At 37.7% G+C, this 129372-nt stretch overlaps 2 pseudogenes; both read left to right on the top strand.

Annotated features, from left to right (window-relative positions):
* Positions 1-29867: 29867 nt before the first annotated feature.
* Positions 29868-85068, top strand: LOC149180951 (CMP-sialic acid transporter 2 pseudogene; annotated as a pseudogene).
* Positions 85069-90907: 5839 nt separating this feature from the next.
* LOC149180950 (CMP-sialic acid transporter 2 pseudogene) lies at positions 90908-96910 on the top strand (annotated as a pseudogene).
* Positions 96911-129372: the final 32462 nt, after the last annotated feature.

The raw sequence follows: 129372 nt of genomic DNA, 5'->3' as shown, positions 1-129372 counted from the left end.
TCGACAAATTCCTCCCCCCAACACAGGCTTATTCACTAGGTACATGAGTGTAGAGTGATCCGTGTACATCTTAAAATGTCCTCTGAGCAGATAGTGATGGAACTTTTGGAGCGCGTATACCATCGCTAATCCCTCTCGCTCAGTAGTAGAGTAATTCTTCTCTGCTTTGTACAACCTGCGACTTGCGAATGTAATCGGATGGTCCAGTCCCTCCGCTCCTGATTGAGTGAGTATCGCTCCCAACGCAATACAAGACGCATCCACATGCACATGAAACTCAACGTCCCATTTTGGAAAGACAAATATAGGGGCTGAAACCATTTTCTCCTTAAGCATCTCTAGGCTTCTATTGCACTCCTCGTTCCAGCAATAAGTAGCATCCCCTTTCAGCAATTGCTCCATTGGAGCCATAATCTGGGCGTAGCTTTTAATGAACTTCCGATAGTAGCCCGTGTGTCCCAACATAGCGCGTAGCTGCTTTACACTACGCGGTGCTTGCAGATTCAATATGACAATGATCTTTGCCAGATCCACCATGAGTCCTTGCTTACAAACCACATGGCCCAGCAAGTTCCCGAAAGGGACGAGGAAAGTACACATTTTTAAGTTGAGTGCAATCTGGTGTCGTCGGTAGGTATCTAGTATCAATCGTAAGCTCACGACATGTTTCTTGACCAGGCCAAATACGGTCCAGTCATGCAGGTAGACTTCTAAAAATTTATCGATAAATTCCTTGAATGCGGCTACCACAATACGGGAAAATATCACAGGTGCATTCTTCAATCCAAAGGGCATTATTGTATACTGAAAACAACCCCATTCGGTAGCAAACGTTGTCTTGCTCTGATCCTCTGGCACGATCTTGATCTGATGGTACTCAAAGAACCCGTCTGTGAAGGAGTATGCTTCCTACCTACCCACATTTTCAAGTACCTCATTTGTAAAGGGTGTTGGAAACAGATCATTAACACAAGCATCATTGAGCTTTCGCAAATCCATGTAGATGCGGATCTCCCCCTTCTGTTTCTTCTCCTGTATGACCATAGGGCTGACCCAATCGGACTCCTCAACTAGTTCAATAATTCCTGCTGCCAACATCTTATCCAATTCTTCGTGGACCTTCGCTTTGTATTTTGGATTCAATCGATAGGGTCATTGCTTTACTGGCTTCGCATCTGGTTTCAAAGTTATCTTCATCATCCCTAGGTCTCCTAGAATCCCCTTCAGCTCCATCATTTTTGTAGGGAATAAATCGTGGTATTCTCGGAGCAGCTTGACGACCTTTTCCACTGTGGCGTCATCCCAGTAGTCCCCAAGCGTAGCATACTTCAGCTCTTCTTCTATTCTGATATTTACTTGCTTTGTTTTCAGCGACGCCGTGATATCTCGATCTTCTATCTCAGGGCTACGCACCACACGACTCCCTTCAATTTCTGGTATATTGATGTTACCCAGGTCATCCTCATCATCTTCTGCTTGTACATTGTAACATGCTAAGGCCTGGCTCAACTATCATGACTAGTTCGATTGCATGAGTTCTTCTGGCTCCGGTGGTGTTCTGAATATGGCGGCCTTTACTAGCTGTAATGTGTTATCCAAAATATCCATCCATTGGTCTTCAAAGAGAAATGTCGACAAAAACCCTTCATGCAGAATATCCCACTCGCCAGTGCCATGCCAGAGCTCTGTTTTTGTATACCAGTTCCTTGGAATAACATCCAAGGTATGATAAAATAAGTGCACCCATTCTAGTTGAGGCTCCATACCATAATCTTTAGTCCATTTTCTCAGATGTATGCGCAGATTCTCCCATCCATCGTATTTCTCCTTTATTCATAGCTCGGGCTTCCCAAATCTTATCTGTATCATGCGCCTACAACTTCACCAATCTCCGAAGGTTCCTTCATGGGTATCCCACCATCACACCGGTGTCACGTGCAATGCCCATTTGAGTGCATCGAACCGTTGGCACTCTGGTACCACACTTTCGAATTTAACCAGGAAATCCTCTACTACTGTCAGCCCATCATACATCGGCAGTTCGCGGTTCTGAACTTTAACGCAATATAGGGATTTCGTCATCATATTACAATGCAACATGGTAGCCTCGCTCACCCTATTGCACCATCGCTCATCTTCCTTGTCTGAATCACTAGCGTAGCCTTGTGATAATCTCCGCTCCTCCTGTGTAGCAATTTTGTAGGTACTATCCAATACATCGCCCCTCTCTTCGCTACGCGCCGGTTCTGTGTAGCACAGTCTCTCTGTTGTATCCAGTGGAACAATGACCCGGAGCGACTTCTTATCGAATATCATCTTCCTCTGCTTGAGGTTAGTAACCCCATTCATATCAATGGCCCAGTCTATCCCTAGCAACGCAGGGTATGGACTAGTTTTGTCCATGACTTCAATAACTTCAAAATCCAATCAGGTACTTACACCATCAATATCTACTGTAATGTCATGCGGTCGTCCCATAGGCAAGATCTTTTGCTGGACAGGAGACCATTGTAGTGTAGGCTTACCCATACGCTCCCAAGTCTATTTAGGAAATACGTTTACATCAGAACCCAGGTCCAGAATGACCCGATCCATCTCGTAGTTGTTGATCTACACCGTTAGCCGCATTTCCCGACCCGTTCATGATGCGTGTCTTCCTATTTTCTGGACTGTGTGAGGTTCACCTCAACCTATGCATCTATTAATTACTTCTTGTAACCCTCTCACTACCTGGTTGTCGCGAAGTAGTTTTATGCATGTCTCTAAGAAGGTAGTCATCATCGAGGGATCCCTAGTTGGCTTAGGTGGATCCCTACTACCTCGAGTAGAGATTCCCATGAAGCTTTCCTTATCTTCCATATTAGTCTTCCTATCGCCTTCTCCTGTGGTTGTGCCACGTTGCAATATCATGTTGACCATGGGTTCATCGTCGCGCGGCTCGGACCTCATCATATGCATGTTTTGTGTTGTTGTAGGAGGCGCTGCCTTCTTTTCGTGAATTTGTGCTATCAGCATGGGGCAATCTAGCAGCTCATGATCGAATTGCTCACAATCAGGACATGATACTCGAGTTGGATTGGTACAATCCCATGCATAATGTCCTGGTCCTCCACAGTTGTAACAGATTAGCTACCCGTGATCCCTTCCTGATCCCATTCCGCCCTGCCCTGGACCGCATCCCAGGAACCCACTGCGTGCAAACACCGCAGCTAGATCCTCACCTCGCACCTCAGTCTACATTCTGTAGGCCAGTGTCTGGTCACTCAACATTCGATAGTTACGACAATCTCTTTCTTCGTGATCCACCGATCTACAAAAGTTGCAAAAGAGCTGCTGGGGGGTCTGGTTGTATTTTGGTAATAGATGACAGTTACTTGTGTTGTGGTTTCCTCCTACTTGATAGATTACGCACCAGAGTGGGGCGATCGCGCTCAGCCCTATCTGTGTCTCTGGTCGCAATGGTGTTGGTCCTCCTGTGACCATAAAATTTGCTGAGACCGAACAGTGATCTTTATCGTGTCCTTGGCCCCTACACTTATACACCATACTTCCTGCCACATTTCGGAATGCGGCGTCTGATCTTGCTTTAACTTCTGTATCTCCAAACAAAAATTTTGGACCTGCGCTTGGATTTTTTGAACTCCAAACCGTGGGTCCTGTACCGGGGTTTCGTGCAACTGCATTGCTGCTTCTAGCGCTTCCGCTTGGGTTGAGATCTTATTTTGTGACAAAGCTGACTTCAGATATGGTGTTAATGATGCGACGAACGAAGCGCAGTGCTATGCATCTGTCAGGGTTATGTTGGCCTCACAAATGGTGCTTTTCAACCTCTGATCCAGATCCCACGGGGTCTTGCCAGGCATCATCATGATCTCTTTGAATCCTACGACCAACTGCATTTCTGTCTTTGGTTGGCTAAACTCCTTTTTCAATTCTGTATGGATGTCCGCTATCCTCGCCATTGGTTTAATGCTTGAATACTTCATGTACCATGTTAGCGCTCAGTCCTGCAGTGTGCTGACTAAGATGGCTTTCTTGATGTTATCATCTGCGACATGCTGTGTGTTCCATACTAATGTTAGTACAAACCAAAATTGTTACGGGTCTTCGCCTCCGGCTCCCTTAAATACTGGTAGCTGAATTGTGTTTGCCATCATTACCCTTGATCTATTACCGTCCCTGATCCTCTTCAATTTTCAATGTTCTTTCTCTATAGGGTCCCCGTGTCCCACACCTAAACACCCCTTAGGCAGGTCCCGGTCCCAGCAATGGATCCATTTGTTGGCTGCTATGGGCCTGACCCAGGTTTGGAAGATTTATTTAGCCAAACAAATCCCGTAGCTACTGGCCCTTTTGGCAACAACTCGCACAGCACAGACTGAGGTCTCACCCGAGGTACTAGGGGAGGGTGCTGGAACCAAGTTTCCACACCCTAGGGATGTGTTGGTGTGGTCTGGGAGGTTCGCGTAGTGGTTTACAGCTTCGCGCTATTCACATTGATCCAGAGTGATAATATTTTTCTTATTACTGTGTTGTTCTATTTTTATGATTCAGAGCTATTCAACAGGATCTTTAAGCAAACATTTAACCAACATAATCGATTCGCGCACAAAGTGAACCTAGATTCGCATACGCTTATCACATTTACATTAACCAGATATAGAAAGATATTTCATAAAGACAGATGAGCGATAACACAAAATTTACAGAAGCAAACTTATCTTTATTATTATACCCTACGGACTCAGCTGCAGGGGTCCACGCACACAGTTGTAGACTTTCCAGGCCTCTGCGCACACAGCTGCAGAGCCTCTACCTACTACCCACCCCTCGACTCGGACTTACAGATGCTTTCAGGATATTTTCTTCAAGAACCCATTACTTTTCATCCCTCAAAAGAACTACCTTTCCCTCATAGAGTTGCACTCTATTTATACCCTTCCCTGGCCCGCGATCCTTGCACGGGCTGACTCTATTTACATTACTTTTTATTATTTTTGGGCGGACTACCTTTTGACTCAATCTATGACGCTTTGCGCTCTGGATACTTCAGAGTTTTTACAATACTTTAATCCTACTTCTTGGACATTTTTCCCCAAAACCATTATGTAAGAGCTTCGCTACCCAACACGGGCCTACCCATGCATTCCCATGTCTGCTTTGGTAATACAATCGCGTCCGAACCCAAGTCAAGAATTACCTGATCCATTTCATATTTTCCAATCTACACTTTTAATCTCATCTCCCTCCCGGTGCGCAATGTATGCTTTGCTAGTTTATGGACTACACGCAGTTCCCCTGGCCCTGCACACCTAGTTATTAGTTCTTGTATTCCTTTAACCACCTTATTGTCACGCAATAGTTTCATGCGTGTCTCTAAAAAGGTAGTTTGTAGGAGCCTTGCGAACCCATGTATCTTCCTCAAGCTGCTTCCCCTTATCTTCCCCTGTGGTCGCACAGTTCTGAGCACCATGTTCATGTTGGGGTCTTCTTCGCGTGGTTCAAACCTCATCATTCGAATATTCTGTGTTGGATTAGGCTGAAGTACCCCTTTCTCATGCATCTGCACGATCAACATGGGACAATCTACTGCTTCATGATCAAATTGAGCACAGTATGAAAAAGATAGTCTCATCGGGTTGGTATGGTCGTGAGCATAGTGTTGGTACAGTCGCAAGCGTAGTGCCCCGGTCCTCCACAATTGTAACAAATTAACTGTCCTCGGCCCCTTCCTAGCCCCATTCCTCCTCGTCCTCGACCTCGCCCTTGAAATCCACTGCACACCATCCTCGCGGTTGGGTCAAGGCCTCACATTTCTGTCTGCATTCTATATGCTGGGGTCCGCTCCATCATTAGCTCGTATTTGCGACAAGTACGCTCGTCATGGCCCATCGATCTACAAAAATTGCAAAACAACTACTGGGGAGTCTGTGTATACTTCTGTAACAAATGACAATTGTCTGTCATGTGCTTTCCTCCCACCTGACAAATTGAGCACCAATGCGCAGGTGCCGCACTTGGCCCTGCCTATGCCTCTAATCTCAATGGCATTGGTCCCCCTCCTGCCATGTAGTTTGCGAATACTGGACAATGATGCTTAGCGTGGCCCTGGCCTTTACATTTTATGCACCACAATTCTTCACGCACCTCTGGCCATGGCGCCCTATCCTGCTTCAAACTCTGCATCTCCAAGCATAGGTTCTATAGTTGCACATGGATCTATTGGACTCCCAATCTTAGATCCTGTATCGGTGTTTCATGCAGCCTCATCGCCATTTCCAATGCTTCTACCTTGGTCGAAAGCTTCTGCTGTGACAGCGTTGTCCTTAGGTGTGGTGTCAAAGATGCCACAAACCATGCGTGGTGCTGTGCATTCGTCAGCGTCATATTAGCCTCACGGATCGTACTCTTCAGCCTCTGATCCAGATCCCAGGATCTCGCCTGGAAGCATCATGATCTCTTTAAATCCGATGATTGACTGTGTCTCTGATTTCGGCCAGCTAAATTCTTTGTTCAACGCATCCTGGATCTCTACTATTCCTGCATTTGGGTGATCATTCGAGTGCTTGATATACCATGTCAGTGCACAATCTTGTAGCGCGCTCACCAATGTGGCCTTCTTAATGTTGTCATTTGTGACCCCTTGTGCTTCCCACTGCCTTTACCATGAACCAGAACTGGTTCGGATCCTCATTCCCTACTCCTCTGAATATGGGTAGCTTGATCGCACTTGCCATGCTAAACCATGGGGGTGGCGGAGGTGGGGTGGGTGAAGATGGAGGTGAAGGAGGTGAAGCGAGTGGTGGCATAAGTGGAGATGGTAACTGTGGAATGCGCTGCCTTATCAAATTCACCGCACTCCTCGGTGAGACCTGAGCGCGCTCTTCCTCGTTTGTTCGTGGAGGTGAAATTAAAGGATTGTTTCCTAAGCCTTTGATACCTTTGTAGACCTTTCCACTTTGCATCGTTCCAATCATTAATGTATTCACAACACCTGTTTTTCACATAACAACATCTTAATCTAGGTATTCAAAGGTTTGATGTACTTACCTCACGGTCCCTTAAGAAAATGTCTTTCAGCTTCGTTGTAGCTTACAGTCGTGTCTATCGGAAATTCAGTGATAAACCCTCCTATTATCTGGTCAAGCTAATGGTATACGGCCCGCACGATCTTATATTCTGATGCCTCTAGCCTGTGCACAATCTCCGAAGTCCACACTATCGGTTTATCTGGTTTATACCTTCCCTGGATGTCAGCTAACCTCGCGATCCAATCATATAGCTCTGAAGAGAAGGACACGAAGAAGATCTCGTGGATCTCTATATACACATACTGATCCAACCACCTCTTCTCAGATACCTGCAGAGTTCTGTTTTCCTGTATCACGAACTTGTGAAGCTTCAATTTCCTTCTTTGTAGGATTCCAGTGTTCCGACATCAGACATCCCTTAGGCAGATCCCGGTCCTGGCAATAGAACCATTTGTTGGCTTGATGGGGTCTGACCTAGGTTCATAAGTGTTTTAGCCAAACAAATCCCAAAACTACTGGCCCTTCCGGCAACAGTTCGCGGAGTGCGGACTGAGGTCTCACCCGTGGTAGTATGGGAGGGTGCTTGAACCAGGTTTCTGCACCCTAGGGATGTCTTGATGGGGTCTGGAAAGGTCACGAACCAATCTTGCATGCTTGCGCTGCCCCGCACAGCTGTCTAATCTTTGCATAGCTGTGTACAGAGTGTGAAGAGGCGTTGCCTAGATCCTTTACCCTTACAGTGTTATTATTATAGATCTGACTTAATTTTGTGGGCCCAGTATTCTTATTTACTCATTTAACATTTATAACCAGTGCACGCAATCATAAACTGTAAAGAGATGCAAGGATATAACTGAAACATAAACACACAGATCAGATGCACAATATTCCAAAATCAACTTATCTTTTATTAACCTTCTGTTCCAGTACAATCCAATTCCACCCTGCGCACTTAGCTGCAGGGGTCCGCGCACACAGCTGCGGACTCTACCAGGCCTTTGTGCACATAGCTGCAAAGCCTCTTCCTACTCCTACAACCCAAGACTTAGACTTACAGACTCAGATCGAATATCGCATTCAAAAACCCATATCACTTAAGATCAAGATCCAAAAAAAGTTGCCTTCTACACTTAGAGCCTCGCTCTATTTAGGCCACCACATTCCATATTAAATACAATATTTTGGGGCGAACAACCCTAGAATCTCGCACTTTGCACCCGCATTTCGCGGGGTATTACATTACTTTTGACCAAAATTCGGGCTACAAGTCCCAGAAATCCACTATGGGGGGGGATCCGCTGCCCAACATGAATCGATTTCCAGAATTTGGGAAATAAATTCCATGTTGCAAAGCTATTGGAAAATGTTTTTGAATAATGAAAATTGCTAATCCTTGGATACTCTGATTTGAAGTTCAAGATGTTGTTGAACTTGACATGGCATCCAACGGTTGAAGCATTGATGTTCCATTTTAAATATCCATATGTATATGTATGATGTGCATAGAACCTGAATAAATTTATGAGTGAGTTTCTTCACTTACATAGAGTTTCCACTAAGCATGCTTTGAAACATCTACATCAGGTTTTCTATTTTGATAATGAGATATTTCTCCTATCATATGCATCTTCATAGATGTATTCCTGATATTTGAGATTATTGTTGATAAGCACATTTGGATGTTGCTTTAGTATGTGATCTTTCATGATATCTTGGATTAGAGGTCCATAGCATGACCGAGGTTGATCATAATGTTGCTAGCATGGCTAGATGTGAGGGAGGATACAGAAGCTCCTTAGAGATTTGTTTGAGCATGATCTGGATATGACATTGATACATTGTGATGATCTGATTGGCAATAAGCCCCATATTTAATTTTGAACCTGAGGTACTCTCATATATTGAGACAATACAACTCTTTGAAACAAGCTCAGGCTTGTGGTTGGAACCTCCTTGAGAGGGAGGATGATTATGGTATCCTTTTGTAATTCATATGATTATATATGATCTAACATGATATTTGATTTGATGTTCTATACGAATAGGAAATAGTTGTTATTGATACAAGTTGATGATGAGAGAAACGTTGATCAAGGACACTAAGAAAACTCTTCCTACCCTTCCTGAGCTCCTAGGGTGAGGAATTGAGATAGAGGGCTCGTGGGGTTGAGGGAACTCTCGACAATAGGGCATTACCCTATATGTTACCCACGGTTTAAGAATGTTTCTCCCCTATATTTATAGGGTCAGAGAATGTTTCTCCCCTACCTGGTCTTTGCAGAGTATACCCTAGTTGGCAACATACCCTCAAGCAGGAGAGGTTGATAGGAGTATTGCTCCTCATTTTGGAAAACTAGTTGAGAGTGTACTTGGGTTGTACAACCCAAGTCCATTATGATGTAGGTGTTTTACCACATGACTATACTAGGTCATCGATGGGAATATCAGTAGACAATGGATGGGTTAAGATAACCAGATATGATTCTGGGTTGAGGGTAAGCTCCCAAATGAAATTCTAGGGTCATGGGTGTACTCCCCTGTGTGATTAGTTATCCTATTGTTTGGTATGGGTGGAAGCTATTGCTCCCCGATGTGATTCTAGTTTGAGATGTTCTCCTTGATGATATTCTCTCCAATGACAATTGATGATGATATTTCGAGTAGTAGTCCATTGAAAAATATTCCAGATAACAGCCTGATTGGATAAAGGGTCGTAGCTTAAGCTCTCCTCCAGTAACAAATTATTCTTCTTCTAGATTTGAGAATGTTCAGCTTACAAGCAGGAAAAATCAAGTGATAGGCAAGAATAGAAAAAGATAGATTGAGATGTACAATGATGATTTGTGATGATGAGACACTTGAGATGGACATGACATGATTACTACATGATAGAGATGATCTGTGATGATTCATGACTCTAGAATAACATATTATTCGACAGACAGATACTGGCAGGTGGAATTCTCCCTAGTTGAGAGGGAGTGTTAATTTTTTCAACTGCGGTAAAATTACAACTTACACAACTCAAATGACTAAGATAATGTTTGCATTAGATTCCTCTTTTCGAGAGGACCAAAATTGACCCAAATATCACTGAATTTGGTTAAGATTAACTTAAGTTTTGAATTATTTTATTCATATATGTATTAGGGAATGGGTCAGCCCAAACCACTTGGGTAACTACTTGGGTCAATCTCAACCCCATGTAAACCCTCTAGAAATCCTATTAAAGGAAGTGACCTCAAGTTCATTTCAACACACTTGATCAAGACATGTTTGTATTCCTCTACTATGTTTTGGCTTGCACAAGTTCATCAAAAGTATTTCGCATAGGGTCCAAAATTATAGGTGAAAGGTTCGCTCTGGGTTAGGGTTTTCTGGATCTTGATTGCTAGCACATAACAAACATTTTTTGTCCCCAGTGATATGCATAGAGTAGGAAAGAGAGTGACTCTCACTCTCTAGTCGCTCAGAGATAGTTCAGTGAGATCGACTCTGGGTTCAGAGGCAAATCAAAAGTTTCTGGTCCCATGTCACTTGCATAGGGTAGCCCTGGGAGTGACCCTTCCATCTTAGTTGCTTAGACAACATCAGTAAGGGAGCGACCCTACCATCTTAGTCACTCACACAACAATAGTAAGAGAGTGACTTTGGGTTTTAGCTATTCAGTTCCATAGTCGCTCACATCAATACCTCCTGAGAGAAACCCTATAGTCACAGTCGCTCACATACAATGACAGAGAGAATGACCTGGAGTTTCAGTTACACACAATCAGTCATGAGGATAGTGACTTGAGTTCTATCTATTGTTTGACATCTTGACTTCAGTTGACTTCAGTGATATGGTAGATCTTGGTTTCTCACTAATGTTATACAGATCTGTAGATTTTATTTGTTAATTTCCACTACAAACATATGTATTAAGCTCATTGACAGTAATAACAATGCTCAACAGTGTTCGGCACAATGATAGAAGTATACAACAGTTGACATTCGTTTGTGACAACACATTACAGCGATCAGTAAGAGGATAATAATTCCTAGCATCATTAGATCTGTTTCATAGATATCATTACTATTTTGTTGCATCGATAAAGTTAAGTATCATTTTACTCTCTTTTGGTGAATAATTTGATGACAATCTAAGAAGAAGAAGATTTGCAAGGGTTTTCCCCATAGTGGGTTTTTGCTTGGTCTTGGTCCAATCCTAGTGTATCTATGTATATGCATGTTTCTTCTACTATGCCTTTTATGTTCCACTGCGTTGATGATGATGGTGAAGTTGTTTCTTTCTATGTAATTTCATATGCTGATGTATAATGGTGTAGATCTACATAATGTAATGATGATATGGGGTGAAATTAAAGTATTAATGGTGAAATGCAATTATCAAAGTAAAGAAAAATGTCACCCTAAGAAAATTTAACAATCTAAGTAACACCCGCTTGAACTTGTATTTTGTTTCTTCTTGTGGGTTGCATGCCGAAATATAAATCAAAATAGATAAGGCTTTAGATTCACAGGATGGGAAATGTTGAGGTGTTGTTATCGCTCAAGGCATTGCCACTAGCACTAGAGTACCATCACACAGAGGCCAGATTTGTAGACCCAATTGCATACATTTTGAAGATAGAGAAGGAAGCTAGCCAATGTGGCATTTGCAAGATAAGTCCTTCAATATCCAAGGAACCCAAAAGGGTTGTCATTGCAAATATCAATTTTTGTTAGGGACAATTAAAGAGAAACAACATTCAGACTTCTATACATATTGGTGGTATAAAAGGGTTGTTTTGGTTCTATCATTATAAGTGGAACACAGGATTTTGGTATATCAGGTTCAGTAATCCTCAGAAAGGAGTTGCAGTCTTAGCAGCTAGTATCCAAAGAGATGCATTGGAATTTGAAGAGCCTAGAAATGGTTGGGATTTGATTAGGTCAATTAGGACCTTATTGTTAGATAGATAGAAAACTATTTTAATCCCCTCCATTGTAGGAATAAAAACATCCAAAAAAGGATTTCATAAATGGGGTTATAACTTATATGTGTTGAAGATTCAAGAAATTGGTTCTTATAGAGAACATTTGGTCATCCCTAAAGGCTCCAGGTAAAAGATAGTAAATCTTTTATGCAACTCTATAAGATCATTTATGATGATAGTTTTTTCAAAACAAGTCTAGATGCCAAGGGGCCTATCTAGAAAAATTGGAAATAGTCCTAAATGACATCCTTCTGGACCAAATAATTTTGTAATAAGATCCAACCTTTGTTTTTCACTTTCATAGAGGCTCAATAGAATATGGTTTGTCTAGGACAAGGAAATCAAGTGAATTCAAATATGTCAGGGAAATTGGAAGCCTACTCTTTCTTTAAATTCATGGTGTTGGGGTAGCTAGAATAGCATGGTAGACAAAGATAAAATTCGGTATATAGGACATTTGTATGGAGGTTTCATGGCCTAAAAGGAAAAAAAAAATCAAGGATATTTTATGGAAATGAAAGATATAAAGGGATCAAAACGATTCTAGATGCCATGGGGCCTATCTGGAAAGTTTGGAAATAGTCCTACAAGAAATCCTTCTTTGAGTACAGGATCAAAGGACCTTATGATAAGACCCATTCCTTGATTTTACATTTGTATAGGGTTAATAGAAGATGGTTTGACTAGGACAAGGAAATCAAGTGAATTCAAATATTTCAAGGAAACTAGAAGGAAACCCTTTTATTAAAGCCATGGTGATTGGGTGGATGATTCTCAAGAATACCCTAGCACATAAAGACAGATATATTTCAACATACAAGACTTTTAGATGGTTGTTACATGACCTAAAAGGCATCTTTCATGGAATTTCAAGATAGGTCAGACCTTCTGGAACTAGATTTTTATGGATTGTCACATTCTATTTGTTCCTCCTCTTCATTGGAATTTGGTCATTTAATGGAGACAACTATTGAGGAAGCTTTACAATATTTGTTGGATAATGAGGAGGTAAAGAAGACTCATCACTCTACCTATATTTTTCCTTTGGGAAATATTGTTGACAAGAAATGCAACCCTCTTCTAAGACAAATCTGTCACACCAGCCATGGTCTTCTATAAAGTTTAGGTAGCATACAAGTACTACTTACAGGTGAAAAAACCAAGATAGGAAAGAGAGGTTTCTGACATGGATATTGATTAATCTATAACTTGTGGCTTTTTCAATGGGGCCTCTCAAGAAAATCCAAGCCCTAGTGAAGCAGAAGGTGTTCTATAGTTATAAGAATCTCACAAACTCCTTTTTGGGTGTGGTACAAGAAGGGGTGCTATATTCTAATAATGATGTTGAGGTACAGGCTACCAAATTTATGATGACATTAGCACTAGAAGAAGGTTTGAGTAATCTAAAAATTTTTAAGGATTACAAACCAGTCATATATTGGATGTAGGAGTCTCTTCAAGCCTCAAATATAAACTTGAAATGTGCTTCTCATAGATGTTAGATCTAAATGTTAAGTTTCACTCATTTGTATGTTATCATGTGCTCAGGGAACATAATCAAGCATGCAGTAAGCCTCACAACCCTTTGCAGATTGATAGGTGGAGAGAATGGGTTGAAGAAACTCTTTCTTCTAAGACAAATTTACTATTAACTTTACTCTTTAAGAGCTTGGCATAATGCATTTATTGTTAGAAATCAAGATGCTTTGAATGGATGTGTGATTTTAGCACCCTAATCTATGCAAAATAAAGTAGAATGTATAATGTGATTTCACTCTTTAAAACATATGTGATGTTGGGAAAGTGATCATAACTTCTTAGTAACAATGCCCCCAGTTGGTGTTGGACAAGTTATCCTAGCTCCATAGAAACAATGCCCCCATTCATGGGTGACATTTTGAGAGGTATGTTATTAATTCAAGGAATGGAAAATGATATGATATTTACAGTGGGAAAATAAATAATGGTAAGAAAAAAACTATAGTTGTAAAAGAAATACAGGGCATGTACCTATTAGATTAACCTAGCCACCATAACCTTCACATCTGACCACTTCCTCAAATGCAAGAGTTGCATCTTTGGGCACAACATACCAAGTTTTCGAAGCACCCATGTGTAGATAGTTCAAACTATGCAGATCATGGTCCTCCACATGCCAAGAAAACCAACTGAACAACATGGAAATGTAAACCATTGGTGAAGTAACTCTGGGCACCTCATCGGGCATATAATAGAGAAATGACCCTTGTGATCATGAGGAAATCTACATATTCCAAGTAGTGTTTGAGAGGTCCAAACATGAATTCTGAGAGCCCTCTTTTTGCCTATGTTTCCTTTGGTACTGTACTTTTCTCTCCTATGGTGCAGATGATGGTGGTAGAAATTTCTCATTGGGTTCCCCAATATCAATTATAGGGATATCATTGGCATACTCTACAGTAATAGGCTTACTAGTAATTTCCATATAGGACAATATTTCCACCAATCGAGGAGCAACATCACTTGCGGATTTCAATGTAGACCTTGCAAATAGCTTTGACTTGGCCTCAGATTTTTCTAGTTTTTAGGTATCCCCACTCTCCCATGCTGATTTATTCACCATGGTTTGCATATGACCTCCTCTAGTCTCACAAAATTAGTACCCTTATTCAACTCATTGACATCTTTATAAGCATTGGACCCCTAAGCATTTCGTGGTGCTCCTGTAGCAACACCAATTGTATCACTATTCTAGTTGTTGCTCTGTAACTACCCAAAATAGTGATTCATATTAGTAATGAAAACCCTCTTGGGTGCCTTGTGTATTGGAGGAATTATCTTATAAATGTCCTACTACCTAACTTCCTTCTCTATCTTCAAAATTTTCCTTATTGGGTTAGTGAATTCGACTTCCATGGGATGATACTCTGGTCCCAATGGCAATGCCTTCGGCCATTGCACCAACTCAACATCCCCCAATATGCAACCTAAAGCAAAAAAAACAATACTATTATCTATTATGTTTTATATTTTAGCATTCAATCCCACAGCAAGAGATCACACAAAACAAATTCAACGATTGCCTCAAAATTACTCGTATTAAAGTTATGCAATAGAAGAATCCAATCGCACCATCATGAGTGAGAACACACAAAACAAATCCAACTATTACCTCAAATGTACTCTCACTAAAATTATGCAATAGAAGAAACCAATCAAACCATCATAAGCATATGAGACTATAGACTATCTGTGAATTAAAACATTGTTTGTGTTACTATTAGCCCTTAAAACCCTTTTATGTCAGTTCCAAACTCTTTTTCTTGTACTTTTTTCAAGGAGAGTATAAAACTATTATATATTATAAAATTATATTTTTGTGTGGTGATATTTTCCGAATTCATCGCATTCATGTTTTTGTAATCGATGTTTCAAACCAATCTCTGTGGTTCATCATGAAATCGTGATGATGAACCACAAAGGTTGGTTCAAAACGTCGATTACAAAAAACATGAATGCGATGAATCTAGAAGATATCACCACACAAATCTATAACTTATACTTTATAATGTATACTTTTTTTATAATTTTAGCATTATAGATGCATTCATAGGATTTTTTAAGAGGTCGTTGAATTCATCAACCTAAATTTAAACATTGGAAACAGATAAGGGGGTTTCTAAATTTTAACACTATAGATGGATTCAGAGACCCCTTTATCTCTAAATTTTGACACTATAGATGGATTTAGCAGTGTTAAAATTTAGTTAAATGTAACACTTCAGTATCAAAATTGCAATTTTCCATTTCCGAAGTGACACAATTAAAAATGACTAGCATAAATGACTAATTCATATACTTGTTGTAATTGTTAGTTAGTTATATTTTTATTCTTGGACTATATTAGTCATTTACCTTAATCATTTTTATTTTGTCACTTAATATCTAGTCATATATTTTAGTCCAAGACTAAATTAGTCATCTAAGTTAGTCGCTTTTAGTGGGGTCACTTATTATCTAGTCGCATATTTTATTACTAGACTAAATTAGTCATTTAAGTTAGTCGTTTTTATTTGGGTCACTTACATTTTCTCAAATGTAGTAGTAATTCACTTGAAATAATTGTAGTGACTAACATTTTTAGTCATGTAGTCAGTAATCTCTCATTTTATACTAGTGTATAAATGTTTTTATTATCAAACCTAGTATTCCATATTTGTGACATCGCATTGAAAAAAAAATCATCTAATTGGTCAAGAGTCATTTTAAATCCTAAAGTTGAAGGATATAACTATAAAATGATATTATAGTTTGATAACGAAGCTCAAAAGTTTACCTATGACCAAATTTCACTAATCCTTCATCATAATTCTAAAACCTTGCAAATAATGGTGCTGACTTGATTGCAATGATTGTTTAGAGGCTAAATGATGATTTGAGATTTCATTATTAGCTTATTAAATATTGGTGTGTTGTGCATTAACTCTACAATATACCCCTCAGTCTGATATTTATTAGGATTGATAACAATTAACTCTTATGGACATGTATTTAAACTTAACCCATTTGATCAAGATGATACTGATTCTTGGATACATCAGATGTACTCATAGTGTTTAAATGTCATGTCGATTACCATCTGATGCATAGTAGCAGAAATTGACCCCCTTTCATATGAGACATTGGATCCCATTGGATGGTAACAAGGTCATTAACAAGGAACCAATTTACCATCCAATATGTCATAGCAGTTGTCAGATTGAAATTCCACTAGCCATTGTATTCCATCAGATGGCAAGGGTTCCATTAACATTCCCCTACATTTCCATCTGATATTACATGTTAACTATCATATCAAAGCATTTTTAATTGTCAAATCACATCAGATGTGAAAAGTAGCATTAACGCACTTTCAAATCACCATTTTATATTAACAACGTAAACTTTGAAATGGGAACTAATACAATTACCTATTTTTTTGAGGTAGCAAAAAAATCATCTCATTTTGAAAAATGTTGATTCATAATACACTTTTTTCCTCCGAAGCATATTTTTTACACTTTAAATTTTCATATGTATCAAATATAAATATTTGTTTTTAAATGTTAGTGATTTTCATGCTAATTTTGAAACGTGTTCATGCAACAACAACCCCTTTTTCTAGAGCGCTTATTTTTTACACTTTAAATTTTCTAATGTATTAAGTGTGGATATTTTTTTCTAAATGTTATATTTTTTGACACTTTAAATTTTTCTGTCTTAATTATGCACTATTTTTTTTAAATGTTCATTACTTAATAAATTTTCTAGTTGTCTTATCTCTCTTTCTTTAAATTTTCGTTACTTAAAAAAACAAATATAAAAATATATATAAAAAAAGACAAAAAAAAAACAAAAAAATGTGAAAAAAAAAATCATCTTGTAAACGATAAAAAATTGAAAAAAATAAAAACAAAATTAAAAAAATATAAAAATACAAAAGTTTTAAAAACCTATTAAAAAAACCAAAAAAAAAAAACTAGAAAATTAACCAAAAAAACTAAAAGGATTTTAAATAATTTAAAAATAAAATTAAAATGAAACAAATAAAAAATTCAAAAACTTAAAATTAAATTAAAAACATTTAAGAAAAACATAACAAAATATAATAACCATAAAAAGACAAAAAAAAACATAATTAATTAAAAATTAGTAAAACATTAAAATTAAAATCATTTAAGAAAAAAAATATTAACAGAACTTCAAAAAATCAAAAATAAAAAAAATTAGAGGGCTTGGTAAGCCAGCCCAGCGGCCAGGCCTGCCTGGCCAATCCTTGGAATCGGCCACGCAGGCTGAGGGTGGCCCAGCCACTGGGCTGGCTTGCCAAGCTCTCCAATTTCTTTTTTTCAAGCTTCCTTAATATTTTTTTAAATGTTTTTAATTTTAATGTTTTAAAAAAAAAAAATTAATTATGTTTTTTTTAATTGAATTTTTTTTGTTTTTTTTTTTTTTTTTTAATTTGAATCATTTTTTGTTTTTGTGTTGTTTTTATTTTTATTTTATTTTTTTAATTATCTATTTTATTTTTTTGTTAATATTGTAATTTTATTTTATTTTTAATTAGGTTTGTTTTAAAATATTTTTTTAGTATTTTTTATAGTTTTTAATATTTTGTTTTATTTTTGTTTTTTTATTATGATAAAAAAACAATCGGGATGGTTTTTATGATTGGTTTATTTTTTATCTTTTTTATATATGTTTTTATATTTGTGTTTTTTTCCCATGGTTTTATAATTTTTTTGCCATGTATTTTAGTATTTTTTGTTGTAATATATATTGGTATTTACTTTTTTATTTATTTTTTTTATTTTTTTCTATGTTTCTCAATGTTTTATTTTTGTTTTCTTTTTTTTTTTGTCATGTTTATACTTTTTATGTTTTAAGATTTATAGTTTTATTTACTTATTATTTATTTTTTAAACTTTTTATGTATTTTTTTTCTAATTTTTTTAAATGTTTTAATTTTGTTTTCTTTTGTACTTTTCATTTTTATTTATTTATTATATGCTTTTATTTTATTCTTCTTATAGGGTCCATGTCGATCCTTGATGATCCGAATTGGATCCTAAAGAACTATCTAAGTTTTCATAACTCTGTAAAATTCATGCCAAAGTTTCAAAGTCCTACAAAGGTCGAGCTTATCAGAAATATCCTCGAACAGTTGTAATTTGTCAGTAGCACCAAGCAACGAGGACCCTCGGTCAAGCGTGCCAACCGTTGGCCCATGGTAACATGCGTTGCTACAAAACAACAAAACGAGAATCCTTTTTGAGAAACGGGGGAGGTTTCTGATATCCGATTAGTGACAAGTCAATCGCATATCGCCAGGCAAACCCTTTAGAGAAGAAAAAGCCCCGAACGACCCGGACCCAAAAAGTCAAAAACCGTATGGAATTCGCCAATTCCGTCAAAGGCGGGTCCCACACGAAAATCGGCAGGATATCTGAAGGGCTTTGAGCGGTAAACAGTTTCAACAGAGTCCCGCCCGATGCGACACACTAGGTGCCATGCATCCAGTGGAAGAGAGAGAAAATCGCTCACATCAGACGGGTAAACGTCATGCAACTTACCTGCCCGATAAGGACGGAGACAGTAGGATCTAGAGGCTCCAGATCGACGATGGATGTGCAATCCGAAAGATGACTGGATTCAACGGGGTGAAGAGGTTGAGTTATGTAAAGGCTTGAAGTCCAGCATGAACGATGAGTTGGCAGAGGAATCATGTTCGCGAGCAATCTAGGAGTTAAATGGAAATAACAATAGTTCAAACATTTCCAAGAGAATTGACATTAGCTCGTTATGAAATAGGTGGCCACCTCCCTGTGAAGCGTTACATAGTAATGATGACGCAGAATAGGGGAACTCAAACGGGCAGAGGCAAAAGAACCAGAACACTAGGAAGTGGAAATGAATAGTTAGAAGCAAATTGTCTTTAAAGCCACAAACTGACAGAAACAAAGTAAGCAGCTAGAAAGCAGTGAGAAAAGTGAGTAAGAAAGCTAAGAGCAGAGAACAGAGAGAGGAAGCCGAGCTGACCTGAAGGCAGCATTGAGCTAGACAGAGCCAGAGAGAGTCAGAGAGTCTGTGCACTCGAGAGAAGGGTTGAGAGGTTCAAGCGAACTCCTCAACATAGGCTTATCATGTATGAGTCTGAGTTTGGGTTCATACTATTGTGACCATCAGTGGTTGAGTTTCAGTAAGGAGAGTCTGTGTACTCCAGTCCTACTGATTTATATCTGTTCAGTGAGACTCAAATTGAGCTCACTATTGTAAAAACTCTGCTTAGAAAACATAATAGAGAGGCCACGACTGAAGGCTGGACTAGGAGATGTAGCCCAGGAGCATTGGGTGAACTCCTTGTTAAACTTGTTGTATTTACATGTTTTCCTGTTGCATTTTCTCTAACTGCTTCAATGTCTATGTATTTCACAATCTTATCGATCCGTTGCATAAAGTGGCATAGGCACATCCATGCATGAGTCTGTAATACATTTAATTCTTTGTCCTGGATAAATTCCAGAGCAAGTGGTATCAGAGCTCTAGGTTACCAAGGTTAGACAAGCTTGTGATGGATTTTGTTGTTGAATGCTAACTAGGTCAAAGCTTAAATTAGGAGAAGGAGAGTTGGTTGAAACTAACCCTGAAATTGGAAGAGTCTATCGTGAGAGGAAAATGTCAGAAGAAAGTCCCTTGGAATCAGACCCTTAGTTCATGGATAGTTTCATGACCATGAGAACCATGGTAGAGGAAATGTATAGAGAATTTAAGAAAGGTAGAGAAGAAGATTCAGCAAACTCCAAACAAGATAAAGGAGTAGAAGAATCTCTCCTCCATGACCACTCTAAAGGCAAAGGGAAAGAAGAAAAACTTCCCACTCCTCCTAGTAGCCCTGAAAACAAAAAGAAGACATCTTTGATTAAATTAGATGTTAAATTTGATTTACCAATATATGATGGAGAGTTGAACGCAGAGAAGCTGGATAATTGGATTGGATAGATTGATGTTATTGTAGAGTGTAAAGCATTGATCCAAACAGTAGTAAGATTTAGCTGGCCAGCCTATGCCTTGGAGGCACTGCCTTAGTATGGTGGGAAGGCAAGACACAAGCTGACATCAAGAAGCATGGTAAAATTCTTTCTATCTGGAGAGAATTTGTTTCTATAATTAAAAAGCAATTCCATCCACTAGCCTATATGTAGCAAGCCATGATGAGCTAGCAAACTCTTCGCCAGTTAAAAGGGAAAAGTGTACAAGGTTACACTCAAGAATTTAGGAAAAGAGCTTTGATTCTAGGAATTTCTTTAGACTCAACTGAAACTCTGTTGAAGTATATAGGTGGTCTACACAAGTACTTAAGGCACACTATTTTCGTGTTTAATCCCACTAGCATAGATGAGGTATCTATTCAATCTACACATCTAGAGGCTAGAGGCAAGAATGTGAACCCAGAAGTTGGGGGGTCATCAAAACCCACTGCAAGAAAGAATAAGGAGAAAATAAAACAGAGAGAGGAAGACAAATACTGTACAAAAGACCAAATCTTCATGCACTCACTGTAAGAAGGATGGGCATGATGATGAACACTGTTAGATTCTGCATTCGAAGCTGAAACCCAAGAAGTACGATGGCAAGAAGAAGAATACTGTTGTAGCTATTCAAAAGGATTTTGGGTCAGACTCAGGAGACGAAACAACAATTACAACCACAGTTATAAAAGGTTGTCCGCTTTAGAGAATGCAGAAATCAGGAAGAAGGTACAGGAGCTGCTCGAGAGAGGGTTCATAAGACCTAGCACATCACCTTGTGGGTCTCCAACTGTCTTGGTGAGAAAGAAAGATGGCTCATGGAGCATGTGCATTGATTACCAAGTATTGAATAAGATAATGATAAAAAATCATTATCCCCTTCCTCGCATAGATGATCTATTAGATCAGTTGAAAGAAGTTGTTTATTTTTCCAAGTTGGACCTGCATAGTGGTTATCATCAGGTCAGATTTGCAGAGCAAGATGCATGGAAGACCACTTTCAAAATAAAGCAGGGATTGTATGAGTGGTTGGTTATGCCTTTTGGATTAACTCATGCTCCTGCTACTTTCATGAGAATAATGAATGATGTACTTAGAACTTTTATTGATGATTTTGTCATTGTATATTTGGATAACATTCTTATATTTAGTAAAACATGGGAAGAACATTTAAAGAATGTCAAGCAGACTCTAGATGTTTTGAAAAAAAAGAATCTTTATGTTAATCTCTCAAAATGTGAATTTGGCAAAACGTCTTTGAATTATTTGGGTCATATTGTAGGGGGTGGTGAATTGAAGATAGATCCCTCTAAGGTTGTAGTCATTGTAAACTGGCCTAAACCCAAATCTGCTACAGAAGTTAGAAGCTTCTTAGGAGCAGCAAAGTATTGGAGAAAGTTTATTTCTAACTTTTCCCTGATTGCAGCTTCCTTACATGCTTTAATAGGATTGAACAAGGTGTTTCAGTGGGGAGGCAAATAGCATAAAGCCTTTGACACCTTAAAAGTAAAGATTAGTAGAACACTAGTACTAGCACTGCCTGATCTTCAAAGACCATTTGAGATTGAAACGGATGCCAGTGACTATGCCATGGGAGCAGTGTTGATGCAGCACGGTAAACCCATATGTTATCATTCTGAGACATTTAATTCTATAGTAGTTAATTATCCCACATATGATAAAGAATTGTATGCATTAGTACATAGTGTGAAAAAGTGGAAACATTACCTAATGGGCAAAGAGACAGTTATACATACTGATCACCAACCACTTCAATATCTACACTCACAAACTAAGTTGTAGCAATCAAGACACTACAGGTGGATGGGTTTTCTACAATAGTTTCATCTTGTCATCAGATATAAAAAGGGCATACACAATAAATTTGCAGATATGTTGTCCAGACCAATCATAAATGCATCCACTATACTTAAGCATAATTCAGTATTGCATGAAAGATACATTGAACAATATGCTCAAGATATAGATTTTAAAGATGTATATGCAACTTTAAGTCATGGCAAACAAGTAGAAGAATGGGATTATCATGTTAAGGACCAACTCTTGTATCATTTGGTAAAGTTATGCATTCCTCAAATAGAAAGAGTAAAGATAATTCGCGAAGCACACACTTCTCTAATGTCAGGTCACTTTGGTGTAAGTAAAACAGTTGCACAGCTGCAAATATTTTGTTATTGGCCAAAAATGAATGAGACAGTTTCTCGATATGTAAGAGGGTGTACCATGTGTGCTAAAAGCAAGCCCAGCAATAGAAAACTAGGCTTTTACACTCCACTACCAGTTCCCTCTCATCCTTGGGAAAGTGTTTCTATGGACTTCATTGGGGGACTGCCTAAATATAGAAAAGGTCATGACTATTTATATGTTGTTGTGGATAGGTTCAGCAAAATGTGTATTTTAATACCTTGTAACAAACAAATTACAACTGAACAAACTGCAAAGTTGTTCTTTCAGCATGTATGGGTTCATTTTGGATTACCCACTTCCATTATATTTGATCGAGATACCCAATTTGTTGGGAAATTTTGGTCAAGTTTGTGGGAATTGATGGACACCAGACTGAAGAAGAGCACAGCTTTTCATCCGCAAACAGATGGCCAAACAGAAGTGGTCAATAGGATAGTGATCCAGTTTCTCAAAGGCTATTGCAGCAAGCATCCCAAGCTTTGGGATGAACAATTATGTTATGTACAACATGCTTACAACTGAGCTAAACATTCTTATACACAAAGATCTCCTTTTGAGACCTGTTTTGGTTTCACACCAAGGTCTCCCTTGGATTTTGTCTTTGGTAAAGACATAGTGGTTGATGGACATAGTGATGTGGACAAGGCAACCAAGTTCATCAAACAAATCCAAGAGATTCACCAGGCAGTACAGGAACAGCTAGAAAAGAGCCAAGCCAAGTACAAGGCAAGGCATGATAAGCATCGGACAGAGCATAGTTTCAAAGTTGGTGATTAAGTCTGGCTGTATATCAGTAAAGACAGAATGCAAGGTGAAGGTAAAAAGCTGAAGCCAATAAGGTATGGACCTTTCAAGATACTTGAGAAAATTGGTGAGAATGCTTTTTTCCTTCATTTACCAGCTTACATGCACATCTACTTAGTTGTTAATGTAGACAGCTTGAGACTATTTGAGCCTTCATTGATTGAAGATCCTGAAGAGCATAGTCAATTTCCTTCTATTAATGATCTGTTACCTAAATATCTCAATGAGTTGCAGGAAGATAAAATTTCGGACAGGAAAGTGAGAACTACGCACAGGGGGGATGTTGAGTACCTGAGGATTGGACTCAAAGGTTCAAAACGAAGCAGTGTGAAATGGATAGAAATTGGGAAAGAGAGGAATTTGTACCCTCACTTGATTGATGCTTAAAAACCAACTTTTGGTGGTCCAAAATATTTTTCAGTGGGAAGGTCGTGATCTGAATTGGATCCTAAAGAACTCTGTAAGTTTTCATAACTCTGTAACATTCATGCCAAAGTTTCAAATTCTTACAAAGGTCGAGCTTATCATAAATATTCTGAAACAGTTGTAATTTGTGAGAAACGCCAAGCAACGAAGACCCTCGGTCAAGTGCGCCGACCGTTGGCCCAAGGTAACGCACGCTGCCACAAAACAACAAAACTGGAAGCCATTTTGAGAAACAAGGGAGGTTTCTGATATGTGATTAGCGAAAAGTCAACCGCATATCACTGGGAAAACCCCTCAGAGAAGAAAAATCCCCGAACAACCTAGACCCGAAAGGTCAAAAACCGTACAGAATTCACCGATTCCGTCATAGTTGGGTCCCACATAAAAATTGGCAAGATATCAGAAGGGCTTCGAGCAGTAAGTAGTTTAAACCGAGGCTCGCTCGATGCCACACACTGGGTGCCATGCGTCCGGCGGAAGAGAGAGAAAACTGCTCACATTAGATGGTAAACATCATGCAACTTACCCACTCGATATGGATGGAGACTGTAGGATCTGGAGGCTCCAGATTGACGGTAGACATGCAATCCGATGAATGGCCAGATTCAACAAGGTGAACAGGCTGAGTTGTATAAAGGCTTGAAGTCCGGCATGAACGATGAGTTTGCACAGGAATCATGTTTGCGGGCAATCTGGGAGTTAAACAGAAATTACAGTAGTTCAAACATTTCCAAGAGAACTGACACTCAGTTCGTTTTGAAACAGGTGGCCACCTCCCTGTGAAGCGTTACATAGTAATGATGACGTGGAACAGGGGAACTCAAACGGACAGATGTAGAAGAACCAGAATGCTGGGAAGCAGAGACGAACAGTCAGAAGCATATTGGCTTTAAAACCACAAACTGATAGAAACAAAGTAAGCAGCTAGAAAGTAGTGAGAAAAGTGAGTAAGAAAGCTAAGAGTAGAGAATAGAGAGAGGAAGTCGAGTTGACCTGAAGGCAGCATCGAGCTAGACCGAGCCAGAGAGATTCAGAGAGTCTGTGCACTCCAGAGAAGGCTTGAGAGGTTCAAGCGAAATCCTCAACATAGGCCTGTCATGTATGAGTCTCATTTTGCGCTCATACTACTGTGACCATCAGCGGTCAAGTTTCAGTAAGGAGAGTCTGTGTACTCTAGTCTTACTGATTTATATCTATTAAGTGAGACTCAAATTGAGCTCGCTGTTGTAAAAACTCTACTTAGAAAACATAATAGAGAGGCCACTGCTGAAGGCTGGACCAAGAGACGTAGCCTAGGAGCATTGGGTGAACTCCTTATTAAACTTGTTGTATTTACATGTTTTCCTGTTGTGTTTTCTCTAACTGCTTCAATGTCTATGTATTTCACAATCTTATCAATCCGTTGCATAAAGTAACATAGGCACATCCATAAACATGAGTCTATAATACCTTTAATTCTTTGTCCTGGATAAATTCCAGATCACTCGACTAGCAACCCAATCTTATTCTATGTTAATTTTATTGTATTTTTTAAGGTTTTTGTTATAAAGGATCAAGTATGCCCTCACAATGTGTCAATTTCATGGTTGATATTTAAGTTTTCATTACAGTGAGTCGATTTTTCCTACACTATGTCAATTTGATGGTTGACCTTTAAATTTTTTTGCAGTGTGTTAAGTTGCCTTAGGCTAAGATTTTAAATTCATCATATTTTTAGCATTTAAAAAAGAAACTACTCTTGGTATAATGACTCTTTCATTTAGGTGTTCATTTTTAAAGTTTTTTTAGTCATAAATTTTTTCCATAATGTCATGATTGAAAAATTGTCAAAATTGTAAGGTTTTCCAACATTTCAGTATTCTGGCATCAACATTTTTTGTTTTTAGGTTGTTTTTTATGTGTTTCTAGCTTTTAAGTATTCCAACGTCAACATTTTTCGATTTTAGGCTATTTTTTGTATGTTTTCTTGTGGTTTTTTGGCTAGAGTTCTTGTTTTGAGTTTATAGTTCCCGTTTCAAAGTTTACGTTGTTTATTACATTAGAATCATTGGATGGAATGAATTAATGTCGTTCAATATGTGCGATGAAGGTCACGTGTCCTATGAATTTATGATAATTTTATTTATTTCAAAGAAAATTAGTTTATATACGCACACTTGAATATTCAAATGAAAACATGAGAATGAAGTCAATGCGTGAAATTTGTTAAGATTGTGAATGTTTTCACATAGAATTCGTGGAAGTGATATATATCCAATTCATTTTGGAAGGAATTCAATGAGAAAAATGAAAGTATTAAAAAAATTCAAAAATAAAACAGGGGGGTTCGATTTTAGCTACAACACTAGGGACTTGCTCTTTCTCCTTGCATCTAGAATACTCAAACTAGACTAGCTCGGAGCATTTAATGGATCTTCCTATTGTTGCGAGTTAAATCCGAGGAAATATCCCTTCCTTTTACAATTTGTAGGGGGGACTGTATCCCTCCTCTAAAGGATGTTTCTATCTCACTTGATATATAAATAAGATATTTGAATTGGCTCTTGAATTAGTAGAGAAGGAATATATTAGGTTTTTCAATATTTCTAGGCAAGTTTTCCAGCATTTTAATTTCGAATGTAATACATATTTTTATTTAATGGAAGTAATTCCTCATTTTAGTTTTAGCTTGGTTCTTCTTCAAGGACACTAATCACCATTGGGTTGGGCCCACCGTATGATCCTCAGAGCCCTCTTGAATTTATATTTCTATTATTTCAATGCTTTGCATTTTCGTTGTTTAGCTTTTGAATCAACATTTCTGGAAATTACACTTTGATAGATTTATGCTTGGTTAGGTAGATAGTTTTATGAGCTAAACTTATTTGAAAGCAATTTTTATAATGTTTCATCCTCTTATATCAATTATGTTACTTATCATTGCATCTTTAACTCTTTTCCCATTTCATTTCTTTTTTTGTTACAATTTTTGCATTTTTTTTGTTTTACTATCCAATAAATATTACGAGTACAAAGAGTAAATAGAGATTGGTTTTGTAATTAAAAAGATTAGAATTAATTGCCCTGTGATTTTAATAATTGAATAACTTCATTTCTCATCATTCCTAACCCTCTTATCTTAAATTTTCATTCCAGTCGTCTTGTTGGTCTTTTCTTGTAGCAAAATGATGAATCATAGAGTAGTCTACAAAAAATATGTTTTCTTCACCCAATTCAATAATAAACTCTTGGATTAGTTTCCTTAATGTGATAGAACATTCTTGGGATGTTGAGTATGTAATTTAGAAAAATAGATATCTCATGAAGTTTCCTTTAGATGATTTTATTGTATGCTTTCCAAGTGTTGTTTTTAGCTTCTACAACATACGTTTTAGTATTACTTTCCAAGTCTTTAATTTCCAATAAAAGTTTGATTTCCATTTATTTCAAGTAGCATAGGTGTGTGAAATTTCATTTCTCGAGGTTACTTCTATAATTTCACTTCCCTGTAGCACAAATATGCTAGTGACTTGGCAGGACTTTTGTTCTTCTAGCCTACACTCTAACATCTCTCACCTGTATAAGACTCAAAAGAGGAAAGAGATAGTTCATGTTGGAAATATAGTGTTGACTCCTCTTAAGTTTGTACAAACCTCATGTTCATAATTACATCTAAGACTCTTTGAGTTACAACATGGTTGGTGCAATATCGAAGGCCATCACTCACATATCCTTATTAAACATTTTTTTTGTCTTTTGTCATTTTCCGTTCATCATAGATTATTTTCATTAAGATTCATAAATAATAATAATAATAATAATAATAATAAGATTACAACTTTCAATATAACATAATATTGCTTATAGTATTTGAACTATAGTTAAATAGACATGTATTATTATGATATTTTATATTTATTATATAATTATAATATTTATTGATACATTATTAACTTTTTATAATTAAAAACAATTGACCCTAAATAGAGAAATTTAATTTCATAATATGATATATATATATATATATATATTTATATTTATATATCGAGAGATAGAGAGAGAGAGAGAGGAGGGGGGTGGGCACACCATTACATGAAAAAATAATTTTGGATAGCTATATATTATGGCAAAATATGGAGATATAATTGATTGGAATGTATCTCAATAATGTTTCTTTTACATTTTAAAATAGAATATGTTAGTGTCCTATATTATAGTAGTAAAAAGCAAGTTTAGTCTTTTCAATTGATTTGGTAAATGTGTAAAGGTTTCGCTATGATATCTTAGAGATGAAGCTATTGGCCTTTGTAAAGAATGTAAAATTTCATTATTGATGTTAGTACGTTAGAGTGTGTGAGTGATAATGCCATGATAGTCATTGATTCCCTAAAGATTTAGTTAAGTGAGTCTAGGGTTGATGTCTCATACAAAATCGTGAGTTAGGTCATAGTAAGTCAAGTCTTCTCATCGTTAGGATAAATTAGTTGGTTAGTTCAGTAAATTAGGTTTTCAAATCCAGCTGGTGCTATGAAATCACCTCCAGTACAATGGTTTTGAGACTTGTTACGCTTCTTTTCAGTTGTTGTGTTTTCATGATTATAGATTCAAATTAAAATCATTATTCTTGAAAGCGGGTTTGGCTCATCTTGGAAGTTTAAAAATTTATTTTAGCATCCAAGAAATAGGAGATCCAATTCTTATTCCATCCAAAGAATTATGGGCATTTCTTGGAGTGCGTTGTGATAAGTCTGCAAAGGAGGTGTTACACTTTCACACAATCGTTGCGCTTCTTCAAGTCAAGAGGTTATCACCACTTCCAGTTCAAATCCTCATTTTCCAGAATGATTCATCTTGCACCTATTGAGGAAAATGCTCACATGACCTTGCAAACCTCAAATTCATAGCTCTTTGTGTTTTCCTTACTATGCCTGGAGAATACGCTACGCTTTTATTCAGTCGTTATGTTTATGTTTCTACCTACTTCAAACATTCTACATTTCGTCTACCACCCATATTATGAAGCCTGACAATTCCATATAAGTGGTGTAGAGTCTCACATCTTGTTGATATTTCCATTGATTATCAAGAAACTTTTTCCCCTTATGTGTTATGCTTTCTCATTGCAGTTGTGTTTTTAAATTTCCACTGTAGGCAAAAAACAACAAGTTGTTTCTTTGGGTCTAAGAAATGAGTTTTTTTGTTTGAATTTGTCAATATAGGGATTTTCATTTAAATTTTGACATAAAACCCTCATCTAAAGCCCTAATTTCATAGCTGCTACATTATTGTTTCCCTCAGTTGTCAAACACTAAAATTACATTGAAAACCCATAGAATTCATGTTTTTTTGGGAGTCATGACAACTCCAGATAGAAAGAAACAAAAAGGAGGAGATATAGGAAGTTTTGAGCCTCAAGCCTTGCCTTGATAAACTCAGACCCAAACATTAGGGTTGCATTTGAACATAGTAGTTGCATCAGGTTTTGTGAGAAGATATAGGGTTATAATGTTCAATTGACCAAGGATTTTTCTTTGAAATTCATCGAGGTAGGTGTTAAGATTGGAGAGTTGAGTTTTCTAGTGTGAGATGTCACCATTTCAGATACTATAAAGATTTCTCTACAAGGAGAACAATGGTTCAATGGCATGCCTCAAGACATAGCCAACTACAAGGATTTCCTAATGTCAAAATACAAAGACAAGGAATATGGAGTTATTGTCCAAAGAGAATATCTACTAGAACCCTACAACAAACTTCTTAAGGTCATCCAAAGATATTTCACTTGTGAAGGCATATTTAGAAGAATTTGTCAGTATCATTTTACGCTATTTATTCATTTCACAGGAAAAACCCTTTTGAATCTACATTTCTATTTGTTCAGGAGCATTAGTAAGATGGCAGACAAGGTTCAAGGTAAGCAAAGTCAAGTAGAGCCTAGTCTCTTTCATTTCACTCTCACTAAATTATTAGTGGTGGAAGAACTAAGGAAGAGGAATCAATCATGGGAAGCATTCATAGATTCATCCAATTTGACACTTGATTTTCCGATTAACACTTGGAGTAAAAAGGATAAACCCTCATCTATGGCAAGGGAAGGACAATAACTAATTGAGAGCTTGGTAAAAAGGACATCAACTTCAGTTGACCCATCAAACAAGAAAAAGGGTAAGAAGCTTCATTTCTCTCCTGAGGTAGTGGAAGTTCCCAAGAATCCACTCACGAGAGTTTCTACAAAGAAATTTCTGATAGAAAAAACACCTAAAATTCCAACTGAAGTTCTAGATACCACACGAGAGGATATTGTTTCATATCATAAAGATAATTTCTCTATGCTTTTAGACATGCACTGCACTTTTACTATAGCTGGTGTTTTTGAAGGATGGAAGGTCTACAATATAAAGAGTCTTTTCCAGGGGAATTTGATTATGTATATATTATTTTTTATTTGTATGACTCAGTAAGAAGTTGAAAATGTGATCATAAGTAGTCAAATCATCAACTTGTTGTGCTTTCGTTATTGTGTTTCTATTGAAGAATGAAGTAACGCACCGTCCTCACTACGCTTCCACACAGTCAACACTTTGACTGTAAAATTTGGGTCTAAATTTCATGTAATTGATTTTTATGGTCATAGTAAATGTTCTAAGGTGTTTAAGGGCTTCCAAACTCATTTTAGGCATTGTATTCAATGAATCCCCAGTCAAAATAGTTTCCTAGTTTTTAGAGAGTAGTTCTATAGTCGTTGCAATAGGAAGAAAACATAAATATTTTTGGGGAATTTGGTTCCTGAAGGAAGGAATGAATTGTTTTTTATGTATATATAATGTATTTTTTATTAATAAATGGTTGGTGAGGGTTAGATTAAGGAAGCACTGTGCGTTGTACTTTTCATTTAAAAAAAAGGAATCAACAAATGAATAAGATCGAGGTCTACTTTATAGAGATTCATGTGTGAGTCTTTAATGGTGATGTGCTCTATTGTGTTGTAATTTCTCTCTATTTTTATCAGCATGCATGAATGTTATGTCTTCATGTTTAATTTAGAAACGATTTATTTCAAAATTCACTGCTAAAGTGCTCCGTCATAGCTTACTAAACATTTAATGTTTTCCTTCCATTATCACATTTAGAATTCATTCTCAGCCATATGTTTTAGATGCCATTATTCCAAAATTCTTATGTTCACCCCTATACAACAAATTTGATTAAAAACACCAAAAGTATTTCCTACCTTTCCCCTATCAAAATATTCTTCATCTTTTCATCCTCTCATTGGAAACTCAATCAGCTTAACATGACTCCATGCCCAATGTATTTTCCCTCTTCGCTACTATCAAATTGTTAAATATTATTTTCCCTTTGATCTCAATACCTAATATAAGACCTAAGACTGAATATTTATATAGAGATATCCCTCTCTGAAGCTAGAAGGGCTAGATTCCAGTTTCAAAGTGGTTTGTGGTTACCTTTGGGTTCCTCTCCTCAACATGAAGGAATTATGAAGTGCTAACAAATTCTATTCATTATTTTTAATATCTTAGCTTAAAGATGGGAATGCATCATATGGGTGAGAAATATTATAATATTTAATAGGTATTATCAAGTTGACTTTTTTTCACACGATTAAATAATTTTAAAGTTGGATTTTGAGAAACTTATAACTTAACAAACAAGGAATATGAAATTTATTGATGGAAAGTATTATCGTCTAATTTCAAAAAGAAGGAAGAAAATATTTAAGAACATGAATAGAAAAAAATTGAAGTTCCAATCCATCTTGAAAATGCGAAATTAAATATGATAGAATTATATAAAAACTCAAGAGTATTCAATACCAAGCACAAAAGATAGAGTATGTACATTTCCTTGAAAATAAGATGGATGACATGTGTGCAGAAGATGAATGAAAGCCATCACATGTAAAACCAATCCTTAATGACCTCTCCTATTATTGCCAATTTATTCATGGAAGAATTTGCAAACAAAGCCCTCATGACCTCACCACTGAAACCTAAATTGTGGAAAAGATATGTGGATGACACACTTATAATATGGCCTCATGGAAAAGAAACCCTAGAAACCCTCCCCCCCCCCCCAATAAGGCCTATTCGTCTTAGTTACCATCATTTCCCTGCTCAAAAGATAGGTGTTCTTAACACTCTCGCTACTCGTGCCCTGATAAGGAGAGATCCCATCTCCTTAATGTCTTTGTGGAGAATGGCTATAGTAGGCGCCTAGGACAGAAGGCTTCCCTTAAAGCCTCTAAAAATGCGTTAATTAATAAAGAACCAAAAGAGCACCGACTAGGTGTCCATCTTCCCTATGTTCAAGGTACCACAGACAAAATTGCTCGGATCCTTAAGAGGTATGATATTCCCTCAACCTTTAGGCCCCTCAACACCATTCACAAATCCCTCCGATCGGTGAAAGATCCCGTTGACCCTAAGGACATGAAGGGTGTCTACTTGATCCCTTGTTCTTGTGGGACCCCCTATATCGGGGAAACAGGGCGCTCCATCCATCAAAGGATCAGCGAACATGCAGCTGACCTAAGACATGGGAGAACCAAGTCTTCAGCGTTAGCAGAGCATGTGGAAAAGACAAAGCATCAGGTTTGTATAGAGGAGGCCAAGGTTGTTTCCAAAATTGCCTAGTTCCATCATCGTAAATTCAGGGAAGCTATTGAGATTGAAAGAAGGCCTAACAATCTCAATAGAGATGACGGCTGGAAGATCAGTAGCTGTTGGATCCCGGCCCTTTCATCTTAGTATTTCTCCTCCCCCCCCCCCCTTTTTATCCTTTTCTTGCTTCCATTGTTTCCCTTGGAACCTTCCTTCCTCCTAGGTTTTTTCCTTCTTGCTCTGTGGTTTTTATTTCTTGGTGTCGTTCTTTCTATTTATTTATTTATTTTATTTTTTTTACCCATTCATTCTTATCTTTATTTATTTATTTTTTCAACCAACTTTTACCTTTACTAGCTAGGTTCCTAATTATATTTATTTATTTATATATTTAATTTTTTTTTACAACTAACTTTTACCTTTACCAGCTACATTCTTAATTATATTTTTATTTATTTTATTTTATTATTTATTCATTTACTTATTTTATTATTATTTTTATTTTTATTTTTGTTTTATTTTTTATTTTTTATTATTTTTATTCTTTTTTTTTGTATTTTTATTCTTTATTTTTAATTAATTAATTAACTTTTATATATATATATATATTCTAACTAAATATTTTCTCAATAATACCCTATATATATTGTTATTAAATGAAAGGCCTTCCTATAACTGAATATTTCTAATAACTTATTATTTTAATTATTAAATAATAACTTTTTTAAACTATTAACGCAAGCACCTATAAAAATTAATTTATTTATAATAATTTTTTATACACATTTTAAAGGTATGGTCACTGAATATAACTTTGACTTTTTGACTCTGGTCCCTAAGTCAAAATTAGCCGTTGGATAGCTGTTGGAGGCTCTGCTCAGACTATTTATCACGTAAAGCTGGATCTGTTTCTTCAACTTGTCCTGACGATGAACCACACTGGTTGGTTCGAAACGCGTCGACAAAGGTCTTTCTACATGTGATTTACGCCGAAGTTCTTATTACAACTATTATGGATCACAGAAGCCTCAATTCAATAACAACAAAGTTTATAGCCATATCTAAGAAGGGGAAGTTGTGTGTACTAAAGTGAGAAAATGTACAATAGATAAAGGAGGAGCATGTACCCAAAGTTGTTGGGAAGATTGTGGCTAAATTGTAGAGGTAGATTTATTTTCCCAAGATGAAATAAGAAGGAGCTAGATTTATTAGAGGTCATATAATATGTTGTATCAAGAAGCCCAAAAATAGGAAGAAAGGATAATATCATCATCTTCTTGCCCATAGGAGGTGATTGGAAATAAGATCCATGAACATTTGTGTGGGTTTCCCTAGAACTAGAAGAAGGAATGATTGCATGTGTGTGTAGCCAACAAGTTGAATAAAATGTGGTTTTTTCTGGCTTGTAAGAAGGTGATCAAAGGATAATAATTTGTAATATTTTTCGTTAAAAGATTTTGGGTCCACATTTAGATTCCAAGGAGCATCATTTATCATAGAGACAATATATTTCTCATAAATTTTGGACTTCACTATGGGATAATTAGATACTAAAATAAATACATCCATTATTTCTCACCCTCATACTTATGTGAAATTGGAAATAGTGAATAGTAATTGCCTTAATTTAGGCTATAATCATAAACCTCTAAGTTTTTCGCATGAATATTTGGTTTTCATACATCATTATTGTAACAAGGTTATCTACACTTCCACTAGTAAGTCTCAGTTCACACCTTTTTCTTCCTATTATATTATCCACCATCAGAAGTGGATATTACATATCGATAACCTAAGTTAATTACATGTACCTCAATTGATGTAATAAAGGAAGACAAGTGCATGGATATGAATATGAAGAAACACTTATAGTTTCAAGAGAAGATGGAGAAATTTCAAGAGAAGTACAACTTTAGGCATGGTCATCATAGAGTTGAAAGCACCTTCAAAGTATAAATACATAGTTTGGCTACACTAGAATAAAGAAATTACATGGAACATGAAAGAAATCAAGTCCCTAAGTTATAGAACATTTTAACTATTAGGGAAGGTAGGGAAAATGCTCACTGACTTAGTCTTCCCCCTTAAATCTGTATTTATATAGTACTAACTATAGAGAACTTCAAACTCTCTTAGGCATCCATGTTCTTAGTAAGGATTAAGAGGGATAAATATTACTTTACACTAAATGTTGGGATGGAGTCCCTGGGGTAAATTTTGTTGAGTTTTGAGTCGTTTTTGTAATATCTTTTTGTAGCGAAGGTATAATCTCTATGAAATGTGGAAAGCGGAGCATGAAGCTAAGTAGATTCAAAGGGGCTTTATTCCCTTAGTTGGGTAGGTGATAAAGTTGTTTTGAGACCCTCCCATGGTCTATGAACCATGGTATTGTAAGCCAAAGGCTATATAAAGTTGAGTCATAGTGACTCTAAGAATCAATAACTTTGTGTGAAGAGTCATTGTAAGGGCAAGGTGCTAAGGCAGGAAAGGTATGTTTCCTGTACTTAGGTGAAAGGCGAAGGCTCCTGTAGTTGATTCCATGGAGACCTTGGTAAGTTCTCAGCTGAGTGCATGGGCCCCTGCAGTTGAGTGCGCGTGGATGAAAATTTTTGATTTAAATGTTTACATCTAATAAAGATTGTTTTGGGCCAAAATTAATGCATCTATGTTCTTTTATCTACTTCTGCAAATTTAATGTATCTCCACTCTGTAATCTGTTTAATGTGAATTAATTCTGATTTATTGCTTGGAACTGGTAGATCTGTAATATTTATGCACGATAAGTATGATTAACCACCTTCGCAATTATCTAGAAGTCATTTAGGTAAAGTGTAGTAGTCATATATTCGAAAGGATTAGATCTGCACTAAGGCATATAAGATATAAGAATAGTAGGAGACCATCACACATGCCTCTAGATGCAGAAACCTAGTTCTAGCATCTCCTAATACTGCTTCGGCTAAGACTGCAGCCTGTGCTATGCAGGTTGTTGTCAAAAGGGATACCAATTAGGGTTTTGCTAGTTGGCGCAGTTAAAGTTTAACTTAGGTTAGGCACCATCAAGCCAACACTAAATTTATAGAGCTATATGCATGTACAAAATTACTAGAGGATATTTCTTTGTACAAGATATCAAACTGAGTAAAAGGGATGAATAAAATATTTGGTTGGTTGGATTAAAGGGAAAAATATTAGTCAAGGCCAAATGATATTCTAAGGATAAAGCCAAGGATTTGTTTTCTCTTCTTCTTCAAAACCAAATCTTTTTGGGACCAAAAGGATGATATAAAATTGATATACTTCACATATACATGTGTGTGTATGTATATATATATATATATATACATATATACATATATACATATATACATATATATATATATATATATATATATATAGATATATATAGATATATATATATATATATATATATATATATATATATATATATATATATATATATATAGATAGATAGATAGATAGATAGATAGATAGATATAATAAGATAGGGTATGCCAAATTTGGGATCTAAAATGGTTATTTTGTTTCAAACTTGGTAACTAAAATAACAAACAATAGTTGAACATTGTCTAATTGAAGGTTCAACGAAGTGGAACTATTGGTTTAATTACCACAATTACAATTATCTTGGAGGTACTCATTTCATGTTATGCTTCAATATAATTCCCTCTTCGCTACCATCAAATTGTTAAATCTTATTTTCCCTTTGATCTTAATACCTAACATAAGACCTAAGACTGAAGATTCATATAGAGAGATCCCTCTCTAAAGCTGGAAGGACTAGATTCCAGTTTCAAAGTGGTTTGTTGTTACCTTTGGGTTCCTCTCCTTAGCATGGAGGAATTATGAAGTGCTAACAGATTCTATTCATTATTTTTTATATCTTAGCTTGAAGTGGGGAATGCATCATATGGGTGAGAAATATTATAATATTTAATAGTTATTATCAAGTTGAGTTTTTTCACATGATTAAATAATTTTAAAGTTGGATTTTGAGAAACTTAAACTTAACAAACAAGGAATATGAAATTTATTGATGGAAAGTATTACCATCTAATTTCAGAAAGAGAAGGAAGAAAATATTTAAGAATATGAATATAAAACAATTGAAGTTCCAATCCATCTTGAAAATTGTTATGGAACCAGCTCAAGAAAAGATAGAAAAGATAGATCAACGCCTTAGAATTCAGCCTCTTCGAGGGAGCAACCTCCTTTACATTACATAAATGAACAATTCTTGGATGATTCAAATGATAAAACCTCCTTTCTATATATAGGAGTCTAAGGAGTCACAATATAATCCAACTGACCTAACAATAATAATATAAAGCCACAAAAATAACAATAGAGGGATTCTATGGGGCACAGTAATAACAATATGGGGGTAATAGGGGCACAACAATATTAATAAGGGGTATAACTACAATAGTAATGGGGTAATCACTAGTATTATAGGGACCCAACATGCCCCTCTCCTTCAAAAAAGTGTTGTCCTCAATGCTTGAGTAGTTCTGGATACTTCTGCATAAAATTCTCATCCTCCCATGTGGAATCTTTAGCGGATAAGTTCTTCCACTTGATAAGATACTCTGAAATTGATCGATTTCGTAGCTGTCGAGTTCTTGTTTCTGTGACTGCTTCCGGTTCCAATATAATTTTTCCTTCCTCGTCAAGTTCTGGCAATATTGTTTGAACTGGGAGCTTGTCGCCTATAACCTTCTTTAAACATGAAACATGGAAAACTGGGTGCAATCGAGAAGCTGCAGGAAGCTCCAATTTGTATGCCATAGTACCAATATTTTGCAACACCTTGTACGGACCATAATACTTTGGTGATAATTTATTATCCTTCTTAGCTTGCTTGAGGGACATTTGCTTATATGGTTGTAGCCGTAGGAATACCCAATCACCTACATCAAAACTTCTTTCACTGCGATGTTGATCTGCCTGTTGTTTCATTCTATTCTGTGCCAACACGAGGTTATCCTTTAAGAGTTGGAGGACTTGTTGTTGATGTTCAATGTGATGTTCCACTGCCTGAACCTTAGAATTTTCTCTTAAATATGATGTGATGGATGGTGGTTGATACCCATAAAGTGCCATAAATGGGGTCATTTTTGTTTCTGTATGGAAGGAAGTGTTATACCACCATTCAGCCAGAGGCAACCATTTGACCCATTGTGTCTGTTTATCAGATACAAAGCAACGAAGATATCCTTCCAAACATTTGTTTACTATCTCAGTTTTCCCATCAGATTGAGGATGATAAGATGAGCTATGAGCTAACTGAGTACCAAGACAAGAAAATAATTTTGTCCAAAAATTTCCAGTGAAAATGGGATCTCTGTCACTTACAATAATCTTTGGGTTTCCATGTAGCTTTTGAATTGTTTCCATAAATGCAGTAGAAACTGTACTGGCTTTAAATGGATGTGATAATGCACAAAAGTGTGCATACTTGGTAAGTCTGTCAACTACCACCATGATGACACTCTTTCCCTCAGACTTGGGTAAACCTGTGATAAAATCCATTGAAACCTCCTCCCAACGTTGGCTTGGAATGGATAAAGGTTGTAATAGACCCGTTGTCTTAATTGTTTCAACTTTATTTTGTTGGCAAACCAAACATTCCGCCACAAACTTTTGAATATCTGATTTAAGGCCATCCCAAAAAAATTCCTTCTTAACCCTGTGGTAAGTTTTTAAAAATCCTGAGTGCCCTCCTAAGGGAGAAGTGTGCAATTCCATAAGAATCTTTTGTTTTAGCTGGGAATTCTTACAGAGGTATAAGCGATCTTTGTACCATAACGAATCATTTTTCCAGCTAAATGTATCAGACGTACTGGAATCTTGTTGTAACTTTCGAATAAGTGCCCACACTTCTTCATCATTCTTCCATTCCTCCCTTGCTTCATTTATCCAATCTGGTTGGATAATAGAAATGGCGCACAACAATGCTTCCACATCCTCATCCTTTCTTGAGAGTGCATCTGCCACCACATTTTGCTTCCCTTTTTTGTAGATGATTTCAAAGTCATAACCCAACATCTTTGTGACCCACTTTTGTTGCTCTTCAGAGGATAATCTTTGTTCTAAAAAGTATTTAAGGCTATCATGATCCATTTTTACCTTGAAGTGTCTTCCCATTAGGTAGGGTCGCCATTTCTTAAGTGCATGGAGTATTGCCAACATTTCCTTCTCATAAATAGCTTTTCTTAAAAACTTTCCCTTGATTGGACGACTTTCAAAAGCAATGGGTCTTTCATCTTGCATTAGAACAACACCAATTCCATTTCCTGAAGCATCACATTCCACAATAAAGGTTTTTGTGAAGTCCGGTGTAGCTAAGACCTGTGCTTGGCACATTGCCTCTTTAAGATGTTCAAAGGCCTTTGTTGCTTCCGGAGTCCATGAAAATGCATCTTTCTTCAATAATGTTGTTAGAGGTGCTGCTATATTCCCATAATCCTTAACAAACTTGCGATAATACCCTGTCAACCTGAGAAATCCTCGCAGATGCTTTATGGATGTGGGGATTTTCCATTCCTTAATGGCTTTAATTTTGCTAGGGTCTACCTTAACTCCTTCATGAGATACAATATGACCCAGATATTCCACCTCCTGGACTCCAAAGAAACATTTGGATCTTTTTGCATATAATTGTTTCTCCTCCAATAGTTGTGGTTCAACATGATCCTTCCAAGACCTTTTGTAGATTAGTATATCATCAAAAAATACTAACACAAATTTTCTAAGGAATGGTTTGAAAATTGAATTCATAAAACCTTGAAATGTTGAAGGTGCATTGGTAAGGCCAAAAGGCATGACCAAAAATTCATAATGACCCTCATGAGTTCAAAATGCTGTTTCCGAAATGTCTTCAATCTTAATTTTGATTTGATGATATCCTGAATGAAGATCCAACTTGGTGAAGTAAATTGATCCATGCAATTCATCCAGTAATTCATCAATGACAGGAATGGGGAACTTATCTTTAATAGTGAGCTTGTTGAGCTCCCTATAATAAAGACACATGCGCCATGATCCATCCTTCTTGTGCACCAATACTACTGGAGCAGAGAAAGAACTTTGACTCGGTTGAATTATACCAGCCTCTAGCATTTCTGCAACCATACGTTCAATTTCACTCTTTTGGACATAAGGATATCTGTACGGCCTGATGTTTGGAGGAACACTTCCTGGAATCAGATGAATAGCATGATCATGATCACGCATAGGTGGGAGACCTTTGGGAGTCTCAAATACCTTGGAATGATTGTCCATGACTTTTTGGAGATCTGGAGAAATAGATGATTCCGATGTGGAAACATCTAGCAAACATAATTGTGCAATTACACCTCTTTGCTCCTTTTTTAGAAGCTTTGTCATACCATTAGAGCTGATTATCTTTCCTGGTTTCCCTGCAATACCCCTTAATTCAACTTCCTTTCCTTCCGTAGAAAATTTGATGAAAAGTTCTTGAAAATTAAAAGCTATTGTACCCAAGGATTGTAGCCATTGGACTCCTAGTACAACATCAGCACCTCCCATTGGAATGGAAAGCATTGGGCTAGTCAATACATATTCTCCCATGGATAGCTTGATATTATGGCACTTTCCAAAGCAATTTATTGTTCCTCCATTTGCAATCATCACTTGACACTCTGGTGCTGGATATAGGAAGCAATTCAATTCTTTTGCTACCTTACAATGAATAAAATTGTGGGTGCTTCCTGAATCAATCAACACTATTACCTTTTTCTTCTTGATTTGTCCTTCTATCTTGATGGTTTGAGGAGTGGTAATTCCCGCCAATGCATTACAAGATATGGTCGGATTTATTTGTTCTTCATCTAGGCTTTGTTCCTGGAGTATATCCTCTTCTTTTGACCTTTCTTGCTCCTTTTCTTCTTCCTCTTCACAATCTATGTAGAATAATTTCTTCTCAGCACACTTATGACCTTTAGTGTATTTGCTATCACAACTGTAACAAAGCCCTTTTGCTCTTTTTTCTTCCAATTTTTGTGGTGTCAACCTTATAGGTTGTGGAAGACTAGGGGCAACAACACTTCCGTCTTTATAGTTGTGAGTGGTATGCTTCCTCGTTGCCATAATTTTGCTTTCCATTTTTCTTGCTAACCTAAATGCCTTCTCTAATGAATCAAGTTCCCAAAGGCGAACATCATGTTGGATATTATCCTTTAAAGACCCTATGAACACATCAATCCTATGCTCCTCTGGAATATCTTTTACCCTTATGTTCAATTTTGGAACTCCTAAATGTGCTCCATTATGGAACTTTTTTGTTTGAGACTTATCAATTGGCTGAAAAAAGTGTTGCTTTTTGTATCCTCATAATGTGCTATCAATTCTTCCATAAAAATTGCCCAAGTGATAAAATGTTTATGAGAGCAAAGCCATTGATACCATAAAAACTGATTTGGTTCCAAATATAAAGTTGTTATACGTACCTTTTGTGTGTTTTGCACATTATTGAGATCGAAGAATTGCTCCATCTGTAATATCCATGTTGTGGGATCCTTGCCATCAAACTTCCTCATATCGATTTTTGGAATATGGTGGGTCTTCAATCCAACATTAGAGTCTATGGAATCATGATTAACATTTCTTTTGTTCTCATCATGAGTTTCCTTTACTACCCTTTCACCATTAGTGACTCTTTCTTGTAGCAACTTCCTCAATTCTTCCATGTCTGTCTTCAAATCTATCTTCAAATCATCCATCTTAGCTTCTACGCCTTTCTTTAAACCATCCATCTTAGCTTCTACATATTTCTTTAAACCATCCATCTTAGATTCTGTTCCTTTTTGTGCAAGTGACACTTGTTGCACTTGGTCTCATAATTTTGCTATATCATGTTGCATTTCTTCCTCTTCTTCATAAGTCATGCTAGAGCTTTCAAGTTTCTTACTAGGTGTTTGCATTTTCTTTCCTCGGGGCATCAATTACCGATAATAATGCTTTACTATGCCCTTTGAATTCCTTCAAACCAAGCTCATGCAAAAATTTAAAAAAAAAACTACACACCTTTTTTCACTTTGTAGAAGCCTGATATTGAATCTGATGTATCTCTGTAATTTCAAATCATCCAGTTTTGAAATTGTGATCTGTAGTAGCCTTCTGTGTCCCCTTTTCAATGCCACTATTCTGATCCAAATTGGATTCTCCAAGAAAGAGTTATGCACAATATCCCGCAGTGACCTGATTGTAGACTAGTTCCGTAGAGCGAACTTGTATGAAGTGTCACGTGTCACTGTTTCGACCTTTGACTCTAAAAAATATATAAAAGAAAACTACAGTCTGTCCTATTTCTATACCTTCTTGCAAAATTTCAATCCGATGCTCAGAAGAAAGTTATGACGATTTTCCCCAGGTCACCTGTTTGGAATGTAATTCAGGAGTCTGCAGAAAGACCAACTTCCTCAGATCATATCTCTGTAAATATATCGCGAAAAGCTCTAAAATTCAGACCCAAGGTTCAGCGTGATTTCTTCTCAAATGGGTTTTTTTTGCAACTTCTGAAACGTTGCAAAAAAAATGTTATAGTGAAAATTCCACAATGACCTGTTTGGAGCAACGAAACCCTAGAATCCAAAGCTCTGATACCAAATGTTATGGAACCAGCTCAAGAAAAGATAGAAAAGCTAGATCAATGCCTTATAATTCAGCCTTTGCGAGGGGGCAACCTCCTTTACATTACATAAATGAACAATTCTTGGATGATTCAAATGACAAAACCTCCTTTATATATATAGGAGTCTAAGGAGTCACAATATAATCCAGCCGACCTAACAATAATAATATAAAGCCAGAAAAATAACAATAGAGGGATTCTATGGGGCACAGTAATAACAATATGGGGGCAATAGGGGCACAACAATATTAATAACGGGTATAACTACAATAGTAATGGGGTAATCACTAGTATTATGGGGACCCAACAAAAATGCTAAATTAAATATGATGGAATTATATAAAAAGTCAGGAATATTCAATACATAGCACAAAAGATAGAGTATGTATATTTCCTTAAAAATAAGATGGATGGCATGGATGTACAAGATGAATGAAACCCATACATGTAAAATAATATCAATTTCCTAAATAACACGAACCTTTTCAAGAAAGAAAGGAATATTGGCACGAAAATTACTAAGGAAGAAGATGTAATAATAAATCATATTTGTGGAATAGGGGATCAAGAAACCATTATTATATAGGATATTAACACAGACAAACAATTAAACAAGTTAGAGAAGTCACGACAACAATACATGGAATCAATAGAAATAAAATTATGGAATTACTAGCTACCAAAGATTAATGCCAGAAGGAAATTAGTTTGGATGGACTCGTCATCATAAGTGGGAATAAGAAGGTAAGAATATAGGAAAATCTTATTACTTGGTTTCATACAAGTAACACCCTTAATTGTGAATTTTTGAGGAAAACAATATTTGGAGGATGCTATGATATGACCCTTAAGGAGAAAATATATGGGGCTAAATGATATATAATGGGTAAATGTATATGCTATGGTGGCCAACTTAATAAATGTGCCACATGTGAAATGTGTGAATATGTATGTATGGAGATCAAGTGGTCACTATTGAGGAACTAAATGTGTGAATGTATTGGGGTACCTTGAGGAGGTTCTCCAATTATTCAAGGAGTTATTATGTAACTCATCATGTTCTTATTTTGTATATATGTTGTGTACTATAATTTGTTATGTTATATTTAACTATTTTATTAAATAAAAACAAAGTCTATAGCCATATCTAAGAAGGGGAAGTTGTGTGTACTAAAGTTAGAAAATGTATAATAGATAAAGGAGGAGCATGTCCCCAAAGTTGTTGGGAAGATTGTGGCTAAATTGTAGAGGTACATTTATTTTCCCAATGTGAAATAAGGAGCTAGATTTATTAGAGGTCGTACAATATGTTGTATCAAGAAGCCCAAAAATAGGAAGAAAGGATGATATCATAATCTTCTTACCCATAGGAGGCCATTGGAAATAATATCCATGAACAATTGTGTGGGTTTTCCTAGAAGTAGAAGAAGGAATGATTGCACATGTATGGTAGTCAACAAGTTGAATAAAATGTGGTTTTTATGGCTTGTAAGAAGGTGATCAAAGGATAATAATTTTTAATATTTTTCTTTGAAAGATTTTGGGTCCACATTTAGATTCCAAGGAGCATCACTATGGGATTATTAGATACTAAACTAATTACAGCCACTATTTTGCACCCTCATATGTATGTGCAGTTGAAGATAGTAAATAGGAATTTCTTTCATTTAGGCTATAATCATAAACCTATAAATTTTTCCCATGAATATTCGATTTTCATACATCATTATTGTAACAAGGATATCTACACTTCCACTAGTAAGTCTCAATTCATACATTTTTCTTCCTATTATATTATCCACCATGACAAGTGGATATTATATATGGATATCCTAAATTAATTACATGTACCTCAATTGATGTAATAAAGGAAGACATGTGCATGGATATGAATATCAAGGAATACTTATAGTTTCAAGAGAAGATGGAGAAATTTCAAGAGAAATACAACTTTAGGCATGATCATCATAGAGTGGAAAGCATCTTCAAAGTATAAATACATAGTTTGGCTACTCTAGAATAAAGAAATTACATGGAACATGAAAGAAATCAAATCCCTAAGTTATGGAACTTTTTAACTATTAGGGAAGGTAGGGAAAATGCTCATTGACTTAGTCTGCCCCCTTAAATTTGTATTTATATAGTACTAAATATAGAGAAATTGAAGCTCTCTTAGGCATCGATGTTCTTAGTGAGGATTAAGAGGGATAAATATTACTTTACATTAAATGTTGGGATGGGGTCCTTGGGGTAAATTTTGTTGAGTTTTGAGTCATTTTTGTAATATCTTTTTGTAGTTAAGGTAAAGTCGCTGGGAAATGTGGAAAGCGGAGCGTGAAGCTAATTAGATTTAAAGGGGCTTTAGTCCCTTAGTTGGGTAGGTGATAGAGTTGCTTTGAGACCCTCCCATGGTTTGCGGACCATGGTATTGTAAACCAAAGGCTAGATAAAGTTGATTCATAATGATTCTATGAATCAATAACTCTTTGTGAAGAATCATTGTAAGGGAAAGGTGCTAAGGCAGGAAAGGTATGTTTCATGTACTTAGGCGAAAAGTGACGGCTCCTGTAATTGATTGCGTGGAGACCTGGGTAAGTCCGCAGCTAAATGTGTCAGCCCTTGCAACTGAGTGTGCATGGATAAAAACTTTTCATCTGAATTTTTACATCTAATAAAGACTGCTTTGGGCCAAAATTGATGCATCTATGTTCTTCTGTCTACTTCTGCAAATTTTATATATCTTCACTCTGTAATCTGTTTAGTGTGAATGAATTCTTATTTACTATGTGGAACTGGCAGATGTGTAATATTTATGCATGATAAGTATTATTAACCACATTCGCGAAGATCTGGAAGTAATTTAGCTAAAGTGAAATAGTCATCTGTTCGAAAGTATTAGATCTGTACGAAGGCATATATAAGCTATAAGAACCATAGGAGGCCATCACACAGGCCTCATGATTCAGAAACCTGATTCTAGGATCCCCTAATACTGCTTCAACTGAGACTGTAGTCTGCACTATGCAGGTTGTTACTGAAAGGGCCAACAGTTATGGTTTTGTTGGTTGGCATGGTTAAAGTTGAACTTGGGTCAGGCACCATCAAGCCAACACTAAATTTGTAGAGCTATACGCATGTGCAAAGTTACTAGAGGATATTTCTTTTTACAAGATATCAAAATGACTAAAAGGGGTGAATAAAATATTTGGTTGGTTGGATTAAAGGAAAAAATAAATAGATATATATATATATATAATAAAATAGGGTAGGCAAAATTTGGGATCTAAAATGGTTGTTTTGTTTCAAACTTGGTAACTAAAATAACAAACAATAATTGAACATTGTCTAATTAAAGGTTCAATGAAGTGGAACTATCGGGTTAATTACTGCAATTACAATTATATTAGAGGTACTCATTTCATGTTATGGTTCAATATATTTCATACAATGGTTATTTTCCATCAAACAAAGTTAATATGTCAAATTTATGCCCTTAACAATGTAAGTTCCCAATAATTCCTCACAAGTTCATAAGGAAGTGGTGTTGGTGAATTATAATGTGTCCCTTTCTGGAGTTAGTAACATATCAAAATAAGTTAGAGGCTTCTAAAAAAAATAGAGAATCTAAAATGCTAACCTTAAAGGACAATGAAGGGCGTGAAAACCTTAGTCAAAAGGAGGGAAAAGAGTTCAATTAGTATCATAGCAATTGTATCTTCCATGGTAAAGCAATAATCAAGAGGAGTAAATAGGTTGCAGAGGAAAGGCGAACTATAATTTTGTATGGTATATAATGTTAGGAGAAATACTAATATGGGGGGTGAATGAGTATTTTACACACTTCAATTTCAGTTTCTTATTCTAATTTTTATGTGCGACTGTTACTAAAGAAACCCGTGTATATCCAAATAAATTATATGATCGCCTGTGCAGTATTAATCAATGCATTATTATTCCATTATTAATCAATTAAATAGTAATTATGAGTAGTTAAGAGGCAGATAGAACATTAACCCACACAACCATATGAACACTAGGATTTTTAGGTGGAAACCAAATGTGGGAAAGAACCATTGTTTTTTTCATCTTTGTATTCTTCTTTTATTAAAAATAATCTTCTTACAATCTTGTACTTGCGCAGACTTTAACCAGTATGTAGGATCCTACCTGTAGAAGGCTACAACCTTCTCTTGTTTTCTAGCTCCTACTAGAAGAGAGCTATGACCCCCTATCATAAACTCTTTGTGGATCACTTTTCAGAATGTTTCAAACTGGATACACTCCCAACAATTATGAAATCAACTACTCAAATACAAAAGCATCAAATTTACTAATTTAACCAATTCATCTAGATCAAACTAGATTAGAAAAAAATCATACCAATGCATAGCCACTCATCAACATAACAAGCCAAACATTATTACCCATCATAGAAATCAATTGATGTCACCGCAAACCCTAATCAATCATGCATCAGATTGTATATGTTATTTTTATTAATCATACTTGCATATGTACATGTTTCTCTTGAAGAATATCTGTGTATAGATATCAAAACAATGATACCTAAATCTGAATCATTGTTACACTAAATCAATTACTGAATCACATGTTCAACCCATCATAGATTATTGAACCAAATACAAATCACAATACAACAGTATCATCAATAGTCAACATATCATTTCATAAACAACTCAACCCAACTAGAACTGACAAACATAGATTATCATGAGAGAGACATCATCGATAGACAGTAGAAAACATAACTGAACTTATTATACATCATTAACAACTCATATTGCAAAACCCTAGAAGATGTACATGAAGTTTATAAAGAATATCCAGGTATGTATGTGCTTATCATTCACCACACAAGCATACAAATCCATCCATACTACAAAATATAAGGGACTACCTAGAGGTACAACCACATATGTACGTGACTTATCAGTGACACACCATCGTATAAATATATAATTACTTAGTCATATCTTTGTTGCAATCACAAAACATTTTTCCCAACCCTTACTATCACATTTTCGTAACAGAGTATCATTATCATTACATATCTATCATGGTCAGTTATAATCATAAAAAGATCAAGAAAACATGTCCATTAGTCACTACAATGCTTTCAGATCTATCAAATCTAAATATCCTTTAAGATCCTTGGTGAACACCTATTTCATATCAAATCATTCATCAATTACCCATAACTTGCACACATAGCACTTTGATATCCATATCCTTATATAGCTTAGGCCTTAACCAATACCTTAGGGCAATCCCTTAGTAATGTCGATGGTATTCTTTGACATGATCAAATATTCATTGTCGTGCTCATTACTATGGGCCAATACCATGGTAAAGACCCCTGGTATATGAAATACCATGGTGTAGAAATTGTATGCTACTTTTCTTCAACATACCCGCATATGTACATGACATTTCTTCACAGAACCACTGTATACTTCCCTAAACTTCACCTTTATCATATCTCTGTCTTTGAATCAATATTCCTTTGTCCATTCTCTATGTCACATCTGTACTAACCTATATAATCATCCTTATTCCATAATGTTGACATCTTTATCAAGTAGGTTTCCATCAAGGACAACATATTAGTCATAATTCCAACAATCTACTGCTTTGGACTTGATGGCGACCACTTTGGTGTTTGTTCACCACTACCTGTAGATACCTGTAAACACGTCTTTAGACATACCAAGATTCTCTCTAAGCATTATTTTCCAAACACCAAGCTACTCTCCCCTTTGACATCAAGGGAAAAGGAGATGACCAATGCTGAATGAAGACTTCTTTCTCCCTTTATAGAGTGGATCATTGTAGGTATGATTTGTTGAATATGAACATTGACCATGTTTCCCATGAGCATATGTTTAATCTTCTGGAATATCTTTAATGAAGTACATGGCTCTATCACTCAACCAAATATGAACTTTCCTATCACCAGGGACTCATGCTTATATCAATCACTTAATAAACCGGGGTTATATATTTGACTCAACATTACATCAAATGTCTAAGATAAATGGGATTACATACATAATTGACTTGACCCCAATAGTCCAAACATGAATATGTACTACAATTATTACATCATGTTTCTTTACATGACCTTTACATCAAGAGAAAAATATGACATTTATGACCAAAATCAAAGACCTCAATAGTGAGGTAGCAAGACCATGAGAATCTTTAGCAACCATCATATACCATATAGGATCTTGCATCATCATCATGTATCACCAACATATAGGAGATCCAAGGACATCATCATAGCAACTTTTTCATATGTAGCTCAAGAAAAATAGGGATCATACAACTTAAGTCATCATAAAGCAGCATAACATAATCAACTTCTTAAGAAACATATAATCATCATCCAAAACTTCAATAGAAAATGTGTCATCGGCAACATCACCAATCATAAGCATCATTATGTAACAAAGAATTCTCAAAAAATCATAATTCCAACAATGCACATCTAGAAATATATAAAATGCTCCCCCTAAACATATGCCAATTATTTATTGTGAAATTTGATCACATCCAATTCATCAATTAGTAAAGTCAAAATAGCAGCAGCAACTCATAACCATCATAAGCCAATATCACTTCTAAGTAGCAGCTGAATATCAATGTAATGTAACCAATCAACACTAGAACCAAAGGACCAAAGAACAACTGACTGAAATATACCAGAACCACTCCCTTAGATTGTCCCACAGTTTCTTCATCATAGAGAATCATACGCTACTGTCTAGAACCAAACTCTGGTATATACGTGACTTTACTTCATGAGATCCACATACAGAAAGTAAATTGTAATAATTTATAGCCTTAGCTCCCCCTAAACATGAAAGATCTATCAGAATAATTAACAAAGTGATGATGTAGAGACCGTTCATATTTTCTATCTAAGATATTCAAAGGAATCACATGGAAGGGAACATATTCTAGTTTTACCTTTTTTTTAAGCACCTGTTCTCTCAGAAAGTGATATTTGATTGGAATATGTTTGATTTTTTAGTGCATGATGGGATTTTTAGAAATACTTATGGCACTAGTATTATCACACTGAATAGGTATAGGTTGAGGACAAGTAATTTGAATGTCTTGCAATGTTTGCATCATGCATGGAGGTTGAGTGAAACAAGATGTAGCAACAACATATTCTACCTCAACAGTAGATAAAGCAATAGAGTCTTGTTTTTTGCTGAACCATGATACCAGGTAGGATCCAAAATAAAATGATCCCCCACTAGTACCCTTTCTATCATCAATATTACCTGCCCAATTTGAGTTTGTGTAAGCATGAAGTACAAAATATGCATGTGTGGGATACCATAGACCAAAATCTTGATTTCCTTGTAAATACTTAAATGTTCTCTTAACTGCATCAGAATGAGTTTCTATAGGATTTTCTTGAAGTTGTCCAACAATCCCAACTGCATGCATAATCTATGGTCTTGTTCCTATAAGGTAGAGTAAGCTTCTGATCACGGACCTATATTCTGGTTGATTAACTAAAGGAGAATCATCATTCTAACTAAGTTTACATCCTGTTACCATTGGTGTGCAGACAACCTTGCAATATTCCATTCCATATTTCTTCAAAATCTACTTGAGATACTTTGTTTGTGAGAAAAAGATACCATTCGTTGTCCATTTAACTTGAAGACCAAGAAAGTATGTTAGTTCACCAAGTAGAGACATCTCAAATTATTGTCGCATAACTCAAGATAACTCTTCACTCATAGTTTCTACATTACTTTCAAATATGATGTCATTTACATAAATAACAACTATTAAAAGTTTATATGTATCAAATTTTATATATAGCTTGTTGTCTACAGAAACGTTTTTGAAACCTTGTTGTTGAATATACTTGTCAAGATGAGGATACCATGCATGAGGAGTTTGTTCTAATCCATACAAATCTTTCTTAAGCTCACAAAAAATATTTTTATCATTGCCTAGAAAACATCCTCCAGTTGTTCAATATAAACTTCTTCTCCTATATCCCCATTTAAAAATGCATATTTAACATCCATTTGAAATAATTTGAAGTTATGAAATCTTGAAAGTGCAAGAAACATAATTATGGCTTCAAGTCTAGATTCAAGTGAAAATGTTTCTTCAAAGTCTATTCCTTCTTGTTGCGTATAGCCTTTGAAAGCAAGTCTTGCTTTGTTTCTAATCACTTCTCCATTTTCATTTAGTTTGTTCTTGAACACTCATTTTGTACCAATAATATTTTTATCATAAGGTCTTGGTACTAACTCCAATCTATGATTCATTTCTAATTGATCAAGTTCTTCATCCATTGCCTTAACCAAATATTCATCTCGGCATTCTTGATTTACATTTTCCTATTCATTTGTGGATAGTAAGGCTAGTTAACTAGACGTTCCAACAATAGTTATTCTATTTTGTACTACATCTTCCTTTTCATTTTGAATTTGAGATTCAAGATGATGTTTTTGAACATACCTTGAAGGGGTATTTTCTAATTCTTCTATGCTTTCAATTCCTTCTTCTGGAGCTTCATGAATTTCTTCTCCTACAAAATTCTGGCTTGTTGGAGGGACAAGTTTGTCATCTGCTGATGCTTCCTTTTTTGTACCTGTGGATGTTGTTGGCTTTATGAATTATGTGTTTCCTTAATGGAAACCTACATGATGTGTTGTCCTTTATGGCAACCTACTTGATGAGTTATTCTTTGATGGAAACAAACTTGATACAAATGTCAACATGATGTGTCTACAAATGTGACAGATAGTTTTGACAAAGGCATAACAGTTTAGAGGCAGAGGAATCACAAAGTTAAATTTGCAAGAAACATAGACTGGTTCTATTAAGAAAAGTCATGTACACACGTGGGCATGAAGAAGAAAATACACGTACAATTTCCACACCATGGTATTCTAAATACAAAGGGTACTTAGCATGGTATTACCCTATGGTATTGAGCCTAGTAATGGATGTTTTGATCCCGTCTAAGAAAACCATCAGCTGGAGTATGGTTTTGACCTGTGGTATTGGATAAGGGCTAAGCTATATAAGGAGATGAAGATCAAAGTGATAGAGTTGTGCAAGTGATGAATATTTTATGAATAGTTAGATTTGAAGCAAATATGCATGTAATGGGCTATTAATGTTTTGCTTGATCTAAAACTAAGTATGCACCTAGGAGTTTCATGATGGATCAGATCCAATAGATCTAAGATGAAAATGTTGTTTATGAGGTGATTTGATCTATATTGATAGCGTCTTAGAGCATGATTTTTATATATATGCTGAGATATAGGTATGTCTAAAGTTTTTTGTTATAGCGAAGGTCTGAATTAAAAATTGCAGATCTGTACACAGGTTTTATGGGCTGAAAGGCATGTACACACATGAGTGTGATACTCGTAAGTCATGTATATGTAGGTTTTTTCCTGAAAAGTGCATATACACGCGAATATGCTTTAAGGAAATCACATACAGAAAGTAGATTTTTTATGAGAAGGATGTCTGATCAGTTTATTCAGTCTTATTGCTTTTATGTTGTCTATCAATGACGTATTCTTGATTATCTGGGCTTAAACAATGATGTTTTGACTAAGGATTGATTGATTGAAGAATGATATTGATACTTGTTGTTTATGATTGAAGTTCACTAAAGGTTTTGTGATTGTTTCTGAATGATGTAGTAATCAGAGTATGATTTAGTATTTATTTCAGAATGACAGTGGTTCAGTTTTCAGAAATCAATTATTCAAGATCTATACGCAAGTATTCTTCATGGAAAGTGCATACACACACGGGTTTTCTACTGTAAAGTAGCACATATATTTTGACAAATGGATGACCAGGGTTTACAGTAACAAAATTTGGCTTCTGTGATGTGTTGTATATTGATTGGTATTTAGGTTATAGTGATCTAACGGTTTTGGTTGTTTAAGATTGGGTTTGAGTTGATTGATTGAGTTTTGATTGATTCAGTGATTAGGTTTCAGTTGATGATTGATTCAGTTGGTTCAGAGATTGATAATTGAGTGTAGATATCAGTTTCAGTTTTGATATTTGGTCTTGACCTTAAATGTTGATAGTGGATTGAGTCTAAAAATTTAATGAAACGTGGCCTACAAGTTGTGATGTGTTCTAGTAGGTGGATCCAGTATGAAAATTTATGAAACATGGTCCATGAAGGTATTGAAGGTTGGAGCCTTTAATGAGGGACTTAAAGATTCCTTCTAGTGGTATATGGTAAATTAGATCATGGGGTTAGAGCTCCCTTCCAGTGGGTGCCGGTAAACAAGAACAGCGGGTTGGTGCTCCCTTCCAGTGGATGCTGGAGAATGAGTGAAGGTTCTAGCCTTCTGTAAGTGGGTGCCTGCATGCTGGTATGAGTCTGTGCCAGTACAAGATTGTAAGAAGTTTTTATTTATATTAAAAAGAAGACAGAGATGATAGCAGTCGTGGTTTTTTCCTACATTGGGTTTCCACCTTAAATCCTAGTGTTAATGTGTGTTTCTTATGTGTGATGGTTTCTTTTGTTCTTACTACACATGGTTACTATTTATATAATGTTAAATGAACTATTGATGAACTGGCTTAAGATAGATAGAAGATGAATTAATAGAAAAATATGTTTTACATGATATATGTCAGTTGCATGAATAACATTCACGTACACACGTGAGTTCCCTTCAGTAAAGTTGCGTACATAAATTAGGATTTGAAATTGAAAAGTTTAATAGTTTGAAAATATTGATTCACCCTTGCCCCTCAGTATTTTTCCCAACAATTGGTATGAAAGCAAGTCCTTTGGCAGAAGCTTGATCACTTGAAGGAGATCCATCAAGATGAGTAGTCATGAAGGAGTATTTTCTATCAGACCTTCTATATTTAATGGAACTAACTTTGTATTTTGGAAAGTTAGAATGAGATCATACTTGTAGGCACTAGGAGTTGATGTATGGGAAATCGTTGAAAGTGGATGTCAATATCCAACCTCTATTCCTTCATATATTGCACGAAAGAAACAGTATGAAACCAATGAAAAAGTTGTAAATGTCATCTTGGGAAATCTGGCCGAGTCCAAGTTTTTGAAGGTAATGTGGCTGAACATAACAAAGGGAATGGGGGATAATATTATCCAAATTTATGAGGGTGATACCAAGGTAAAAAATGTTAAACTTAGAACATTTAGAATACAGTATGAGACATTGAAAATGCATGATGATGAAATCATTGCAAATTTTTTTCTTAGACTAGATGAAATTGTTATTTCCATGAGAAACCTTGGTGAAGAAATAAAATATTCTACTATTATTGAAAATATTTTGAGATCTATGACTCCAAAGTTCAACTCCAAAGTCTCTTCTACTGAACAAATACAGGATCTAAAAAGTGTCCCACTTGATCAACTCCATGGAATGCTGACATAATTTGAGATCAGGAAAGGTGGTCCTTCATACATGAGAGAAGCAGTGTTCAAATATATTGCAAAAGGAAAAGAAAAGGAAGAATTAGGCTATGTATTAGAAGAAGAAGAGTGTTATCACAAAATCAAGCACTGAAGGGCTGCTGATCAGGTAGACTCTGTGTAACTATTTCAGACCAAGCTTTTGACTAAGGATTAGCCTCCCTAGCCTGAGAGGGCTCTCTCAAGAAAAGGTTATTGATTTTGAATGTTGATAAGAGGGCTAACTCTTGTACAATAGATTTAATGAAAGCATAACTGGTTGGAAACACACCAAAAGATATCTCATTGGGCTATGGAGTCTATAATATCAAGTAGACAAGAAAAACACAGTGAACTCATAGAAATCAAGGCTCTTAGCATTACAAGTCAAACATATTCCACCACACATAGCTTGCTGTATACACAGGAAGTCAGAGCATATAAGTATGAATTCTGAGTGATTGCATACAACAAAACCATAAAATAACATAAGGTATAACACATCATCACTTCATTTGACCATGACAATCCTTCGAGAATCTTGAGAAGAGAATAACTCTGTTTAACTATTACTGTCAAAAAAGATCTTACAGTGGCCCAAAACAACACACTTTTTCTATTAAGTATCCAACCCTTTCTACATCTAACCTTGGCCCATATATAGGCAAGCAAACTAAAACACCTCGAGCTTCCTCCTCCAGCATGAGGGGAGCCTCGAAGGTGGCTATTAACTATTCCTATATGCTACTAACTAATGCATTAATTACAAACATGCTGAACTATAATTACACACAATCCTAATCAAACTAAAATACTAATTTCATTCTCCTCGCAGGCTTGATGCTTTCTTGGATGCTGGACAGCTGTATGATTTCCATTATGGCTAAGATATGTTAAGGGAGCATTCACCGAGCAAGCTGGTCTCGGATGCTAGCTGTAAGACAGCCTATTAATTGATAAAACTAATCATCCTATATCCACGGTCCCCTGTCTTCCATTCCTCTTCATCATTTAAAAACAAGTCTGTTGTTCTTTAATTCTTCCCAAACACCGCATATCACCACACCTTTCAAATGAGCTGGAAACTTTATGAGCTGAAAAGGTGTCTGCAGTTGTTTGTTGGCCCTTAACATAATATGTTTTCCATCGCCCTGAAATATAGGGAGCTGTTCCTGTTTGTCGGCCTTTTGTCTCCCAACATTCTCCTAAAATATAGCAGCCTGCTCCCAAATCCTTTAATGACCCCAAGTATGGAGTGATGCCAGGTTTCTGATGTGCTGTAGGTGGTCTTTGATAGACATCTGTTCCTTTTCCTCAAACCCCCGCTCACCGTGTCACACTAGCTGCTCTGCGCTTTTAAAATCATCACCTACAGCAGTTTCGTAGCGCGCTACGAAACTGCTGTGTGGTTTAGAAAACACAGTCTTCTTCAATGGTTTCTGCTAACACTGTGCTTATGGCTGTATTGGTTTCCAACAGTGGCATCCAATGAAACTTGTAACACATCAAGAGGTCACTCCATCCCTTTTACTTTATCAACAACTTGAATTACATGCTGAACTTGTGAAATAGAAGTGGTATTGCCAAGCCTGTGAAATAGGCCGTTGCCCCTGGAATGAATCTTATAAACAAGTCCATAACCTCTTTCACTTAAACACTTAGCAAAAATGAGCACAATTACTGAGAACCTGCCCTTGATATGTCTTATACTCTGAGGGAGTTACTTATTTAAAAGCAATCAGCTAAGCCAGTTATGGTATGATTGTGAAAACCACCTTGAAGACCAAGGAACACAACTGTGCTAATCCTTTCCTCATAGTCATACTTAACCTCTTGCCCCTGCTCTCGAATTTTCTAGACAACGAGGTGCATAGATTTTATAATGTCAATCTGTAGAAAAGGGAACAGAAGCATAAAGATCTTTAGATCCTTCTGGCAATGCAACCTTCACAATAAATTTATCAGTGACCACGACACTGAATGGAGATGCAAAAGCAATATTAAGATAACCCCTGCCATCAGCTGCTTGACAACTGCAAATGATTTGTTATCAAATGATTTTAGCACATTAGCATCATAAACTAAGAATTTTAGCATCGGTACCACGGTAGAAGGCAGCACCCAAGCTCTGAAAACCTTCCTGGCCAGCGTTATCCCATATTTGCAACGTGAACAATCCATCCTCATACTGAAAATCTTATTTATATATTAATTCATCATCAAGTTTTTACCCACCGCACTATTGCCAAGGATGACAGCCTTTAACAGAGTTCTTCTATGAGCTGACATGATGAGCTCGAGCTTATGTTAAATGAAGAAGGAATCGAAAAGATCTAAACTGATTCATCTATTGATCACCCCTTGCAAATCTCGATCAACGAGCATCTTTTTCTGCTCTAATACATGCTCATGCTTGAAAAATCCTCTGCGCCTTTGGAACTGTCTTGTTAGGTGATTCATTTGCAGCTTGTATTCAACCTTGTGATTTCTTCCAAGCAGCAAATACGCTACCTGAAGTGACTTCAAACACTTGCGCCCATACATCAAGCTATTACTTCATTATTTTGTTCATGATTTGGGTCGAGAGAAGCGGCTTCGAAACAGGAAAACAATTACCAAATGCAGAATATAAATTGCCAACCAGATCGATTGCAATCATAACACCAGTGGAACACGGCTCTTCCAAAATAAAAAACTCTTCATCTTCTTTGCAATGGAAGGCACCGACTTTAGAACCTGCTTTCATTTATTTTATTAGATGCAAACTTATCTTTAATGACATCTGTCAATATAATTCCAGCCTTTATGCCACATCATCAATGAATGTAACTGCGACCATAATACCTTTCTGTTTCATAGCTTCCCTAAAGACAATCTTGAACATAAACAATGTTATCTCGATACCGAAAGGGACAAAAAGAGTCTGTTTGCGCACTGAACTACTAACAAATTCTGCGCTAATTCCTTTCCCATGCAATGATCAATCTGACAAACCTGCTCTTCACTGAAACGCTACCCAATCTACTTACTCAAATTCTCTGCTAATGTTAAATCCATCAGCATGATTACTTAACAGGATTTGATTTTAAAAAATGACAGCAAAATATTTTGCCCGCAATCCAACATGGGGACGAAACATAAAAACAACAACTTCATCAACCACGCCATGCCTTCATATTTGAGTGAGCAATTATTAGACATGACAGGGGATACCCAGCGTTTGAGGTCACTTTCCTTTCTGGATCACCAAGCTCGTTTACAAGTGTCGACAAGAGCTTGCGTTATTGTTCAGATTTTATCCATAAGAAGATCAAACATTGTCTTCAAGGCTTTATCTTTTAAGAAAGGTAGCGCATCTTTGGAAACATCTTCCAATGCAACGACAGAGCGCTCAAACCTCTGCTTTAGACAATCTTCCCAATACCAAAATAGAAAAAGTGAATTTGCATCCTTTGATTTTAATAAGTCATGGAGTGATTGCTGGCCAAAATACATCAGTTTCCTATCTGGCAGCAAACTAATTAAAAATAATTCCTTCAATGCATCAATACCACTCTTCTTGAAAACACGTCATAAGACAAAAGCATACTTTAAGTAACTCAGCCGGAGCCTTGAATGCCCACTTAATGATTTGTTTCTTGGCATCCTTTCACTGTTTTTGATATAGCAATTACGTCCTCCAATCTGGCCTCATATTTAACCAAAACTTGATCAGCTTCTTTTAAGTGCTCTTATATATCCTTTTCTGTGCAGCAGTGATAATTTTTTGACAAGATTTCCTTCGACGTTGGGGCACAGCTGACTAGCCAGAGAGGCCAGCACGTGCTTCTATTCCTTTCCTCTCAACACCTTTTACCTTTATCTAGATTCCAAAGTATGCAATCATTCTACCTGTATTTTAAATCATAATAAACAATAATGGGGGTAACATAATCTAGGACATTGTCAGGCTGTCTTTAGGCTTTTTGGCTGTTCTTTTTACCTAGCTTTTCTATTACTTTACTCACTCGAGTCTCCTTCCTGCCTTTTTTTTAACCCTTTATTAATCACAAACACCTGCATGGCTTCAAAGACTTAAGGTGTTCTTGTTATATAGGAGTAAAGTGGGAGATATGAGAATTTTTGTGTGCAGAGGAATAGACACGAAGTGCAAGAAAAAGCAATAAGGGCTATCAGATCCTTCGCATGAATTGCCCAAGCAACTGCATTGAATTGGTTGTAGACTTGCAGGTCTCTCCACATCATTATCATCATCTTTCACGATCACCCATGAGCCAGAATTCAGAGATAACTCCATTAATGTATTTGATGGCAATCCCACAATAGCTGCATCATCATAAGGTGTCTCCTTGAACATACTGCCACTATTCTCATCAACATTCCTGGAGGGAAGTAGAACTCTGTACAATAAGCATGCTAGGATTTAGACCTTCACTGAAAACTCAAACAAATCCCCAGTTTCGTAGCACGCTACGAAACCACGCAAACAGGTAGCGCTGCGAAACTGCTAAAAATAATTCAGGCGCTGCGAAAACACCCACTCTTTAAGCCAGGCTAAAAAAAAATTTTACTACAGCATTTTCGGTGATAACAAAGAGGAAAACTTCGTAAAGAAAATCCATGTGGGTACTGGAAGATTTAGAGGTCAGCGTCCTGTCAAATGTTTTGCTTGTGGTAGAGTTGGTCATTATGTTGCTAAGTGTCCCTATAGAAAACTATGAGAAAGGAAAAGAAGTTGCAAAAATAAATAGGAAGAGGTTTGAAAACAACAGAAGTTTGTATACACATGAAGATAGTGATGGTATTTCAAATGGTGAAGAAGGTGAGTCTGATCAATATTGTCACTTACTTATGGAATTTCAAGAAAAAACTAGTAATGAGTTTGATGGCCTAGAAGAAAATGGTACTTTTATTGAAATTTTTGACAGGAATATATCAAATGTAGTGACAGTTACAGATGTCAAAAAATATTCAAGTTTGGGAGCAAACTGCTTACTATTGATCAAGAATGAAGAAGAGGAAACATCATCAGGTATGGGTTTCTCTTCAAAATGTGATCCATTTTCTTGTCTATGTAATAATGATAGTGGTGATGATAGTGAAACCACTGAGATTGCACTTATGGGTAAAAGTGAAAGTAACCACTCTAAAGAGAAAAAAATTCAGAAATGATGTCTCTTGAAGTAGCAGATCAAGGCAAGTTAGAATCAATGGACAATGCAGATGTGCCTATGCTGAGAAAAGATAATTATCAACAATGGAAAGGAATGGTGAAGTATAATTTAATGAATCTCAATGTTTGACATCTAGTGTGAAGTGGTTACACCGAGTTTCCTCCATCAGACAAGGAAGTGCAAAAGAACAATGAGGATTTGAGTAACATCTTTTGTAGCATATATGATTCAATATTGAATAAGGTTATGCATTATACTATTGCAAAGAAAGTATGGGATAAGCTACAAGAAATACATGAAGAAGTCCCAAAGAAAGGTTTCTTATGTAATCCTATATCTAACAATGTTTCCAAAATGACAGATGGAGTTGCTAATTCAAAAGAAGACAAGTTAGAAGAAATTTTTGATATTAGAACAAAACTTGATCTTGATTTGAAAAAAATTGTTAACGTTAATGATAAGTTGCAGGCTTATGATAATAAGGATCATGCTGCTATGGTATATAACAAATATTGTGAAGGTCTTGAAGTTGAGATCGCCTCTCTAAGAGCAGATCTTGAAAAATCAAATAAGCGGAATGAAGACCTACTTCAGGCATTTGAAGAACAAGAAAATGGGCTGAAAGAAGAGATTCTCAAATTAAAACAGTAAATGGAGGAAGGAAGAAAGGTTGAAGGAATTCTAAAGTAGTATCTAGAAAAGGAAAAGAAATATAAGGTTGAGGTAAATATCCTAAAAGGTAAATTAGAAGAAAAAGATAAACATTGGTGATGTCAAGAGAGTACTAAGATTTTGGATAATATTCTTAGTAGTCAAAAATCTATTGCCATCAAATATGGTCTTTTTTTTCATGAAACTATTGAAGGAGAAACTAGTTCACAAGCCGAGGCAAGGAAATAATATGAAAAATCTGAAATGCTGAACAAAGAGATAAGAAGTAAACCTTATCAACAACCAAGGAAAGAAAATATTCAAAGTAAATCATTTACTCCTAACTATAGAAGTTTTAATCAATTTTCTCCTCTACTGAATAATGTTGAATGCTCTATATGTCATAATTATGGACATGTTGCAGCCAATTTTAGAAGTAGAATGTTTCAAGCTAATAATCGTCTCACATAAATATCATCAACTTCCAGGTACTTTAAGGGATAATGTTTTTCTTGCGATATGTTTGGTCACAAATCCATTGATTGCATATGAAACATATAAGATGTTATTCCTGTACAAAGTTTGGGCATGTAGCAAAAGAATGGAGGAACAAGTCTATGGATCGCCGCAAACAACATGGTAAGAAACTAGATAAGAACAATAATGATAGAAGACCTGAAAAAGATAGATCCACGAATGTTTCTTATAATAAACAAGAAAAAGAAGAACATATAAGGTGTGGTCTTGCTCTCTGCTCATTTGAAGATGAACAAGAATGGTAATAGATAGTGGATGTTCTTATCACATGACTAGAGATAAGAGTAAAATGGAGTCTCTGAGGAAGAACCAACATGGTATTGTTATTCCTGGAACTAATGTTTTAGCAAAAGTTCTAGGACAAGGTAGAATGAGAATTGATAAAAATAGAGGAGTAGATGATGATTTATTATTTCAAGGGTTAAAGAAGAATATTCTAAGTGTGGGTCAAACGGTAGATAAGGGAAATATAATTGTGTTTACATCAACCAAGTGTAAGGTTATGAATGAAGTAATTGGAAAAGTCATAGTAAGAGGATATAGAAACCCAAATAAATTATATGTGTTTTTGGAGCACAAAATTCTCATAAATATAAGAAAGATTCAGAGTTAGAGTAAAATATGATGGTGCCTACTGCAATCCCTTATTCTTAAATGAATTTTTTTAACAATGACTATAGAAGTGGTATCAGGTACTTGACCTCTTAAGAATAGAAGATGATTATCAGGTCCTTAGGATCAGTGACGTGTAATCATAGGGGGAGTAATACATGTTTTGTCTTGATGATGATTCCCGTGGTTTTTATTTTTTTTTCATGTTTCTTATACTACTGATAGTGCCTCTAGTGTAGTAACAGTAAATAGGTACAGACATAATAGACTCAGGGGAGCTTCAGGTGTGAAATTTAAATATTTCACTTTCTGTGCCCAAATTCTATAAAGAAAATCTGTGTGTATACCCAAGTTCTAAAATGAACAGTCATGTATGTCTTGGTTTGATGAAGAAATAGTGGGACGGACTCAAGAGAAGGGTCTGATATGCTTCAGTCAATTATTGTTTTCCTTTCCTATTCTCATGGCTGATGATTGTATTCAGTTGTTGAGATGTAGAAGTGATTTTGGCCTTTATAAGTTGTTGATACCTTCATGGATGACTGGTTTATTAAGATACTTTGATGATTCTTCAAATATGACAGTGAAATTTGGCACAGGTTCATGGGGAGCATTTACTATGCTTCTAATAATTCATTGTTGATATTATGTTTGTATTGATAGATAATGATTCTTATCAATAGGTGATGTTGTTGAAGTTCTTGATTATGATATCTGCTTGAGTTGCATATTGGTTAAATAAATTCTTGATGAACTGGTGTTGGTATGACAATTCTTCTTTCTATAAAGAATGATGTTGCTAAGACATGGTTGTTGATATGTTATTGCTACATCTACTAGATGATACTTAGAAACATGGCATTTTTTATGATGATCAAGAATGATGTTACACTACCCTATCTTACTCTCTGATGATATGCTTGGTCCTCACTTATGTTTTTGTTTTTGCATACTTGGTCACAGGTTACTGATATTGAAGCTACATTGTCTTATCTTAGGAATTGATGATGGAAATATACAAGTTATTGTTATTAGTGCCACTAACAAATGCTTATGGTGTAGATCATAAATGGTGTATAGTTGATGATAACTATCATGGCCTTATTGGGGTCTTCGCTATCTTGGTTATAAATTTCATATCTATCATTTGATGTAAAGGTCATGTAAAGACCTATGATGTACTCAATGTAAAATTCAGTCATGTATGGACTATTATGGTCAAGTCCTTTTGGACATATGATGTCAAATATGTAAACCCACTATGATTGGATGGCTGATGTAAGTTTGAGTCCTTCGTGATAAGACAAGTCATATGAGTCATAGAGTGATGTAATTCATTGTACATCCTTTAGAAATTTCAGCATGTGCTTAGGGGGAGCATGGTCAGTATTTAGTACTCAACAGTTCAGATCTACAACACTCAAGAGAGAAGCCTTCATTCAGCATTGGTCAGCCCTTTACCCTTGATGTCAAAGGGGGAGAGTAACTTGGTGTTTGAAAAGAACTTATTGTTTGAAAAAACTTGGTGCCTGGCTTGATGTGTTTTATAGGTATCATAGGTTGTGGTGACCAAACACCAAAGTGGTTTCCATCAAGTCCAAAGGTGGAGATTATTGGCATTATGAATTATGTGTTGTCCTTGATGGAAACCTACCTGATGTGTTGTCCTTGATGGAAACCTACTTGATGAGTTGTTATTTGGTGGAAACCAACTTGATATAGATGTAAACAAGATGTGTCTATAGATGTGACAAATAGTTTTGACAAAGGCATAACAGTTCATATGCAGAGGAATGACAAAGTTAAATTTTCAAGAAGCATACATAGGTCTTGTTAAGAAAATCTATGTACACACATGGGTATGAATAAGAAAAGTTGGATACATTTTCTGCACCATGGTATTCTAAATGCCAAGGGTCCTTACCATGGTATTTCCTTATGGTATTAAGCCCAATAACAGATTTTTTTATCTCATCTAAGAAAACCATCAACTGGAGTATGGTTTTGACATGTGGTATTTGATAAGTGCTAAGATATATAAGGAGATGAAGATCAAAGTGCTATGGGTGTACAAGTGATGAATCTTTTATGAATAGTTAGATCTGAAGAAAATATGCATGTAGTGGGCTATTGATGATTTTCTTGATCTGAAACTAAGTATGCACCTAGGACATTGATGATGGATCAGATACAATAGATATGAGATGAAAATATTGCTTATGAGGTGATTTAATCTTTATTCATAGCGTCTTAAAGCGTGATTTTCTATATATGCTAAGATATGGGTATGTTTGAAGTTCTATGTTGTAGCAAAGGTCTGAATCAGAAATTACAAATTTGTACACAGGTTTTATAGGCTGTAAGGCATGTATACACGAGTGTGATACTCATAAGTCGCATATATGTGGGTTTGTTTCCTGAAAAGTGCATATACATGCAGATATTCTTTAAGGAAAGCACATACAAAAAGTAAGGTTTTGATGAGAAGGATGTCTTATCAGTTTCTTCAGTCTTACTATGCTTCTGTTGTCTGTTAATGAAGTATTATTGCTGATCTAGGCTTAAACAGTGATGTTTTGACTAATTATTGATTAATTGAAGAATGATGTAGATACTTGTTGTTTGTGATTGAAATTCATTGAAGGTTCTATGGTTGTTTCAAAATGATGTAGTAATCAGAGTATGATTCAGTATTTATTTCAGAATGACAATATTTCTATTTTCAAACATGAATGATTTAAGATCTGTACGTGGGTATTCTTCATGGAAAGTGCGTACAGACGCGGGTTTTCTACTGTAAAGGAGTGTATATATTGACAAATGTATGACCAGGTTTTACAGTAATAGAATTTGGTTTTTATGATGTGCAGTATATAGATTGGTATTCAAGTTACATTTATCTAATTGTTATGGTTGTTTAAGTTTGGCTTTCAATTGATTGATTGAGTTTTGATTAATTAAGTGATTGGATTTCAGTTGATGGTTGATTTATTTCGGTTAGATATTGATAGTTGAGTGCAAAGATCAGTTTCAATTTTGATATTTGGTTTTGAGCTTAAATGTTGGTAGTGGGTCAAGTTTGAGAAATTGATGAAATGTGGCCTATAAGTTGTGATGTGTTGTAGTAGGTGGATTGAGTATGAAATTTCTAAAACATGGTCCCTGAAGGTCTTGGAAGTTGGAGCCTTCAATGAGGGAGTTGAAGCTTCCTTCTAGTGGTATCTGGTAAACCATATCAGGGGGTTGGAAATCCATTTTCGTGGGTGTCAATAAACAAGAACATGGGGTTGGTGCTCCCTTCCCATGGGTGTTGGAGAACGAGTGAAGGTTGTAGTCTTATGTAGGTGGGTGCCTTCATGCTAGTATGAGTCTATGCTAGTAGAAGATTGTAATAAGTTTTTCTTTCTATTAAAAAGAAGATAGAGATGAAAACATTAGTGGTTTCTTCCCACATTGGGTTTCCACCTTAAATCCTGGTGTTCACGTGTGTTTCTTATGTGTGATGGTTTATTTTGTTCTTATTGCACATGGTTACTATTTATATCATCTTAAATGAAGTACTAATGAATTGGCTTATGATAAACAGAAGTTGAATAGACTGAAAAATATGTTTTATTAGATATGTTAGGGTCAATAGTTTTCATTTGTCGAATGTCTTTGAATTTTTTAATTTTCAGTTTGAATAAGTCAAACTTGTAGTCACTGTCACTGTCATAAATTTGAAATTCACCATCCGACATCGCCGTGAGTTTAGTCATCAAGTGGTCCACTCAAACCATGAAGTAGTATTTAGTTATTGGGAGTCATGGTTGCATATTTATGAATAGTGAAGCCATGGGGTATGCGTCAGTTATGTGTCTGTCTGAAAGTTTCTCTTGAGATCATTACAATCAATTTATGTTGCTCAAGGAAAATGGTCTTTTGAGAATATCCTATTTCTTATTTTCCCCTTTAATCTACCCTTGTTTTCCTAGTTTCATAACCTAAACCTTCCATTATCCATTCATAAATCCCTTTTCCTATTACTTATTCATTACTCATATAACTTTCATTTCCCCCATCCTATCCTAAACATATCCCCTCAAAAGACCATGATTACACACTATACATAACATAACCCATATATTCCCCACTATCCAAGAATGCATGCTCCCTAATGTTTTAATTATTCCCATGCACAAACCATCATATCATCCCAAATGGAGCACCTTATCACATTGTGGTACATGACAAATTAAGTGCTAATTCAAATCAAACAAGTGACCGCCATATCTCTTACACAATGTCTACGTTGTTGATTTTGAGTTGTTAATTATCATTGTTAAAGAACAGAGATTGATTTGCAGCAAAGCCAATGATTGAGGACAGAGTACAAATATCATAGGGTTGTTCGTTGCACACTGGTGCTATGCAGTAATCGCTGCACACAATGCTATACAGCTATTGTGTAACATCCTTCCAAATCCATACAGCCTTGACATGAGTTGGTTTTCATTTCCTAGAGAGTAAGGATGACGATGCAACAGATATTGAAGATCCACACCCTAGATCTAGCTCTGAAGGTATCATAAATAACCAAAAACTGTCATTCAAAAAGGATCGGAGTGGAAGCACAAGTCAGTTGTGAAAATTGCATTGACATTTCTTACAAGTTCACAAGGAATACTAATTGTGTGGTCAAAATGAGTTGGAAAGTATTACTGTAATGTCACTTCAACAAATTTTTCAGTGGAGACTCTAAAGTGTGCATTATTGTTGATTGCTTTGTTTCAAACATGGGAAAGAGAAGGCATCACAGAGGATAATAGATAATATTGAAAGGCATGTTTGATTGATTGAGTACAACATGGGATGAGGTCAAGGTCTATCTTATTCCAACAACATTATATTTTGTTTAAAATCTATTGCAGTACTATATATTTTTCTATGTTGATGCGCCAAGCTACCAGATCTTAAATAACTGGAATATTATCAGTACAGGAGTAATGTATCAATTTTTTTTAAACAAAAAATTAACAAAGATTTAATGGTCATATTATATTATCTTTTCTATTGGATGCACAACTTCCCAATGGAATTCATCATCGAATCATGTTTTACAGACTCCCATACAAGGCTAGCTCATGGCTATTATCATGGCACTACTCAGTAGATTTGCTAGAGTTTACACTGATTTGAGAAACATCAATGTGCAGAATTTATGGCTGTATATCTTTGGCATGATTTTCAATGTTGGGGCTATTCTCACACAAGATTATGATGAATGATGAGCCTCGATATTGCAACAAGAATGTTGTAATTCCCAAGGCTACCAACTTTAATTATCAACCCGTGGTTTGTACAAACTTTAGAGGTATCGACACTATGTGTGCAACATACATTGTGTCCTTCATTCATTGTCATGATGTAATTGAGTGAATGTAATGAAATCAAATCCTAAACTATTTGCAGCAAATGAAATGCTCAAAATGGAAACCTTAACCTATTGCTGGAAAGAAAATACAAGGAAAGCAAACATATTCTAATTTCATAAAGAAAATATCATGAACTAAATATCAATCATTACATTTCAAAGAGTTAAGATCCATTAACAGAGTTCATTGGATGTGGAAATCAATAAAATCATCATTATATTCCCATTTCATAAATCTGTCCATTAACCGAAATCGTTGAGATGTTTTGCATGGGTAAAAGGGCAAGTCCTAAGTGGTGTTTATTCCTCATCGACCATTGATTTAGAGCCTAGGGGTCATGATTCAACCCTAAGGGATGAAAACCAATATTTCTGAGAAAATATGGGAAAGTATATACACGTTGGAAGAGTGCTACAAGAAACTACATGATGCTACAAGAAGCTGTAGAATTTCCTGTAGATTCACAAACTTATACAATTTAATAAATTATGGGACAAGAATCTACTTCTACTTTCAACCAGTGGAAGCCAATAGATCGATGAAAAAAATATGAACAAGAAGAAGATAAATAAAAGGCACATAACACAAGATGTACCTGGGGAAAGCCACTGCTCAAAATCCCATTATTTATATTGCATATATCCGAAATATGAGTGAAGATGCAAAGCTTGTTCTCACTATAATAATTATGTACAAGTATGCTCAACTCTCTTACCTTGCAAGCAAGCTCATAGCCAACACTTAACCAATTCTTTGGCTCTCGAAGCCCCTAATCTCTTGCAGAATTCCTAGGATGAATAGCATATATTTAAAGGGAATTCATGCTTCCAAAACTTTGCAATCAAAACATAGGATCAATCTATGATGCATGCATGATATTTACACTCCAATAAGTAATACCACCAATAGTACATTGTCCCTTCACTCTAGTCTCAAATGGGTCTTTCTCTGAACTGACATGCATGAGTTTCTAATGAGGCAATCTTCAGTTAACTGGAGTAGCACTAGTGGATGCATTAGTGCACCAATTGACTGTTAGTCCTCTATTAGTTCCAAAAACAATTTATAACTAATTTAACTTAACTTAACTCAGTAAACTGAGTGATCTAATTTCCAACTCAATTTAAACTCATACTAGACACCTAAAACTTAGGGAGAAAATATACATGACTACATAAGGACTTCCAACTCGAAATTCCTAAGTTAATTACGTTAATTCAAATTAATTAAATATTTACAAGTTTCTATGAGAATAGAATTCGATGTTAATTCTTAGTTTAATTCAAGGGCAAATTAAACTGGAATTTTTTATTGTCATTTCTCAACACTCCCTCTCAACAAGAAAGGGATTATCAGCTACCCCGATCTTGTCTCTATGAAACTCGAATTTGCATCTTGACAATGCCTTTGTCAAAATGTGAGCATCTTGTTCCTCCATGGGAATGTACTCTAGCAAAATAATCTGCCTCAACACACAATCTCTAATATAATGATATCTCATATCAATATGTTTGGACCGATCATGAAGAAAAAGGTTTTCAGAGAGTTTGATACAACTCTGATTATTGCAGTTAATCATAGTTGGATCCATCTTCTGACCAAACAAACCAACTATGATCTTCCTCATCCAAATGGCCTCACATGCTTCCTGACTCGCAAGCATGTACTCTGCCTCTATCAAACTGAGTGTAACCAATCTCTATTTCTCGTTGTACCAAGAAACTATCGCTGACCCAATACTGAAGATCCCTCCTGATGTGCCCTTCCTGTTGGATGGAATCCTCACCCAACCTACATCTATGAAGCCTTAAAGCTTCTCTCCCTCTATCTATCTATACCATAATCCATCCTGAGAAGTGCCCATGAGGTATCTCAACACATAATTTTCTGCCTTCCAATACAGCTTGGTAGGCCTAACCATCACTAGACTAAGTTGGTTAATTGCATAGCACATATATATTCATGTGTTCACCAAGTGCATGAGTGAACGCACAAGCTACCTATAAATAGTAGCTTCCACCACTTCCCCTGAGGTAGCATCCTCCTTCCTCCAGTTACCTGCTAGAGGAGTCTCCATGGGTTTGTTGCTCTCCATGTGGAATCTCTGAGGTATCTCATTGGAATATGTGCCCTGAGACACAAACAAATCCCCATCTCCCTACCATACCTCCATGCCAAGAAAGTAATGCATGAGCCTCATGTCCTTCATCTCAAACTCCCTTGAAAGGTCCTCCTTGCAAGACTTGATCAACTAATCATCACCTGTTAGTATGAGATCATCAACGTAAAGTAAAATGATCACCAATTTACCTTCCACCACTATGTGGTACATGTTCGCATTTGCTTCACTCTTCATGAAGCCCAACCCAGTGAAGTAGTTATATATCCTCGTGTACCATGCACATGGTGATTGCTTCAACCCATACAACACTCTCTTGAGCCAACACACATGTGACTCATGGTCAAAGGTCCGCAAACCTTCAAGATTCTCTATGTACAAATCTTCCTCGATCATTCCATTAAGGAAGGTTGTCTTCACATCCATTTGATGTATCTTCCAACCCATATGTGCTGATAGTGCCAATATAGATCTAATTGATGAGTACCTTGAAACAGGAGCAAAGCTCTCATCATAGTCAATCCCCTCTACATGTGAAAAGCCACAGGCCACAAATATCACCTTATGCTTCTCCACACTACCATCTACAGCTTGCTTTACCTTATAAGGCCAACAGGAGATCACCACTAATTTGTCTTCTAGTCTAGAGAACACATCCCAAACACTGTTACGAACTATGGAGTTATACTCCTCCACCATGGCATCAATCCAAACCGGTTGTTGTACTGCTTCCTTAAAGGAATATGGCTCTATCACAAAACATTCACCCCTAAGAGCCACGCATTCAGTGTACCTCTCAGGTGACTTCCTCTTCATGTGCTAAGAAGTGGCTCCCATGTTCTCCCATGCATCATCCAACAATTTGTCAGCCTCTCTAGTGTGCTTTCTTCCCTCTCTAGAGAAACCTGCCTGAGTGGATGTCTCCACTCCTGGATCCTCTACATGTGGTTACTCCACATCAATCTAAGGCTCCTCAACCTTATGAGATAAAAGCTCCTCATCAACATGTAGCTCAAGCTCCCTCTCAAGGGAAACTTGCATGGCCTTCTCCTCATCGAATTTGACATCCCTACGAACCACTATCATCCTGTTGGTCGACAAGTACACCCCGTAGTTGTGAGGTGTATCAATGTACTCCATAAATATCCCCAACCGTTTTTTCAGCACAAGCTTCTTTCATGCATCTTTGGTCACATGGAGATATACTTATGACCCAAAAATCCTGAAGTGACCAACATCTGGCCTCTTACTGGAATAAGCCTCCTCTGGTGTCTTCATCTCAAGTATCCAGTGTGGGCTATGGTTTTGAACATAAACCATTGTGTTGTATGCCTCAACCCACAAGTGTAGTCGTAGGCCCTAATCATGCAACATCACCCTCGCTGCCCCTACTATGCTTACGTTCTTCCTCTAGGCCACCCCATTTTGCTGAGGGTTATGGGGTGTCGTCAACTCCTGTTTAATCCCTTCCATTGCAGAGAAATTATTAAACTCATTTGAGACATACTCACCATTGTTATCACTTCGTAGACTTTAACCTTCTTGCCTGACTCTTTCTCCACCAATGCTTTAAACTCACAAAACTTTGTGAAGGTTTGATCCTTTTTCTACATGAAAATTATCCAACATTTATGAGAATAGTCATCAACAAATATAACATAATACATGTCTTTTTCTGTGGCTGCTGTCAAGAACGGTCCACACACATCTAAATGGACAGGCTCGATAATAGCCTCTACTTGACTCTCTCTGTCATGAAAGGAAAACATGGTGTATTTTCCCAAAGTACACCCCTTACATGTATCAACTTGCTCAAACGTACCTTTGGGAAGATTGGTAGATATCTTCTGCAATATCTTCAAAGCCCCATGATGAAAGTGGCCTAATCGCATGTGCCACAACTCACCAACGTCTTGAATCCACACCATTTTTTCTTTTGTTCTCAAATCATCACACTCCTCTACCTCCAGCTTATAAATATTCTTCACCTGAATCCCTATCTTATTTACTTGACATGTGACTATGTGTCGAAGGAACGATTTTCCTTTCAAGAAGATCACATCATAGCCTCTATTCTCAAGCATGGAAATGGATATCAGGTTCTTCTTTAGCCCAGGCACATACATAACATTCTTCAAGGTGAGTGGATCCCCATGCTCACTTTGAAAAGTAATCGTACCCAATCCAGTAACACTATAATTCCCGGTGTCACCCATCCCGATATGAATCTAGATATATTTCTCCCTCAGGTCACTAAATAACTCTTTGTCTCCAGTCATGTGGAATCAAGCTCCACTATCTAAGTACCATACACTTCCCATTATTGATGACACCATGAATGCAATGAGGGAAAATTCCAATTCGAATTGCGAGGCCAAAGCCTTACGCTCCGCTCCTCCTAAGGACTTCTTCTTGGACTTCTTAAGTGGATAATTTGTAACAAAATGGCCCAGCTCATGACAATGAAAGTGCTTAACTTTCATCATGTCTTTCTTCTTACCTCCATGATAAGAATGAGATTTGGAATGGGAAGCTTTCCATTTCCCCTTCTTTGCCTCAATCAGTAAGGCACAGTTCTCTTCATCATCAATATTTGATGAAGAGCCATCCCTCATGTTCCTCCTGATCTCCTCATGCATCAAATTTTACCATAGTCATTCCTAATCAAGAAGCTTCTATTGACCATTGACAGAGGCCTGATAACTATGCCAACTCTTTCGGAGTCTTAGAAGAGCAAGACTCACGATATCATCCTCAGAAACTATGATTCCAACACTTCCAATTTCATCACGACACTGAGTGAACTTGGTCAAGTATTTTGGAATTGTCTCGCCTTTCTCCATTTTGATTTTTTGAAGTTTGTCCTTCAGTGCCAATTTCCTTTGGTCACTACTGTTCTAATACAAATCTGTCAATGTTTTCCACATATCATACGAAGTTTCCTTTCCATGGGCACTCGATACAATGTGGTCTCGAACTCCCTCAAGGATTATGTGCCTCCCCTTTGCCACACAATTCTTCCATTCGGCCAATTTTTGTGCATCCGATGTTGTTGGCTTAGGAATTTCTTGATCAATGAATTCCTTCAAGCCATTATGCTCTAGCACAGCCTCCATTTTGTCCCTCTAGGCTATAAACTTTGATTTTCCTTCCAAGGCATACTCGAGCCGCAAACCGTAGAATGCAATCTGTCGATCCTGAAGTATGTATTGCAAATTAGAATTTCACCTGCAACCCAAAACTCAAAACATCAAAATCTCCTCTAGTATATTATTCTCTTCTCTAATACCATGTATAATTTCCTGTATATTCACAAGCTCATGCAATTTACTAAAGCACGAGATAATAATCTGCTTCTATTTTCAACCAGCAAAAACCAATAGATCAATGAAAACAATATGAACAAGAAGAAGATAAATCAAAGGCACATAAGACAAGATGTATCTGGGGAATACCACTGCTCAAAACCTCACTATCTTTATTGCATATATCATAAATATGAGTGAATACTCATAGCTTTTTCTCACTCGAACAATTCAACACAATTATGATCAACTCTCTTAGCCCACAAGCAAGCTCTTGGCCAACACTTAGCTAATTCTTTGGCTCTACAAGCCCCTAATATCTTGCATAATTCCTAAGATGAAAAACCTATATTTAAAACGAATTCATGCTTCCAAAACTGCACAATCCAAACATAGGATCAATCTCTCACGCATGCATGATATTTACACTCCAGTAAATAATACCACTGATAGTACATTGTCCCTGCACTCTAGTCTCAATTGGGTCTTTCTCTGAATTGACATGCATGAGTTTCTCATGACGAAATATTCAGTTAACTGGAGTGGCACTAGTGGGTGCATTATTTCACCAACTGACTACTAGTCCTCTATTAGTTCCAAAAGCAATTTAGAACTAATTTACCTGAACTTAACTCAGTAAACTGAGTGATCTAATTTCAACTCAATTTAAACTCATACTGGACCCTTAAAACATTAGGAGAACATATACACGACTACAGAAATAATTCCAACTCAAAATTCCTAATTTAATTAAACTTAATTAACTATTTACAAGTTTCTATGAGAATAGAATTCAATTTTAATTCTCAGTTTAATTCAAGGGCAAATGAAACTGGAATTTATTGTTGCCATTTCTCAATAGATGCTATAGGATGTTATAATTCCCTGAATAACCAATTAAATTAAATCCAAATTGGATGGGACAAATTTCTCTATTAACTGGGATGTCTTAGGTCTCCATTCTAAGTGGAATCACTCCAAAATTCCCTTGTTAACCCCTCCTAAAAAATAGCAGAAAATTACTAGTCTAAAATCTAGAAATTCGAGAACTAGTGAGCTAGTAAATCTATCAAATGCCTATCCTAATCAAGTGAAAATGCAATGAGGTGAATTTTTTTATTAACTGGAATTCCTTTTTGATCTTATGAAAGTTAAATCAACATGATTGAATCTCGTTAGAATGTTCTAAAAGGTAGCATAAATTTACTACTATTTTCCACAAGGGACTTCCAGAAATATAGATTTGGGAATAAGAAAACTAATCGAAGTAGCTCAATGATTACTATGACCTTCCAAATTTGTTCCAAGGATAAAATTATGCTTGTGATATTGCAAAATAACTTATTTTAACCATTTAACCCAATCCTACATCAAGAAATCATCAATACTAAAAAAAGAAATAGAAAAAAATAAGAAAAAGATATGCATGTGAATAAGAAGTGAAAGGAAGAAGAGTAAATGATACAAAAGATCTCTGAGGCTCTTGGGATGACCAAGCCCAAGGAAACTCAGATTCCTATGAAAGATACCAAGATTTAAAAGTTGAACATGGCACCAATCTTCATTATTTCCACTAATACAATTACATCCCTACAAGAAATGACAGTGGAGTTGTAAAAATACGAGTTCTCTCCCCAAGAAGACTACGAAAAATCAACCCCTAGAGGAAAATTTGACTTGGCACTTATACAAAATGATTAGGAAGAATTCCCCATGAAAGGAGGAAGCTTTCCCATCCAAAATCCCTCAATTAGTCGATCTATTTCCCAACACTAAGAATCTGCATTAAATGACAGGGAACACATCCATAGATTTTCTCAACCATTGGAGCTCCAAAATCTGTGTAGTAATTTCATAATATTTTATTGATTTATTATTCAATATTGATCCTCCTGTAGTAGGGAGGAATTCCCTAAATTACCTCCTCCACCAAATTTTCATAATCTTTCCAATATTCTCACAATATTCCACAAAAATAATTAATATTAGTCACAAATATGCAATTATTCATAAACCTTCCTAATGAACATATTAAAGTTAAAAATATGTTATCCAATGAAAAACGAGAGGTTTAATGTGCTGAAGGATAGTCATATGGGCCTTAATTTTTGTCTAATTTGGAGGCCCATCATACCCCGTGCTAAAAGTGTTCCTCATACTTTGAGCAACTTAGTGACCTCATTCTGCCTAATTCATGGCCTTGGTGGCCTTCCTGATTTGTTCTATGTTTTTTCAACACTTTCTTGTAGCAACTTTCTGTCTTCCTATAGCAAATTCCTACCTTCCAGTCATGGCTCCCCTAGTGCTTGCCTTCTTCTGAGAGGTTTGGGGGTTCTTTCTTTTGGATTGGAGGGTGGTTATCTCTTCAGTTTGCTTCTTATTCTCCTTTTATCCATTGTTATGATTTTTTTTTAGGCACTTTATCTTATGTTTCAACATTTTATTTTTCTTTTCCACCCTCTTCTTCTTCTTTAGATCCATCCCTAACTGTCTCTTTAAGTCCAGAAAATATTCTCTATGCATGTCAACAACATTTGTCCATTTCTTCTCAAGGTTTGTGTAAGGGAACCTTGCTGCCAATTGTGAATTTCATAGCACTCATCATTTCATCTTATGGAAAGAGGAGGAGTGCTTCTTGTTGATGAGTGAGGTGAAGAATGGTATGCCAATCTCAAAAAAATTTTATTCTCCCATCATAATGCTCATCCTTACAAGAAAACTCCACAATTCAATTTTTTTATGGTTCTGCTACAGGATGTTTAGTGGAGGAGTTTTGGAAAAATTCACAATTTTTTTGTTTTAAAGAGGTGATATATCAAGTACTTACCGCTTATTTGAAGACTCCTTCAAAGTTATAGGGTTTTGTGGCCAATAATCATCAACATAGGGCCCATTTTTTGTTTTCGGACAATCCTGTAGCAACATGACTATCTCCTATAGAAGCCTTGTTTTTCCAGTAGCAACCCTGATTTTCCTATCGCAACTCCATTTTCTCCTATAGAAAAGCAGTTTCTGCCTTAATATTCTTAGTTATGGTCGCTATATTGGGTTTCATCCTCACAGGTGTCAAAAATTGCTTCCCTTCCATTAAATCTTGCACCCATTTCTCCTAGTGCTCCTTCTCAGTATTTTATATTTTCCATGTTTCTGTGTGTTTCTTTTTTTCCCTTCATGGTATTTGACTATTATTGTTGTTATGTGTGTAGGTCCTTTCTTGCTGTCCAAGGTGCTACTGAAACTGGTGAAGAGTGCTTCTTGGAGTGGTAAAGTGCCTCCTGAGTTGGTATCACCCCGTCTACTTGATGGGAAAGGGGAAAAAAATAGGATTATGGCTTGTTGTAATGGTTGCACAGGCTACTATAGGAGGAGGTTTTCTTCCTGTAGCAATCCTTCCTTCGCTTTCAGGGTCTTCTAACTATATGAGAGTGATGAGAAATGATGTAGAGGGTTTTGAGGATAACGTTAGGGCTCAGAGGGAGTGGTCTAGGTTTGTGAAAATGGAGAGGCTGTGCTCTGTGTATTTTTTCAAGAAATTTTCAGGGTGAGACAAGTGTAGGGTTTGTTCTTGAAAAATATTAATTAATATTTTTCTTATAAAATGGGATGGATGAATGATGGATTGATATTGGATATGAATTGGATGGAGGGCTTGGAGTGCTTTTGTGAATTTTCCTTTGCAGAAATTTCCTCTCTTAACTGTTGCCCCCATTCCTCATAATCATCACCCTTCCTAATTTGGATTTTCCACATTGCACGAGTGAGGGAGTTAGTTGCAATTAACTAGTTGAGGGTGGTTGAGACTGCTGACCCATCCTTAGCTTATAAAACCTCACCTCTCATGCATTAACAACAAATTTCTAACTATAATATGCTTAAGAGAAGAGGTCAAGAATATTGTATACCTGTACCTAATTGATGGTTGTTGGAAAGGCATGCATGTTGTTGCTGAGTTGATGATCGATCCATGGTCCTCTAGAGGTGATAATTTCCTTTATTTTCTTCTGCATAGGTCTTCATAGCTTGATGATTCTTTGAATGATAAGATTTTTTTGTGCAAGTTTCCTTCCAATTCCCAATATCCTGTTGGTGGAGTTCATGGATTCTAACCCATATTCTAAACCTTTGCCTTTCAGTTACTATGAGCAAGTTATCTTAGTCAAATCCAACCTTCTTGGATTGTTGGTCTTGGCCATGGGTGATGTTCACCTTCCCCACACTTTTCACAAATGTCATACACCCTTCCAACACTTCATCTCACCATTATTTTCTTCTAAAACCCCTCAGCCAACTTCTTGAAGCAGTTCAGGACATCCTGTAGCAGTTCAGAACATCTTGTAGCAGTTTCCTGTAGCAGACTTGTTTTTCCCATATCTCCCAAATGGTATACTAGATTTACCTAAAATTTTTTGAGCATGTTGCCTTCATCCTTATGCACATCCCCATAAAACAAATATTGCCCAATTGATGCACGAATCTTAAGAAAAAATAAAAAAGGTTGTAGGTGATGGAGGTCGATTTCTCGAAAATTGTGCACTGGAATTTTCTGAAATTGCTTGGGCATGTTACCATCATCTATATGCATCTCCCCATGAGACATATTTTCAAATGGATGCATGGATATCGATAAAATTTAAAAATGGTTGTAGGTGATTGAGGTCAATTTCTCAAAAATGTGCACCATAAATTTCTAAAATTGATTAGGCATGTTACTATCATCCATATGCATCTCCCACTAAAACATCTTGACAAATGGATGCACGGTTTTCAAGACATGACAAAAATAATTTTATGCCCTATGTATTTTTGTTTCGTGTAGAAAAACAGAGTCTTCAAGTAGCATGTTAGGACAACAAGGAAAATGAGTGGTAAAATCTTGGGAATGATGAGTGCATGCTGGAAATAGATTAGGGTGATGGATTGGCATGCCCTTGGTCCTTCTGGAGCATCTGAGCAAAGGAGGAAAAATTCCAAGTTTGACATCCTTTGACTCGCCTTTTGATCAATTTTTCTTTTGGTGGCTAACTTGTTTTTGTTGCTTGCAGAGGTTAGAGAACACCTACATTCATGAGAGAGAGATACATGGATAAAAGGCTTTTTTTTTCCTTTTTTTCTTCTAGGCCTACTAGTCGCCTCAATGTGGTTTTCATCTAGTAGGTCTGCCTAGGCACCTCAAAAGAGGTTTTCACCTGAGATTTTACTTTTTTTCTTTTATTTTTAATTTTTTAATTTTTTGTACCCTAATCTACTTGAAAAAAACAAATCGCTTTCAAGTATAGTAATACTTCCAATGGAGCCATGTGCACATCAAAATGATAGATAAACTGATGTGTAGGCTTTAAATGTATTCTTTAACATGTACCTGAATCTGAGCAACCAACTTCTTTGACTAAGATGCGATCAAGAATTGTTGAAGAAGAGTGTGTGGTTGCAACTTACTGATTGTCTAGAACCATATTTCAATATAGTTTTGATGCCCCTGGTCCACTTGCTAATTTGGATCATTGTGGATATTTTCTTCTTCCATGAAATTCATATCTTCTCTTTTTGTTGATTATTCTCTTGAACACATAGAGGATGTAATGGTGAACATGAGAGAACTTTCTCAATCTTTGATTCTGATGTTTGCTCTTCGTCAAGTGAAACCAATTATCCTTTGGTCTTTTCATTTGAATCTTCTTCTTCTAGATGTGGTCCTTCAATGACATTAAGAGAATTTGTTTTTTGCAATGCTATTCTTGAGCTAAGATGAATACCATTGAGATCAAGAGGAGATGTTTGGAAGTGTTGTGCCTCAACATTGTAAGTGGGTTGAGCTACTTCCTTGTGTGGGTTTGGAAATGGTGGTACAGGTAGTTGAGTGGGAATGGATCTTTGAGATGGATGTGGTTGGGGTTGTGGTTGTGGTGGAGGTGAATGGTAGGGATAGAATGGATTTGGGTATGGAGGATATTGAGGAAAATATTCAGGATATTGTGGATGAATCCCATAAGTTCCTTTCCAACCTTGTTGCCAAGATTGGTTTTGGGGTTGATATGGCCAATGTTTCCAAGGAAAGCGTGTGTTCCAATTACTTTGAGATGGATGTGCATAAGCTTGAAATTGTGAATTAGGATCTTGCATCATATCAGGTTGAATAGGCTTCCATGGTCCTCTTGGAGCTACATAACATAGTTGCATTGGAAATTGACTTGCTCCATTATCCTCTTGGTAAACTTCCTTCAACCTTGGTAATGAGGGGAAATATTTAACATCATGTGATTCTGCATGGACAACACAAATATCAACATCTTATTTTTTCTCATTTTGTATTCTTAACATTTCTACTTGTTCACTTAGATTGCTAAGAATTTTTGTTTTAAAGTTATCAAGAAAATTTCCAAGTTTAGCTTGAAGTTCTGATCTTGATGTTGATTGACTTACTCTTTCCATTCCTATTGATATGTGTTTGCATGTTTCACAAATTTCTTCAAATGATAATTAGTATAAATCACCTCTACTCATGAGATCAAGGGGATCAATCCATTCATCCCTAATTATTCTAAGTAAGAGGGTTTTTAGTGAGTCAAATCCTAAATGATGTAGTTTTATCCTCTTGAAATTATACATGAGCCTCTCTATTAGATCATCAAGGCTCTCATCTTACTTTTGATTCATTCTAAATATTTTGTCTTTAAGATCGTGATCTTTATATTTTTTTAGAAATATCTTTTCATATCATTCCATGATCTTATTGAGTTAGTCCCTAAACTCATAAACCATTTAAGAGATCTATCCTTAAATGTTGTTGGAAACAATCTCAATTTTTGAGTGTTTAATATGTAACCATAAGATCTAAAAACAATTTCAAATTCAAAGAGAAAGGTTTCCAGATCCTCTGACCTTAGACCATGAAAGTTTGGACGAAAATATGGAGGGATGTTCTTCATGTGCACACTAACATCAATATTTTGAATGGGAAATCCAAGAGGATATTCTTCATTTTCATCATCTCCATCCATTTATTCTACCTTCTCTGTCACCTCTTCTTATTCTACCTGTAAAATTGAATGGTGATGTGGCTCTTACTACACCACGTGATCAAATGGGGGAGTTGGTGTTGGAGAATTTTTTTGAATAAGAATGCTAATGAAATGCAATTTTTGGTTCTTGAAATGAAAGATGTCTAATGCAATTTTTTTATTTTTACATAAATTAAAAATAATTTAATCAACTAGGGAAGAAAACAATGTATACTCTGACACCTCCCCGGCAACGGCGCCAAAAGGTAATGAGCCTCGATATTGCAACAAGAATGTTGCAACTCCTAAGGCTACCCATTTTAATTATCAACCAGGGGTTTGCACAAACTTGAGATGTATCAGAACTATGTGTGTAGCATACATTGTCTCCTTCCTTCATTGTCATGATGTAATGGAGTGAATGTAATGAGATCAAATCCTAAACTATTTGCAGCAAATGAAATGCTCGAAATGGAAACCTTAACCTATTCCAGGAAAGAAAATACAAGGAAAGAAAACCTATTCTAATTTCATAAAGAAAAAATGATGAACTAAATATCAATAATTACATTTCAAAGAGTTCATATACATTGACAGAGTTCATTGGATGTGGCAATCAATAAAATTATCATTGTATTCCCATTTCATAAATTTTTCCGTTAACCCAAATCGCTGAGATGTTTTGCATGGGTAAAATGACAAGTCCTAAGTAGTGTTTATCCCTCCTCGACCATTGATTTAGAGCCTATGAGTCATGATTCAGCCCTAAGTGACAAAAACCAATCTCTTTGAGCAAATCTGGGCAAGTATATACACGCTAGAAGAGTGCTACAGGATGCTACAAGATGCTACAAGATGTTATAATTCCCCAAATGACCAAGAAAACCAAATCCAAATTGGATGGAAAAAAAAATTGACTACGATGTCTTAGGTTTCCATTCCAAGTGGAATCACTCAAAAATACCCCTGTTAACCCATGCTAAAGAATAGAATAAAATTACTAGTCTAAAACCTAGAAATTCAAGAACTAGTGAGCTAGTAAATCTATCAAACGCCTAACCTAATCAAGTGCAAATGCAATGGGGTAAAGTTTGTTATTAACTAGAATTTTTTTTTTATCTAATGCGAGTGGAATCAACATGATTAAAGCTAGTTAGCATGTTCTAAAAAATAACAGAAATTTACTACTATTTGCCACAAGGAACTTCCAGAAATTTAGATTTGGGAATAAGAAAACTAATCTAAGTAGCTCAATGATTACTATGACCTTCCAAAGTTGTTCCAAGGATGAAATGATTCTTGTGATCTTTTATAATAACTTACTTCAACCATTTAACCCAATCCTACAACAAGCAATCATCAATACCAAATGTAGAAATAGAAAAAACACAAGAACAAGAGATGGATATTAATAAGAAGTGAGAGGAAGAAAAGTATATGATACAAAAGGGCTCTGAGGCTCCTGGGATGGCCAAGCCCAAGGAAACTCAGAGTCCTATGAAGGATACCAATATTTAGAAGCTGAACATGGCACCAATCTTCATTATCTCTATCAATACAATTAGATCCCTACAAGAAATGATAGTGGAGCTGTGAAAATAAGAGTTCTCTCCCCAAGAAGACTAAGAAAAATCAACCCCTAGAGAAAAATTCAACTTGGAACTTATAAAAAATGATTAGGAAGTATTCCCCATGAAAGAAGGAAGATTTCCCCTCCAAAATGTCTCAATTAGTGGATTTGGTTCTGTTGAAGCCTCAAAATTCGTTGCGACAACATGGGGGATAACTACCCGGTCCAGACCTTGAAAGCAGCTCCTTTTCCGTTTGGTATAGTGGCTCCAACTGGGGATAATGGAACCAGTTTCCCAGAGAGGATTGATTTGATAATGTTTATGGGATGATATAAGATGTAACGGGGACTGATTCAACTAACTATAATCTAATCTAAATAATAAACACATGCATATATCTTAATCTAACATTATCTAACTATAAATATACCTGGGAATAAAATAAGAGATGTGATCTACAATGATGTCTTAAAGCAATTGGTAATAAATATCATTCAACTACCAAAAGAAATGAAATCATTTATCGATAATTGTTTTGGATAAATAGTTAGACAAAACAGTTGAGAAAAATATATCGCATATGGAAATTGTTCATGTATTCAAAACGGAATCAAAGCTAAAACATCATACAAAAGTGCAATAATGTAGAACTATAATTCAGACTTTCATACACAAAACAATCAAGATAAAATGTATTTCTAATACATATATAAAACATAATCATACGATAAAAGTACCATATATGATAGGTCTTTCTCATGTGCTTAGCGATATTGACCCAATTTCATCCAATCCAATATACACTAAGAGTACAAAAGTGTACTTTCAGTAGAGCATGCTAGATATTTAAAGAAAAATAGATCATGTTCCATTAATTTCATCAAAAACTTTCCAAAAATATAGAAGTGTAATGTCTTGAAAAGTGTTTTTGATAGAATTCTGGACCCCCTCTCTAAATGCATGAGAGGGGTTTAAATACTAAAATACATGCCTCAAAAATAGATTATTACAAAAATAGCTGAGGGGGTTTCAAAAAACATTCCTCAGTGTGGGAAAAAATAAAACTCAAAATTTAATTAAACTAATGACTAGCTCCTTTGAACTTGAACTAACTTAATTGGTTAACTTGAACTCTGAGGTTGCAAATGTTGATCATTGGTTTGAGTTGAGGCCACTGGCTTATTGTGTATTTTAACTTCCCAGCAAATATGGCATCTGATAAATATGGCACCATATTTTGTGTAGAGGTTGTTAAACATCGCAGAGTCATCCACTGGCTATGTGGTTTTACTAGAAAAAACCAGTATGTCTCCCAGTCTAGTTTGGTTAGTTATTTAATTGCTTCTTCATTTTCCTGCACTATTTGTTTCAACTATTGATCTAGTTGTTTGACATTTGGTAGAACCCTTGGTATGCATTCTTTGAAAAGGTTGACACTATGGAGGTTTTCATTAACAAATTCTATTATACTACTTGTTGCTCCTGCTTCTATCATTGTCTCCCTTTCTACTTGTTTCAACCGTGAATCCCAATCTATAAACAGAATATCTTTGTGGGATTCCTCTATTTTTGGTAGGTCAACTTTTCTTCCCTCCTCAAACTCTTTCCAGGTGATAAATTCAGAAATATTTTTATGGATCTCTTCGTATTCAAACCTCATATCAATTACTTAGTTTGTCAATTTATCACTTGCCTCACAGTAAGGATTAATCTGTGAGATTTTTTGGCAGAACATTTCTTCCTGCTGAATCAATAAGGAATTGAGCTTGATTGCTTCTTTGATGAATTCGTCAGTTTTTAGGTTAGCTTTGAGTTTATCTTTGCATTTTACGAATCCACGAACCCTTTTTTGATAAGCTAGCCTGGTGCTATAAACTCATATGCTCGAATTCCCTCTGAAGCTGAGCTACCTATTTTTTTTCTTGTTGATTAGTATTTTCTTGTTCTACTTGTTGTTCAAGCAGCAGAAATTTCTGTTCTTTTTCCTTTAGGAGCATTTGGACTTCCATTTCCTTATCGATCGTTGTTGTGGCATAATCTCCTATGAACTGTAACAACTTCGTGAGATTATTTGATGGGTCAACAGGAGTGTGCTCCCACACGACATCCATTTGTTCATTCTCTGAAGTTGTAACAGTCGTGGTGTCTAGTTTCCTCTTCTTCCTTTGTCTTTTAACTACAACCTTATAAGTAGGACTGTAGAATATATCTAATGGAGGTATCTCTTCAATTCTCAAGACAATTTTGGAAGTAGGAAAAGCAGGAATAACCTCAATATCCTGAGTACCTGTGGCTCCTTGCTCTGTTGTTTATGGATTTTCTTTGTGCTGAGTATGTTTGGGGATCTGAAAATTATATGTTTCCTTAGTACTTGTTTGGAGCTTCTTATTGAATTGCTCCCATTCCTTGTCTAGGTCGATAACTAGAATCTTCCCTGATTGAACTAAAGTGGAAGCAACCTCTGCCTGCTTCTTTTCCAAGGATTTTTTGGTCGTTTACTCATTCCTTCCAATTGTATCTTTCTCAGAATCTTTATTTGTATTTCCTCCTCCATTCTGAGATTTTTTTTTTCTGAGTACTCTGACTCGTCAATTGATTTCTCTTGGGTTTCTTCACTAGAAATTTCTTCTCTTCTGTCTATATTCCATAATGTCCTTTGCTAAATTTTCTGATAAAATCTAACTCCAGTTCATAATTGTTGTGTTAATTGCTGCATCAATTAATGGGAGCCACTCCATAGAAAATTTGGTGTTATCCGGTTTACCGAATAACATACACATCATCGCTACTGCAAAATTATGAGGGGCAGAGAGGGATGCTATCAGGTACATACCAGATTTATCCCGTTTGAATTTGCCTCCACCTAACCTCCAAGTTTGTGTAATGTCCAACAAGTCCTCATCCTTTTTGGTGAAATGCTCAAGGAATTCTTTGTTATAGAGCTTTTGAGGCTCTGCAAGCTGGTACATATGTTGCATATTTTCTGGTGTGAAAGACCCAATGATCTCTTGTCTTTTATTCCTGAAATTCATGTCTGAGACATCTACATCATCAATTACCCATTTTACCATATCTGTGTATGGTAATATCTTTGGTCTCGCAACTATTCAGTGCAAAATTTAAGATGTTGCTTCAAAATAGGAGGTGTCAAATGATTCATGGGCATCCGTTGTTGCCTTTGTTACCAGTCGCTTGGGATTCTCTTATTCAAGTAGGTTTTACATAGCTTCTTGTTGCCTTTGTTACCAGTGCTTGGGATTTTCTTCTTCAGGCAGTTTATATATAGCTTCCCACGATGTGGTTCCTCTATCTTTGTTGCAGGTGGTATCAGAGAAAAGTGGTATCATATCTGACTTCTAAGATGTAGTAGCTTTTCCCTTCTTTGCCATTTTTTCCAACGTTGTTTTCTACGGAGGTTCCATGAAATGAAGCAATGGAAATTATCGGATAAACATAAAGTGAAAATGACAGTGAGAATTCAATGATACAGCTAACTCCGAAAGGTGACAAGAAAGGATATTTTATTCGAAAATGCAAATGAAAGATTTCAAATCACGTCGAGTCGTTTTTAACATAAATGCCATTAAAACTTATTAAATACATAGTAAGATCTTTTAACATGGCCTTTATTACTCATTTAAGCTATCACATCACAAACGGGAATGGAAAAACTTTAAGGTGACAAGTTTAAAGTGTGAAATGTTGATTATGCGATTGTGATAAGATTATCGCAATATTGCATTTTCGATTGTGTGTTTTTCAGAGTTGTTTAGAATTCTGCGAGATGCAAGGTAAGCGATGTACCTTTTGTTGTTTAAAGCACATTCTACTTAAATGAATAATTATTGTGTAAAGTGAAATTTTACTAAGCATCGGACTTAACTACAGTTTTATAACATTTATCACATACTGTCATCGAGTCCAAGTTATATCGTGTTTCGCAAAATTTTCATAGTTCACAAAATTGGCCTTTTAAGTAAAGCACTGTGATGTGATGAGTGTTGGCTTTCTATGCCACAATATCACAATTCGCATATTCCAAAAGGCTTTTTTAGTTGTGCTTTTCGTGAATGCCAATATGCGATTGCGATATGCGCTTTATTTTACAAGAAATTCCTTAAGCCTTAGTTTTAAATGGAAAGTTCAATGATATCCTAAGTTTATTACGATGATCCCTTCTTATCACAATTCGCAAATCCTGGTTTTCTAATTAACCTTTGACACACATGATCCAATGATATGTGATAAAGCAAGAATTGCTAGTCGTAAAGGGATCTGACTTGATACCTTATATTATTTAGTAATTTATTTCTAATTTTTAAAAAGAAAGGCCTTAAGGGCTAAGCTTTTCAGAGGATTTTTTTATAAAGGGTCCCCATTTATTAATAGAATATTAACTATTAAATCAATAAATGGGGGGTTGTTGAATAGTACAACAAGTTCCCAACACTAGGAATCTGCATTAAATGACAAGGAACACATCCCTAGATTTTCTCAATCATTCGAGCTCTAGAATTTGTGCAGTAATTTCATAATATCTTATTGATTTATTATTCAGTATTGATCCTCTTGTGGTAGGGATAAAGTCCCTAAATTAACCTTAAATTATCTCTTCCAAATCTCCATAATCTGCCCAATATTCTCACAATATTCCACAAAAAAAAAAAAAATTATTAGGCACAAATATGCAATTATCCATAAACCTTCATAATGAACATATTAAAGTTAAAAATACATTATCTAATACAAAAAGAGAGGTTTATTGTGTTGAAAGATGGTCATATGGGCCTTAATTTATGTCTAGTTTGGAGACCCATCAATGAAATTATGCACAAGGGATTTTTCCAGGGTTATTCACCCATCACTGTATGCATGGTTATCAACCATGCACTTAGTGGAATCATAGTATCTATGGTGATGGATGTTATATGCTAAGATGGTCTTGGTAAAGTTTTATAGGGTTGTCTAATTTTCCAGCAGTCTTTGAAGGTGTTAATATGCCCTTGTCCTCACCACGTAGCACATATTTGGTAGTTGACTACTATTTCCTTTTCTTCTCTTGTTTCTAAAAGCATGGTTATGATGACTAGGATAAGACTCTCATGGATTAGGATGGTGTTTAATATAGGATTGCATGATAAGATCTAAGTTAGTTTTTGTTTTTTCTACTAAAAGAAAAAATGAAGATATGTCTAATAATTTGCTACTTTTGTGATCATTTCGACCTATTTCATGGATAACAAATTCGTTGTATCTGGTCATGGGATATTTGAAGATATAAGGCTATTTAATGCCAAATGATACAAGCTAGAAAGGGTTGGATGTTATTATGAACTATTTCAGAGATATTCATGCATTGTGATCTTTATTAATAATAATAATTAATGCTAAGTTATTCCAATGCTCATTGGAGAGATACTTGCAGTATTATGCTTTGAATTTGTTTATCTCTTGTGTATTTGTTACCTTATTTAATTTCTTCCTAAGTCTTCTTTAAGGGTATAATGGAACAACTATATTATAATTCATTGTGTATGCTCTAGTTTATTTGTGTCTTAATGTTTCATATGCAAACAAAATGTGTTATGCCTTTAAATCTTCTATTTTTCCTCTTAATACTCACCCATTGAAATGCAGTAACAAAAATCTCATTTGTTCTGTCATGCGTGGATGAGTGTTTTATATGTTCATTTCCCCACTGTAATACAATTGTTTTCCTATTTGAAGTATGTGCTAGACAGGCCTCTGTGGATGTAATGGGTTGGTATATGCATAGGTATGACGAGCTCATAATTTTATGATCACATGCACCAATATTCCATAACCCTTCACAAATTTCGAATAAACTTTAAAAATTCTCTTCAAATCTGGTCTCTATCAAAATATGTGCCTCAAAGTCTCTAATTTTTAGGTTTTTCGAGTGAGGGAGCCCCCTCTGGCTAGAAAAGAGAGGTTTCTAGCCAAAAATGGTTTGTGGTTACTTATGTGGCCCTTTCCTTGAAGGGATTCGTAGAGTGCTAAGATATTAGCATCGTTGCCAGGGAGAAAACAAAAGTTAGTCTTCTCCAGGAAAGAGTGCTAAAGTTGTAGATCTGATTGTTGATGGTGGACAACAGTCAGACATAGGAAGGCTGAAATCATTCACATGGTCACTCCAAGACTTCAAAATATATTTATAGAAGGAAAAAATTCATCAAGGAAGGATGTAAAAACAACGTGTGAGAGTAAGTTACTTGAAAATTAATTTTTTGCTGGATATAATTTTATGTTTTTTCCCCTCGGAAAAAATCGTAATTTTCATTAAATTAAAGAAAATTACATGCTGTAAATGATGTGCGCATATGCAGTTTAAGAGGTTATAAGCCTGTCAAGTAAAAAAATAGAAATATGTAAGTTCTCCATGCAGGGAGACTTTCATCTTTAGATATGTTCATGTTTTGTTCCAAAATTTAAATTTACTCTGCGCGGAGAGTAACTTTCTATACGTGTAGTTGTAAATATATAAGAAGAAAGTAAGTAAACGATAAATAAAGTAGCACATCATATAGAATCGAGATCTTGTTGTGCCTGTGCAGCATGGTCCATAAAGGGGCAATGATAATATTGGTAGTGATCCCCATCCCTTTGTTCATGTATCATCCAAGCGTCGCGTCGCCGGGCTGCTGCCTCTTTGGAAAGTTGGTCAACAAGTGTGTTTCATTCCCTATATATATATGCCGACATACAAAACTGTCAAAAATTGAAATGTATCTATGGAAATCATCCAATATGTGCCTCTAAGTATAAACATGACATGTTGTTGTTTTATTTATCCAATTGCATACAATTTTTGAGTCCCTAAACATTTGTAAATTTCTGTAATGTTTTTTAATAGCAAACTATATGAAATGTTTAGCTGTGATGAGTTCTCTATAATTATTCGTGCCTTCTCCAAGTCCAATTTGTATATGATAGTGATGGGAATCAATTAAGTAGAGAACGACACCACCCCCACATCCTGCTTCTTGTGTTGATCCATCAAAATATGCCCAAGGCTGGGTGTGATCTATGGTTTTCAGAATGATATGTCTAGGGGGTGTATTTTCTTCATCTTCAGGAATGTTACTGTAATCGGCCATAATTCGGAAGCAGAGATGGTGGGCCAGTGGGGGGTGGTATCTTGAAAGATGAGGCGGTTTTGGGCAATCCAGATTTCCCAGCAAAAGAGAAGGGGGAGGTTCCTGGCTTTCGACGGGGATGTTGTTGTCCACCAAGTGGTCCATACCTCCCTGATAGATCGACCCCTCCATGAGTTCTGTGAAGGGGTGTGCAAGAGAGTAGTGTTCCAGAGGTCAACAGTGATGGGGCAGGTAAGAAATAGATGGTCCACCGATTCTGAACTGTCTTTTCATAGTCAGCACCAAAAGGGCCCATGTTGTCCACTCTTGATCATCTCCATTGGAGATTTTTTGTTTCAATATAGACCACATGAGTATTCTTGCTCTAGGGGGGACTTTGAGCTTCCACATACCTTTACACCATATATCAATTTTTTATGGTATATGAATATTTGAAAAGCATAGATATCCCTCTTTGGGAGAGTACCGACCATTTTTAGCATGTGCCCATATAATCTCATCCTCCCCTTCCAAAATTCTGATATGAGATTAAGTTAGAGGCACTGCGTAATCTTCCCAATGGTGATGCCATTGATGAGGTATGAGTAGACTGTGGGTTGATTTACATGCTTGATGAAGAAAGGTAGATCTATCCATTTTCGCAATGTGGCTGATGTGGGTGATGCCAGAATTTATGAGGTGAAAATTAAGTCCTTCTAGTAATATGTTTGTGTTCCCACATCTATTCCAAGGGTTAAGGCCAATGTGAACAGATGTGCCAGCATGAATTCTCCAAGTGAACCCATCTCGAATCAATGACAAATAATTTAGTACTGCTTTCCAAATATTCAATATCCCTGTTTTGTTCCAGCTTGGTTGTCTCATCCAATCCATCAAACTTAGTGGATCTGTGTATTTGGAGGAGGCCACATTAGTCCAGAGACTATTTGTGGTGATTAATTGCCATCCTAGTTTGGCCGCCAGTGGTGAGGAGAAATATTCCAATTTTTTAATACCCCAACCTCCCCATTTCTTTGGGATGGATAGCAGATCCCATTTTTCCCATGAAAATATCCTCCCCGATTGTTTGCCTTCCCAAAGGAACTTGCAGTAGAGATTTTGTAATCTTGATAGGATTCCTCTTGATAACCAAGCTAGGGACATCCAATACACTAGGATGGCTTCAAGAACAACTTTAATGAGCACTAGTATTCTGGCCCAGGAAAGATACTTATGATACCATATATCAAGTCTCCTTTCTAGTTTTGAGATCAGCCATGTCCAATCAACTATTTTGTAGCCAAGTGGCTTCAGCCTGTATCGCAGGTATCTGAGTCCCTCTTCCAGCTGTAACAGGGTGAAAGGAAACCTTAGTAGAGAATATTGGATCTCATGAGGGGAGTAGTCAAATACGGTGAAGGTGGATTTCGAGTTATTGATGGCCATACCAGTTGCAGTCTGGAATAGGTTGATAGTGTGTTGTATAGTAGTCAGATCTCCAATTCCACCATTGAGGAAGATCAACACATCATCCACAAAGAGGAGGTGTGTTATCATGCTCTTGCCCATGATCGTGATTTCCATTAGCCTACCTTTGAGGTGCATATCCTTGATAAGTATGATAAGCCCTTCCATTACCAATAAAAAGAGCAGAGGAGATAAGGGGCATCCTTGTCAAAGACCTCTTTCAGAGTGAAAGAGAGGAGATGCAGCTCCATTTATCAAGACACTAAAGGATATATTTGTGATGCAACACATAATCCATTTTATGACCCCCACAGGAAATCCTAAATGTGTTAGGATCATTCTGATATATAACCAAATTACCCGGTCAAAAGCCTTGGATAGATCAGCTTTTAGGATCACACCTTCGATCTTCTTCATCTGTATTGAGTGCAATACTTCTTGGGCCGTACCTATCGCTTCATGTATCTATCGATCTTGTAGAGAGGAAAATTGTTCTGAGGAGATGTGGGTGTAGAGTGTGTGTCGGAGGTGATTTGCAATGATTTTTGAGATGGTTTTGTATATGCAGTTACATAGGGATATAGGCCAAAAGTCATTTAATGTGGATGGTTTGTCTTATTTGGGAATGAGGGCTATGAAAGTGGAATTGATGGCCCCATGCATTTATCCAGTTATCTTGCATTCCTCTATGACCTTGAGTAAATCATCTCCAAGGATTTCAAAGAAAGCTAAATAAAACTCCACCGATCAACCATCTAGTCCAAGACTCTTATCCCACTTGAACCATTTTAGGGTAGCCTCCACTTCCCCAAGAGTGACTTCTCTATTCGGGTCTATAGCATTCTCCTGATCAACAAACTGAGGAAAGAGTTGTTCTACTCTTATTACATTCACTAGGGTGGAATTGGGGGGAGCCTAATAGACCTCTTTAAAATGAGAAGTGGTGAGAGAGGCCAATTAAGGGAAGGTATCCACCTCATTACCCTACTCGTTAGTCAATTTCCAAATGGTATTGATTTCCTTTCTTCCATTACAAAATTTGTGGAAGAATTTTGTGTTATCATCTCCCTCCTTCGCCCATATTTCTCTACTTCTCAATCTCCATGATTCCTCCCTCTCTTTAAGAATGTTTCCCCTCTTTGTAATTAAGGTAGTGAGCTTATCCTTATTTTTAGTTGATATAAAAAGTCCCCCTTGTTCTTCCTCCATATCATCAATTTATGATTCAAAATCTCTTAGGATTTGTTCTTCTTGTACCCTCTTGTTATGAGCCTAGATTTTTTATAACTTCTTCAGCTCTTTTAGATTTCTGACGAAGCCTTCGGTAATGTTCCTTCCAATAGCAGGTGGATGAGCCTTCCAGTAGTTAGTGACCAACCAGGTATAGGTAACATCCTTCAACAAGGAGGAGTTGAATTTGAAGGGAGCTCGAGGTTTACTTATATCTCCCCAAATATCTAGGTATATCGGCATGTCGTCGGAAATTCCCCCTGAGCCTACCCACTGGCGGTATGTAAGGCCTCTCTCCAAGAATCATTCCTTGATGAAGAAGTTATCTAGCCTTCTAGCTAGACTATTCACTCCGCATATTCTGTTCCTCCAAGTCGGGACTAGCTTTGCAGAGGGAATGTCAATATAACTGTGGATCTCTAAGAGGTGTCCAAAGAAGGCAAATAGAGGGTCGACCTGGGCCTGGTGCCCCCAATATTTTGAATAGCCCAAAGAAAAATTTATGTCCCCTCCCAAGATGATGTTGTCAGATTGCATGATATCTGATGCCAGTAGATGATCCAAAAGTCTTCCAGATGGTGACAAGGCCCATAAACATTTATCAGTCTAATATCAGTACCCAGCTCTATGGAGAAGGTGTCAGCCCCTATGAATTCAATTACACCCCAAATGTTGAGTAGCTTTATTGAGTAGGGATTATATCTTAGGACGATGCCCCCTAAAGATCCATTTACATTTGTGGCTTAGAAATTCCATCTGGGAAGAATGGATTCTAGAAGATGAGATATGACATTGGCAGACCCCGGAGTTTCTTGTAGGAAGACCGCATCAATTGGTTCAAACTTAATGAGCCTACGAATAGCTAGTTTTTTCTCGGGACTAGCAATCCCTCTGCAATTGAAAGAGAGAACCTTCATGGGGGAGACATATCCAGGGTATTTTATGCTCTAAGGACCCTATCAAGAGTAAGTTCTCGTCTCATGGTGATCTCCTTCCCTGCCTGCTGTTTAGTTATTGTCAGGGAGGATGGTCTTCCTCGAGAGAGCTTTGAAGGAGTGGGGGAAGGTATCAGGCCACTATTGATTAAATCAGGGGCCCGAGACCGAGAGAGGGAGTGGAGGTGGTATCGATGGGGAAGGGGATCATTTCCAAGAGCCATGTTAAGTGGATCCTCCTCCAAGAAGGGGGGGGGGGGGTATATGAGAAAATAGGAGGGGGGGATCAGGGGACATTCAAGGTGATTGGGGGGAGGTGGAAAAGTACCAGAGCTCTGATGTAGTCCCTTAAACATATCCAGATAATCAGAAGAAAATGTAAATGTTATAGAGCAAGGTTCAGAAAAAGACATACCTGAAGATAGCGTGGCTCTAGTGGCCGCCCTTGACCTAGTCAGTGGTGGTGAAGGAGGCCGGAGAGGTGTTTTTCCATGCTTCTTCGGTGTTGTCGAGGCCAACCTAGTTCCAGCTGCTTCAGGGGCTATGTGCTCTGCTTCCTCAGATAGGACAGCGACTGTCCAATGGTCCTTTGAGGGAATTGTCTTCCCCTTGCTCCCAGTTTTCGATTTCCCCAAAAGAGGGTAGTCCTTGTAGAGGTGGCATACTCTATGACATTAACCCCCCAATAATCGAGGATCTGGGTTCGAGTGTAATTCCTCCAGCGTAGGGTGACTTACCGCTGCAACCCCCCTCTAATGTCTAAATGAACCAAGATCCATTCATAGGCCATAACCCCAATAGTGAGGTATGATCTATCCTATTCCAAGAAGGTACTGAGGGTGTGTCCAATTCACTTAAAGATGTCCTCAGTCCAAAATTGTAGCGGCAAGCCGGGGAGGCATACCCATAGAGGTCCAATCCCAAGCTGTTCTTTGTCTGGGTCAAATAGCAGGCTCTATCTCCTTAACATTACAGGGGCCTATTCAATGTGCCAAAATGAGAACAATATACAGTTTGTATGTTTTTCTTGCGAAAAACACAATGCAAACCAACTACAAACAAAGGTTTGAACAAAGGGTAGTTTTGCCAAGTGTTGTCCCCATATTTCTGTGACCCATTGTTTTAATCTTGTCGCAGAGTAGTTCCTTCCCCTTACTCTTCCCACCAGGACTCTCGCAGTTGTGTCCATGGTTTCTTCCCATTGGAAATCCTCTTCCCAATTGATGATTACTTCTTGCGCCTTTGATTTTACGCACCTCAGTAGTTTTCTAGGTCTAGGCTCCATAGTCGTAGTGTTCACCTATGCTCAGGGCCTGTGGTTAGGGTTAGGGTTTGGGGGAATTAGGTTAGGGCTAGTGGGAAAAGTGTCTCGAAGTGGGGGGACATTCGTGAAGCTGCAAGAAGGGGGAACAGGTGCAGGGGTTGAGATGGGGGGAGCCAGATGGGGCGGAGGCACACTGTGGAGTGAGTGAGATGGGTAATGTGAGGCTACAGATGGTTGGAGGGGTGAAGGTCTGGAAGAGCCAGCCACAGGGTCAGGGCCGATGCATCGGACCACAAATTGTAGGGAGGTCAGCGATGGAGGAGGAATGTCAAAGGGTGGCCAGGAGGATGGCACCTTAGGCAGATCAATGACTGCACTAGATGGACCCGTGATCGATGGTAGTGGAGCGATGGCTTTAGTCAGGTCTCTACTAAATGGGAAGAAACCCTCTGTGCCAGTGTGCCTGCTAAAAATGGAAGTACCCTCAAGGGGGTCTTCCAAATAATCTATAAAATCTATCTCCATTGCTGCTCTGGGGGTTACACCAATTGCTGCCTTATTCGGGAATAACCGTCACAATGGGGGACCAATAGTTGCAGACAAATGATAAATGGTAAGGGTTCAATCGCGGCTGTGGGGAGTATGTTAGTTGGACAATGGACAGAAATATGGAGCGCGTAAATGGAGTGGGAGAAAAACGTTGGATGGTAAACAGGCCTAGCCTAGTGTGGACGAGGTAGCACTAGGTGTACTGCGGAAACCCTACCCCGTGTCAGGGTTTAGTCGTGCCAGGGTTCCCATCTCAACCATCCTGATATAATTTTATGTTGTATCAATTGCCTCCTATTTTTTCCTGAGTATATCAAAGGGATTTTATTTTTCCTATTAAACACGAATGTAGAAAGTAAATAAGCACACGAGTCTTCTATGAGAGATGTACATCATTCTCCTAAAGTTGCAAGTGTATCTCCTATTTGTACAAGTTGTCATGAACAAGGTCTAATTGATAATCATAGCCCAGTTGATAAAGTTTCCTTTTAGACATCAGTCATGTCTACTGCTCGGTGTGCACCATTACATCTTTCAACCCCTTTGCATGAATTATCACATAATTATGGGCTAAGGAGGCCTAAATTTGATAGTATAGGCAAAGTCACAGCACGAAAACATGTAAACATAATTATCGATTTTATGGATCTGGAGAAATTTGATTATGAAGATGTGAAATTAAGGATGTTTTCCCAAAGCCTTACGGAAGAAGTCAGGACGTGGTATAAAAGCCTGGCAGCTAGAATTATTCCTTCTTTCCAATAGTTTGAACATGTTTTCATTGATAGATGGGAGGTCAAAGTGAACCCTTTTCAGATTAGGGATGAATAGCAAAACCTAAATAGGTAGCCTCGTGAGATAGTCCAAGGATTCTCAACTAGATTTAACAGAGTTTTTAATGCCATACCTTCATATATAAAACCTCCTCTCAGATTGGCCATGCTTCATTTTCCATATGGTTTTGAGGCCGATATTTCTTATCAGCTCAAATAGAGGAACCGTGCCACTTTGGAGGACATGCAAAAATTTGTGGTTGATGTGAAAACCAATCTGTTCGTAAAAAGGGCTAGTATGGAAGCCGAAAGGAAGGAAGTAGTGAAGGAGGAGATTTCTCCATTGCCAAACCATAAGTTGGACGTAGTGATAAAAACTATGGAAAGGATGATGGAAACATTCACCTTGCAAAATGAACCTACTGTCAAAAAATAGCAAAGAAAGCCTCCTTGCCAAGCAGAATGCGCAGAAAAAGGAGATATTGGTTATTTGTATCACAAGGAGTTAGACACTAATTTTTTTATTTTTTCATTTGGAGACAGTCCTGAAGAATAACCAACACTATGCACTCAACAAGAGGACATTAAAATCCATCAGTTTGAAGAATGTAGTCAGCATGCATGTGTCAACAATAAGGAATTTGATGAAAGTACTGAATCAGAGGAGCATTCTTATAGCTTTGACATGGAACACAAAGGAAAGGATGAATTTCATGAAAATAATTCTTTACCTTTATGTTATGCTGCATTGGAATTGGTGAAAGAAAATTATAAGCTCACCAAGAAAGCGGAGAGGCAATATGAAATTAGTGTAAATTGGAAGCAACCCTTTCCTATATGTGATGCCTCTATTATCTATTACATTGAAGGCCCCCTCAGTCCAAACTTATAGACATTGAGTAATCATGAGATTGAAGATCATGTACTATCTTTGGAACCAATACACAATGAGTTGAGGTAACCTTATTTATTTTCAATGATCCATTAGCCAATTATTTGGATGGTTTCTGCAGTCAAAATGTTCCTCCTTTAGTTAGTTATGAGCCCGAAAATAGGGGTAATGAATATTTTATTCAACAGCTAGCATTTTTGTCTTGTCCAATAGTGGTTCTACATATTTATTACGAAGGTCACAAAAAAATTTGCAGCCCCATCAAGACAGATATAGGTTGAAGTTGTAGGAAAGCAATGTTGCAAATCAAGATTTATCACAACAAAATTACAATCAGTGCATTCCTATGAGGATCCCTTTGCATCATTCTTGAAGTCATCCAGTGGGCTCATGTTCTTTAATCTCATCATATTTGAAACTGTTTGAGAGTTTTTATGGGAATTGTCATTCATTAGTTTTCCCTTTTTGAATGGGAGAAGCACATGCAGAGAATTCAACTAGTGGATAAGGTGCTTACATGGTTGCACTGGTTTTTGAATCGAGAAACTTGTGGATTATTTGAGTGCGAAATATAGCAGGTATGGATAGCTATAATTTGAGTTTGAAGCCTGAGGAGAAGGCCCTAAGACTTTGGTGATGGGCTGTCAGAATTTTCCTTATTTCCTTTGAAGTTTACAATTTGTATAGTGTCAGTTTGAATAAACGTAATTAGTTAGTCAGCTAGTTTAGTTTTTGTTTTTAGTATTTCAATATATTTCCCAATGTTTAGGCACATGGTCTGCATTTTTGTTCTTGGCATCTCGCTGGGAGGATGCCATCCCCAATGGAGCCAATGTTAGGGTCAGTAGCATTTTGTTGAATGTCTTCAAATTTTTTAATTTTTAGTTTGAATAAATCAAACTGATAGCCATTGGCATTGACATAAGTTCAAAAGTCACCATATGAAATCTCCATTAGTTTAGTCATCAAGTGGTCTAGTCAAAGCATGAAGTAGTATTGATTCATTAGGAGTCATGGGTACATATTTCTGAACAGTCAATTCATGAGGTATGTGTCCGTTATGTGCCTGTGTGAAAGTTTCTCTTAAGATCATTACAGTCAATTTCTTTTTCTCGAGGAAAATGGTCATTTGACAATATCCTATTTCTTATTTTCCCCTTTAATATACCCTTTTTTCCCTAGTTTCATAACCTAAACCTTCCATTATCCATTCATAAATCCCTTTTCCTATTACCTATTCATTACTCATATAAATTTCATTTTCCCCATCCTATCCTAAACATATCCCCTCAAAAGACCATGATTACACACTATACATGACATAACCCATATAGTCCCCACTATCCAAGAACACATGCTCCCTAATGTTCTAATGATTCCCATGCACAAAACATCATATCATCCCAAATGGAGTGCCTTATCACATCGTGCTACATGAAAAATTAAGTGCTAATTAAAATCAAACAAGGGACCACTATATCTCTTGCACAATGTCTGCGTTGTTGAGTTTGAGCTATTAATTATCATGGTTAAAGTACAGGGATTGATTTTCAGCTAAGTCGGTGATCGAGGACAAAGTACAACTATGTCAGGGTCATTTGTTTCGCACTTGTGCTACGCAGTCATCGTTGTACATAGCACTACGCAGTCATTGCATAGCATCCTTCCAAAGACACACACCCTTAACACAACTTGGTTTTCATTTTCTAGAGAGTAAGGATGGGGGCGCAACAGATATTGAAGATCCACACCCTAGATCTAGCTCTGAAGGTATCATAAATAATCCAAAAATTTCCATTCAGAAAGGATCAGACTGGAAGCACAAGTTTCTTGTGACAATTGCATTAACAGTGCTTACAATTTCACAAGGAATACTAATTGCATGGTCAAAACGAGCTGCAAAGTATGACTACAGTGTCACTTCAATAATGTTTTTGGTGGAGACTCTAAAATGCGCATTATCATTGATTTCTCTGTTTCAGACATAGGAAAGAGAAGGAATCACAGAGGATAAAAACTAACATTGAAAGGCTTGTTTGACTGATTGAGTACCACATGGGATGAGGTCAAGGTCTATCCCATTCCAGTAGCATTATATCTTGTTTAGAATCTATTGTAGTACTATATCTTTTTCTATGTTGATGCGCTAAGCTACTAGATCTTGAAGAGCTAGAACATTATCAGTACAGGAGTATTGTATCAAATTATTTTTAAATGTAAAATTAACGGAGATTGAATGGTCATCTTATATTATCTTGTCTATTGGATGCACAACTGCACAGTGGAATTCGTCATCGGATCATGTTTTACAGACTCCCATACAAGGCTGGTTCATGGTTATTATCATAGCACTACTCAGTGGATTTTTTGGATCTTACACTAAGATGATCATTAAAATGTGACCTTCGAGAAACATCAATGTGTAGAATTTATGGTTGTATATATTTGGCATGATTTTTGATGTCGAGGCTATGCTCACACAAGATTACGATGAAATTATGCACAAGGGATTTTTCTGCGGTTATTCAACCATCACTGTATACATGGTTATCAACCATGCACTGATCTAGATTTAGAGAGGAACACAACAAATTACAGAGATAACCATAAATACAGAGATGCAGTATAAATAATACTTCATTTCATTAATGTAAAATATTGAAATATGCTTACAAACAGAATGGAAATAAGACTAGCTTGGGTGATGGTAGCTTATCTCTGAGAAGAGATGTGGCGGATACATGCCTCTGAACTATGTTACAATGAGGATCAAAGGCCTATTTATTGTTGAGAAACAATGGAAAACCATAAACATCCAAAAACCTAACCCTAGGAGATGAAGCGCCAAACTATGGGCCCTGTTTGGGTAAATTGGTACATCAACGTCCTGGGGTCGTAACTTTGGCATACGATTGTTGTTTGAAATGCTCAATACCTCATTAGAAAGATCTATCCAAGGACTACAAATTTTGAGTGAGAAATAATATACATCCCATGTTTCTCTCAGTTTCCTAAAAAAAAGTCGTATAGGGCCTCAAAACGGCTTCGGATGTTTAGGGCCCGAAAAATTACAAAAAATAGTAAATTGTGCTACAATTAAGGAAATTGAAAAACTGAAGGAGATGGTTGTGGGGATCCAAGTGGGATTGGTGGGTGGCCACCAAAATCCATCTGGATCATTCCTCCCCCCTTAGGAAGCAATGGTCCCCATTTCGTTGAGTGCCTCCGTGAGATGGGGAAACTTCTACTGAACTTGGTCCCTCGTGAGTTGTTCTATAATCTCAGATGTGTCTAGTAGGGCGGTCCACATTGAACATTGGGTGCAAGCCAAGGAATGGGGGAATGTTGTGCTCCAAAGAATTGTTTCCCATAGCCTTGGTAATGGTGTAAGGACCATATTGGAGTGGTGTGAGCTTCCGATGGGCTCTTGTAAGGCATTCTTTCTGCAGATACAACCATACCTTTTCACACACTTGAAACTTGTCTGGCACCCGATTTTGACCATGTCACTGCTTGTGCTTGGCATTTTCTAGAATGGAGCGGTGATATATCAGCATGTTGGGTAGAGGTGCTCCGAGATTCATATCGAAGGAAATCTTAAACTGACAGTGCAACAATACCCCTTTGGGTGAGGAGAAGATGTCCCTATAATCTTTCATGACCTTATCCACTTGCTTCTGCTGCATGGAGGATCCCTTCGCGGGGGCTATGGATGTGGCTATGATCTTCCCCTTACTTTGAGAGTGAACCAGAAAGAAAATGAATTTCCTAGTGTGGGAGATGATCTTACTGCATTTCTTATCAGAGATCAAAGAGGTGGCGGTAGGTGGGGCTACCTCTAGTATCCTGTATAATGAATTACCCAAAGAAATAATAATAATGCAAGGCCTTGACTCATACACAACATTTTGCTTCCATAAGTATGGTTGTCCTAATAATATATCACAAACGTCAAGAGGTGCAACATCACACAATACCTCATCTGTGAAGGGCTTGATGCCATAAGGAGGGTGACACTGTTGGCGGACTCAGAGATCTTATCGTTGGTGAAGCCACCCGATGTTGTACGTTTGCAGATATGGTATGGTCAATAGGCCCAGACACTTCACGACCTATACTGAAATGGGGTTATTTTGGCACTGTTGACAATGAATTGCAGCAACGAACCCTTCACCCACATTTGTGAGTGGAAAAGACACTCCCCTTGTTGGGTATGGAATCCTCCCAAGGCATGTTTTGGGGCTCAAAGCCCAAGTTTTGACCAAATCTTATTGTAAAGCTCCGCAAATTGCAGGCACGGAGTGCGAAAGTATGATAGAGTCACAGGGTTGTCTGCCCTAGTTTTGTAATGTAATGTTTGCTGGATAGACCTACCCATGGTCTGCAGACCATGGGATTGTATAAATAGAGCAAGGCTCTAAGTGTAAAAGGAGATATAGATAATAGAAGAGGAGTAAGAGAAGTCTAAGTGATTGAATCATAGTGTAAAGTGTGTCTTTGGGTCGTAGGGTAGGAGAAGGCTCTGCAGCTATGTGCGCAGAGGCCTAGTAGTCTGTAGCTGAGTGCACGGACCCCTGCAACTAAGTGCGCAGGGCGAGTCGAGTCTATAACCGTGGAAAGAATCAATAAAGAGAAGTTTTACTATAATTCTGTGTATCTATTCTTGGGTTAATACATGATTGATATAATTTTCGAATATATTGTTTATTTACTATGTGCACCTGTATGAAGGTTCTATGTTGTTAAGTATAACTTAAAGCACTCAAGTAGGCAAAGATAATTAACTAATATTGGAATATAAGAAAGGTTTTGACACAAAGCGTGGCACACATCCCCTGGGTAGGGCTGCGCGAAGGTAGTATATCAGGCCGCGAGGAATGGTAAAGTGTGTGCAGGGACAAACCGCGAACAAGTCGAACTCATCAGACATCTCCAGGGTGTGGAAACCTAGTTCTAGCACCCTCCCATACTACTTCGGGTGAGACCTCAATCCGCACTCGGCGAACTATTGCCGAAAGGGCCAGTAGTACCAGGATTTATTTGGCTAATTAACTCTGAACCTGGGTTAGGCCCCAATAAGCCAACAAATGGTTGCTTTGCTGGGACCGGGATCTGCATAGAGATGTCTGATGTTGTATCACTGGAATCTGGCCAAGAAAGGAATTGAAGAGTGTTTTTATATAAAGATTCATGAGTTCACGGTGCAGGAAAACAAGAATTCGCGATTGTCAAAGGAATAGTGGTTATATTGCTACTTATATACAGAAATCCATGAAATTTTCTTTGCATCCTTCCGTACTAAGTTTTACAAGTGGATCACGAGGCTAGAAAATAGTGAAGGAAGGTGTAAACTCGACAAACCTATTTTTTGGACTCCGAAATTGGTGCGCAGACTGGAAGCATCGAAAAATAGGATCGCGTGTGCTGTCGATCACTCGCTGGATTGAGTCATAGGAGGATTCATCACTGAATTCGCAGTAGATACTTCAGTCAGCTATAGCAGGCAGAATGATGCTTCCTCAAGGGACCACGAGGTAAGTACGTTAAATCTTTGAACACTTGGATTAAAATGCTACTATGTGAAAAGTGGGTTATGCAAATAAATTGATTTTTGGGGCTACGCAGAGTGGGAGGATCTATAGAAACAAGGTACCACAGAACTAGAAACTAGCCCCTTGATTTCACCTCCACGCGTAGGCGAAGAAGAGCTCGTGAAGGTTTCACCAAGAAGTGTGATCAATCTGATAAAGAAGATAATTCCGTGCATACCACGCCCACCCACACCACCACCATTTTCACCATCTTCACCCCCGACTTTCCCCATACCACCTCTACCACCACCGCGAAGTAGTATGGCCAGCACGATAAAGCTACCAGTGCTCAAGGGAGTAGGGAATGAAGATTTGGACCAATTTTGGTTCGTGATAAAAGCGGTATGCGAAGCACAAGGTGTCATGGACGACAATATAAAGAAATCAACGTTGATCAAAGCTCTACAATATTGCATGCTGACCTAGTACATTAAGCATTCCAATGACAATCCAAATGCGGGGATAGCGGATATCCAAGCTACGCTAAATAAGAAATTTAGCAGACCAAAATTGGAGGCACAATCGATCATTGGATTCAAAGAAATCACAATGCTACGAGGTGGAACCCCATGGGAGCTGGATCAAAGACTGAAGTGCACAATTCGTGAAGCGAACATGACCTTAACAGATGGGCAACACCGCGAATGGCTTGTAGCCTCCTTAACACCGCATCTACGGAACACAATGTCACAATAAAGGATAACAACTTAGGCTGAAGCTTTGGAGGTCACAAAGAGATTTCATGACACTCTGATACAAGATCCTAACATGGGAGTCCAAAAAATTCATGCGCAGTTGAAGAACTTGTGCCTTGAGATGCAAAGTTTGAAACAAGATAGGATGGCTTGCCTAGAAGTTCGCGATGAGGTATGGTGCGTAAAGTGCAAGGGCCAAGGACATGACAAGGACCATTGCCCAGTGTTCGCAAATTAGCTCGTGGGAGGAGGGCCAAAGCCACTAAAACCGGAGGCACAAGCAGGACCAAGCGTGACACCTGCATTGTGGTGCACGATTTGTTGGATAGGAGGGAAGCATGCTACAGATAACTGCCATCTATTACAAAAGTATACACAGAATTTCCAGTAGTTGTTCTATAATTTTTGTAGGTCATTAGGACATGACGAGCGCACTTGTAGAAGTTATGAATTGATGATGGATCAGACTCCTACCTACAGAGTTTAGGCTAAAACATGGGCCCTTGATCAAAATGCAGGAATGGTGTGCACTGGATTTCAAGGGTGCGCACAAGGCCGAGGTGGAATGGGACTAGGAAGAGGTTGCGAATAACTAATATGTTACAATTGCAGAGGGTCAGGTCATTATTCCCACGATTGTACAAATCCAATGAGACCATCATGCTTATATTGTACGCAATTTGATCATGAGGCAGAGGACTGTCCCACACTGATAGCAAGGTTGCACGATAAAGGAGCACTCCAACCTCCCCCAACTTGGAACCTACAAATGATGAGGTCTGAGCTGCGTGAGGAAGACCCCAATGTAAATATCGTCCTCTGGAGTGGTATTATGACAGGGGGTGACAAAGGTAAGTAGCCTAAAGAAAGTTCCTAGGTTCATAAGGCTCCAACAAAGGAACCAAAATTTGATTTGGAGTGCACTAAGGAGACCTTCATGGAAACTAAGAGGAGCTTTGATGTTGCTTCCACTTCAGGAAGTAAGGATAACCTGGAGTCAGAAATGGACCCATCGATGCTCACTACATTCTTGGAGACATGCATGAAGTTGTTGCACGACAACAATGCTATGAAGGGGCTACAAGAACTCATAACTAGATGTGTTGGGACTGCGGTAGGGGAGCCACGCATAGTTTGAAAGCTCAAGAAGCACACAACACGAATAGGAAGGGAGATGAGATTGACCATGTAGATCGAGGAATATGAGATGGATCAACTGATTCTGGATCTAGGATCAGACGTGAACGTCATGCCAAAGCAGACATGGGAGCGCATGGGTAGGCCTGCGTTGCAATGGTCTCCTATCCAACTACGAATGGAGAACTAGCAAAAGATCCTACCTATGGGAAGATTGCAGGGAATCACAGTAGAAATTGAAGGAGCAAGCACGCTAGCAGATTTCGAAGTGATAGAGATTGTTGACGATAGCAATCCCTACCCCACGCTACTAGGAATAGATTGGGCCACTAACATGAATGGAGTGATAAATATAAAGAAGTGCAAGATGATTTTTGAGAAAAATTCACTGCGCGTAGTCGTACCTTTAGACCTTGTTGAAGGATCATGCTACACAGAGCCAGTGCACGACTACTACAGTGGAGATGATCTAGACTGTATCTACAAGATAACTACGCGCAAGAAAGACTGGGTAAATCCAACCACGGATGGCCGAATCTCATGGGAGGGCGAAAGCTCCTATACATCAGATTCTTACGAAGAGATAGAAAGATGACCAAACCAGTTACACGAGGTAACCATGCTCAATTGAAACATGATGACAAGATTGTTGCGTTGCATAGAAGCGAAGGTAAGAGACTTGCCTACGTATGACAGCTTAAGTGAGGTGGATGAATTCCTAAACAAATTTCAAAGAGAATTACCGGAACAACAATGTTTCGACACTCTGAAATGGGTACTAAGAGCTACGCCCGGAATATGGTGGGGTGCGTACCAAAGAAGTTTCAAGGATTGGCGTGAATGTAGAAGGATGATGCGCATACAGTTTGGGAAGCCTCAGATGTGGTTAAAAGACAAGAATGATGGATGAAACAGCCCGTTCACCCACCTTTCCTGGTGGGTACAAGCATATGGTACGAAACTTGCAGGAATACACATAGTACTCATGGTAGGAGACATGATCGAGATACCAGTGCGAGCAAGACAACGGCATGAACGACCACTCCATTTGAGACCAAGAAGTATGGTAAAACCAAGCGCGTAGAAGCATATTCATGCAGAAGTTTTTGACAAAGTATGCGAAGGACTGAACATGGTCCACCATGTGAAGCGAGCTAACTGGGCCTATGCATACCAACTGTTCTCTGGGCATATAGGACCATGTGCAAAACCCTGACCTCACAGGCACCACAAGGCTGGAGTATGAAGCAACTGAAGTAAGCCCTGTAATACTTGGAGAACTTAGAGTGTGCATGATCACGCCAATAGATACGATGGTTCACGGAACCTTGGAAGTAAAAATCCAATAGGGAAATTTTAGGCTCCAAGAGCTTGAAAAAGAAAGGGTGCGATTAAGGAAGAAAAGCGCTTTGGTAGAAGTGGAAGTCAAGAAGTTGGAAGATGAGATAAGGGACGATTTTCTTGATAATAAGACCACGATGACAAAACAAGGTGTGCATGATCATGATGAAAAGTTTGAGCACTATCGTCTGTTGAGATTTTCTGTTTTGCATAAGATAGGCAAAATCTCAGTAGATGACAACAATAGGAATCAGTTTCTAGATTAGCTCCAGGTTGTTGGGAGATGATTAATGCCTCCTATATTTGATGAAAGTGAGTTAATGAAGTTGTTAGATTCCCTTTGCTATAAAATAGGAAACCATTCAGATTGTTTGCAATGAGGGGTGAGAGTTTGTGAGAATTGCATTATGTAATCTCCTGTTTGATTAATAAGATTGTCGATGCCTATGTTTGGTGGACGTAGCCCAGATTGGTTGGGTGAACCATGTTAAAATCTGTGTCTCCTGTGCTTGAATTATTTGTTGTGTATATGTTTTATGAGTTGTCGTGCCTCTGATCTCCAACAAGTGGTATCAGAGCAGTTGTAGGCGAGTTGGATTTGCGTACTGGAGGTGGAGCGCAAAGGCGTGGAGGTGCTAGTGCTGAGAGGATTCTCTGCGTGCGTGGTGGATTAAAGAATTGTTGCTGTGTGGATCATTTGCTGGCAGCATGCGTGGAGGTATTCGACTGCTGCGTGGCCGTGTTGGACTGTTGTCCAACCTGCGTAGAGGATTTTATGATCTGAAACAGTGCTGGTGCGCACTGCTGTTGATACGTTGGGTATTCAATTAATTGCTTTGGTATTCTATTGTTTACTGTGCGTGGAGGCCTGTACATTGGAGCGTTGGTATTCAATTACTTACGTTGGTATTCGATTGATTGCTGTGCGTGGAGGTTTGAATTTCCTGGTGTTGTTGGAGCGCTATTGCGTGGAGACCGTATGGGCGCATAGCAATTTTTCAAATGGTTATTGCAGTTGGGCGAGTCTTCACTTAATGTAAGGTTGAAATAACGCTGTTTAAATATTTTTTAAACCTATTCTATACCGCTTTAATCAAAAGAAAGCAATAAACAGCAGAACGCATTTGGAAATCTATCCTATCCTATACAATGGATTCCGCCAAAGGATTTATATGGATTTTTTTTATGTTTGGTGATTGCTATGTCTGTTTTATTGTTTTTTCCCTGCGCATTGTATAACATGGAAAAACAATGGAAGTAGGTGGGAGTGGATCTATATTTCATTGAACTTTTTTTTTGTTGCCCAATGTACTGTAAGCTGCACAGCAACAAAACAAAAACAAAGTTTTTTTTTAAAAGCAAGGCTATAAGGCATAGGCAGTTTTTTGTTTTAAAATTGCTAGTATTTAAACGTTGGTTTTGGAGATTATTGTGTTTTTTGCTGATACAAGATGGCAAAAACTCAAAGTGCTTAATTTGAAATCGAGAAGTTTAATGGCAAAAACAACTTCGAGATCTGGAAGGTGAAAATGTACGATTTGCTTGTCCAACATGGTGTGGCAAAGGCGTTGTTGGGCAAATCCAAACAGCCTTACAACATCACAGATAATGAGTGGGCCGAGATGGATGAAAGAGCGATAAGCGCTATTCGACTGTGTCTAGCTGATGATGTCCTGTTTAATATCGTGTCGGAAACAACAGCTGCTGGTTTGTGGACAAAACTGGAGAAACTGTACATGACCAAATCCTTAACCAATAGGATTCTCCTGAAGCGACAGTTGTACAGTTTGCGAATGAAGGAAGGTACATCGATTGCTGATCATTTAAATGCTTTTAATACTCTTCTTGTGCAATTACAAAGTATAGAAGTAAAAATTCAATCCGAGGATAAAGCTATTACTTTATTGTGCTCGTTGCTCGAATCATGGGATCATTTTGTTACTTCTATAAGTCTTAGTTCATCAGAAACTATTGATTTTGATGATGTAGTTGCATCCTTATTATCGGAAGAAACAAGGAGAAGGTCGCATTCCGAAACCTCTACATCAGAAGCTATGATGGTTAGAGGTCGTTCGAAAGAAAGACACTCCAGGAGGCCGAGCGACTCTCGTTCAAAGTCGAAAGGGAAGAAGAGTAAGCTAAAGTGTTGGTTTTGTGGCAAGTCAGGGCATTTAAAGAAGGACTGCTGGAAGCGACAACAGCAAACTTCAAAAGCAGATTCTTTGACAGAGAAGAAGGAGGCAAATACGACAGATACAGGTTCGACATCTGATTCAGGTATGAGTGATGAAGTATTATCAGTTAATGTGTTAAATCATGGTCAACATTGGTTGTTAGATTCCGGTGCATCAAACCACATGTGTATCCATAAAGAATGGTTTAAGACATATAAATCAATTGATGATGGTGTTGTGTACATGGGTAATGATGTAACATGTAATATTGTGGGCATTGGGAGCTACAACTGCAAATGTTTGATGGGACAACAAAAATATTAACTGATGTAAGGCATGTATCATATTTAAGGAAAAATTTGATTTCATTAGGAGCACTTGATTCAAATGGATATAAAATTGTAATTCAAGGTGGAGTAATGAAAATTTACAAAGGTATTTTACTAGTTATGAAAGCTAAGAAGGTAGGAAATCTATTTCAGTTAGAAGGAAGTACAGGGTTAGATTATGTGTCTACGGTGTCTGAGCATGACAGTAGTTCCATTCACTTATGGCATCAAAGATTGGGGCATATGAGTGAAAGAGGGTTGAAAATTCTGGCTGATCACAAGTTACTTCCAAATTTAAAGTCTAGAAAGCAGAAATCCTGAAATCATTATGCATGCCAAGACCTAAGAAGGACAAACAAGCGATGGTTCCTGTACATGTGTTCCCACGAAACCCGTTGTGCACCAAGATGTCAATGAAGGAGAAGGGAAAAATCGTCACCATAGAGATCGATGAAGAAGAAGAAGATCTGGAGGATCTCATCATTGTAGAGGAGGAAGATGAAGGAATGGAGGAGGACACTCAGCCTGTGCACGCTGTGACAAAATTTCCTGCCTGTGTCCCCCCGCGAAAAGGGAAGGTGATAGTGCCCAAGGACTTGGACGAGACCAAGATCTCAATCCAGACCCCGCTCCTCCCAAACAACACTATGTTTGAAGGTACACACTTGGGACGGGTGCTATTATACAACAAAATGACCTCCTCATCAACTCAAAGGTGAAAGACAAGATGACTGAAGCAAAGACCACAATTGCAGGCCTTGATTCCACACTAACGTTGGTTGCACACTAAAAACGTGCTTTATAAAGCTTTTTACCAAGCCTAAGGGAGCGTTAGTGACCCCACTAACTCATGTTACTAGTGAAGGGGCAGCGTTAGTGAAACTAATATAAGTTCAATGGGTCAAGCCAACGAATTGACTCACAAATATCTAGATATTTATCCCTAAATTTGCTCAAGAAAAGCAAGGAAACATCCAAAATCAAGATATTTGGAGGATTTCTAATCTAAGAAAAGAAGGCAAATGGGAAAGAGCTGAAAAGCGAAGCAAGTTCATTGCTTTTGCCCTAGTGAACTCTAGGAGGAGCTTGGAAACCCTAACTCAATTGCTATATAAGCAAAGTGAGGGTTATTGTGAAAGGGGTCAGAGAATTTGAAAGGATAGCCCACTAAGTTGTTGTGAACTATCATACACTTGAAGAAGTGAGTTGAAAGAGAGAGAGAGAGAGAAGAAGAAGGGGCAAGGGAAGACTGATACAACGGATGGTTGTAATCACTCTTCCATTATTAATACAAAACTACAGTTGTGTTCCCTACTCCATAGTGTCGGTAACATTGTTCATTGAGTTGTTCATTTCGATACTTGTTTAGATGAGTGGTTTAGTTGTATGCAAATAGATGTTCATTGTGCATTCTTATATTAGTTTTCAAGATTGTATGTTGTGATTGTGTTTGCCTTTCCTTTGTGTAGGAATTTATTTGGAGCCGGCTTTGAGGGAGTTCTTCTTGGCTGCATAGCGATCTCCAAACAAATCTAGAAGGAGACTTAAGGTAATCCTCTTTCCATACTTTGTTAACTTATATTTAATAGATGAACATGTGTTTAACTTGGTAGATTTTGCAGATAATCTTACAGTCTATCGAAGGTCCCAGGAATGCCTTTGAGGGTAGTTTTCATTCTCCATACACCATGCATTTTACCCCATAGTAGAATTGGTGACTCCGCTGGGGACTATACATTTAGTTCCCGGTTTACCCAGACTCTTCTCTGTTCTCTCTTCTTTCTAAGAGCTCCCTATTCTTCAGCAATCCTTTTTTCTGATCCACCAAATATCTTGTTGCATCCTACTAGTATACATTCATCTCAGAAACTGATCTTGGAAACCCTTGTTATGCAATATTTCCCACACTAATGCAGGTTACCGGGCTACACAGAGCTTTATAAAGCACTGTGCTTGTGTACAGGCAGCGTTAGTGACCCTACTAACTCTCTGTAACCACTGTTACAAAGCGTTAGTCTCCCTTTACCTTCCTTTCCAGTAGTATCTGTGGACCAAAAGGGATGGAAAATCTTCTCATGGGCTGAAATAAGATCTATAAGTGTATTATGTCAGCAAAACTGGTGTCCTAGAAATTTATTTTTAGGAAAAAGTTTTGGTTTTTCTCTCTTAAAAAACATTTTTTCTAAAAGAAAGACTGATATTTTGTATTCATCCTTCTGTTTAAATAGTTGTGAGTTGCTTCATTTTGGTTTTCAGTAGTTGTTAGGAAATATTGGAAAAGAATCTTTTGGTTATGCATGTGTTGAAAGACTATAGATGCACAAACAAAACTATGAATATGTGAAAAATATGAATATGTAGAATAAGGCTTGTTTGCATCAAATTGAAAAAAAAATTCAAAGCATTGTTTCTGCATGATTTATTGAGTCAAGAGTCTCACCATATTTCATACGTCAACACCCCTACCAAAGACAAATAATCAAGTACACATAAAATTTACATTAAAATCAATCAGTTACTCTTTTGAGCAAACCAACATTAGTGAGGCTAGGATCTTGGGATAAGCATGTGAGTGAGCTGCCCAAGGTTGAAAACCAAAACTAGTGTCATTAATGAGTGAAAAATTCCTTCTGCACTCATATTACCGGGACCACTCCACTAACAATGGAGAAAAATACGAGACAACATTGGACTATAATTGAAGGTAGCCCACCTTCTCTTACAAATCCTTTGGGCATTCTATGTACTGGGGGTCCCTTCGAGGATTTCGAAACTGAGTCGCGGACTCAGGTATCCTGCCCACAAAGCGTGCTGTCTACAACTATGTCCCCCCCGGTGATGTCTATGATTTGAGGTATCTCTAGTGGCCAAACTTATAGGGACTTACACAAGGTGATTGGGACGGGCTGTCCTGGTACCTAACACAGATAGATCTACTTTGTCTTCAGTTTTTGGGAGGATGCTCGTGTTCACGAGAGTACCTGGCCCCTCAATCTGAGGTTCGGGCGAAGCTCTAAAGTAACCGTAACTGTACATTTGGCCATCCTTCTCTGTTATTCATTGAGATACCGGGTTTCATCTCTGGTGATCAGTGCTTATCAGACGAGGTAATTTCCCTCTGTTTGCTGATTGATCCATTTAGTGTATTATATATATATATATATATATATATATATATATATATATATATATATATATATAGGTACCTGAGTGCTATCATTTTGAGACTTTAACGAACATCACAATAAAAATTTATTGATAAAATTAATGGTCACCATGGCTACATCTAGCCCTCGTCATCACTCTAGATGATTTCTAGGACTTCCTCCACTCATTGTGGAGGATCCGCTGAGTTCCACTGAACCGAATTCCCCACCTTTGGGGGATCAATCTCCTAGATCTCACACGAGGTCTGTTTGGACTACTGACAATTCAAGTTTGCCGGAGCATTTCTTTACCAAAGGATTCCTTCCTTCCTTTAACACTCTGCTCACAAATCCGTTAGAACCTATCTTGGCTCCCATGGTACCTGTACTTCCTTCTTCGATAGTTGGAACATTTCCATCTATCCAGTCGACGACTAACAGGTCGTTGAACTTTGTGGACACTTTCGGTCCCCCACCACTTCCCTAGTCGATAGTCTCCACAGCATTGGTAATGGCGAATCCTGTTATCCAGTTTGTACAAGGTACAACCACTCACATGACACCCTCTATGAGTGGAACCCAGCAAATTCTAGGTTCCACCCCTATGGTGCCACACTGCATACCTTCAACAAGTGCCACATATAGTGCTCCTTATAACACTTAATGCAGTACTATGGGTGCGGTTCTCGTTTACCAACAATATGGTCGGCCGTCAATGTACAGTTCAAACCCCCATACTCAAATACTTGGGGGGTTCCCAATATGCACATGCCGATAGGGAATGTAATAGTTCCCCCTCCGTTCACAGGCATGCATGCTAATTGACATGAGTGTCCCCTCTATCAATCAAGGCCAAATGGTCAGTTCTGTGTCGGGCAGGAATCCACAAGGGGTTCCCAACCAGTCCATGGGGGCACCCTACTCACATACTTAAACGAGTCAAGGGGGCACCGCTTATACTGGGTCCAATTTCATACCTCAGTATCAAATCCTCATGGAAATCCACTCTACAACACCATACCGCAAAGCAACTGCTACACCACGCAACCTATGTACACTATGGGGAACCAAATGATGGGAGGAGCGCAAAGTTCCTCAAGTCATCCGTCATCACCATGGTTCGAGTTGGGGGCACCTAACTCTCTGCATTTCTTGGCAACATTGGATATACGTGACTTATACAAGTTGACAAACAACCCCATCTATCACAACTTACAATGGCTGCCAATCCCGTATAAAATACCAATGAACATTCCAAAGTTCAATGGAAAACAAGGGGAGGATCCGGGCACCCACATCACCACCTACCATCTCTGGTGTGTTTCAAACTCTATGGTGGATGATAGTGTCCGGTTATGTCTTTTTCCCTGCACCCTCACTAGCAACACAACAAAATGGTATATTGAGTTACCACGTGCATCAGTAAGCACCTTTGACACTTTAGCAATGGAATTCTTAAAGCACTTCTAGTTACCAATCCGCTATGAGACTGGGACGGAGCTCCTCACTTCATTTCATCAGGACACTGCCACCGACATCTCCGATCATATTCATGAATGGAGACATAGGCGGAGGTTAGTAAAAGCCCCTATCCCAGACTTTCTCTTAACGGACTGGTTCTGCAAGTCCTTACTCCTGCAAATCGCTAGAGATGTCGCTCTAGGTGGTGCAGTCACAGAAGACCAATCCATACGTCATGCCTAACACTTAGATTTGATATATTCACAGTCTGGAACTCTTTACAACATAATCCCCAATGCTCCTTGGAACCCAAATGCTTCTGCCACTTAGCACCCCGGAGTGCACGCCGACGGGATTGTCTCCACAACCTCTGGGGCTGTTGTAAAACAACTCAGTGATTCCATTGCCAAGTTGGTAGTGGACCCCTCTACCAATATGACTTCTCTTCCTACCACTTTGATAAACTCTGTGCAGTCTACACAAAAATCCAGTGGCAAGAACAAGAAGAATAAGAAAAATACCACTCCTTCTGAAGAGCAGTCACCCAAGCAGCCCAACCCAAAATAGAAGGCCGTTGTGCCTACTAATGAGGAAAAGGATAAAGCCACCAGATATCCATGCAAACTCTGTGCTGAAGACCACACGACTTGGCGTTGTCCGCGGCTTCAGGAATGCATAGACTACCTTGCTAAAAGGGATTCTGGTAAGGCACCTGTTGTCCTTAGAAATCCTTTTCCTACTCAACAGCAGCAAAATCTTATTGCCAACCAACTACAACCCCTGCAAGGGGGCAACGATGGTTCACAACATCCTTCGGCTGGTGAAGGATCTTCTACAGTTTACACATTTGAAATGGTAGAACTCACCACAAGAGCCAAATCTTATGGAGCTCCTGTCGCTCCGGCAGTAGAACCATCCTCAGGTCAAAACCCATCGTCGTCCAATGATTTGCATATCGAAAGACTCGTTGAGGACTTTGTAATTAGACCCCCAAAAGGGGCACTTCGACACACAATGCACAATACATTTGCACATGCCACCCAACACTGCAACATTGTAAAGGATTTGGCACAAGTGTTATCGGCTATGTCAACACTCGAAGTATTACAAACATGCCCAACACAATGGAAAGCTTTGCTTTCAGCTATTGGAGGTATTGACCCAATGGATTCCATGCTTGCTATTTTCGACATGGACAAGTGTAAACCTCCCCTTTCTCACCAGCTTGCATTCCAAGTGCATATCACTTCAAAAGGTAAAGGTATACACAGAACTGTCATCGACGAAGGTGCTTCTACCTACGTCATGTCGGCTTCATGTTGGCTCGCCCTAGGTTCTCCAACCCTAACCCCGCTGTCAAACTCCCTGAAAGCTTTCGATGGCCACACCTTTATCCCAAAATGGTACCTTGCTAGTTTCCCCATCACTTTGTTTGGGAAAACCATAACGGTGGACATAGAAGTCATAGATAGAAAACTCGACTATAATCTCTTGCTAGGTCGCAGTTGGACATATGCCATGACAGCCGTTGTATCTACTGTCTTTTGCATCATCCAATTCCCATTGGATGGAGAGGTAGTCACAGTATATCAGTTTTCTTTCTACAACCCCGATTATTCACCATTACCAAGTGGCTCCATACCCCTAGTAGGAGGTGGAACTGACTCGTATGTCAGTTTAGGTACCGGTCTACTGAAGGCTTCTTCCCTCATGGGTTGTTTTCCTCTTCAGCCACCCAAGGTTTCACAAAAAGTCAACATGCTTTCATCTATTCCTCATGAACCGACTGATCCATGGATCCTGCTGGCTCCTTCAGACCTTGACACATTCGGAGACCAAATGTCGCTATCACCAGCTGAATCGGCCAACCAAGCCATTCAATCTGCATCTCCGGTCATGTTGGTTATGGCCGACGGTACCACCGCCCTTCCCATAACCACTCCTCCTTTAGATCCATTCAATCAACTCCTTCCTATGGACGAAGTTGTTCAGGAAATCATGAGTTTTGGAGAGCAACATTGGGAGGATTGGCACCATTGTGTCCCGATATCTAATTCAAACATGATGCCTTTTAAAAACCTGTCCCCTGACATACCAAAAATTGTTTCCTCACCATATGAGATCATCCAAACTTTGGATGCGGAAGGAAACATGGGCAACACTTCCAGAACATTGCCCACAGATATTTCGGTCACGACAGGCATCATGGAAAACATCCAGATGTGAGCAGATTGTAGTCTTGAGGAAATTGCGAGCTCCACCTGCCTATATGAGGAATTCCACAATGAATTTGTTTGGTCTCACGAGGAAATGCCCGACTTTAATCTGTCATTTGTCGTGCATGAGATCCAACTTTACGACAAAGCAAAACAAAATGGGTGGCCAATCCCTTCCCTAGAAATAGCCGTTGAACCCATGCCCAGCACTACGGACAAAGAAGAATGCTTACTATACCTTAAACAGATGGATAAAACTCGTCAAGAGGCCAACTTGGCACTCGAGGCTCACAAGCGCTAGGTACAATCCCTATTTGCAAAAGAGCTTAAGTTTCCTCCTTACCAAGAGGGCAACCTTGTGTTGCTCTATCATCCAAAAGATGACCTCTTGGAGGCATGCACGCTTCAACCCAAAAGGCTAGGTCCCTATGTCGTAACGAAAGTCCTCCCCATGGGGGCATATGAACTACAGGACCAGGAAGGAGTCCCACTCAAGGAGCCCACATATGGGCTCTATCTGAAAAGGTATTATGCCTAGTATTGCACTGGGCATATGCTTTGTAATTTTATGTATTCATAAGTTTTTCTTCCCTTTTTGGTGTGATTGGATTGTTTTGTTATTTAGTGGAGTACTTGTCTCATGCATTCTTCTCGCAATGCAGATGTCGTCATTACCTTTAGCATACGTAGGATACGCGGATGGTGCCAGTCGTCACACACAGCACATTGCATCAACTGCTTGGGTCATTTACACACCCGAGTCAGAACTATTTTGCTCCAGAGGGATCTTTCTTGGTCCCGCCATCAATAATTTTGCCGAGTACATGTCTGTTTTTTCACTTCTCACGGAAGCGTTGTTAAGGTACATCTCCAATTTGGTGGTCAAGTTAGACTCCCAGCTAGTCATTATGCAATTGACTAACCGTTACCACATTCATAATCCAACATTGTTACGTCATTATCTAAGGGTGCGACTTCTGGAACGTCGATTTCAAATAATCACATATGAACATGTTCCTCGAAAATTAAATACAGTTGTTGATTCATTAGCTAACTATGTATTAGATTAGCATTTGTCTCATTCTTTATAAGAAGCATGCATGAAAAGTAAAACATTTACTGAGTTAAAATTTTGTTACAAAAAACATTTAAGAAACACATTTACACCACCAAAATACCAAAAATGTCTGTATATATATGTGTGTGTATATATATATATATATATATATATATATATATATATATAGATCGTCATCCAGTCTTTTACATCAAAATATTCCAAAACTTGGATGTTTTAAGTACAAAATGGCTATAAACGGTCCACTACAAATACTCATATGGCTACACCAAAACACCTGCTAAAAAGAGCCTATTGCTCCAGAAATGCTAAAACTGCCCTAGCTACCCTCCAAAGAGGAACCAGAAACCACTCAGGTACACCGTGTGTCGCTGCATATGAGCGAGAATCTCCCTCATAGGAAGGGGGGGACACCCATGGTCAAACCCTCCAAGTTCCTCAGAACCTCACTAAGACTGTCAACATCGCCCCCTCCAGCAAGTAGTTGGCCTCCTCGTCGCACATGGCAAGGTTCGCCTGCAGGTCATAATGGCACCACATCTGTGTTAAGCATAAAAGTTTCATGTCAGTACTTATTTCGCCTATAAAAACATTACATAAACATTCAAAAGCTAAAAAATACTTAATGTACTATCAAAATTATTCTCACCTTGAGGACCCCAGTTGGTCCTGGGCAGTAGCATCAAGTCTAGGTCGCCGGTGAAGTCCATGCCTTCATAAGCATAGTCATCAATAATCACAATCTGGCTACGAAGCCACTGGAAGAAGTCTTCGTCGAAGAAATGCCAGATCGGTCCTCCTCCTGTGCGAGGATCGAGTGATGACCAGTGACCCTGCCTTGGCTCCCTTGGATCAAGGGGACCTAAGCTCATCCGTGGGTGCATGACAGGTACCCTCTCAAGGAAAAATGAGACTATGATAGTACCATACCCAAACCTGTGTTGGGTACAAGTCTTGCATGCTATTAATTCTACCTTCAACTAGCGAAGCACTGCTTCACACCAATTGAACATTTGGGGCTAGACACAGTCAACCGCAAGCAACAGTTGGGCCTTTGTCACAACGTGGGGACTCTTTGACCCCGCCAACCGCACAATCAACCATAAAACTGCCCTCATATACCGAGATCTTATCCTCTCTATGGAGACTCTGTTGCTGACTAGTCCACTCTCAGGGATGCAGTAAGTTTGTACCAGCTCTGAGGTAGATCGTGGATCTTGCCTGCCACCGATGAGGCTTGCCTATGCCCCACAGCACAAAAAACTAGTCAAAAAATATATTTCATCCCGATCAATATCCAACACCTAATCTCCAATCCTAAACACTTGCTCGTGTTCATCCCAGCGCTAGATAATCCCTCTCAATAAATCCTCCTGCCCTTTCATCAGCTCCAACTTTGCATACTTCAGTAAACCACAGTGGCGCAATGCAAGTATGCATGCTGGATCATTTTGCATCAACAATTCCTCATTATCATGGGCCCGTTCTCTCCATAGGTGAGTCATTTCAGCTTGAAACCTGCACAAAATAACCCTAAAACCAGTTAAAATGGGGCAAAATCACCTAAGGAATCCATGCATGAGGGTTTTAACTACGCCCTTTAGCTCTAACGCTACCCCCAGTGCTGCACAGGGAGGATTAATGCCCTCCAGTGGCTCATACAGAGCATTTAACACTCCCTACTAGCCATCTGGAGGGTGTTAGTGCGCAAATAAGGCTTCAGGGCACCTCAGATCTGCAAAATTCCACCCATAAAACTGTCAAGAAAGGTCAAGTAATGCATAGAGCAAGGTTTTAGCTTTCACCTAGGACTGACGGCACATCGAATGATCGCCTGGATCTCCTGTAATGATCCACAGAAAATCTGCTCTTCTTTAGCTCTAGAATGCTCTCACAAAATTCAAATTAGTGAAAATGATGCATGTGAAAGCTCCAAGCATATCCTTAAATAATTTTGGAGATATGATTTTCTGAAAATCATTAAAGAGGAAGTAGTCCATTCTCCATGATTTTTTATCATGCATGAACCCATATGATAGGAATTGCTACTTTTTTATACTTTTTGCCGTTTTTTATGAAAGTACATTCAGGAATGAAAAGCAGTAAAAGCTGCATGTAATTCTCAATTGAGAACTTTTTGAGATATTTTATTGCTCTTTAAAAAATATAAACATCTTCAAGTTTTTATCATTGAGCTCGTTAATTCTATGCAATGATAGTTAGAGCACTTTTTGTGATATTTTATTGCTCCTTAAAAAGTAGAAACATCTCCGAGTTTTCATCATTGCGCTCATTAAATTCATACAACGATGCTCTAAGCAACTCCTTTTTTATCTTTTTCCAGCTCATAAACTGAAAAACACCATGGGAGCATTCTTTTTAGGTGTTTTTTTCTCGCTCTTTAAACTGAAAAAATCCCGAGCTTAGTCTTTCTGCTCATTAAACTTGTTGAAGATGACCCAAGCATTCTTTTAGGTACTTTTCTCACTCGTTAAACTAAAAAATCTCGATTTTTTGTTATCGGGCTCGTTAAAAATATACGGCAGCAGCAAAAGCACTTTCTTTTTTGGGACCGTTTCTCACTCTTAAATCGAAAAATCCCTAAGTTTTTCCCCCCTTTTGAGCTCGTAAAACTATGAAGAAGGGATGAGCCATTCTTTTCCCTCTTTTTCTCACTCACTAAACTAAAAAAAATACCCTGAGTTTTCTTCATTTGACTCATTAAAAATTTTGATGAAGGTATTGAGCTTTTCATCGTGTGACTCAATAAAAATTCACGACGAAAAATGAGTTTAGTTCGTCGCCTTGTACTCGTAACAAAATGAGGTTGACATCTATTGAAAATAGGTTTCTCTTTATCCGGGTTCAATAGATTAACTTACGGAAAAGTAACCAATCCGGGTATACTATTAACCTTTTGTCGCACCTGGTTAACAACTATGACAAAGGGACCACCATGGAGTCTCTCTTTACGATCTTTTCAAACTCTCTAAATATGAAAAGACCACTGAGTTGTCTAGTCTAGACTCTTTAAATTACACAGACAAGATATAGAGTCGTTCTTTTTACGATACTTTTCAGAATCTTAAAACATGAAAAAATCGACAAGTTTGTGTGTCTAGACTCATTAAACTAATCAGATAGGGCAAAGAGTCGTTATTTGTTGCGATCCTTTTCAAACTCTTTAAACATGAAAAGGTCGATGAGTTTACCCATATGAACTCATTAAATTAATCAGACGGAGAAAGTGGACAATACAACTGTATTCCGCATTAGAAAGCGTGGTTTGGCTGCAGTCGTTCCCTTGAACATGGCACTCCCTTAGATAAACCTTCCTTTTGATGGCCTCTCAATATGAACCCTACCATTCTATGAGTTTTAGCTTATATACCCTGATGTAATTGCGTCTCTGTACCGTAACACTCTATAGTGTTCATGAGTCTAGTGTTGTCTGCTTAAAACCGTTGTCGTGCCTTCTATTGTTCAAGGGTTACCCATTTGTTTCCTCCATCAACCGATCAAACATATCGTTTCATCATGAACTCCATCGTTTAGACCCAAATGCTCAAAATATTCCTCAAAAAACAAAATCATTCTTGTCTTGATTCACGTCGATTGATGTAGGACAAATCATTTCCTACCTTTCGACAAGTCTCTTCCTATCGACTTCAATACTCTATCTAGGAAGATAACCCAGAAACACATTCAGTGCCTTGGTACTTGCAGACATTAGTGGCAGGTTACCTTGTGTTTGATCAGGGGTTCTCATTATTGGCTCCTGGTTAAGCGATTCTACGGGTGTTCGATGATAAAGAAATCTTTCACACTCGCTAGTTTGTATTGTGCATCTTGGAGACCATCACCATTATCGGTGGCCTTCCTCGCATCTATTAACAGTCTCCATTATTGACTGGTAATCAGATGATTTCGTGCATGTTCGACATCAACACATATTTTTCACATGTATCGATCTATGTTGTTTGGTGAAGCAGAAATCAAGACCTTGGGTAGAGGCTTGCATCATTCAGCCTTGTTTCCTCTCCCAAGCTGCAAATATTGTTTTTTGGAGATAGTTGTTTCAGGATGATTCTATTATGACATTGGATCCACATTGTGCTTATCGGTGGCCAGCCTTGTTATATCTCTTTGGAGAAAATTACTCTAACATAGCTACTGAGCATGGGAATGCCCGACTCAGGACATGATTTTAGCAGTTTTATATATATGTGTTGTATCAGGTTTTCCTTGCCGCTCGAAGCTTCTCTCTCTCTACAAAATTTTGACAGGAAAAATTACAGTTTTAGTAAAGTATTTCAGCCATCATCTCTGCCTCTGATCTCATACTTTAGGGGGCATCTGTTATACAACAAAATGACCTCCTCATCAACTCAGAGGTGAAAGACAGGATGACTGAAGCAAAGACCACAATTGCAGGCCTTGATTCCACACTAACACTGGTTGCACACTAAAAACCTACTTTATAAAGCTTGTTACCAAGCCTAAGGGAGCGTTAGTGACCCCACTAACTCATGTTACTAGTGAAGGGGAAACGTTAGTGAAACTAAGAGAAGTTCAATGGGTCAAGCCAACGAATTGACTCACAAATATCTAGATATTTATCCCTAAATTTGCTCAAGAAAAGCAAGGAAACATCCAAAATCAAGATATTTGGAGGATTTCTAATCTAAGAAAAGAAGGCAAATGGGAAAGAGCTGAAAAGCGGAGCAAGTTCATTGCTTTTGCCCTAGTGAACTCTAGGAGGAGCTTGGAAACCCTAACTCGATTGCTATATAAGCAAAGTGAGGGTTATTATGAAAGGGGTTAGAGCATTTGAAAGGATAGCCCACTAAGTTGTTGTGAACTATCATACACTTGAAGAAGTGAGCTAAAAGAGAGAGAGAGAGAGAGAGAGAGAGAGAGAGAGAGAGAGAGAGAGAGAGAGAGAGAGAGAAGAAGAAGGGGTAAAGGAAGACTAATACAACGGATGGCTATAATCACTCTTCCATTATTAATACAGAACTGCAATTGTGTTCCCTACTCCATAGTGTCGGTAACATTGTTCATTGAGTTGTTCATTTCGATACTTGTTTAGATGAGTGGTTTAATTGTATGCAAATAGATGTTCATTGCGCATTCATATATTAGTTTTCAAGATTGTATGATGTGATTGTGTTTGTCTTTCCTTTGTGCAGGAATTGATTTAGAGCCAGCTTTGAGGGAGTTCTTCTTGGCTGCATAGTGATCTCCAAACAAATCTAGAAGGAGACTTGAGGTAATCCTCTTTCCATACTTTGTTAACTTATATTTGATAGATGAACATGTGTATAACTTGGTAGCTTTTGTAGGAAATCTTACAGTCTGTCGAAGGTCTCGAGAAGACCTTTGAGGGTAGTTTTCATTCTCCATACACCGTACATTTTACCCCATAGCAGTGCCAAGCCTAAAATTTGAAGATTGGGACCTTGCTGACCACGAGATGTTCCTTAACCTTGAGACCAAGAACCTCATGAAGCCCAAACAGAACACTGCGGTGGGGGTGACAGAATTAGAGCCGCGAAAGTGGTTGTGCGGAGTGGAAAAGACTAGGCTATTGAACCTACTTTAGGTGTGGTAGCTTCACCATGCACCAACAACCATTTTTGTCATCAATCAGTTGCTCTACCTGGTGCATGATGGGTGTTTGTGGCTGGAGGAGCCCATCCCCATCACGACATACCTGATTCACCGCGTCTCCCGGCTTCCATGTTAAGGAGAGGACCCCGCGAACATATCGGAAGGGAAGGGCAGTGACTTGGCCATCGTGGAGGCCATGAAGAAAAAGTACAAGCTGGAAAAGAAGAAGAGGGGTTATGCCATCTCCAGCATCAAGGAGAAAGTAGTGCATGTGGCGACCCAAATCCTAGTAGGAAAGTTCATGCATAAGTTTCGCGCGGACGAAGTGCCCGCGCCAGTGGTAGCACTAGCTGACCAATGTGCGGAGGGGGTCCAGTTTAACTGGTCCGAGTTCCTCTGCAAGGAGTTTTTAGAAAATTTTTGTGAAGCCCAGGAACAAGGAAAAACGTTCCACTATGCATGGTTGTTGCTGTCCATAGTGCTCGTGGCTGGGGAATTACCAGAGCATAGTCAATTCCCCATAATTGATAGGGGTTTACAGAAGGCCGCGAAGTATGCTTCGCTCTGGGCTGTGAAGGATGCTAGGAGGATACGCGACAGTAAAATCTTTTAGGTGTTCATGTAGATGAACCTCAGAATGGGGATCAACTGTAAGCTGCAGTTGTCACCCACTGTTTACAACACTCTGCAAAGTTTTGCAGAATTTAAAGTGGACATACATAATATTTACATCAGGGTGCACAAGGACCCAATCAAGTAGTGGATAAAGTTACCCTTCATAGCCACAGACGACGTCATTTTTAATGTATTGGAGGCATGGATGTCGGAGTGGCATGCCCCATACATCGTAGAGATTAAGAAGTTGGCAGTGCAAAGGAAGAAAGATGAGGCTAAGCTGCGCATCACACAGTTGGCCAAAAATTGAAGGATGGAAGCGGCGGTAGCAGAAGTACAGGCGGCGCGGGACGTGGCACAGAAAGCCACTGAGCAAGAAAAGGCCGCAGCAGCACCAACAGCACAGGAGGCAGCCATGAAGACGAGCGAGGGCCACACAACACAGGGGTAGGAAGCAGAGGAAGAAGAAACAAAAGGAGGCATGGACCCACAAAACGCATGAATGCAGCTGAAGCGCCAACACCCAGCAGAGCAGGCAGGGTTGTGTTAGAAGGTCAAGGCCTCAAAATTGTCCATTGACCCGATCACCCTAACCAAGGGTGATCTGCACGACATAGGCGAAACGGTGCACGATGTCACCAATGAGGCTCTCCAAGATTTCATGCAGGAGAAACAGATTGTGTTAGGGGCCCTCAAAGCATAGTTGCAGGAATTACAGGTGCACCCCCTCAGGTTGGTACCCTTTCGACCAACCTCGCAGTCAGATCCACGGCAGCAGAGCAGATGTTGTGTGCATAGATGACAAATACCATAATGTTGCCAGAAGGGGCACTAGTGACATCAAATGAGGCTGATAGGCCTACGGTCAGTGCACTAAAAGGTCTCGGTATCAATATATCTGCACTCCCATGCGAGACCTTATATGTGTTGTAGGATGGGATAACTACAGAGCTGCAAGATAGGGAGAGCCATGCACTCCAAGTCCTTAGTGATTAGAAAATAAATATGGAACAACTAAGCTTGCAGGGTGATGAATTGGTGTCGCAGAATCAATAGCTGGTACAGGTGATAGATGATGCTTGCCAAAGCATCCCGGAGCTAGCCATCCTAGCAAACATACCAGTAGAGGCGCGGATCCACAGGTTAGCAGCAGGGGTCCATGAGGCGAGGGAAGAAATGACAAAGGTTCAGCTGGAGCTGAACCTTCAGATCGTCGGGTTGTGGTTAAAGGCATAGCTATCCACTCCCCTGGAAGCCAGAGAACAGCGCGCTAGCGCTATCACAGCGGGATTGGAGGAAATTGGAGGTGCAAAGCGCGACTGCACAAGTATGTTAGAATAATCACTTGAGGCCTCTCAAATCTGTGGGAGGACCCCAACATCCAGATCTTAGAGACAGAGGCATGAGAACTCCAATAGTAGTATGATAGTGTCCAAGGAACTGCACAGATGGTGGTCCTCACTCAGAGGCTTGCACAGATGCAGTAGGCTAAAGCACTTAAGGAGGAGGTGGATGCGGCACGACATAAGGAAGTAGTCCTAAAGGCGCACGTTCAGCCTTGGATCTATGAGGCCTTCACCATCACACCAGAAATCGAAGGCAAGCTCGCACACATGCAGGGGATGCACACATTGATTCAAAGAGGCATTCCTGACACAGAGGTCTCGCAACAACGGTTGCAGCAGATCCAGCAAGCAACATATCAGTGCACTGCTAACCTCCATGCAGTTTGAGAACAGTTGGAGGGACTCGGCACAAAGATCATTGTGCCGATAGAGTGACTCAAGGGCGAGTCACGATGTTTGTGTTGGGGGCCTATTAGGCATGGAATCCCCCCAAGGCATGTTTTGGGGCTCAAAGCCCAAGCTTTAACCGAATCTTGTTGTAAAGCTTCGCGAATTGTGGGCGCAGGGCGTGAAAGTATGATAGAGTCACAAGGTTGTCTGCCCTATTTCTGTAATGTAATGTCAGCTAGATAAACCTACCCATGGTCCGCGGACCATGGGATTGTATAAATAGAGTGAGGCTCTATGTGTAAAATGAGAGATAGATAATAGAAGAGAAGTAGGAGAAGTCTAAGTGATTGAGTCGCAGTGTAAAGTGTGTCTTTGGGTCGTAGGGTAGGAGAAGGCTCTGCAGTAGTGTGCGCAGAGGCCTAGTAGTCCACAGATGAGTGCGTGGACCCTTGCAGTTGAGTGCGCAGGGCAAGTCAAGTCTGTAACCATGGAAAGAATCAATAAAGAGAAGTTTTTCTATAATTTTATGTCTCTGTTCTTGGGTTAATGCATGATTGATATAATTTGCAAATACACTGTTTATTTATTGCACACACTTGCATGAAAGCATAACAAAAAGCACTCAAGTAGGCAAAGATAATTAACTAATATTGGAATATAAGCAAAGTTTTGACATAGAGCGCGACACACAGCCCCTAGGTAGGGTTGCGCGAAGGCAGTATATCAGGCTGTGAGGAACAGGAAAGTGCGCAAAGCAACCTGTGCGCAGGGACAAACCGCGGACTAGTCGAACTCATCAGACATATCCAGGGTGCAGAAACCTAGTTCTAGCACCCTCCCATACTACTTCGGGTGAGACCCTAGTCCACGCTCCATGGACTATTGCCGAAAGGGCCAGTAGTACCGAGATTTGTTTGGATAATTAACTTTGAACCTAGGTCAGGCCCCAACAAGCCAACACCCCCTCCTCTGGATCTTTGGGCTCATTCATTTGGATCTTAGCAGTGGCAATAGTGGCGTTGGGCTTCACATCAATGATCTGCTTCCCTTTGTCATTGCTATTTTCAGGTTCTAACTCAGGGTTAGAACATGCATCTGATTCTGAAGCCTTTAACTCCACCAGCGACTGCTTGGCCTGACACTCACTTGTGTTATGAGTGGGGCTCTGATGGAACTCATACCACTTTCCTGTGTCCTTCTTTGACTTCGTGGTGTTGTTCTTTTCTTGCGGCTTCAACGAGTTGTCTTGGGTCACACTGTTTTGGATTTGTCCTTGGTTTTGTAGTTTGGGGAAGCCTTTCCCTTGCTTTGGATTCGTGGATCCAAAGTCTCGCTTCTTCTATTTAAACTTCTACTTGATCTTGATAGCGTATCGGTATGCTGTGCCAACCGATAAGATGTCCAGGAACTCCATCTCGTCCTGGATGTACCTGTATAAGAAGCTGCAGTATTTGAGTATCAAATGTTGCTCAGAATCCTTGATACCAAACTTTGTGCAAAGGGTATGAGAGATGTTGGTAAACTCTAGCACGTCTTGGTCCCTTCCTTGCCGTAGTGTGGTCCACTTTATGTATTTATCCTCGTAGCTTCTGATAGGGTAATGCTACTCCTTGATGGCATCCCAAAATGAATTCCAATTAGGTGCGCCTGAAAACAGTGAGGTCATACTTTCATCCTTCTGCTCACAGTATGCTTCCCACGAGTCCTTGACATGGGGGAAGGCTTTGAGAAGAGCAAAAGTAATCTTTTCCCGGCTGGGAAAATCATGAACAGAAAAATACCCTTCTAGCAAATTTAACCATTTATCTATGACATCTACATCTATATGACCCTTGAATATGGGGATTTCAAAGTTAACTTGTACCTTAAAGGGTTTGGCATTTCCAGAGTATCTACTGGAAGTAGATGCGTAGCCCCTAGATAGACGCTGAAGGATCTGGGAAAAGTTGTCCATCATCGCGTCCCTTTGTCACTCGAGGGCTTCTTCGAGCAAGATTTTAATAGGATCTCCTGCCCTCTCATCTTTCTTTTCATTCACCATGGGAGGCCGTCGAGATTTTCGAGGTTGATATTGCAAAGGTTCAACCAGATCAAGCCCTAACTCCTTATATCCCGACCTTGTTGGGGACATGCAAAGAGAAACAGAGAAAGAGGAGACCGCTTTGATACCACTAGTCTAGATTTAGAGAGGAACACAACAAATTACAAATATAACCATAAATACAGAGATGCAGCAGAAATAATACTTCATTTCATTAATATAAAATACTGAAATATGCTTACAAACAGAATGGAACTAAGACTAGCTCGGGCGATGGTAGCTTATCTCTGAGAAGAGATGTGGCGGCTACATGCCTCTAAACTATGTTTCAATGAGGCTCTAAGGTCTATTTATTGTTGAGAAATAATGGAAAACCCTAAACATCCATAAACCTAACCCTAGGAGATGAAGCACCAAACCATGGGCCCCGTTTGGGTAAATTGGTACATCAACTTCCCGAGGTCGTAACTTTGGCATACGATTTTCGTTTGACACGCTCAATACCTCTTAGAAATATCTATCCAAGGACTACCACTTTCGAGTGAGCAACATCAATCTATGACCTACGTTGTTCCTATTTTTCCCAAAAAACGTCGTTTAAGGCCTCAAAACACTCCAGAAGTTCCGAAAAACTACCAAAAACAGTAAATTGTGCTACAATTAAGGAAACTGAAAAACTACAAGAGATAGTTGTGGGGGTCCAAGTGGAATCGGCAAGTGGCCACCAACATCCACATGCATCATGCACTTAGTGGAATCGCAGTAGCTATGGTGATGGATGTTATATGCTGAGTTGGTCTTTTTAAAGTTTTGTAGGGTTGTGTAATTTGCTAGCAATCTTTGAAGGTGTCAGTACGCCCTTGTCCTCACTACATAACACAGATTTGGTAGGTTTCTGTTGTGTCCTTTTTTTCTCTTTTTTCTAAAAGCACGGTTACAATGACTAGGATAAGACTCTCATGGATTAGGATGGTGTTTAATATAGGATATCATGATAAGATCTAAGTTAGTTTTTTTTTTCTACTAAAAGAAAAAACTGAAGATATGTTTAAGAACTTGCTACTTTTGTGATTATTTCAACCTATTTCATGGATAGCACATTGGTTGTATCTGGTCATGGAATTTTTGAAGGTGTAAGGTTATTTAATGCCAAATTATACAAGTTAGAAAGGGTTGGATGCTATTGTGAACTATTTCAGAGATATTTGTGCACTGTGATCTTTATTAATAATAATACTTAATGATGAGTTATTCCAGTGATCATTGTAGAGATACTTGTGGTATTATGCTTCAAATTTGTTTCTCTCTTGTGTATTTGTTACCTTATTTAATTTCTTCCTCAGTATTCTTTAAGGGTATAATGGAACAACTATATTACAATGCATCATGCATGCTCTAGTTTAGTTGTGTCTTAATGTTTTAGATGCAAATGAAATGTGTTATGCCTTTAAATCTTTTGTTTTCCCTCTTAATACTCACCCATTGAAATGCAGTAATAGAAATCTCATTTGTTCTGTCATGTGTGGATGAGTTTTTTATATGTTCATTTCTCCACAGTACTACAATTGTTTTCCTATTCAAAGTATGTGCTATATAGACCTCTATGCATGTAATTGGTTGGTATATTTATAGGTATGACGAGCTAGTAATTTTATGATCACATGCATCAATATTCTAGAACCCTTCACCAATTTCCAATAAACTTTAAAATTTCTCTTCAAATCTGGTCTCTGTCAAAATATGTGCTTCAAAGTCTCTAATTTTTAGGTTTTTCGAGTGAGGGAGCCCCCTCCATCTAGAAAGACCAGTTTCTAGCCAAAAAGAGTTTGTGGTTACCTCTGTGACCCTTTCATAAGCCTAAAGGGATTCATAGAGTGCTAACAGGATATATGCTAGTTGTATGAATAATAGCCATGTACACATGTGAGTTCCCTTTAGTAAAGTCATGTACAGAAATCAGGATTTGAAATTGAAAATTTTAATGGTTTGAAAATACTGATTCACCCCCCCTGGCCTGAGTATTTTTCCCAACAAATTCTTCATCAGTTACAACATCAATGCATTAAATAATCTTTTTCATCCTTTTATTATAACATTTATGTCCTTTGCTTCTAGAGGAGTATCTAAGGAGAATTCCTTCATCAGCTCTAGATTCAAACTTTCCAAGCTCATCATCATTATTCTTTATGTAACATTTGCTTCTAAAAACTTTAAAATGTTTGACAATTGTAGGCTTACCAAACCATAGTCCATAAGGGGTTTTATCATTGTTTACTCAAGTATGATATTTGTTGAGGATATTCACAGTTGTATGTGTTGCTTTCCCCCAGATATTATGAGGCGCTTCAGACTCGTAAAGAATGGCACGTGCCATTTGTTGGATTATTCTATACATTTTTTCTACCACTCAGTTTTGTTGAGGAGTTTTATCTACAGAAAAATTTCCTCTTGATGTCATGTTGTTCACAAAATTCGAAAAAATCATCTGATATAAACTCTCCTCCTCCATCAGATCTAAGACATTTGATTTTCAAATCTAACTCATTTTCTACTAGACCTTTGAAGACTTTAAATTTATCAAATGCTTCATCTTTATGTTTCAATAAGCCAATCCAACATATTCTAGTAAAATCATCAATGAATAATATGAAGTATTGTTAACCTCAAGGAGATTTCTTTCTCATAGGACCACACAAATCATTATGAGTAAGTTCAAGTGGCTTACTTGAAGTACCTTCTTTAGCATTAAACTAAACTCTGGTTTGCTTACCGAATTAACATGATTTGCATATAGTGTTTTCTAGCAGAGACATGTAGGCAAGTCACGTATGGCTCCCATTCTTCTTGAATTGTGTACTTTAGTGAAACTTATATGTCCCAATATTTTGTTCCAAAGCCAAATTTATTTTTATTTTATCAAGTAACAATGCTCTTGGTCGCCTTCCAATACATAGACATTACCTGGAGTTCTTGTTCCCTTTATTATGATCTTACATGTATCAATATTTTGTACCACACAATTCTTGGATCCAAAAAAGACTGCACGCCCTTGGTCACACATTTGACTAACACTCAACAAGTTATGTCCTAATCTATCAACAAACAAAACATTTCTAGCTTTAACATTATCCTTTATCAAAATAGTTCCTTTCCCTTTAATATCAACAAGTGGGTTATTTCCAAAGGTTATGTTTTTTCTTTCTTTATTTCATTAACTGACATAAACCTGTCTTGATCAGCTGTCATATGGTTTGAGCATCCACTGTCAATGTACCACAAATCCTTGATCTCCTCCATACAACGTTAAACCATAATTTTCAAATTCTATGGTTTTCTTTTTCCATACCTTGGATGCCGTTTCCTTTTGTTCATTTTGAATAGTTGGTCTCATTATGCTTCTGCATTTAGTCTCTCTATGCCAAAAGTTATTGCAAAAGGAACATTATGTTTTATATTGGAGAGGTGAGAAAATATTGTAAGAGTATTTATTTAACCCAATCTGATTCTTTTGTTTTCTTGCCTCTCTAGTCATGATAGTTTTATAAATGACACACTAAGTAGCCTTATGACCAAAATTATGTCAAGTGAAGCATTGACCACTAAAGTAGAAGTTCCTGGGAGTATAGTACATTTTTGTGTAGTTTTCCTTTTGATTACGGTAAGGATATTTTATCTGGGAGACATTTGACCCCCCTTCCTTTTTTGAGAGCTATAATTTTGTTGATTGCTTCCCTTTACTACATTGAGATAGCTTCTAACTATTTCAGAAGATTTTGCAGTCTTTAATGATTCTCCATTATATCCAGGACCTGTTTTTATCAGAGGAGAGCATTGTACTTTGATGATTTCTTCTAGGGTCTCAAATCCTTTAGAAAATCTAAGGTTTATACCTTATGTTACCTCAAGGTCCTTTCTTAGACTTAATATTTCTAGTTATAACTTTTCATTATGCCTCTCCATTTCTAGAATTTGTTTCTTTAATGCTTCTTCTGCTAATTTAGCTTCTTCTAGATGAATTTTAACAGAGTTATTTCTTCAATGGGACTATCTTTTTCTTCTATGGAATCAATAAAAATATCATCAAACTCATCAATACATTTATCTTCGAATTCCATAACTAATTTATATTCTTGATCAAACTCACCTTCTTCACCATTTGAAAAACCATCATTATCTTTGTGTGTGTAGAAACATTTCTTGTTTTCAAACCTTCCTCTAATATTTACTTTACATAATTCTTCCCTTTATCATGGTTTTATTTATAAGGGAATTTAACAACATAATGACCAACTCTTCCACAAGCAAAACATTTGAAAGGAAGCTTACCTCTAAATCTACCAATTCCTACTTGGAGTTTCTTGATGAGGTTTGCCTCTTCTTCATCTAATAAGTAACTTGATTCATTAAGCTCCTCCTTTTATTTTCCTTTAGAAATAGCTTTGAATGTTTCTTCTCCGATTTCTAAGGGAACCCCTTTTCTCATTTCATAATTTGTTAAGATCCCATGAAGTTGTTCAACTGTAAGTTTCTTCAAATCCTACATTTCTTCAATGGAAAATACTTTCGAATCCAATTTTGGGGTTAGAGATCTTAGGATTTTCTCAACAAGTATCAAATATTTTACTTTATCGCCAATATTTCTCATTGAATTCATGATCTCATCTACCCTAAGAAAGAAACTTGAAATACTTTCATCAATATGCATTTTGAGAGTTTCATATTGAATTCTAAATGTTTGAAGTTTGGAACTCTTTAACTTAGTGTCACCTTCATAACTTTTGATGATTTTGTCCCATATATCCTTTGTGGTATTCAACTGCATGACCTTCACAAATTTTGATTTTTCTAAGCTCCCCAACAGAGCGTTGACAACCTTTGCATTGGTCTCATATTTTTTCTTTTCTGCTTCATATGTGGGAATGGAGGATGGATTTTGATAGCCTCCTTTAACGATTGCCCAAACATCAACTCTAAGATATTGTAGATAAACTCTTGTTCTGACTTTCTAGAAAACCAAATTGGTTCCATTAAACAATGGTGGTCTGATAGATGCTACTCCCCCTTGATTGATCATCTTGATGGATCTTCCTTGATGCGATCAAGCTTCCTCTAAAGGACTTGCTCTGATACCAATTGTTAGGAAAAATATTGAGAGGGGGAGGGGTGAATCAATATTTTACACACTTCAATTTCAATTTCTTATTCTGATTTTTATACGTGACTGTTGTAAACGAAGCTAGCGTATGTATGCGACTTTTACTATAGAAACCTATGTATATCAAGATAACTTATCTGATCACCTGTGCAATATTAATCAATGCATTATTAATCCATTATTCATCAATTAAACAATATTTATGAACAGTGAAGATGAAGATATAAAATTAACATACACAACCATATGAACACTAGAAGTTTTAGGTGGAAACCCAATGTGGAAAAAAATCATCATTGTTTCTCTCTCTATCTTCTTCTTTTATTAAAAATAATATTCTTACAATCTTGTACTGACACAGATTTTAACCAGTATGAAGACTCCTACCTGTAGAAGGCTACGGCCTTCTCCCATTTTCCATATCCTACTCGAAGTGCGTTACGACACCCTATCCTCAACTCTTTCTGGATCACTTTTCAGAATGTTTCAAAGTGGATCCACTCCCAACAATTCTGAAATCAACTAATCAAATACTGAATCATCAAATATACTAATGTAACCAATGCATATATATCAAACTATATCAGAAAAAATCATACCAATGCATAGCCACTCATCAATATACCAAGGCAAACATTGTTACCCATCATCGAAACCAATTGTTGCCACTACAAACCCTGATCAAGCATGCATCAAATTTTATA

This window comes from Pinus tabuliformis, chromosome 3_2 (assembly GCF_031772625.1).
Source record: "Pinus tabuliformis cultivar Carrire ecotype Pingquan chromosome 3_2, CPIR1, whole genome shotgun sequence".
In the NCBI taxonomy this organism is placed as follows: domain Eukaryota; kingdom Viridiplantae; phylum Streptophyta; class Pinopsida; order Pinales; family Pinaceae; genus Pinus; species Pinus tabuliformis.
The sequence above is the reverse complement of the archived record's forward strand: the minus strand, read 5'-3'. Positions and strand labels throughout refer to the sequence as shown.